This window comes from Trichosurus vulpecula, chromosome 2 (genome assembly GCF_011100635.1).
Source record: "Trichosurus vulpecula isolate mTriVul1 chromosome 2, mTriVul1.pri, whole genome shotgun sequence".
In the NCBI taxonomy this organism is placed as follows: Eukaryota; Metazoa; Chordata; class Mammalia; order Diprotodontia; family Phalangeridae; genus Trichosurus; species Trichosurus vulpecula.
Genome location: NC_050574.1, coordinates 41,055,722 through 41,199,900, shown reverse-complemented (window position 1 = coordinate 41,199,900; position 144,179 = coordinate 41,055,722). Strand labels below are relative to the sequence as shown.

At 44.1% G+C, this 144,179-nt stretch overlaps 1 protein-coding gene and 2 pseudogenes across 3 annotated transcripts; 2 read left to right on the top strand and 1 right to left on the bottom strand.

The window, feature by feature from the left end:
• Positions 1-87,697: 87,697 nt before the first annotated feature.
• Positions 87,698-110,878, bottom strand: LOC118836037 (carcinoembryonic antigen-related cell adhesion molecule 1-like). Of its 3 annotated transcripts, none has more exons than XM_036743380.1 (10): positions 110,582-110,878; positions 109,272-109,631; positions 102,722-103,000; positions 102,078-102,332; positions 97,017-97,292; positions 96,660-96,932; positions 92,496-92,631; positions 91,808-91,857; positions 91,015-91,046; positions 87,698-90,003 (listed from the first exon to the last, which is right to left on the bottom strand). In XM_036743380.1, the coding sequence occupies exons 1-10, from the start codon at positions 110,643-110,645 to the stop codon at positions 89,896-89,898; spliced, it is 1,833 nt and encodes a 610-aa protein (XP_036599275.1). In that variant the 5' UTR covers positions 110,646-110,878; the 3' UTR covers positions 87,698-89,895. The 3 variants fall into 3 exon arrangements, with proteins under 3 accessions (XP_036599275.1, XP_036599276.1, XP_036599277.1); XM_036743381.1 differs by having other exon boundaries at positions 92,496-92,628; XM_036743382.1 differs by lacking the exon at positions 91,808-91,857.
• A 2,323-nt stretch (positions 110,879-113,201) lies between these two features.
• Positions 113,202-122,154, top strand: LOC118836368 (annotated as a pseudogene).
• Positions 122,155-123,019: 865 nt separating this feature from the next.
• On the top strand, positions 123,020-139,175 carry LOC118836367 (annotated as a pseudogene).
• Positions 139,176-144,179: the final 5,004 nt, after the last annotated feature.

Genomic DNA, 144,179 nt, shown 5'->3' with positions numbered 1-144,179 from the left:
TGCCTGGTGGCTGACAGGCTACATGATCTAACAGATCTACCAGAAGTCTGGTGCCGGGAATGAGAGAAGTGACAGACCTACTCTGCCTTCGTTAGATGCTACCTGAAGGATTCTGGCCAATTATTGGCCCCATAATTTAGAAGGACCGGGCAGGAAACATTGGAGTGAACAGAACCCTGCAGCAGAAGCATGAGAACATGGGCTTGAGTCCCAGTTCAGCTACTTGATACCTGTACTGATGTTGGGAAGTCACTTATTCTCCTTGTCCTCACCTGTAAAATGATGGAGTTGGGTCCAGGTGATCTCTCTGGCCCCTTTCTGGTTTTTATCCTGTGTACAGTTAGCAGGATCATACATTAGGAAAGTGTGACCAGAATTGGGAGGGTGGTAGGAGAGTAGCAGCATTCGAGATTGGGGAATCCATGGACACTGATCAAGGATCTATGTTGTGTAGTTACAGTGCTCAGTGTTATTGGAAGAAATACACATTTTAGACAAGATATCGAGGAACTTGGGGACCAATGGGAAGGACTTGGTGTCTTTTTAAAAATATTTTTTAAGATTTTAAGTCTTGAAGGATGATTAAGTTGAGGGAAGGGAGGCAGCCTTTCCATCAATCAGAAGTGACTGAAGAGGAAGGGATGTGATAATAACTCTTGCCATTTCTCTAATGTTTTAAGGTTTACAGAGCCCCTTCCCCACTGCAATCCTGTGAACAAAGATAGCATTGCAAGAATGATTGTCTCCATCTTCCTGATGAGGCAACTGAGGCCTGGCACAGTCCCTTAGGCAGGTAATGAGGAGCAGAGCGGGGATTCCACTCCAGGTCTCCTGACTCAAGGCCAATTCCTCTTTCCCCCACCATGTCCCAGTAATAAGGTCTCCAAGCAAAGGTCAGATGATCATATGCTTTTGCGGTCAGCTTCTGGATCACCAGGGCTTTTGGAGAAAGGATTTGTTCAGTTCTGGGTTGGATTAGATGACCTCTGGGGTCCCTTCCGACTTGAGGAATCTCTGATTGTAAGAAATGTGTTTCTCAATTTGTGTGATATACACCATCAAGGAAGGAGCTGTTGAAATCTGTCCGTGATAGCTGTAAAGTGACCTCCTTGAGGAAGTTAGGCATCATATCACGATTGCCTCAGTACGTCAGGGTAAGGTTGGGTAAGCCTTCTGATTGTACAAATTTAGAGGTCTGGGAGGCTTCTCAGAAGAATGTTGATTTTTCAGGGAAATGGGAGGCATGGGCCATGATGTCCTGTGTTTCAGTTCATCAAGGACTTGTGAAGTACCTGTTTCATTCGAGGTTCTTTAGTAGGCATACATGAGACAAAGAGTTGAAAAATGACGATTTCTGTTGGGCTTTAGGAAGCTTATAGTCCATAGTCTCCCAGCTACCCCTTGATGTCCAGAAATAAGAAGCCTGGGATAAGGCAGAATGTGATGGGGCAGAGGATGGTCAAGCAAAGACCCATGGGCTCTTAGAAGGAGGAGGAAGAGGACACTTTTACCCGTGATGTGTGTGGCTTGTTTTTTTTAAGGGAAGGCTTCTGAGCTGGGCCTGGGAAAGGAGCCAATTCTAAGCCTGGGGGCGGGAGGCAGTGGGAAAAAAAAGACAGTCAATCAGTCATTAGATCAACAGGCAATTATCAGGTGGTCGTCTGCATGCCAGGCACTGTCCTAGCTCCTGGGGAACAAGGTCGAAAACAGGGAGCTTACCTTCTGTTGGGACGAAATGATGTGTCTACGCATCAGGATACAGAAAACCAATACAAAATCAGGGAAAGGCAGTTTTTTTTAGAGGGAATGAACTAGTAGTGATGCAGATGAGGGGAGGGCAGGGTGAGAAGGGGTAAATCCGGTTGGACTGGAATTTCATAAAGAAGGGGTGTGGGGCAAGTTAAGATTTGAGGGAGAAGTTGGAGCTGAGCCAGATTGTGGGGCCTTTGGCTGTAGTGTTGGGAACTGAAACTTGATTTGGTGGGCTACCCGAGTCTTGAGTGGAGGCGTGGCATAGTCACAGAGTGTGCATTAGGATGAATAAGGAAAATTCATTCTGCCAGTGGTGAGAAGGAGGGACTGGAGACTTAATTGATTTGGGGCAGTAAGATCAGCCAGGTGAAGAAAGGAGGGAAGGCCCAATGGTCATGGGGAGCAGCGGTCAGAAGCGAGACAGATCTCTATTTGTCATTTATGGGGAAGCATGGGCTCCTCTCCGTGGGTCCCTGGGTAGTTCTAGCACACGGCCCATAATTTCTTCCCCACTGGTGGAAATTAAGAGCCTTTGTTATGTGTATGGTGGCCAAAGTTTCTGGCCTATGTGCTTACACTCCAGCAAAGCCTAGAACAGCACCCTGTGTGTGCCTCTAAGTCTGGAGAGAGAACAGAGCAGGGATGGCACGGAAAGGGCCTTGGGCAGAGATCAGGAGATGTGTATTTCAGTCCTTGGTTTACCATTATGACTTCACCCCTCTGACCTTGGTTCTCCATCTAAAAATGAAGGTGTTAAAAGATGGTTTCCAAGATCTCTTCCATCTCCAATATTCCACAGAGGTCTTGTCCAACCCTGGATTTTCCATCAAGTGATTTTTCAACTTCCCTTCTCTCCATGGTGGATCCATGCCAAAGACACACATCCTAATGCTAATGTCTTCCCCCTGAGATTATCTCCCATTTATCCTGTACACATCTTTGTACATAGTTGTTTGAACACTGTCTGACCCATCTTTCCGCTCCTAGGCTGCCAGCTGAGTCCAGGCTCTCATCAGCTTTTGCCTGGATTATTGGAATAGCTTCCTCATTGGTGTCCCCCTCCCCAGGTTCCCCTCTGCTTAGTCCATCCTACCCACAGCTGTCCCAGTGATCTTCCTAGAGCCCAGCCTCCCCGTATCACTTTCATGTTCCCAAAGCTCCAGGGCTCCCCTAATACTTCTAGGATAAAATGTTGACTCCTTTATTGGATAATCTGGCTCCTGCCCAACTCTCCAGGCTCATTATGCATTGGTCCCTATCATGCATTCCAAACTGGCTCCTCTGTTCCCCAGACTTGGCGTCCAGGCCTCCAGCTCTGGCTGGGCTCGGGCTTCCTCCCATACCTGGCGTGCCCTCCCCTCTACATCTGAGACCTTCCCTGACCCCCTGGCTGCAAGAAACCTTTCCCAAGCCACCTGAACGTTAATGCCATCGCTCTGAGGCCGTCTCCTGTTGTTCCTGTACCCACCTTGTCTGTATGTAGTGGTTGGAATGTTGTCTGAGCATAACCACCCCCACCCCCAGACTGTGAGCTCCTCGAAAGCATGGAATGTTAATATTTTCACTTTCCTGTGTATCTCTATTGCCTAGCACAATGCCTGGCACTTAGTAGGTGCTTAATAAATATTTGCTGACTGTGTGCACATAGAAGTAGCTCACATTTATATAGTGCATACTGTGTGCCAGGCACTGTGCTAAGCACTTTACAGTTATCATCTCCTTTGACCTCACAAAATCTCCGCAATGTAGGTGCTGTTATGAACCCCCTTTACAGATGGAGAAACTGAGATAAATAGGGATTAAGTGACTTGCTAGGGCCATATAGCTAGTATATGTCTGAGGCTGGATTTGAACACAGGACCTCCTGACTCTGGGCCCAGGGTTCTGTGCACTGTGGTGCTCCAATTACCCTTGTGTGTTTTTTGTATATCTGTATATATGTTGTCTCCCACATTAGAATGTAAGCTCCTCCAGTGTAGGACTGCTCCTTCCTTCCTTCCTTCCTTCCTTCCTTCCTTCCTTCCTTCCTTCCTTCCTTCCATCCTTCCTTCCTTCTTTTTTCTATACCTTCTTCCTGGAAATATTACCCTTCCCCAACCCCTTTAACTCTGTCTGTCGAATTTCTACTCAGTATTCAAGTTCCAAATTCTATGTCCTTTAGCTCATTCCCCTTTGACGTCCTATAATGCTACCAAGTCATTACCCTTCTCCGGGACTTCCTTTCCTCATCCACAAAAAGAGGAGGTTGAAGCAAGATTTTTAGCTTAAAACAGCTTGACACACATCCACGTGAGAACTGTATTGTTAATATCTGTTGACTGAGAAAGGCTAGAACAAGGATAGGCACCCAACCTGTGGTTTTATTATATAAGGAACTCCCAGGTAAGGAAATTCCCTCTATCAAAGCAGCCAAGCATCTTCTCTGCATGTTAGTCTCTATGAATCACCTGGAATAGTGAGAAATCTGTTCAGGGTCACACAGTCATTATGTGTCACAGACAGGACTTTTATTTCAGTCTTCTTGGCTCCAAAGTTCACTGAGAAAATAACATCCTCAATTACTATGAATTCTGTTTTTAAATGAATGTTTATTTCTTAAGACACAAGCGTCCCTAGATAATGTTGAAAAATAGTAATCATGGATAATACTGCTGCCCCGACCCCCACTACCTCCAGGCCAGCCGGGGTACATTTCACCCCTTCCCCAGGGTTCTTGCCTGCCCTTAAAGGGGATTAGGAAGCTCTGGAAGACTCTAGATTCTCTGCCTTTGGCTCTAGCTCCCACCCATAGGGTGGGGATGAGCCCCCTGCACTCCAGTTCCATTTAACCGCTTACAGCTGAATTGGCTTTTACAAAGACATATTTACTTCAAAAAGTATAATCATAAATATACAAATATACTCCCTAACATGTGGGTTTTAAATTCTCCTTTCTCCTTGTACCACCTCAGTTTCTGGGGGTAGGGTAGGCAAGTAGCTTTCTAGATCCCAGTTCGAAGTCCCAAACCCACCTTGGCACCCTGGCTTTTCAGGCTTCCCTGCTGGGCTGACTGGCTTGGAACCATCCCATGTAGAGTCCTGGCTCCAAGGTTGCCATGGCTTGATTCTCAGTCTTGTGGAGATCACACCTGGCATCTCCAACTGAGGATAAACAACAAAGAATAGAAACAAACACTCCCCTGACCATGTCATGGAGCCCTGATAATAGAGAGAGCAGGGGAAGGAAGTCCTTCCCCTCTCACTGGTTCAGTTCGTGGTATCAATGTTGTGGGTAAACCTATGACCTTCATTCTCTGGACATAGCAAAAAAAATGTATAACCAGGAGAAAAAAAAAGACTGACCCAGCGTGGTTAGTTTGGAAGATACAGTGTATTCTGGGTTACCGAACTAATCAGCCGAAGCTGCCCCCACTGGCAGGGGATGCAGAGCGCCTCCATGTTAGGTGACCTGGACATGTTCAAAAGCCCCTTACACATACATATCTGATATGAACTGGTCTGAGGGAGGCATGTTTGCTTATTTGTGAGTCATTACCGTCTAGGGTCCTCGGCCCACAGGTTGGGGGCCCCCCTATACTACACGCTCTTTTCCAGCTTTAGCTTTCTCTTGCTTCTTTGGAGTATACCAGAGAAGTCCCTGATGGAGCCCAGAGTTCTACGTTCAAACCAGCTGCTCTCTGCACCTGTTGCCTGCTGCTCTGTGACCCTGGACATCTCATTTAAGATACACTTCAGTTTTTCTTTGTTTCTAAAGTAGAAGTGACCATGCTTAGGATCTAGAAGGGGAAGAAAGGTCATTTAGTCCATCTATCCTGTTGTACAGATGATGAGACCAAGTCCAGAGATATGTGATGGTTTACTTACCATCAGTAAGTAGCCAGAGCTGGGATTTGAATTCTAGCCTCAAACACAGTGCTGGCCACTACACCAAGAGACTGTGTAAAGCATTTTGTGAATCCTGAAGAGGGGATTCACCTCTCTGCTTCACCTCATCTGTAAAATGGAATGATAATAGCACCTGTCTCCAAGGGTTTTGGTGAGGACAAGCTGAGAGATCGTATGTGCAAAGCTTTCTATAAATGCTGGCTAACATCATTATTAGAATTTATTATAAGGAATAAGTTGTTGCTCAACAGATACTGGTTGAATGTGACCATAGTGGTATTCTTTTTTCCTCTTAGGCTGTCATTTCACTGGTGAGAGGGATGCCCCCTGGGGAGTGCTCCCTGTGTGGAAAATTCCTCCTCTGATATAGATGAACAATTCCTTTATAAATTATGCTCCTGAGGCCCTGGGACACTGGGACACTTGCCTGGGTTCACACAGTTAGTCTATGTGTCGGAAGTAAGACTTGAACTCAGATCTTCCTGGCTCCAAGGCTGACCCAGTATTCCATATTGCCTCTCAAGAGAATTATGGCAAGTATGATTACTTTTATTACAGGGAAGGACATTGAAGCTGTGCAAAGTTGAGTGACTTGTCTGTGACTGCACAGCTAATGATAAGTATGGAAGCTAGTTTTGAAGTTGGCCTCTGGCCCCTCAGTCCCACACTTTCTCACACCTCTCCATCCTAGGTAGGTGTCATCCTAAAGAAAGCTTGAATTGGTTGGTCATATCTTTAAGGAACTGAGTCACATTGACGTTTCCCAGAGGCTGAAGTCTAAACCAAAATGTGAGCTGTCTTTGGAGGAATGTGGCCAGGATAATGAGGAAAAAAGGGATGGGGGGAGGGAGACGAGAGCAGCCTGGCTTTCCGGAAAGGGAGAGCCTTTTGTATTGTCTTGTGTGACAAGGGGCTTTGTGTGAAGGAGGAACAGATGTGTCTCCTCTAGTCCCGGTAGCTGATCCAATCATTCCCTGCCCAGGTGAGACAGAGTGAGTCAGGCTCCCAGGAACATACCCCCTCCTGCCTCTACTGTTCTCTTCCGCCACACTCTGAGCTCTCTCCGGGGAGAATTCACCCACCTTGGGAGGGGGCAGCCTAGGCTGGGCTCAGATGGGAGAGGCAGGTTGAGAGGGACAGATGAGGTAAGGCCAAGTGACGTTGATAGGAATGGCCCACAGGTGGGGCTCGGGTTGTTTTAGGGCCACAAAGCCTAGGGTGTGTTTTATGGCCACTTCGGGACTTGGCCTGGCCCCAAGTGCCCTCCCTGATGTGAACTCAGCTCTGGCTACTCCCCCTCATCCTTTTCCCTCTCCTTCCTCTTCCTGGCTCTTTATGGATTGGCAATAGCTGTGCAAACAGTTGTAAATTTAGTAAGAGTGTCATTTTAGTCACGCTGGGTGAAGGTGATTATTCACAAGGCCTAGAAACCAGGCCTTTCTGCTTCTTTCTAAATATACCCATGTTTGTAAAATGGAGAGGAAAGACTGTATTAAAAAACAATCCAAACTGAGGATGGCAATTGGATAATGAGGAGGCAGGTGAACTCGAGGACTTAGAGACAGGTGCAGGTAGAATGAATCCCAGAAGTTGCATTTTCCCCAAAGGATCCTGGAACTCTTCAAAAGCTCTGAGAAATTGGCTGTGACTTGTTGGGGTGGTAGGGGAGGGGAAGAGAGATGGGAGGGAGGGAGGGCAGGAAGTAGAACATACTTAAACTGTGTGTAATCCCTGTAAGAGCAGGTCCCTTCAATTCAACTTGGAAAGTACCCACTTTGTAGAGAGATGAAAATGTCCTTGGAACATAGACTATACCATCTAAGAGGGCCCTTAGAACACAGAACATCGAATGTGGAGAATCCCTTTGGTGTACAATGTGGCTTCTTAATCTTTTCCTCCTTGGAAATCTGCTCAATTACCAATGGGCCCCTTTGTAGAACATTTTTAAATGCATAAAATAAAATAAATGGGATTACAAAGGAAACCACTTATATTGAAATGCAGTTCTCAAAAAATTTTCTTTAATTGTATTAAGAAACCTTGGAAAGAACATAGGATGTTTTAGTTGGGACAGCTCCTAGAACATAGAATGTTAGAGCTAGAACAGTCCATAGACCGTATACTAGAGAATGTAAGAGCTGGAAAGAACCTTAGAACTTCCAGTGTTCTAGCAGAAAGAAAACTTGGAACAGAAATGGAAGAGCTGGAAGGGACCTTGGAAGGTCAAACCCAGATGTTAGAGCAGGAAGGAACTTTAGAGAATGTTTAGTCTAACCCAACTGATTTTGCAGAGGAGGGTAAACTGAGGCTTGAGAAGGGAATTGACTTTCCTGTGGTTACGCAGCTAGTTGGACACCCAGGTCCTGAGCTGCTAACATTTCCATCTGTGGCTCATCAAACTTACCAATAAACAAAAGCATCTGGGGTGGGGAGAGGGTGTCCTGGACAACAGAGAAGTCAATGATCTCACCAGGCCAGGGCACTCCAATATGAAATGTGTCTTCCCCTCATCCTAGCCCCAGACTCGACTCTGTGATCTGGCATCTTCATTACGCACCTCAGTCTAGTCTGAGGCCAAGTTCAGACCATCTTCTATTAGGGGGACAGTGCAAGGATCCTCCTTTTACCCAGAGGAGTGAGGGGCAGTGCCCAAGGGCACTCAGCCAGGGAGTTAGACCTGGGACTCGGCTCTAGTCTCCTGAGGCTGAGAAAGTAACTTAACCAGTTTTACACAATTGTTTTCATTTTTTAGTTTCAACAAAATTCAGATTAAAAATTGCTTTGTCTAACACTATTTTTAGCTCACAACATTCACTCAAGTTTTACAATATAGGAGAATTTTACCACAATTTAGAAGTACAATAATAGTACAAACAGAAAAATTTCAGATGACATTAATTGCATTCCCAAATCATTACATATATTGGGCTAACCAAGCATAGAGGCTTTTCTTCTCTCCCCACAATTGCAGAGTTTGGCTGTGGACTGGGGGTGGTCGAGCCAGGGATTTGGCAAAGGGGAGGGGGACTAAGGACCGGGGAGTGCTGGGAAGCTGTAAAGTCCAGCACCTGAATTAAAGGTCTGAGGAGTCATTGAGGAGGGTCCCTGAGAAACCTTTGCTTCCTAATAGGGGTTGCTGGGCTTTGGGAAACTTGGAGCAAAAGTTCCAGGTTCCAGTGGTGTGGGAGCAAGGACTTGGGGCTTGAGAGGAGAGGTTCCTCTGCTTGCCTAGAAGTGTGGGCGTCAAGGCCTCCAGGGGTCCAGGGCTGTTGTCAGTGGGGTATGAGAGGGCAACAAAATAGTGAAGTAGAGAACAAGGAGTAGAGCTTTTGTTGCAGCATGTATTTTAATTTGCAGTTTCAAGGTTATTATAATTTAATTTACATAGAGACTTTAGGTGAAAAAACATCAAAATGAAGGGCTAATTTACATAGAGACTTTAGGTGAAAAAACATCAAAATGAAGGGCCTAAATAAGAAAAAGCAGCTAGTAAACAGGGCAACTATTTTGAAAAGGAGCCAACTCTCTATTGTATGTTTACAGCTGAATCACTTTTTAAGCTTTCCAAGTAGCAAACTTAGGAAGACCACAGCAAGCTAGAAATATATATATATATATATATATATATATATATATATATATATATGTATATATATATATATATATATAGAGGTAATTCCTATTCTAAGAAGTATTTTTGTTTCTCAGGAATACAGTAAGTAACAGTCTTTCCAGTCAAATATGTTCAGATTGGCTCTCATTTTCTGCTTTTATGTCTCTATTTGGGAAGCTCTAAGCCACTTGTTTCAAACTCAAATAGGAATGAGGGTCATTAAATTGCACATAAGTATCTCTATAGTTGTATTTTAAAAAAAGTACTTATTAACTCTATATATTTATTTATAACTTTTATGTTATTAAATATTTTCCAATTCTGTTTATAGGATCATTACTTAAAGTTCTTAATTCTAAAAGTTGAGAAAGCACATTCTAGATTTTTTTTTAAAGTCCTTTTTCCAGTTTTTTATTTATACTAGTCTCATGGTGATTCTTATTAACCACACAAGAAATAAAACATCTTTGTATATACTTCTGATGTTGAGCTGGAATTCTTAATCCCCCAAGGAGTCTACAGATAGATTCGAGGGGGATATAGAAAAAATATATATCTTTTGTCATTTAAACTGATTTTTCTTCACATTCATAAGTGTATCGTTATTTTGAAAAAGGTTTCATATGGTTCACCAGATTAACTATGGCTAATAGAATCTGCTAAAGCATTTTTAGCTGCTCTAATTTTTATTGCAGCCCTGAAAAGATCTTAATAGTTCTAATTTTTAACTCGAGTAAATTTTACTTCTGTGTTCACTCCTTAAAAACTTTTTTTGAAAGTGAGAACCTTGAATCCTCCAGCCAAGGTGAGTGGGACCCTGGAAAAGATCCAGTGGTGCCTTGCCCCTTCTCCTCCATACTGGGAAATTCAAAGTGTCTCTTTTTCAGATCTATGCATTTTCTGAATTTGCCTTAGGGCCAAATACCATAATAAATTCTGATTTATCTTAAGCATCAAGTGTAGGAGTAACACATTTCACTTAACTCTAAGGGGAAAAGATCCCCGTTTTCTTTCTTATCTCTCTTCACTTTCCAAATTTGGCCAGAATTGGAATGAAGGGAGAAAGAAAGAGCATTTTCTTATTTCAACAACTTCAACAACAAAGAGTCAGATAACATATTCTCTTCACACAGAGACACATAACACAAAACAGATACGGACAGAAAATGACAGGATGCACAAAAAGGATTCCTAGAAATCTGGCATTTTTCTTTTCTCTTTCTACTTTGGTAACTCCCAATTAGCTAGTCTATCCCCTAGTGGGTTATTGTCATCCATCCCTGGGCTGAGACTCACAAGATCTCTCCCCAACCCCAATATCATGCTTAACTGATCTTTGTGCCATAGGAACTTTTCCTTCTGGAGTAAGACATATTTTTAAAATGTTCCATTTGGAAAAGGCTGACGTTGGGAAGTGTTCTGGTCCATCTTCCCTTAATCTTATACTCATTTGCTTTCTGATAATCTCCCATCTTTCTAAATCAATTGTACCTTCTTGTATTTGCTCTTCTGTTATACAACAACCTCTTTCTGTTACAATTTTTTTTAATACTTGCAGATACAGATGCCTATCCTTAAACTGTATCTGTCTCATACTTAAATTTTCTAAATCTACTTTTCTAACTCTCTAAATCTCTAAAATTTCTACAATCCCCCAGTAAGCCTAGTGATAGTTAATCCTCTTATCCTTTGTGAATGGGCTCCCGGAGCCTTGTGTTGGTAAGCAAAAAGGGCTCTTAGCACTTAGTTCAACCAAGTGCCCTTGAAGAGTTTGGCCTTTGTTTCCTTGGTTAGATTTGGGTGTCCTTGGTGCCTCCTTGCCTCAGGGGAGGGCCTAGTTTATACATGAGTTTGAGTGACATGTCTGGGACAGCAGAGGCTTTTAGAGGACGTGGGTTTAAGTTGCCTCTTTGTGACGATTCTAGGTCACGTGAGTGAGTCGCGTGTGTGACTCATCCCTGACCCTGAAAAAGATATAAAACCAGGGGTTGACTTTCTCTTCTTTGGAGCTCTTACCCACAGCAGTGGTGGCGGGAGTGACTCTGGGCCAGCCCATGTTATAAGCTCCCAGGCTGAACCTAGATGTTGGTAATTATGAATCTGTATTTGGTCTGTCTGTTGATCTTTGTAATTTGTTTAGGGTTCTCATTCGTGGTGGTGCTGATGCGTAGACTCTGGGCGACTGTAGCTAAGAGCCCTCCAGCTTGTAACTCGGATGGTGAGACTTTTTTAAACTCTGGTAACTATGTATTGGGATTTGAATCAGACAAGGTCTGTCTGTTGATGTTTGTACTTTGTTTGTATTTTGCACCGAAGTTCAGGGTGCTGGTTTTTTCCCCTGAACTGAGTGATATTTGTATGCTGAATTAAACTAAGCTTGTCAACCCCTTAACGTTGCTTTCCTTACTAAAGCAGATCAGAAGAACCTGTGCTTTTGCAGCGTGCTGGTAGCGTTCTCGTTGTTGGGCTGCTAGCTGGATTGTTGAAACAAGCCTGTATCAGTAAGATGTTACTCCATCCGGACTTTAGGTCCTTGTTTCCAGTGCCAACTGTGCCAGCAGTGGCAGGAATATACGATGAAGTAATGGACACAAAAAGACAAAGATAGGGGGCTAGGCGAGTCATATAGTCAAGCTATAGACTGATTTTAATGGAGTTACTGACAGTATTTTATACAGGTTAATTGCTGAGTCACCCAGACTTCAAAGAAGAATACAATAAAACATTGGTTAAGTTTTTTATCTCCTTGTTCCTGGGAGTGAGACGCTATTTTTCCTCAAGGCTAACCAAATTGAAACATTTATGTTCTCTCGCATGTAGATAACCAGACTGAAACATTTCTGTCATCACCCATGTGGGTAATCAGCTACAAAGGCGGGTTTTCTTTGCCAAGTCTTCTTATTCTAAAACTGACTTTGCCATGCATAGACCCATTTTCAATTGACACTTCCTTGCAGAGGTCTAAGAGGCCTAAACAGGACATAGCTGGCTCCCCACACCATATCATATGAGAATATATTGATGGAACTGGGCAGAGAAAAAAAAAAGACTGGGGTGGAAGGGAGCTTGATAGCTTGTTCAAGCATTTGAAGGGCTGTCATTTGGACAAGTCGGGAAGACCTGAGTTCAAATCCAGCCTCAGACACTTCCTAGCTATGTGACCCTGGGCAAATCACTTAACCCTATTTGCCTCAGTTTCCTCATTTGTAAAATGAGCTGGAGAAGGAAATGGCAAACCGCCCCAGTATCCTTGCCAAGAAAACCCTGAATGGGGTGACAGAGAGACTGACATTATTGAAATGACTGAATAACAACAACATTTGAAGGAGGGATTATCTTGGTTCAGAACCAGGAGCAGTAGGTAGACCACAAAGAGATTAATTTAGTCTTGATGTCAGGACAAATCTGATAGTGAGAGCTGCCACCAAGTGGACTGGGCAGCCTCCAGGACTGGGGTTCTTTCTCTCTTTGGGGGCCAGTTCCATGACTATTCATTGAGAATGTTATTCCTTGCATTCATTTTGTGTCTCAGTTGGACTCCGGCTGCTGAGATCCCTTCCAATTAAATTCTCTAGAGTATTCTTAATATCATTTCATCTCCCAGACAAAATTTTAGAGGGTCCTTGACAAAAGGCATCTAGCCCCTAATTGTAGGAAAGAGATTCACTTGGACATGGAATTCCAGTGGCTCTTGGATGGAGGAAGAGCAGAGATAGAAACACACAGATGATGACAGCGAAGGGCAGGAGATGCTGTGGGGAATGGGGAGTCGGATCTTTCTGCATCTTTCCCATCCCAGGATCCAGTGCCTTCAGAGCACCTCTTTTATCTTTTCTCAGCTGTTTTCATGAAGATATCTGAGAAACTGATCATGGGATCAAAGATTTAGGGGACCTCAGGGCTCTTTCATCCACCTCTTTCATTTTACGTGTGAGGAAACTGAGTTTTAGTAACTTGTCTGAAGTCACAAAGGTAGAAAACTAAAGGAGCAGAATTTGAACTTAGAGCTTCTGACTCTGAGTCCACTGTTCTTTCTCCTGGACCACATTGAGATAGATCACAGAATGGTGGACTGTTAGTCTCAGTAGGGATCTTAGAACATGGAATGTCAGAGCTGGGTGGAGGCAGGGCAGGGCCCCCCTTAGGGGGAGGTTTTGAACAAAGAATATAGAATAAGATATAAGTTGTGAACACTCATTAAGTGCCTTTGTGTGTAATGATGCACCGTGTAAAGGACAGAAGGACAAAACATGAAAGAGACTTCTATTTTGCTGGCCAGTGCAACATGTACACAGATAAGTAAACATAAGATTTTGAGGAGGGAGAGAGTCCTTCATGGAGGAAGTCACCTCTGGATCTCTATTATAGGAAGACAGGGATTTAGAGAGGTGGACAACAGGGAGGGCCTTCCAAGCACCCAAGGGGAGGGCTGCAAGGAAGAACAGCCAGTGGGCCAGTATGACCCGAGCACAGAATATGAGAAGAAAACCAATGCCCAAGAGATGCATTAGAACCAGAAGGCCTTAGCTGCCAGGTGGAATTGAGTTAGGGGATTCCGAGCAGGGGAATGACTGGGTTGGCCCGTGCTTTAGGAAGATTATTTCAGCGACCGTGTAGAGGAGAATGCAGAGGGGAGGGCAGAGACCAGAAGCTCAGATACCACTTAGCAGGGGACCAGGGAAGAGATGGTGAGGGCCTGAACCAGTGTGGTAGCTGCAGGAAAAGAGAGGAGGCAGATGTAAAGGGCAGAATCAACTGGACTTAGCTGCTAATCATATAGGGGACTGAGGGAGGGAAAGGAATTAGGAATGACACTGAGGTAAGGGCCCTGAGAAAAGTGTCGGACCTGATGGGGCCTTAGAGATGGTTTAGTCCAACTAGTGCAACCTTTTTTTTTTTTTTTTTTTTTTTACAAAAACCTGAGACCCAGAGCGACCGAGGGACTTCAGGAAACGCCTGGCTTATTTTGGCAGAGTCTGGTCTAAGACCCAACTTTCCTCGCTTGCAGTTTAAGTGACATGGTGATAAGAGTATTGAGTCTGAAGACAGGACACTTGGCTTTGAATACTCGCTCTGTGTGAACCGGAAAGTTTTCTGAGCAAATAAATATTTGCAAAGAAGTTAAATTCAAGGTGGTTTGGGAGAGAGGGCACTAGCAATTGTGGGGAAGCAGGAAAGACTTTTTATAGAATATGGTGTTTGAAGGATTTGGGGGTAAGAAGGGAAGGCGTTCCAGGCGTGTGGGATGGCCACTGAAAAGCCGTGTAGATGGTAGTCGAAATGCCCCTTGTGAAGAATACGTAGAAGGCCAGTTGGGCTATACTGAAGAATTTGGGAGGGGGAGATATGTCCAATGAGTCAGGAAATATAGTTGTTGTTATTCAGTCGTGCCTAACTCTTTAGGATTCTGTTTGAGGTTTTCTTGGCAGAGAGATACAGGGGTGGTTTGCCATTTTCTTCTCCTGCTCATTTTCTACAGATGAGGAAACTGAGGCAAACAGTGTGAAGAGACTTGCTCAGGGTCACACAGCTAGTAAGTGTCTGAGGCTGAATTTGAACTCAGGTCCCCTTGACTCCAGTGCTGGCACTCTGTCCATTATGTCCCCTTGTTGCCCTTCAAATATAGGTTAGGACCAGATTGTATAGGACTCTAGAAGCTAAGCAGATGGGTTTTGTATTTTGTCCCAGGGACCATAGGAGGTCACTGGAGTTGGTTGAATAGTGGAAATCACATGGTCAATTCCACGTTTGAGGACAGTTGTTTTGGCAGCAGTGTGGAAGATAGACTGTAATGAAGAGAGAGAGAGAGAGAGAGAGAGAGAGAGAGAGAGAGAGAGAGAGAGAGAGAGAGAGAGAGAGAGAGAGAGAGGAAGGAGAGGAGAGGAGGAAGAGAGGGAGAGAGAAGAGAGAGAGAGGGAGAGAGGGGAGAGACAGAGAGAGGCTTGGGAGTGTGGGATGGTATCTTGCTTTCTTCTTTCTGTCTCTGATTCTCTTGTGTGCGTGCATGCACACACATACACACACACACACACACACACACACACACACACACACACAGAGGCTCCCACTTGGGAGGCTGTTGCAATGTTCCAGGCAACAGGTGCTGAGGGGCCAGAGCTAAGGTGGGAGCAGGAGGGGAGATCCTCAGACGGCAGGTTCTACCCACAGTGCTTTTTTATTTTTTAAATCTCTTGGGGAGGGAGGGGGGAGGGAGGGGAGAAAATCTGGAACTCAAAATTATGTAGAACCATCTGTTGTAAACTAAAAATAAAAATAAATTAAAAAAAATAAATCTCAGCTCAGGAACTCACAGTTGTACCAAGTGTGTGGATCTCACCAAAATGTGGCAAGTCCTCGAAGAGATGGGAGGACCAAACCATCTTACTAGTCTCCTGAGGAACCATTAGTATGCAGGTCAAGAAGCAACAGTTAGAACCAAACAGAAAAACCTATTGGTTTAAGATTGGGAAAGAAGTATGACAAGGCTATATATTGTTACCTTATTTATTTAACCTATGTACAGAGTACATCATAGGAAATGCCAGGCTGGATGAATCCAAAGCTGGAATTAACATTGTTGAGGGAAACATGAACAATCTCAGAGATGTAGGTGATACTACTCTGATGGCAGAACGGGAAGAGGAAGTAAGAAGTTTCCTAATGACAATTGAAGAGGAGAGTGTAAAAACTGGCTTGAAGCTTAACATCAAAAACCCTAAGATCTTGACAACTGGTCCCATTACTTTCTGGCAAATAGAGGGAGAAGAAATGGAAGCAGTGTCAGATTTTATATCCTTGGGTTCAAAGATCACTGCAGACAGTGACTGCAACCATGAAATTAAAAGATGCTTGCTCCTTGGAAGGAAAGCTGTGGCAAATCTGGACAACACACGAAAAAGCAGAGACATCACCTTGTTGACAAAGGTCTGTATAGTCCAAGCTATGTTTGTCCAGTAGCAATGCATGGCTGTGAGATTGGGACTAAAGCTGAGCACCACAGAATTGATGCTTTCAAATGGTGATGCTGGAGAAGACTTTTGACAGTCCCTTGGACAGCAAGGAGATCCAATAAGTTAATACCTAAAGAAATTAATTCAGGAAACTCATTGGAAGGACAAATACTGAAGCTGAAGCTTAAATGCTTTGGCCACATAATGTGAAGAAGGGATTCATTGGAAAAGACCCTGATGTTGGGAAGGCAAAAGGAAAAGAGGATGTCAGAGGATGAGATGGATGCATGGTGTCATGGAAACAGTGAACATGAACTTGGACAGACTTTGAGAGACAGTGAAGGGTAGGAGAGCCTGGTGTGCTATGGTCCATGGCATCACAAAGAATCAAAGTGGATTTCTGGCATCCCTGAACTCAGGGGCAAAGGTAGTGTTCTGAGCAAGGGAATCATCTTTCCTCACTCCCACAATATTTATCCTGGCAGTCACAGGATTTTAGGGTGGGAAAGGACTTCAGATGTGATCCAATCTAACCCTTTCGTTTTGCAGAAAAGGATACTGATTCACAGGGGAAGTTACTTATCCAAGTTCATACGGGGGATAAATGGCAGAGCTGGGATTTAATCCCAGGCCCTCTGATCCCAAATCCAGACCTTCTTCCTCTGCACCTCCAGACCTGTGTGACTAGTTCTGGTCAGGTGACAAGCAGGAATGGATTAGAGGGTTTATTTTATTTTATCACTTGGCCTCAGTCTCCTTGACTGTTCTAATTCTTGAGTTTCCTGTTCCCTTGCATTAGTGGGAAGACTTCTTTGCCATTGGTGGGGGAGGAGTGACCTGTCTGAGATTTGTTTTCTCTCTTTGCTCTAAGAAATGAGAGAGAAAGGGAGGGAGGGAGGGAGAGAGAGAGAGAGAGAAAGAGAAAGAGAGAGAGACAGAGAGACACAGAGAGAGAGACAGAGAGACAGAGACAGAGACAGAGAGACAGACAGAAAGAGACAGAGAGACAGAGAGAAGGGGAGAGAGAGACAGAGACAGAGAGACAGAGAGAGAGAAAGAGAGAGAATGAGAGAGAGACAGAGAGAAAGACAGAGAGAGGGAGAGAGAGAAAGGGAAAAGGAGGGAGGGAGGGAGGAAGGGAGAGAGAGAGGCTCCTTCTTCTACTAAGAACTTTGTAATGGGAACCAGCCAAGCCCCTTGTTTCTCCTACCCCCTGGGGAGTCACATGTTTTCCTGAACTTTGTGGACTCTAGGGACTGCAGGAGGCTGGGTGGTAAACGATAATAATAATAGTGATAATGATAATGATAATAAAAAACCATGGGTGGATGGGGGAACCCTTTCCTCAAAGCCTTCGGAACTGTGTTCTTTGCTTTCCCACTCTCCTATTGCTCATTCATTTTGTAGGACTATATCACTATATCTTGTTTTCTTCTGTCTCTGACTGTTTCTCTTTCTTGTACACATGCTCTCTCTCTCTCTCTCTCTCTCTCTCTCTCTCTCTCTCTCTCTCTCTCTCTTGTTTGGTTCCACCCATGAAGACAATGGATCCATTTTTATTTCCAGTCAAAGGCCCTTGTGTTTGGGTCTTCTTTCTACCCCTGGGCTGATGCCAGGGGTTTTTGCCTTCTGGCTTCGGTCATCTGAGGCTCTCCCTGAATGCCCAAGGTTGGTAATCAGGGCATCCCCTTGACTCTGGGGAGAGTTGACAATGTCAGAGGCTGTCAGCCTCCTGGTCTGGGAAGAGCCCAGCCTAGGCTGTTAGAAGAACCAAAGATCAGCAAATCTGAGTTGTTGCCTGAGAAATCAGAGGTCATCCTGTCCCATCAGTAACCAAGGAGGAATCCTTTCTACTCTGCTCTCATAGGTTAAATGGTGAGGCAGGGAAAGCTCGTTCCCCGTTCTAGGCTCCTGACTGTAACCTAAGGTACAACCTTGTCTCACACCAACCCCTTTAATTTTTTCTGCATTCCTACCAAATTTGACTCTATTTCCTTCTTTCTCCTTGCTATCTTTACTCACATTGTTCCCTATGCCTGGCATAGACAACCTCCGTCCCATCCCTGTCTTCCTTCTGCAGAAGTCCCTCCACTCAGGGATTATTTTATTTTGTGGCCTTTGTAGCCGCAGGCCCAGCCCACTCACGATGGACGATGTAAATGTGCTGAACTGAACTGAATTGGATTGAACTGTCCTTGGCGGTAGCCCCTCCTCCAACTCTCAACCCTTCCATTGCTCTCCAGAGCTAGGGCCTGGACAGTCTATCCATCCATTCACTCTGCAGGGGCTTGTTCTGCTTCTACTCCTTGCACGGTCTGAGGGCGATGAATAAGCTTTGGGCCTCCCTTTTCAGAAGGTCATGTTCTAGTTGATAGATTTGATAGATAGAATAGAGGCAGAATTCTAGCCCTGACGATTGAGGTGGCCTCTATAGACCTTGGACAGGCCACTTCCTTTCTTTTTTTAAAAAAATCAATTAATTAATTTTTTATTTTTTGTTTACAACACTCAGTTCTACAAGTTTTTGAGTTCCAAATTTTCTCCCCCTCCCTCTCCTCTCCCCTCCCCTCCCAAGATGGCATGTAATCCAATATAGGTTCTACATATACCTTCACATTAAACTCATTTTCACAAAAGTCAAGTTGTAAAGAAGAATTACAACCAATGAAATGAACCATGACAAAGATGAAACAAAACCAAAAATAAAATAAAGTAAAATAAAAAACAGAGAGAGCAAACAGTTTGCTTCAATCTGCATTCAGACTCCGTAATTCTTTCTCTGGATGTGGATAGCTTTTTACATCATGAGGTTTTTGGAGCTGTCTTTGAACCTTGTATTGTTGAGAAGAGCTGAGTCTATCAAGGTCAGTCATCACAGAAGCAATGTGTCTGTGGTTGTGTACAATGTTCTCCTGCTTCTGCTCCCCTCACTCAGCATCAGATCATATAAATCTTTGCAGATTATTATGAAGTCTGTCTGCTCCTCCTTTCTTATAGCACAATAGTATTCCATTACATTTATATACCACAACTTGTTCAGCCATTCCCCAACTGATGGGCATCCCCTTGATTTCCAATTCTTTGTCACTACAGAAAGAGCTGCTATACATATTTTTTGTACGTATGGGTCCTATTCCCCCTTCTATGATCTCTTTGGGATACAGCCCTAGAAGAGCCACTTCCCTTCTTTAGCTCTCAGTGTCCTCATCTGTAAACTGTGAGAGTAGACAACTACTACCACTACTGCCACTACTACTATTACTATTACTAACACTACCACTAGTATTACTACTGCTACCACCACCACCACCACCACCACTACTATTACTACCATTACTACTATTACTACTACTACTACCATCAACTCTACTATTACTGCTATCACCACCACCACCACTACTAGCTAGCAATTACATAGTGTTTTAAAAAGTTTGCCAGGTTCTTTACAAATATTATTTCTTCTAAGCTCTTTTTTCAGCTTTGAATTCTATAATCCTAAATTATTAGACTTGTTGCCTCCTTACTTTATAGGTGAAGAAACTAAGGCTGATAAGGGGGTAAATGAGTGGTAACTTGTTGGTTCCTCCACTTTTTGGAAGGGTGAAATTAATATTCTTCATGGTAACAAGGGGAAACCTTATTCTGGACCTGATTCTCATCAGTAGGGAGGAAAACTGGTTGACGGGCGTTAGAAATGATCCTCACGACCACCCTCTGGTGACAGGTGGGTGATATTATTATCTATTTTACAGATGAGGAAATTGAGTGTGAGGCTTAATGACTTGCCCGTGGTCACCTGGCCCGTGAATGTGTCTGAGCCAGGATTCTGCTGTCCGGACTGTCCCTCTACCCACTGTGCTGCCTATGGATGTGGGTAGAGGCATAAGTGGCATGTGTCACACCCTTTTGAATAACACAAAAGCCAGAAGGCATAGCTCACATGGTGGGTCCCAGACTAAGGGTCTAAAAACAAAAGGTAGAAAACTGAGTTGTCTCTAATAAGATGAAATTTAATATGTATGGAAAGTCTTGCAGCTAGATTGTGTTTGGTTGTAAGCTCCTTAAGGGCAGGGACTCTCTTTTGCCTCTTTTTGTGTCCCCAGCACTTAGTCCCTGGCATATAGTAGGCACTTAATAAATGTTTGTTGATTATTGATATTGATTTAGGCTGAAAATGAACTGTGCAAGTATAAGAAGGGGGAGTCCTGGTTCAACAGCGGTTTGTGAGAAAGCGGTCTGGGGCTTATAGAAGACTAACAATACAACCTCTGTATGAGTCAGCAGAGGCAACAGTGGCTGCCAAACAGCTCAGCGAGATCTTGGGTCATAAGCAGAGCTCCAGGAATAAGGAGGGGATGGTCTCCTGCTCTCGAGTTCTGCCCTGTTCAGATCCCATTTGGAGTCTTTTTTTTAGAGGCAGTCAGGGTTAAATGCCCAGCATCACACAGCTAGTATCTGAGGTGGAATTTGAACTCAGGTGCTCCTGACTCCGGGGCCAGTGCTCTATGCACTATGGGGCCACCTAGCTGCTTTCATCTGGAGTCTTGAGTTCACTTCAGGAAAGCTCTTCTCTTGGAAGTTCTTGATAACCATTGAGAGGAGGGCAGCCAGGCTGACCAGGGGCCTTGAGTTCATGCCACATGAAGACTGGTCAGAGGAGACTCAGAGAAACCATGATAGCTATCTTTACTTGTTTGAAGTGTTGCCATGGGGAGGGGTGATTCTAAAGGCAGTACTTGGAGCTTGAGGGAACAGCTGCAAGTCCCAAGATGTTAGGACATCTTATGTGAAAACAAATGTCCTAACCACCAGAATTGTTAAAAAGGAGAATGAGCTGCATTGGCAAGTGGTGGGTTCCTCGTCGAAGGGCTTCAAGCAAAGGCTGAATGACCACTTGGGCATGCCATAGGGAGAATTCTTGTGCAGGCACCCATTGGACTAGGTGGTCTCCATGGACCCCTCCTCCTCTGTGATTCTGTGAGCTTGAGGCTGTGAATGTGAGTGACTGAAACCATGATATTTCTATATGCAGAAATGGGGAAGCCTGTGGGAGGAGTGGGTTAGGGAGAAAGATAAGTGATTCTGCTTTAGATATGTTGGGATGACAGGGGCCAACTCATCCAACCCTCTCATTTTACAGATAAGAAATTGAAGCCTAGAGTGAGATTTGAACCCAGATCCATTGGCTCCCCAGCCACTGTTCTTTGTAACATGCTCAAAATGGGAGAAACAGATTTATAGACTATGGCTGTAGTTGGCTCTAGATGTGAAGGCACTCTGAGAAGGTAAAGTCACTTTGTGAATGTTTATGGGAGAGGGCATGTTGAATCTGTGGATACTGAAACCCTTATCATGGCGGACTCTTGTGTTGCCATTACTAAGATGTCCCTCTCCTCTTCTCCACTGAGACCTCCATCCTCTGCACCTTCCACCACAGTTTTCTTAAATCATCAAGTATTAGAAAATAATTTTAGGATATTCTAAAGCAAGTCCAAATTGATCCTTTCCTACATCTCTCAACCCCTAAAAAGGGGCCATATCCAATCATCCTATATCTTGCCAATGGACCCAGATGGCTCCAGAAGAGAAAGTGAGGCCAGTGACTGCACAGCTCTCCCTCACTTCAGTCCAATTCACTTGCAAGTCATGGTATCACTTTCCTGATATCATGGTCCTCTTTGAGAGCGAAGGACAAACAACAACCCCTAAAGAGGATGAAAGATAGCCAGTTAAAGATGTCTAGTCGGCAATTTGGATGGAACTAGGATTCAGAAGACAGACTAAATTCGGATACATGGATTTGGAAGTCATCTGCTTTGAGGCAATAATTGAGCCCATGAAGGTTTCTGTGATTACTATGAGAGAGGGTATATAGAGAGAAGAGAACAAGACTGAGGCCAGAGCTTACGGAACACCATTGCTTAGAGGGCAGAGGATAGATGTTGACTCAGTAACAGAAATTTGAAGAAGGATCCAGATAGGTAGAAGAGAAACAGAAGCCAAGGGAGGAGAGAATGTTGAGTGGAGAGGTGATGGTCAGTGTTGCCAGATAAAGAGAAGACAAGAAGGATGAGGACTAAGACAAAATTGTAAGATTATCAGTAATCTTGGAGGAAGCAGTTTCTGTGCAGTAGTAGTTGAGAAGACATGTTGCAAGAGGCTGAGAAATGAGTGAATACAACAAGAGGGGGTAGCTTTTTTTCTAGGACGATTGATCACAGAAGCCTAGATTTGGCTGAAAGGGTAAAAGGGGGAAGAGGTATAGATGGATAACATGAGGAAACAGAAGGGTCAAAGGAAAGACTTTTTACTTATCTTTTTTTTAACATTGGGGAGCCTTGAGCCTGTTTGAAAGTAGCAAGGGAAAAGAGTTCAGAGATAAGGAAAAATTAAAAAGGAGAAAGGGTAAAATAGAGAGGAAGAAGAGAAAGAATATGACTTATGGGGCAAGGACCTGGAGGAGAGACCAGCTCAGGGCACACAGCAGGCGATTAATATATGCTTATTGCATTGGATAAATAGTGTATGTATAAGAGTTGGCCTTGGTAAGGATAAAGGCCACTTCTGCCTCAGAGGCTGGACCAATTGAGGAGATGATGGGAGTGTGTGCGACATACAGGATAGGAAATAAGAGGGAAGTCACTCCAGATAGCCTAATTATTTAAGTAAAGTAGGAGGTGAGGGAGGGCCTCTTTTGGTCAGTCAATAAACATTTATTACATGTCTGGTATATTCCAGGCACTCTGCTAAGTGCTGGGAATAATACAAAGAAAGGCAGAAGACAGTTTCTGCTCTTAAGGAGTTAACAATCTAATAGGGGAGACAACACGATGTTGAAACAAGCTGTATACAGGATGAATGAGAGATAATCAATAGAGGGAAGAAACTAGGATTAAAGGGATGAGGAAAGGCCTCTTGTCGAAGGTGGGATCTTAGCTGGCACTTGAAGGAAACCAGGGAAGACAGGAAGTGAAGGTGAGAAGGGACAGGGGCACTCCTGGCAGGGGGTGGGGGTGGGGGGGCGGGGAGAGTGAAATTTCTGCTGGTGACAGATGGGGCCTCTTTTTTGAGGAATAGCAAAGAGGCCGGTGTCACTCAGTTCAATAGTGTGAAGTCTAGAAAGGTGGGTGGGCAGGGAAGGGAAGTTATATGGAGCTTTACATGGCAAACAGAGGATTTATATTTGCTCTTAGAGGTGAAAAGGAGCCATTGGAGTTTACTGAGTGGAAAGAAGACATGATTAGACCTGTGCTTTAGGAAGATCACTTTGACAGCTAAGTAAAGGATGGACTGGAGTGGGGAGAGACTTGAGGCTGGCAGACCCACCAGCAGCTAGTGCAACAGTCCAGGCATGAGGTGATGAGGGTCTGCTCTAGGACGGGGACAGTGTTAGAAGAGAGAAGGAGGCATAGCTAAGAGATGTTTTGAAAGTAAAATCATGAAGCTTTGGCAACAGAATGGATATATAGTGGGGGGTTGGGAGATGGGAGAGAGTGAGATGTTAAGATTGACACCTAGGCTAAGAGTCTAGCAGACTAAAAAGATGGTTGTGCCTTTGATAGCAATAAGGAAGTTTGGAAGGGGGTTGGCTCAAGGAAAAGACCATGAGTTTAGTTTTGTACATCTTGAGATTAAGACATCCACTTCAATATATCCAATAGGTAGTTGGAGATAAGACTGTGTGTTGGTAAGCAAAATGGGCTCTTAGCACTCAGTTCAACCAAGTGCCCTTGAAGAGTTTGGCTTTTGTTTCCTTTGATTAATTCAGTGTATTTCATTGAGTCTTACTAAGTGCTAAGCCCCAGGCCCAAACCCCTATTAGGTGCTAAACCTATGTGGGTGTGAAGCTCCCAGGGTACTAAGGGGAGGTGCTAACTCAAGAGCCAATCATAGGAGCCTAAGCTCTGGTCATTCAGATGACGTTTGATGATGTCTGAAAAGATATAAGAAAAGAAGACAGAGCTATTAGCGCGGGGCTCTCACTCTTGGTGGTGCACACTGATGCGGAGACTCTGGGCAGCTGTAGCTAAGAGCCTTCCAGCTCGTAAACGCGGATGTTGGGACTTTGTTAAACTCTGGTAACTATGTATTGGGATGTGAATCACACAAGGTCTGTCTGTTGATGTTTGTACTTTGTTTGTATTTTGCTCTGAAGTTCAGGGTGCTGGCCTTTTCCCCTGAACTAAGTGAATGATATTTGTATGCTGAATTAAAGTAAGCTCGTCAATGCCTTAACATTGTTTTCCTTTCTAAAGCAGATCAAAAGAACCTGGGCTTTTGCAGTGTGCTGGTAGCATTCTTGTTGTTGGGCTTGTGTTGGTCTTTCACCCCCACAACAGCTGCTAGCCAATTGTTGAAACAGACTGGAGATCTTCAGAGAGCTCCAGGTTGGGCAAGGATATTTGAGAATCATCAGCATAGAGATGATTGAATCTATCGAAGCTGATGAGATCACCAAGTGAGATAGTATAGAAAGGGAAGCCTGGGGAACACCCACAGGCATGACCTGGATGAAGATCATCACAAGAGACTGAGGAGTGGTCATATGGGTAGAAGGAGAACCTGGAGAGAAGAGAGTAGCTAGAAGAGGGTGATCATATCAGAGGCTGCAGAGAGATGAAGAGGGATGAGGGCTGAAAAGGGGATATTAGATTTGTCAATTAAGGGATCATTGGTGACTTGGGATAGAGCAGTTTTGTTTGAATGATGGAGAAGATTAGAATCCAGACCACAGAGAATGAGAGAAAAGAAAGTGGAGGCACTCACTGTAAATGGCATTCTCTAATCTAGCCACAAAAGGAAAGAGAGATGGGATAAAGCTAGTGGAGATGGATAGATGGAGTGAAGGTTTTTTGAGCCTGGAGGAGAGATAAGCATGTTTGTAGGCAGGATGGAAGCAGCCAGTAGACCAGGAGCAATTCAAGATAAGTGTGAGTAGGGGTGTGTGTGATAGAGGGAGCTGTTGTTTGTCCTTTGACATCACTGGGTGATGTTCATGAATTGGATTTAAGTGAGGCAGAATGGCTCAGTCACTTCTCTTTCTCTTGTCCAGTCATTTCCTCAGGGATTACATTCTGGAGTTTCACCAGATATGGAAAAGCTTTTCAGCAGCAGAGCAATAAGTTGAGGCTGGTCAGAATGCCCGGGGCCACTCTTAACTTCTGTTTAACAGTTGACTCTTGGTTGGTTGGTTGGTTGTTGTCCTTCTTTCTCAAAGAGAACCAAAATGACATCACTATGCTAGAGTCAAGTTTCAGTGTGTCCGACTGTGGCTGATCAGACCAACATGAGCTCAGAATACTCTACCACAGTTTGGGCACAAATAGTCCGTATGAATATTTCAGGTGAAAATTTGTGCATCTTGTGGTTTTTTTTTTTGAGCTATTTCAATTCTGCTTTGCTCATAAAGCACAATCCCTTCTCTGATGTGGGCACACCATGCTAAGCAGTCCTGTGCCAGTGTCTCCTGTGTCATACAATCAATTCCAAAGTTCTCAAGGGACCTTGAGAGTGTCTTTGTATTGCTTCTTCTGACCACCATGTGAATGCTTGCCCTGTGTGAGTTCTCCATACAATAGTATTTTTGGCAAGCATTCGAACAACATGGCCATTCTATCAGAGTTATGATCTCTAAAGAAGAGTTTGAGTGCTTGGCAGTTTAGTTCAAGAAAGGACCTCGGTATCTGGTATTGATGGGTTGCTCGGGTGCGTGTGCTTGGACCCTAATTCTAACATTTCTCCTTAGCCTCTGCTTGGGTACCTGTGCCTGGACCCCAGTTTCAAAATCACATCCAGTTCTAAAATCACATCTTTCCTTAGATTCAAAACATTGGCCCTAGCAGTTCCTCTCCAGTTGAAGGGCAGCATGCCTTAGCAAAACACTTACCTCTCCTCCCGATACTGTGGCCAGCTGCACCTAGAGAATTTATTGGACTCCCTGTGTACGTGCCAATTGGCTATGCACTGGGCCATAACGACATTTACTACTTACTGACCTTACTGATATGTATCCTAGACATAGTCATATGCATACTCCCTTACATTCGTCTTGTCTAACAAGACATTTGATGGAAACCACCTGGATATTTCTAGTCAGCCCTGACCATTAGTTGACTTAATGATGTTTCATAGTCAAAACCACACGTCCAGGTGGGGGGCCCCCCCCTTGGGCTATTTCCCAGTGAACTCTGGGTAAGATACCTGCGCAGTAGATACAAAAACTGCATGTTCCTTTAAGAACTGACCACCCCTTAACCACCCCCTTATCCCACCCCAAAACACCTAATTGACAGGTTTTACCCCCAAATCTCATATATAAACTTTCCGTGCACCCCTGTAAGGTTGCAGGTTCCCTAAGAACTCTTGCCCTCTGTAAAGTGTAATAAGTCTTTGCCACCTTGACTTAAAGAATGCTTGAGATCATGAATTCATTCCAGACAGCCTCAACCCTCTCCAGTACTCCGGTCCTTGAGGGGCACTCCCTCTCAATGACCTCATCTGGGAACTCCAGTCCTGGGGTTCCTGGACCTCATCTCCCTCAACCCTCAACAGTACTTTATCCTGCCAGGTGATCTTCAGAATCTTCCTAAGACAATTCAGATGGAAGTGATTCAGTTTCCTGGCATGGCTGGTAGACTGTCCAGGTTTCACAGGCATACAACAGTGAGGTCAGCACCACAGCTCTGTAGACCTTCAGTTTGGTAGTCAGTCTAATACCTGTTCTCTCTTATACTTTTTCTTCGGAGCCTCCCAAACACTGAGCTAGCTCTGGCAATGCATTTGTCAACCTCATTATCAATGTGTACATCCCTGGGAAGTACACTACCAAGGTAAGTGAATTTACCCACAGCATTCAAAACTTCTCCATTTGCTGTAACCAATGGTTCCATGTATGGATGGTGTGGTGGTGGCTGATGGAGCACCTGTGTTTTCTTGGTGTTAAATGTTAGGCCAAAATCAGCACACACATCAAAGATTTGATCCATACTTCAGAGGCTGCACTGAGTGCATAATCATCTGCAAACAGAAAATCATGCGCTGACACTCCCTTTACTTTAGTCTTGGCTTGTAGCCTTTTCAAGTTGAAGAATTTACCATCAGCAAGATTAGCTCTTAATGGTCTGCATGATTCCCAGCAACTGATCAGAGGAGTTTGGGCTCCTGGGGATGGCACTGGGGAGTGGAGTTTGTACACTCCCCTCCTCGCCCTGCCCCCAGCCCAGAGATTTGCCTCTTCTCTTCTTCTGGCAGACCTGCCAGCTTCCATTGACCTAGTGACTTGGAATCAAATCCCACCTAGGGCAGTTTTTGCCTGTATCACCTTAGGCCAGTCACTTCCCCTCCATAGCCACGAGTTTCTTCCTCTGCAAAATGCAGGACTGGAGTGAGACTAAATGGCCTCTGAGGTCCCTGCCTTTTTACAGATAATATTGATCTTATCAAGCACTTAGTACAATGCCTACCACATAGTAGGGGCTTAATGAATGTTTATGGAATTAGCAGGCACTTAATAAATGCTGGTCCCCTCCCCCACCTTTCTTTCTGTTTCCCTTGTGCATCTGTGATCCAAGAATCTGTTAGCTCCTTCCCAGAAATCAAGACTGTCAATGAATGAAAGTAATATCAGGGCGGGGCAGAAAAGGAAGGAGGGATGGTGGGATTAGGGGTTACCAGGTGGATAAAGAAGAGATTGAGGAAAAGTGACATAGACAGGGAGATAGAAGATCTGTGGTTATGGTAAGAGGATGTCAGAATTTTGGATTTTCAACAGAGTCCAATTGTGTGCAGCGGTGAGATCCAGGGTATGACTTTCTGTATGTTGCTGAGGTAGAGTAAAGATGGAAGTGATGAAAGCTGAAGCTGACAAACTGAGAGGCCAGGATGTTGGAAGAGACATCAGCTCCTATGCACCTACTATGTGGTAGGTGGCTGAATGGATAGAATGTTGGGCTTGGAGTCAGGAAGAGCTGAGTTCAAATCTGGCCTCAGGCACTTACTAGCTCAAGTCACTTAACTCCTGTCTGCCTCAGTTTCCTCCTCTGTAAGATGGGGGTAATAATAGCACCTACCTCCCAGAGTTGTTGTGAGGACCAAAAAAGACAATATTTGTAAATAGTACAGTGCCTGACATGTAGTAGGTACTATATAAATACTAGCTACTACTGCTATTGTTATTATGGTGCTGAAGTTCTCAAGCATGAGGACAGGGACTGAAATAAAGAAGACTCTGAGCCCAGGGACCAAACCCCCCAAGAAAGAAGGGAACAATTATCACTCTCCAGATAAAGTCCTATAGGCTAATGGAGTAAGCCTCAGCTGGGAAGGCTGCTGAGGGATGGTGGAAGGGGCAGAGTCTGGGATGTCATCGAGTAGAAAGGAGGGTGCCTATTGGCAAAGGGGATGAGAAAAGGCCCAACCAGCCCTGGAAAGGGTGACCAGGAGTGGATGCAGATGGATGGTTCTCTAGAGGGAATCAAGCTTTCCTGGGAACAAGAAGGAAAGAGTATGAGAGGATGAGGTCTAGGGCAGAGGGAAGTTTGTTAATGGTAGCCTGGGCTATCTGAGGAACCATGGAGAGCAAGGGCAGAGTGGGATAGGGTTTGGGTGAGGGGAGGCCAGGGGCTGAGGGAGTGGGGAATAGATGGGAATTATAGTCAGAGGAAGAGGTGGGAGCTTACTAAACTATAGAACAAGGGATGTACAAGCTGACTGGGCTTCTGCCCACTGGAATATTATGATAATGAAGGTGTCTGTCCAAGCATTATCCCTTAAATACTTAGGAAGAAAGGAGATTGGGTTGGGTCTCTGTGTTGGTAAGTACCTGCTAATGAGTCCCTAGGTGCCTGACTGTGCTCACACTGGGCACTGTATCTTTGGCTTAGCCCATGCTAGTGACCTGCAGCTAGAAGACACTCTTTAAAAAAGCACTGGTCTGGCCTGGAATTGGTGTCTGAGGCTGTAGTCTGGAGGAGGTTTGGGAGGTGAAAGGCTATGTGACAGTGGATAGAACATTGGACCTGGAATGAGGGAGGACCTGAGTTCAAACCCAGCCTCTGACACTTACTAGCTGTGTGACCCTGGGCAAGCCACTGGACCTCTGTTTGTCCCCCTTGGTTTCCTCATCTGTAAGATGGGGATAATAATAAAGCATCTACCTCCTAGGCTTGCAGAAAGGGAAGAATGAGATCACATGTGAAGAGTGCTTTGCAAACCTTCGGTTACAAAGGGCTAAGACATTGCTTTTCTAAGAAGGTTTGATGAAGAAGCGGGGAGTAGTTTGTGCCTAAGCATGGATCAGTAGTTCCAGTACCCATGATGGTAATGAAAGGCTACAGCTTCATTGTGGTGACATGTGACCGAGAAGGGGCAGGCAGCCTTGGCACGATTCTGGAGCGATCATTTTCCAAATCCTGTCCCTGAGAAGGATGAGAGTCTGAGTCTAGCTCCTGGACCAGGGATAGAAAATGGAGTGGATGTGGAATCCTAGGGTCATGGACTTGGGGCCAGAACTAGGGCATGAATCTGTGGTCTCCCAGACGAGCTGCTGAGACATAGAGATGAGAAGTGACTTTCTCAGCGTCAGACAGGGAGCGAGGACCAGAGCCAGAGTTTACTCAGGTTTTTGGGCACCAAAGTCAATACTCCTTCCCCTGGGCCATGTGCAGATGTTACACCAACACCCTGAGATTCTCTGCGGCTTTTGAAGCCTGCATTGGGGCTATAAAATGTTTCTTCCATCATTCTCTCCTTTCGCCCAGATCAGCCCAATTAAGAAAGGTAAACCGATGAAGTATGGTGAGGGTGGGAAGCTGAGAAGAGAGATGAGCACCTTTCCAAAGCACCACTTCTCAATAAGTCAACCAGCATTTATTAAGTGCCTTCTGTGTGCCAGGCACTGTGCTGAATGCCAAAGAAAGGCAAAACCAGCCCCTGCCCTCAAGGATCTTACAGTCTAATGGGAGAAACAACACGGAAGCCAATGAGGTACAAACAAAAATATGCTAGGCTACTACTCTGAAGGGTTAGACTTGCTTTAAAAAGTGGTTTTCACCCATCCCTGAGCTAGGACCCCACTGAGGCTTCATCGTAGTGGTGTTTCTCCAAGATGGTGCTTGTGAAACATAAGCAGGAAACACTTTGAGTATGGGTCCAGCGATTGGTACATATCCAAGGATCAGCTTCCCTCAGTGGAGAGGGGATGCTTATCAGGTTGGTGAGAAGGAAGAAGGCCCCACTCCTTCCTCTCTGATTCTCAATCTAATTCCCTGGAGAATGGAAGCATTGGAACTGAAGACCTGGCACTTCTAGCTCTATGCAGGAGGAGGTGGTTTAGGCTTGACCCAGAGCTTGGCTTTTATCTCCAATGGCCATTTGTTCATTCATTCATTCATTCATTCATTTATTCATTCATTCAATTCATCCATTCAATAAACAACAACATGTGTGCCCCATAATACTTGGGCCCCTAGGAATGACTGCCGGGGGATCTCTAGCCCAATATTCTAATTTTACAGATCACAAAACCCGGAGGTCCAAAGAAGAGACTTGGCCCCATTTGAGTCATGCAACTAGTAAGTAGAAAGGTGGAATCTGAACTCAGGCCCCTCGGTCTCCAGATCTGGCTCTCTTTGGGCAACCTTGCACCAGCTCATGCAGACCTTCTGACGCTCTTATTTGTCTCAGAATTAGCTCTGACCAGATGGAAGTGGGTGTCAAAGGGGAGGGTAGCAGGGCCAGGAGGCCTCCTGGGCTTCTATAGGTCAGAAAAAGGAGGAAAGCCAACTAGTGTGCTGTAAGCTGGCTGGGCTCTCAGAGGAGGAGGAACCCTCTGGGCAGCCACAGTGTGGGCCTTGTTCCTCAAAGACTGGGAAACCAGAAACCAGGCTCTGAAGCCCTGTTTAGAGGGTGGGGCTGGTGTGGGAGGGGACAGAGAATTAATGAAATCACGCTGTTAGAATGCAGAACTGTTTCTATGGCCGCATCTTATTCATATTTTCCTTTCACCCTTCACTGGCTCCTTCCCCTCCTCTCCACCCTTCTACCCACCACCTGTCACTTCCACTTTTCAGCAGACCTCTGGACTTGCCTCACCACCTGCAGGGGGTGGAGAACATCTATGGGTTTGGGTTCTTGGGAGCTGTAGGGAAGAGGAGAGATGGGGACTGGGCAGGCTGAGGTCCCAGTCTGAGTCCAGCCCTGGAAGTTCTGGATCGAGAGGAGTGCATTCCAAGTCAAAATAGATGGTCTCTGAATCTCAGTTCCATTGCTCGGCTCCCAGCATCGAAGAGCAGTCCCATGTGAACGTTTAGCACTATACATATGTGAACTGTTCTTGTGATTGTCTATCCCTGGGCTATTCCCAGGGAAATTCCAGAAAACCCAGGAGGGGATAGGAAACATTCATTTTGGGAATAACAGGTCTTACTCTGCTCCCTGGGGTCCGATTGAGCTGGGAGCTTCTCCTAATGAACGGAAGGGTTAACTTGCCTGAGGGCCGTATGCCAGGTAACACAGATAAACAGGAGGAAATGTCAAGCCCAAAGATAACAACCTGAAATAATAGGAACTCAGTCTTATTATTTGTTCTCTTTCTATACTTCCCTGGTCATCTATTAGTAGTAACTTGTTTGGAGGTGTAACTCCTGGGCTCCTGCTCATGGGAAGCTTGTGGGGTGCTTCTCACTGAAGCCCATTGGAGGAGGTGGACCCAGAATGCGCAGTCAATCCCTTTTTCGGGTGCTGTTGGGTTTCTTTTGGCTACAGTCACACCACATGGAAGCACCTTTTCTCAATTATTTCCCTTTGGCTTCTGAAAGGCCTAATGGGTGGTTTGGGGATAATGTCATAAAATCATAAAATGTTGCAGCCAGAAGGACCCCTAGGACTGGAATGGAAGAGCAGGAAAGGACCGTGGGGACCATCTAGTCCACCCTCCTCATCTCACCAAGGATGAAATGGGGGCCCAAAGGAGGAGGAGGACTCTAAAGGTCACACAGATGGGAGAGAAGCCAGCCCTGGCACCTCACATCTCTTGCACTATATTTTCTGTTGGAGTGGCAAGAGCTGGGAGGGTGGCTCAGTGGATAGAGGGCAGGGCCTGCGCCAAGAAAACCTGAGTTCAAATCCAGCTTCAGATGCTTCCTAGCTGTGTGACCTCAGTTTCCTTATCTGTAAAATGAACTGGAGAAGGAAATGGCAAACCATTAGCTGTGTGACCCTGGGCAAGTCACTTTACCCTGTTTGCCTCAGTTTCCTCATCTGTAAAATGAGCTCGAGAAGGAAATGGGAAACCACTCTAGTATCTCTGCCAAGAAAACCTCAGATGGGGCTGTGGAGTCAGACACTGAAACAACTGACTAACAGCAACAGCAACAATTGCTGCTGACCCCCGTGGGCTTTACTTTCCTCCTCTGAGAGATGGATAAATGGGCTGGTCATCTGTGCTAGACTGGCCATCCCCCTCTGCCCAAAAGGCTTCTTTCCACCTTCCTCTTAAGACCCACTCCATCACCCCTGTCAATGTGTAATAATGACCATCCTTCGCATTTATGTAGTACTTTAAAAATTTGCCTGTGGGCATTCCCTCATTTGATACAACAACCCCGGGAGGTCAGTGCTGTATGATGCCCATTTTATGGAGGTAGATGCTTGGATTGAGAGAGGTGAAATACCTCACCCAGGCTCTAGAGGCAGGATTCAAACTCAGGTCTTCCTTCACCTAGCTGCCTGTATAATGGGTACGTGAGGCATGGAGGGGATGAGGAGTGCCATGATGGGGTTGGCACATGACTAGGGGATGTCCTTGTTGGCTCCCAGGCTGTGAACTATTTGATCTCTTGGTGCTGGAGCATCCTTATCCCTAGGGAGAGAGGACCCAGATGCTGGTATCATCCCACTTCCAATTTTTTTTACAAGTTTGAGTCTTACCAGTTTCTCCCTTGTTTCTTTGCTGTGACCTCCCCAACCCCCAAGCTCCCCTTAATACCGCATGATGTTTCCATCATCGACTACCATTGTTTAGATAACGGTTCTTGGCTCTTTCCCTTTTTTTTGTGGGACCCTAAGACAAATGGCAGGAAATCCTTTCTGTAGCCAGAAGGCTCTCAATCTGCTCCAGGTTCCTCCTTTTCCCCGGGGGGCACACATGGGCAGACATGCACAAGTCACTGCAGGTCCGCATGTGCTGGCAGGTGGATACATGCATGGGCAGGCCTGCAAAGACACACGCAGGGAGGTAGGTAGATACCTGTGCGCATGGGGGCAGGGGCACCCAGGCAGTCTGGCACAGCACTTATGGGCACATGAAAGTCACAGATGTGCAGAAGCATCTCGGGAGGGCTGTAAGTTGGCAGGGAGGGTGAAAATGCAGTCCCAGGCATGCCTTCTCAGGGCTCAATCCATTTCCCCCAGAATCTTTCACATGCTTTGTTGTGAATGTGGGACCTTATGTATCTTACATGTACCCTGGCTCTCCCAATGTGAGTGGTCCTACCTGTGCCCCATGTAGGGGGAGGACACTGTAGTGATTTTCAGGGCTAATGGCAGTTAAGTGTTAGAGGAAGTGACTCAGTAACCGGGCTCTTGTCTCTTGCTGTTTTGGCTTAATGCACCAGTAACTTGTATAGTCTTAGAGCTGAGTAAATAAGGCATTGAAAAGTTTCCTTAATCCCTCCTGAAACCTGCCTTGTTTTATTCTTGGAAGGGTGTGTGTGTGTGTGTGTGTGTGTGTGTGTGTGTGTGTGTGTCCTTAGCCCTCCTGGATCCCTGTGGATCCTCCAATTCTCAGAAACTAGGTGTGGCTACTGGCCTCCTGCCACCTTGGGATTAGAGTCTAGGCCAGAGGGAGGAATGAGGAGTTTCTGTCCCAGAAGGATCACCTCCTACCGGGTGCCTACTGAGGATGGAGTCACGCGTGGCCGCTGCCTTCTCTCCCAGTACAGCAAGGACAGCTCCCTTTTCTATGTTGTTTTAAGGTTATCAAAGCACTTTCCTCACAACCATCCTTGGGGTAGAGTACACAAAGATCCTTATACGCATTTCACAGATGAGGAAAGTAAAGCTCAGGGAGGGGAAAATGACTTGCTTAGTGTTACATTGTTAGTGTCACCCTTGGAACTTGAACCCAGGGCTTCATCTGGAATATCCAGATTTTCAAACTTTGCTTCCCTTCCCTGATAGAATAATAGTGACAGCTTTTATTTATATTCTGTTTTATGGGTTCACAGAGCACTTTCTTCCTAATAATCCAATGAGGGAGAGAATGCAGGTATAATTACTGTCCCCACTTTATAGACAAAGAAACTGAGACCTGGAGGAGGGAAATCGCATCCCTAAGTAGTGCTAGAACTGGGACTTAAAACCAGGTCTTCCAGCCTAGTGGAAGACCTTCCTTTATAACTGTGCTACGAAAAGGTATTCTGTACCCTCTGCCCACTCTCTCCTTGAAGCAAACCACTGCTGTGTTCCCACCACTGACTGAGTCAGAGGCCACATATTGTAGCTGAGACTTCCAGGTTATGAGTCAGAAGACTGGCTCAAGGCAAAGCTCTGGCTTTTACTAGGTGTGTGACTTTGAGCCTGTCACTTTCCCAATCTGTAACTCAGTTTCCCCATTCATGAAACAGATAATAATGTTTGTACTGCCTACCTTCCAGGGCACTTGATGGTGAGACTGTCAGGGAGGGTAGTAGGAAGAGTCAGGGACTAGAAGACATAGTTTTTGTCTGACTCTGGATGACACCAGCACTGACTTGCTCTGTGGCCTTGGAAAAGTCAGTTTCCCTTTTTGGGGCCTCTTTTCCCTCTTTCAGGTGTTGGACCAAATGAGACCTGAAGCTCCTTCTTAATCTAAACTGGGACTTAATAATGACAGAATGAAGATAGAGGGCTCAGTAATCTTAAAACCTTATATAAATGGAAGCCACTATTACTAGTACAGCTGTTCTCCTTAGCCAAGTCCTTGTATTGGTGATCTCAATAAACAGACATTTATTAAACACCCACTGTATGTTAGGATGGGTTGGGCAGCTAGGTGGCACAATAGATAGAGTGCTGGACTTGGAATCAGGAAGATTCATCTTCCTGAGCTCAAATCCAGCCTCAGAATCTTCCCAGCTGTGTGACCCTGGGCAAGCCACTTAACCTTGTTTGTTTCAGTTTCTTCATCTGTAAAATGAGCTGGAGAAGGAAATGGCAAACTACTCCAGTATCTTTGCCAAAAACCCCAAAATGGGGTAGTGGAGAGTTGAACACAACTGAAATGACTGAATAGCAACAACACTATATATTAAGCACCAATGATACAAAAAATGGCAAGACTATAGTCCCTTCCCTCAAGGAGCTTATAATCTAACGAGCTTCCAAAATACAGTTCATTGCTATGCTCAAAGGGCAACCAAACTGTGCATACCCTTTGATCCTGCAATATCACTGCTAGGTCTATATCTCAAAAAGATAAAAAACAAAAAGGAAAAGAACCTACACATACAAAAATATTCCTAGCAGCTCTTTTTATGGAGGTCAAAAACTGGAAATTGAGGGGATGCCCATCAACTGGGGAATGGCTGAACAAGCTGTAGTATATGAATGTAATGGAATACTATTGTGCTATAAGAAATGATGAGAAGGCAGACTTCAGAAAAATCTGAAAAGACTTACACGAACTGACGCTGAGTGAAGTGAGCAGAACCAGGAGAACATTGTATACAACAATGTTCTATGATGATCAACTGTGAATGACTTAGCTATTCTCAACGATACAATGATCCAAGACAGTTCCAAAAGACTCATAACTGTAAATGCCATCCATGTCCAGAGAAAGCACTATGGAGTCTGAATGCACATTGACATACTATTTTCACTTTCTTTATCATTTTCATGGTTTTTCCCTTTTGTTCTGTTTCTTCTTTCACAACATGACTAATATAGAAGTATGTTTTACATGATTGCACATGTATAACCTATTTAAAATTCTTACCTTTTTTAGGGAGGGAGGAGGAGAGGAAGGGAAGGAGAAAATTTGGAACTCAAAAATTTAAAAAAATGAATGTTAAAAATCACCTTTACATGTAATTGGAAAAAATAAAATACTATTTAAAAAACAAACAAAACAAAATACATTTCATTGCTCAACCACGTCTTCTCACCCTGTGTGACTCTTGTCCATGTACTTCTAGTATCCTAGAGGCCTTCCTTAGCAGGCCATGAACTCCAGTGCAGCTGGTCTTGCTGCATGACTGGCCCACCTCCTTTTCCAGGAGAGCAGATGCAGATGTCAGAGACAGTAATGGGTCTCTTCATTGTTGTTCGGGCCACAAAATCCTAGCATCACCAGAGGACTATTGTGGGTACAAGGGTGAGTTTTTGTGACATGATGCAGCTTGGAGTGATTGAAAACAATACATATATCTTAGGTGGTTCTAGCCCTCTTCCCCTCCCACTTTTCCTCCTTCCCCCCTCCATCAATTCTGTCCTCCCAGCTCTACTCCTCTGCAATTCCTATCCAAGACCCATGTGCCTATGATGAGCAAATGTCTCCCTGTTTTATATGGTCAGCTTGAAATTACTGGGGACTCATTTAACAAAGTTAACTGGGTGGTGGGATCCATATGGCCTTATCATATTCATTGTATGGCCTTGTCGTATTCATAAGAGACACTAGGTCAATTTGAGAGGTGCTCTCACAGTTTACATTTTGCTCTTTACCAAGTCAAATGCTTTATCACAATTATAAAAAATAAACTGTCTATGCTCTTTCGTCATTTGTGCGACTGTTTGTTGCACACAATTGGTTGTGAAAGCCTCTCTGTTCACTTCTAATATTTCCACCAAAGATACCCTAAATACATGTGTAAAAATTCCTCATAAAGATTTTATAGAGAAGAGAAAGTGGGCATATGAGTTGATATTTATCGATGTTTGCTTGATCTCCAGTCTTTTTGGTTAAAAAATATTATTTGTGACTTTGCCGGTCATCTTTCAGATATCTTGAAAGTGGATCTCTTGAGGTTTTCAAAATTGTGTCACACCAGCCCAGAGTGTACTTGGTGTGGTTTAGTCATTCTCACTGACCTGTCTTCTGAAGTCTCGAATCTGCTTTTCATAAATGACCTGAGCTAAAGAAAATCGGTCTAGAGAGAAATATTAGTAGCTGTGTTCCACTTTTCATTTGTTGTTTTCCTGGTTTCATCTCTAAGTGTTTGGGGCATGGTCTGGCTTAGTTGGGTTTCATGCCAAGACTAACAGTCTTATTTTTTCTTTCACCTCTTTTCACCATTTTACGAGTTGATATCATAAAATTTTGTTGGTGAGTTTTTATTTTAAGTCAATGTTGACCCTCTCCCTCTACTTGACAGAGATAAATGTTTACTGGTTGAGAAGGTTTCCAGGTTCTTTGTGTCCTTCTTGTAATGAAAGTTACTTTATACTAGTTAAACTTCAGGAGGGAATATTATCATCAGTGACAGTGTTTACCCTTCTATTCTTTCCCCATTTTTCAGTGTCAGTAGCTTGTTTGACTAGGCCATATTGGCCTTATCACTGGCCACCACGTTTTCTTCTCATCTTTAGCCTCTCCTCTAGTTTGGGGTTGCTTTTGGCTTTTATGTCAACCAGTAGAAAGTCAGGCTTCACAACAAAAGACGATTTGGAAGTGACTTTTATATTGGCCATCAGTTATTGTGATATAGCCACTCTTTTCTTCCTTCCTTCCTTTCTTTTACTTTCTCTCTCTCTCTCTCTCTCTTTCTCTCTCTCTCTCTCTTTCTCTCTCTCTCCCTTCCTTCCTTCCTTTCTTCCTTCCTTCCTTTCTTTTCTTTGTTTTTCTTCCTTCCTTCCTTTCTTTCCTTCCTTCCTTTCTTTCCTTCTTTCCTTCCTTCCTTCCTTCCTTCCTTCCTTCTTTTTTCTTTCTTTCTTTCTTTCTTTCTTTCTTTCTTTCTTTCTTTCTTTCTTTCTTTCTTTCTTTCATTCTTTCTTTCTCATTCATGTCCAGCACCTCCCAGCTCTCTTCTGGAAGAGAATATTCATGATAAATGGATAGGAGACTTCTGAGTGGGCTACAAGTCCCTTTCACTGCTTTTATTTCTTAATCTCAAACTGTATTTTCTAACTATATATGTATACACACATACATACATATGTGTATGTATTTATTAGCATACTCTCTTGTGCCCAATTTGGCATTGTCACCAATGATAAGTATATATGTTGACTTGGGCAGCTAGGTGGAGCAATGGATAGAGCACTGGCCTTGGAATCAGGAAGACATCTTCTTGAGTTCAAATCTGGCCTCAGACACTTAATAGCTGTGGTGACCCTGGGCAAATCACTTAACCCTTCCTGCTTCAGTTTCCTCATCTATAAAATGAGCTGGAGAAGAAAAGGGCAAACCACTCCTGTATCTCTGCCAAGAAAACCCCAAATGGGGTCATGGAGAGTCAGACACAACTGAAACAACTAAAGAACAGCAACAAAATACACTGGCTCTTGTATTCTTCATTGATCTCCCTATGTCTTCATCACTTGGGACAGATGTTGGTGCAAAAGCTGCAGCTGACTTCATGATGGTTTTTTGGGTTTCTTTTGTTTGGCTTATGTCCACCATCCATTCTTCAAAGTGATAGGACACATCCCATGAAATACATGTTGTTTGTGAGGTGGGTTCACACCGAACCATCTTCACCAAGTCTTTTATGGACAATTTCCAGGGGAATCTGTGAGTCACCCTTCCACTCAGCTCCAATTTCTTTATATTCACAGTGACAATGTCAGCGGTCCTATGGCTTCATTCTTCCAGTGGTATGGCTCATTGTTGAATGATGTCTCATTCAGTTAAATAGGTCTATAGAAGGTCTAAAAAGTGTGATTCTAAGCTGCCTTTTCCCCTTTATCTGCCTCTATGCCACTGTCTCTGTGGAAAAGGATGGGTCTTCTTGTAAACACACAAGACTGAAAGCCTCCTCATATGTTTCTTTGTTTCATGGTTTGCCATGGCCAAAGAATTTACCACCTAGTGATCAGCCTGGTGGTGAGGAATCTCTCCATGATTCATGGTTGCCTAGTCAGAGGACTGAAGCTATGGTATACAGTACAGTCTGTCCCTTAAAGGCCTTGAAGCATGGCAGAACCTCCCAGGGCTTGCGCTATGCTGGCAGAGCCTTTGAGAACCAAAGTTAACTTCCATGGCACCATGAGATTTTGGAGTGGGACTCTCATGGAGGATTACTATTATTATTACGTTGAGACTGTAACAGCTCACATTTCTATAGAGCTTTACAGTTTGCAAAACACTTTCTACACAGCAAACATGTGGGTTGAGGGCTACAAGTATCATTGGCCTCATTTTCCAAATGTGGACGGTAAGGTTCAGTGGTTAAGTGACTGGCTCTCTGTCACCCAGCTAGTAAGAATGGGGGAAGGGAGAGAGTGGAGCGAGAAAGAGGGGGGCAGCCCTTTGCTACCTCTGAACTCCCCTCAGCAGCACAGAATTATGACAGTGAAGCCTAATGGAAAGAGCCTCAGACCTGGAGTGACTCTGTCCTTTTCTGTTTGGTTTGGCATAAATCTGAGTCACTGTCTCTTCTCTTATAAAATGAGATGGATGTGGGGGATGGGAATAACGTAGGCACTGCTTACCCAAAGGGGAGTGCCTGGAATTAAAGTGCCCTATTGACAGAAGGCCTTGAGAAATCAGCCAATGGAGCCCCCCCCCCCTTTATTTAATGGATGAGGGAACTGAGGATCTGAGAGGAGAAAGGCTCTGTCTGTCCAGGGTTACAAAGCTGATTATTGGCCGGGTTGTCCTCACTATTGCTGTTGTTGTTTGTTGTCCTTGGAAGGTGGTGAGGACTGGACCCACGATACCCCTAGAGTCAGAGAGTGCTGGAAGTGGTGGGGATTCGAATGGGTTTCTTGGCCTGGCAATGTTCTCTTTCCTCCCCTTGCCCTCTCCTAGTTTGTTTTCCTTCTGGGCTTGGCTCCAGCTCTGGCTTCTACTTAGATCTTTCCTGATCCACCTCTTCCCCTCCCCCCACATGTATTTGTTTTATGTACATGACCAAAGAGATGTCAACTAGATTTCCTCCAGCTGGACTATAAGTATCCTGAGGGCAGGATATGGGGGGGGGGCAGTCCATATAGGTACTTAATTAATACTTATTGATCCATTGGTTTCTTCTCCTGAAAGCTGAGAGGTGACCCTGTCTTTCAGAGTCACCCCTAGGGTGGAGCAATACTCTTCTTCTCCGATGATCTGTTAGGGGTGGAGAAGGAAATGATGATCTTTAAAAATTCCTCCCTGGGCTGTGTGGTTAGTTGTCTGTTGTAAACCTAAAATTGCTCCCAGGGCTGTGGTTAGTTGTCTGTTGTAAACTTTAAAGGACTATTATACCTCCACCCACACATTCAGAGGATCGTCTCTGAACCCACCCCCATACCTTCCCACCCCATTGTCAGGGACCGGCTTGGCCTTACTTCTGGGCCCTCATCTTCTACACATCCTTGCCCTCGGAATCTTTGCTCTCCCCATACTTGCTTATCGACATGCTTGACAATCTCCAAGGCCCAGCTCAAATCTCATCTCCCCCATGAAATCTATCCTGATTTTTGCAGAGTGGGGCCAGAGAAAAATAATTATCCTTCCTCAGATTGTAAATCTAAGTGTCGTTATTCAGTTGTGTCTGACATTTTGTGAGCCCATTTGGGGTTTCCTTGCTAAAGATATTGGAGGGTTTTTGCTATTTCCTTCTCCAGTTCATTTTACAGATGAGGAAATTGAGGCAAACAAGGTCACACAACTAGCAAGAGTCTGAGGTTGAATTTGAACTCATGAAGATGAGTCTTCCTGATTCCAAGCTCAGTGCTCAATACACTTCACCACCTAGCTACCCTTGTATGCATGTGCATACTTTTTGAGAAGGCAGTCTGGGGAATTAGAGAGGCCAAACCCACTTGAACCTGTTCAAGCTTATCTAGGGTCTGGTCTTGGTCAAGAATCCAGGCCTACTGATTTGCATCATTTGCATATGTTAAAGAGGGAAAGTGGGGGAAGTAAAAGAATATAGTTTAATCCTAAACTAAGACAAGGAAAATCTAATTAACTTCACTTTTGCTTCTGTATCCTTATTATCCTATTTATAACTGTATAACCTAGGAAAACTATGTAAAAAAACAAAGATTGTAAACTAACCATGACTCTAGCAGGAGTGGAGGGAATGGTTACCCCTGCTCCTGCAGCTGTATCAGTGTGAGTGTTCCCGCGAGCACTGCACCCGCTCTCCCGGGGAGCGTAATAAAATGCCTTCCTCTGCCCACTCTGGTCCTGAATTCTTTGGGTGTGAATGGGCAAATCACATGGATTTTCCTAAGGTCAAGCGAAGGGAAGCAACAGGCAGTGGAAGCTCACCAGGCTTACTCCTGGATCTTGTCTTGGGGTGTCCTGTGATCCCCACTGCGGTGTTAAGAGGGCTACCACTCTGGATTCCCTTGGGGAACCCTGTGGTCTGCACGGCTTTCTTAAGGGGACATCACATGGGACTTCCGGCCCTGTCTCGGGAGCCTTGTGATCTTACTGCCATCCTAAGAGGCCATCACTTGGGTCTTCCTTAGGGTCTGACCCCTAGGAGGCCCTGTGATCCCCACAGATTAAGGGATGGCTACCACTTGGTCTTCCTCTGGAAGTCCTGTGGTCTGTACAGCCTTCCCTAGGGATTATCACAGGGTTCTTCTTCAGGACTTTGGCCCCGCCTAGGAAGTCCAGTGATCCCAAAACCACGTTTCTCACAGTTTCTCTGTATATTCCGGCAGGGAAGTGTAGCCCTCAGTATCTGGCCCTGCCTAAGCCTGATCAATTGTCCTACATTTCTCTAACACTGAATGTTTTCTCTAACACTCTAACACTTTACAAAGGGCTAAGAAGCTTGAGTATTCTTATCTTCATTTAAAAAAATAATTTTTATTTTTAGTTTACAACACTCAGTTCCACAAGTTTTTGAGTTCCAAATTTTCTCCCCCTCCCCACCCAAGATGGCATGGAATCCAATATAGGTTCTACATATACCTTCACATTAAACTTATTTACACAATAGGCAAGTTGTAAAGAAGAATTATGACCAATGGAATGAATGAAGAGAAAGAAGAAACAAAACCAAAAAAGAAGAAAAAAAAGAGAGAGCAAATAGTTTGCCTCAATCTGCATTCAGACTCTGTAATTCTTTTTTTTTCTAGAACAGAATATTTTATTTTTACAGTGAGTAGCAATGGAATTCTTTTTTTCCCACATTTTACATTAGCTTTATGTTTTTTTAAATTTATTTAATGAATTTAGTTTTTTCAGCATTGATTTTCACAAAAGTTTGAATTACAATTTTTTTCCCTGTTTCTACCCTCCCCCCACCCCAAGATGGCGTATATTCTGGTTGCCCCATTTCCCCAATCAGCCCTCCCATCTGTCACCCCACTCCCCTCCCATCCCCCTTTCCCTTCTTCTCTTGTAGGGCAAGATAAATTTCTATGCCCCATTGCTCGTGTATCTTATTTCCTAGTTGCATGAAAAAACTTTTTTTGTTGTTGTTGTTTTTGAATGTCTGTTTTTAAAACTTTGAGTTCCAAATTCTCTCCCCTCTTCCCTCCCCACCCACCCTCCCTAAGAAGGCAAGCAATTCAACATAGGCCACATGCGTATCATTATGTAAAACCCTTCCACAATACTCATGTTATGAAAGATTAACTATGTTTTGCTCCTTCCTAACCTATCCCCCTTTATTCAATTTTCTCCCTTGACCCTGTCCCTTTTCGAAAATGTTTGTTTTTTATTACCTCCTCCGCCATCTGCCCTCCCTTCTATCATCCCCCCTTTTTTATCTTCTTCCTCCTTCTTTCCTGTGGGGTAAGATACCCAATTGACTGTGTATGGTATTCCCTCCTCAGGTCAAATCTGATGAGAGCAAGATTTACTCATTCCCCCTCACCTGCCCCCTCTTCCCTTCCTACAGAACCACTTTTTCTTCCCACTTTTATGTGAGATTATTTACCCCATTCTACCTCTCCCTTTCTCCCTCTCTCAATATATTCCTCTCTCATCCCTTAATTTGATTTTATTTCTTTTGGATATCTTCCCTTCATATTCAACTCACCCTGTGCCCTTTGTGTGTGTGTGTATGTATATATATATATATATATATATATATATATATATATATATATGTATATACCTACATATATATATATGTATATATATACCTACATATATATATATAGACACACACATATGTATATATATGTATACACACACATATGTATATATGCATATTCCTTTCAGCTACTATGATATTGAGGTCTCATGAATCATAAACATCATCTTTCCATGTAGGAATGTAAACAAAACAGTTCAACTTTAGTAAGTCCCTTATGATTTCTCTTTCATGTTTACCTTTTCATGCTTCTCTTGATTCTTGTGTTTGAAAGTCAGATTTTCTATTCAGCTCTGGTCTTTTCACTGAGAAAGTTTGAAAGTCCTCTATTTTATTGAAAATCCATATTTTGCCTTTTAATCCTAGCTCCATTGACCTCCAGAATATCATATTCCAAGCCCTTCGGTCCCTTAATGTGGAAGCTGCCAGATCCTGTGTTATCCTGATTGTTTTTCCACAATATTCAAATTGTTTCTTTCTGGCTGCTTGCAATATTTTCTCCTTGACCTGGGAGCTCTGGAATTTGGTGACAATGTTCTTAGGAGTTTTCTTTTTGGGATCTTTTTGAGGAGGCAATCTGTGGATTCTTTCAATTTCTATTTTACCCTCTGGCTCTAGAATATCAGGGCAATTCTCCTTGATAATTTCTTGAAAGATGATATCTAGGCTCTTTTTTTGATCATGGCTTTCAGGTAGTCCAATAATTTTAAAATGATCTCTCCTGGATCTATTTTCCAGGTCAGTGGTTTTTCCAATGAGATATTTCACATTGTCTTCCATTTTTTTCATTCCTTTGGTTCTGTTTTATAATATCTTGATTTCTCACCAAGTCACTAGCTTCCACTTGCTCCAATCTAATTTTTAAGGTAGTATTTTCTTCAGTGGTCTTTTGGACCTCCTTTTCCATTTGGGTAATTCTGCATTTCAAGGCATTCTTCTCATCAGCTTTTTGGAGCTCTTTTGACATTTGAGTTAGTCTATTTTTTAAAGTGTCGTTTTCTTCAATATTTTTTTCAGTATTTCTTTGGGTCTCCTTTAGCAAGTCATTGACTTGTTTTTCATGGTTTTCTTGCATACTTCTCATTTCTTGTACCAATTTTTCCTCTACTTCTCTAACTTGCTTTTCCAACTCCTTTTTGAGCTCTTCCATGGCCTGAGACCAGTTCATGTTTTTCTTGGAGGCTTTTGGTGTAGGCTCTTGGACTTTGTTGACTTCTTCAGGGCATATGTTTTGGTCTTCTTTGTCACCAAAGAAGGATTCCAAAGTCTGAGATTGAATCTGGGTGTGTTTTTGCTGCCTGGCCATGTTCCCAGCCAACTTACTTGACCCTTGAGTTTTTCGTCGGGGTATGATTGCTTGTAGAGCAAAGAGTACTTTGTTCCAAGCTTTAGGGATGCACCATTGATTTCAGACCTATTTCTAGACAGGCAGCTCTGCCACACCAGCACTCCTCCTTCCTCAAGAACCACCAACCCAGACCTGACGCAAATCTTCAGCAGGCTCTGCACTCCTGCTCTGATCCACCACTTAATTCCTCCCACCAGGTGGACCTGGGGCTGAAAGTAACTGCAGTTGTAGTTCTGTAGCTGCATCTCACCCGCTGCCCCTGGGGCAGTGGCCAAACTGCAAACGCTGTTGCCTGCAGCTTTTCCCACTAATCTTCTCTGTTGTCTTTGGTGTTTGTGGGTTGAGAAGTCTGGTAACTGCCACAGCTCACTGATTCAGGGTGCTAGGGCCTGACCTGCCCGGCTCCTGGTCTGATTGGTCCTGCTGCCTCCCATGCTGAGCTCTGCTCCCCTCCACTCTGTGCGCGATAGACCTCATCCAGTGACCATCCAGGCTGTCCTGGGCTGGACCCCTGCTTCCCTCTGCTATTTTGTGGGTTCTGCAGTTCTAGAATTTGTTCAGAGCCATTTTTTATAGGTTTTTGGAGGGACGTGGTGGGGAGCTCATGCAAGTCCCTGCTTTCCAGCCGCCATCTTGGCTCCACCCCCAGACTCTGTAATTCTTTCTCTGGATGTGGATAGTTTTTGTCATCATGAGTCTTTTGGAGCTGTCTCTGAACCTTGTATTGCTGTGAAGAGCCAAGTCTATCAAAGTTGGTCATCAGAGATACCGTGTATAAGGTGTGGAGAGCCAGCTATATCCTGTTTAGGCCTCTTAGACCTCTGCAAGGCAGGGTCAATTGAAAATGGGCCCCTGCATGGCAAGGCCAGTTTTAGGATAAGAAGACTTGGCAAAGAAAACCTGCCTTTGTAGCTGATTACCCATATGGGAGATGACAGAAATCTTTCAGTCTGGTTATCTATATATGAGAGGACAAAAATGTTTCAAATTGGTTAGCCTTGAGTAAAAATAGTGTCTCACTCCTAGGAACAAGGAGATAAAAAACTTAACCAATGCTTTATTGTACTCTTCTTTAAAGTCTGGATGATTCAGCAATAAATCTATATAAAATACTGTCAGTAACTCCATTAAAATCAGTCTATAACTTGACTATATGACTTGCCTAGCTCCATGTCTTTGTCTTTTTGTGTCTATTACTTCATCATATATTCATACCACTGCTGGCACAGTTGGCTTTGGGAACAGGGACCTGAAGTCTGGATGGAGTAACATCTTACCGATACAGGCTCCGGAGCCGATTCACAAGGGGTAAGAGGATTAATTATCACTAGGTTTACTGGGGGACTGTAGAAATTTTAGAGAGTTAGAAAAGTAGATTTAGAAAATTTAATTATGGGACAGATACAGTTTAAGGATAGGGATCTGTATCTGCAAGTATTAAGAAAAATTATAACAGAAAGAGGTTTTTGTATAACAGAAGAGCAAATACAAGAAGGTACAATTGATTTAGAAAGATGGGAGATTATCAGAAAGCAAATGAGTAAAAGATTAAGGGAAGATGGACCGGAACACTTCCCAATGTCAGCCTTTTCCAAGTAGAACATTTTAAAAATATGTCTTACTCCAGAAGGAAAATGTCCTATGGTACAAAGATCAGTTAAGCATGATATTAGGGTTGGGGTGAGATCTTGTGAGCCTCAGCCCAGGGATGGATGACAATAACCCACTAGGGGATAGACTAGCTAATTGGGAGTTACCAAAGTAGAAAGAGAAAAGAAAAATGCCAGATTTCTAGGAATCCTTTTTGTGCATCCTGTCATTTTCTGTCTGTATCTGTTTTGTGTTATGTGTCTCTGTGTGAACAGAGTATGTTATCTGACTCTGTTGTTAAAGCTGTTGAAATAAAGAAAATGCTCTTTCTTTGTCCCTTCATTCCAATTCTGGCCAAATTTGGAAAGTGAAGAGAGATAAGAAAGAAAATGGGGATCTTTTCCCCTTAGAGTTAAGTGAAATGTGGTACTCCTAAATCTGATGTTTAAGATAAAAAGCCAGAATTTATTATGGTATTTGGCACCAAGGCAATTTTGAAAAATGCATAGATCTGAAAAGGAGACACTCTGAGTTTCCCAGCATGGGGGAGAAGGGACAAGGCACCACTGGATCTTTTCCAGAGTCCCACCCACCTTGGCCAGAGGATTCAAGGTTCTCTTTCAAAAAAGTTTTTAAGAAGTGAACACAGAAGTAAAATTTACTTGAGTTAAAATTAGAACCATTAAGATCTGTTAACCTCTTTCAGACTGAGCCAGGGCTGCAATAAATGTTAGAGAAGCTAAAAATTCTTTAGCAGATTCTGTTAACCATAGATATCTGGTGAAGCATATGAAACCTTTTTCAAAATGATAATACATTTATGAATGTGAAGAAAATTCAGTTTAAATGACAAAAGATATATATTTTTTCTATATCCCCCTCCAATCTATCTGTAGACTCCTTGGGGGGTTAAGAATTCCAGCTCAATGTCAGAAGTATATACAAAGATATTTTATTTCTTGTGTGGTTAATAAGAATCACCATGAGACTAGTATAAATAAAAAACTGGAGAAAGGACTTTAAAAAATCTAGAACGTGCTTTCCCAATTTGTAGAATTAAGAACTTTAGTAATGATCCTATAAACAGAATTGGAAAATATTTAATAACATAAAGATATTAAATAAATCAATAGAGTTAATAAGTAGTTTTTTAATATACAACTACAGAGATCCTTATGTGCAATTTAGTGACCCTCATTCCTATTTGAGTTGAAAAAAGTAGCTTAAAGCCTCCAAAATAGAGAAATAAAAGCAGAGAATGAGAGCCAATCTGAACATATCTTACCCAAAAGACTGTTACGTACGGTATTCCTGAGAAACAAAAATACTTCTTAGAAGAGGAATTACCTCTCTCTCTCTCTCTCTCCCTCTCTCTCCATATATATATATATATATATATATATATATATATATATATATATATATATGTATATATATGTATATATATGTATATATTTCTAGCTTGCTGTGGTCTTCCTAAATTTGCTACTTGGAAAGTTTAAAAAGTGATTCAGCTGGGAACATACAATAGAGAGTTGGCTCCTTTTCAAAATAATTGCCCTGTTTACTAGCTGCTTTTTCTTATTTAGGCCCTTCATTTTGATGTTTTTTCACCTAAAGTCTCTATGTAAATTAAATTATAATAACATTGAAACTGCAAAAATTAAAATACATGTTGCAACAAAAGCTCTACTCCTTGTTCTCTACTTCACTATTTTGTTGCCCTCTCATACCCCACTGACAACAGCCCTGGACCCCTGGAAGCCTTGACACCCACACTTCTAGGCAAGCAGAGGAACCTCTCCTCTCAAGCCCCCAAGTCCTTGCTCCCACACCACTGGAACCTGGAATTTTTGCTCCAAGTTTCCCAAAGCCCAGCAACCCCTATTAGGAAGCAAAGGTTCCTCAGGGATCCTCCTCAATGACTCCTCAGACCTTTAATTCAGGTGCTGGACTTTACAGCTTCCCAGTACTCCCTGGTCCTTAGTCCTCCTCCCCTTTCCCAAATCCCTGGCTTGAGCACCCCCAGTCCATAGCCAAGCTCTACAACTGTGGGGAGAGAAGAAAAGCCTCTATGCTTGGTAAGCCCAATATATGTAATGATTTGGGAATGCAATTAATGCCATCTGAAATTTTTTCTGTTTGTACTATTATTGTACTTCTAAATTGTAGTAAAATTCTCCTATATTGTAAAACTTGAGTGAATGTTGTGAGCTAAAAATAGTGTTAGACAAAGCAATTTTTAATCTGAATTTTGTTGAAACTAAAAAATGGAAACAATTGTGTAAAACTGGGTTAAGTTACTTTCTCAGCCTTGCGAACCCTGTCTTCTCACGTTTTATAATTGCCATTTAAAAAAACCAGGTATTCCTACCTTTACCTGTACTTAATAGAAGGTCCCAGCTAAAACAATTCGGCCAGCACCTATGAAACTTGTGACATTGTTAACCAGGTTTTTTGGGATTACTGTTTTAATGTTCTAGAGAGATAAAAGGAATTATGTCCTCCCACCTTTCAGGCTAGATTCGTGGGTAGGTTCTATTAAATCTAATATGGATAACAGCTATGGTAAAGATATTGGTTATTGTGAATTATTATTATTACTGTTAAATTAATTGTCAAACTCCTCTGCCTGGAGGGGAAACTGACTATACCTTGTTAGCAATGATTCAAAATCCTTAGGCTTCCTTTTCACCTGGGCCAAAAGAAGTCGTTAGAATACTGGCCCAGCACATTTTAAACCAACGTGATTATAATAGATGATTACAAACTGTTTGTAAAACTTTCCCAAGAAAAATGTGAATGGAACTTAGAAATGTATATTTGAATAATTTAAAAAGGGGTGCATATTGTTATTTGGCATTGAGAAATTTATTAACTATATAGCCCCAAGAAAATTCTATTGTGGTAATATTGGATAACTATTGAGACTTACTGACTATGACATAACTATTGAGACTTACTGATTGTGACAGAACTATTGAGATTTACTAATTGAGACCATCACTATTATCATTAATGTAAATACTAGTAATATATGTGTAAAATTTGAGACTCTGTGTTGTTAGAAAAGCAATTTCTTTTATGATCTAAATGTTGTTAGGCTAAGAATTGTACTGAGTTAGAAAACTTTTAAATCATTCTAACTGACCATGTCTTTAATATTTTGTAGTGTCGTAATTTAAGACATCATAAATTACCAAATTTTGTCTTTAATTGTTTTGCTATCATTTAGAAATTTGTGAGATTGTTAATTAAGCTTGAGTCTAGTATTTACAAAACTATGTTTAGTTTTTTTCTCTTCAATTATGTGGAAAAGGTTTGGTGATCAAATTTAAGAATTGTTTAATTTTATACACACACACACACACACACACACACACACACACACACACACACATATATATATTGGGATAAATTGTAAGCTGTTTCTGAGAAAGGGAAATAAGTTTATGAAGAAAAGTTTTGTAAAATCCTTTGTATGATTTTTAGAAAGCCTCGACCTTGAATAAGTGTGCTCAGAGAAAAGGCAAAAGATAGCAGACTGGCCCAAGGTTTTTCTATTAACCCCTTCCTGAGATCCTCATTTTGTAAAATTGCCAAGACCCCTGTGGGCTAATTCATCAGCCCTGGAAAAGAACTTGTTCGATTTATGTAAATTCTAAACAATGAACTTGGCTTGCTGAGAAACTGCAAGTTTGTGTACAATAGATGAAAAGGATTCTAAGAGTAGTAGTATTTTTCCTGTGATCAGTCTCTTACTGCTACCAATGTGAGATTCTATTACAACATCTTTATGAGTAAGAAACTTTGTGATATCTAGGAATTCTGCAATAACTAGAAACTTTTGTTTGTTACACTACTCTGGAATTAGTGTTACTTAAGGACTTTTGTACTAACTTAGTAAAGTTTTATGAACAAGGGTAGAAATGCATGCGAGCCACCTAGAGCTCGCTTTGTAAATGTTCCTTAAGCAATGTGAGAATGTTATTTTGTTATTTGATTAATATCATGCTTGTCTAAAGTTTTGTTACAACTAATGATGCTAAAAAAAAAGAGAAGGGGTTTGTGGTTTATTTTGTAAATGCCATCAAAGAAACATGGCATGACTAAAAGGTTAAGATTCTATAAGCATTGTGTTAAAAATTGACAATTTAATGTATTTATGTATGTACTGAAGTGTGTTATTAACTCCTTAAGTGACATCTCATCCTCCTAGTGAGGAAATTAATAATGGATGTATGTAAAGTGTAAGACACTGGCTTCTGATGTGAATTTCTTAAATGTGACAATTGGCCATGGTTCAAATTTTGAGTTTGTAAAAATGATCAGGGTTATAAAGATTAGAAATGATAATTTAAAATTGTGCTAAAATGACTCTTGTAGGAGAATGGACAGAAAGCTGATTCCTATAAGAAGACAAGAAGAAGAAGAGGCTGTGCTGGAGGTGGCTGGAACAAATACCAAGGACCAGAAGATTGCATTGACGATGTTCCCTGCCAGACAGCTGCATAAGAAAAGAGTTTTTGAATCTTAAAGAGACAATTAACTTCAGCTGAGGCATAATAGACTCTGCTCCAGTCCTTCATTTCAACTCTGTGTATGTCTTTTTTGTCCCAAGTGTATCTGTTATATATGACACATTGTTGGACTCTGGTTTCCAATCCATTCTGCTGACTTCTTCCATTTTATGGGTTAGCTTATTCCATTCACATTCATAGTCATGATCACTAACTGCATTTCCCTCCATCCCATTACCTCTATCCTTCTCTCTCTTTATCTTGTCCCTCCTCAAAATCTGTCTTGCTTCTAACCGCTTCCTCCTCTAATCTGTCCTTCCCCTTATTACCCTGCCTCCCCCACATGTCTCTTATCTCCTTTCCCTTCTATCTCTCTATTGGGTAAGAAATATCCAACTGACCCTGGGTGTGTATGCATATGCATCGTGTGTATGTATGTGTATATGTGTGTGCGTGTATATGTGTATCATGTGTATGTGTGTGTATATGTGTATTGTGTGTGTGTGTGTGTGTGTGAGATCTTCCCTCTTTGAACCAATTTTGATGAGTGGGGTTCAAGCATTGCCCACCCCCCCATTTCCTCCTTTACTATAAAAGCTCTTCCTTGTGTGCCTCCTCTATGTGAAAAAATTTCCCCTATTCTACCCCTCCCTTTCCCCTTCTCTTTCTCACCCCAACATTCTGCCCTTAGAGAGAGCCCTGGCCCCTGAGTCTTTCCGCTTCCCTCATGCTCCAGGCACTTAAGATCATTTTGAGTTGGAAGGACCTAAGAGATTATTTAGTCCAGGGGTGGGGAACTTGTGGCCCTGAGGCCACATGTGGCCCTCTAGGTCCTCAGGTTTAGCCCTTTGACTGAAGTTTGCATTCAGTCAAAGGACCACATCCCAAGACCTAGAGGGCCACGTGTGGCCTTGGGGCCACAGGTTCCCATCCTTGATCTAGACCAACCTCTTTATTTCACCAGGGAAAACACTGAGCTCCAGAAAGGCAAAATGATTTCCAAGCCAGTCAATAACAGAATTAGGATTTGGACCCAGTTCTTCTGACTATAAAGCTTGTACTCTTAAAATTCAATTTAATCCAATAAGATTTGCTGTGTGCCAACCACTGTTCTAATGGTTTGGGATATAAAGACCAAAAATGCTTCAGTTCACTTCTTTGTTGTTGGGTTTGTCCTTTGTTCTTGAAGACGACCATGACATCAGAGAAATGATGACCTGACTTACAGCTGACTTTGATTTGAGTGAGGGAGGGCTGTGCAAGGTCACCAGCTTCACTTTCTCCTCCAGAGTCATCTGGGTCCAGTGGCCTGATATTCACCACGATGACTGGAGATGGCTCAGGATGCATTGGGAGACCCTGGCCCTTTCAGGCTAAGGTCTTTTCAGGTTCTCACTTTGAGTGAAGTAATGCCCATTCAATGAATTGCCTTCTTTAAGATCACTTTTTAAAAGGGTTTTACATTCTACCACAAGGAAGTACCATATTCACAGATAAATAAAAATACCAAGTTGTTTTCATCAACATGGTCAACTGTGAGCCCTAACCCCTGCCCAGATATAGCAGAGGAGGGAAGTGATGCATTATTATAGATATTGTAGATTATTATAGATGACTCCCACCCCTCACCTTTCTGTCCCCCCAACACTGGGTGCTCCTCAACCCTGGGTCTCCTTCAGAGTTGTGGTATCACTGAGAAGTTTGGCTAGGGAGAAGGGGGAAGAGAAAGAGCAAGGGAGGTGCCCTCCAGCTGACCCAGGTCTGTAGGGGTGGCAAGTAGGCTTCTTGCCCTGGCTCTTTCAGGCAGGCTTTTGTTGGACAAACTTCCACCCCAACCTTAAAGCTGTCTAACAGGCCCCAAAGGAAATCATGGGAGCTGAAGAGGAGTGTGGCTCCAGGGAGGGGCTCGTGTGACCTTGGTGGAAAGAATAGCTTTGTTTTCTCCAATGTGAAGGAGCTGTATTTCTTAGTTTCCTGGTGCCTCACCTCTGTGCTCCTCTGGAGTGAAATGGGCTAGGGACCTCCATCAGCAACTTGAGGGGACTTGGGATTTCATGCTGAGTTTCCCTTGGTTCTGAGGGAAAGGAAGCAGAAAGCCTGTTGACTTCTTCTTGCCATGTGTCTCCAGTACTTACTCACCTGGTCATGGAATCAAGGCACATCAGAGAGCTGGAAGGGACCAGGAAACCTAGAATGTCAGAGAAAGAAGAACCTATGGAGAACAGAGACCATCTAAGCTGGGTGAGATCTTAGGACACAGAGTGCAGAATGCTAGAACTGGGAGGGATCTTAGCATTTAGTCTGGAAGAGTCCATTTAATCCAACATTTAAGTATGTAATGTAATAATAATATAATGATGATGGTATGAATTACCCTCATATCTATGGCACTTTGTGGTCCACAAAGTACTTCCCACAATATTCTGGTGAAAACTGAAGTGGAATATAAGTATTATTTTTTTCTTGTTTCATAAATGAGAGAAATGAGGAAAGTGAATGGATTGGTTGGTTGGAGCCAAGATTAAAACCAAGATGAATTTTTTGAAACTCAAAGACCAAAGCACTTGTCCTACCTCATCTCACAGTGCCCTGTGCTTGATCAGTCAGTCAATCAATCAATCAATTAACATTTATTAAGTGCCTACTATATGCCAGGGGCAGCTAGGTGGTATGGTGGATGGAGTACCAGGCCTGGAGTCAGGAAGACTCACCTTCGTGAGTTCAAATCTGGCCTCAGACTTAGTAGCTGGGTGGCCCTGGACAAGTCACTTAACCCTGTTTGCCTCAGTTTCCTCATCTGTCAAATGAATTGCAGAAGGACATGGCAAACTACTCTAGTATCTTTGCCAAGAAAACCCCAAATGGGGTCATGAAGAGTCGAACAGACTGAAAAATAACTCAACAATCCCAACTATATGCCAGGCACTGTGCTTGATGTTGGAGAGATGGAAAATGACTTTGACCCTGGCCTCCAGGACCTTATTATCTAGTTGAGATGGGGGAGAGAAGATGCGGCACGTATGGACACAGCCAAAATACAAGTGCGCCTCTGATTGGTGTTCGTATGGGGCCAAACAGAGGGCTGTGGAGGTTCAGGGAGGGAGGGGGCACTTCTAACCTGGATGGAGTAAGGGGAAGATTTCATGGAGGGGATAGCCCCAGAGCTGGGCCTTGAAGGACTAGCCGGATTTCACTAGGCAGGAATCCTCTTGGGGCTAGAGTGGGAAAGTCCATCCCAAGCATGACAGATGCAGAAGTTTGGAAGCAGAGAATAGTGACTGATCTATTGGACTATAGAGGGGGGCTGGACTGCTTAGGATGATAGCAGGGGGCAATTATATTACGAAGATGGGGGGCATAATATCAGATAGGCTCCTTGAGGGCAGGGATTGCCATTTTCCATCTTTGTCTCTCCAGTACCAAGCACTGGGAATCCTTAATAAATGTTTCAACAAGCATTTGTTAAACTCCTACTGTGCCCTGGGTACCATGCCATGTGTTGAGCATTGAACTGAACCTTCCAGCTGAACTGAAATCAAGTCTTGTGGGCTGGCCTAGAAGCCCAGTCTATTCAACCATGCAAGCCTTGATCAAGTGCCTGCTTCTGTGTACCAAGCATGGTGCCAGTTGCTGAGGCTTTTTAAAAAAGACAATGTACTAACGGTCGCAGCAGATAAGGGTGTAAATAGCTAGTGTTCTAAGAGAAAGCTTGATAAGGGCTCAAGGGAGATTCTGGCCAAATGCTTTGGAAAAATTGGGGGAGGAGGGAGATACTACAGGAAAGTAATCTGTAGGAGGTGGCATCCGGTGAGGTATCTGAAGAAAGAGAGATTTTAGCAGAAAGAGTTGGGGAGATGGAGAGAGGGAGAGTCGTTTCTGGGTACTGAGGAGTGAGCAAAGGCTTAGCAAAGATTGGGTCGGGGCTTCTTAACTGTTTCTGCGCCATGGATCCCTTTGGCAGCTTAAGATTAGTGTGCTTTATCTCCTCCATTCCTAATTGAATGAATTGCTAAATTTCAGGTAGAGGTTTAGTGAAAATTCAAGTGTAATTTGTTTTCTCATCCCAGTTCACAGACACCTCCTGAAATATATCCATGATTCCCTTGGGGGGTGGGGGGAGGAGGAGGTCTGAGGTGCCCAGGTTAAGAATCTCAAGATTTCTTGTATCTGTAACTTATTGTGATAAAGCATTTCTCATGTTTGTTACACACAATTTGTAGCTATGAATCTGCAACTGAAATTGATTTTGCCAATTTCGACATATTCTGTTTTACAACTTTCTAATGCACGTGTCATGTAATATTGTGTATTGTTACAGTTATCTGTATGCCTTTGAGTTCCACAAGGTGAAGAACTATCTTATCCAAACTTTGTATCTTTCCAGTGTCTAGGACAGTATTATGCACACAGTGGGTACTTAATAAATGTCTGACTAACGCTTAAAAAAAAGAGCCTTTGGACTAAACGGAGAATGAGAATGGGTAACAGAGAGACACTTAGTTTGGCCAAAATGTAAAATAATTGTGGGACGTGGCATGAAGATAAGGCTGGGCAGAGTTGGTTTGGATCCAGATGGCTAAAAATTGCCAATAACAGAGGATTACACTTTATTTGGTGGGTAGTAGGGAGCAACTGATGGTTTTTGATGACAGGAGAAGTGCGCTCTGAGTGTTGTATTAGGAAAATTCTTACACTGGTGCTCAGAAAGGGGAAGAGACTTGGAGAAAGAGAGACAGTTTGCCTTTTTCCTTCTCTGGGCTCTGTGAAATGAAGTGGGGTGGACTTCCAGGTCTTGATTCTGTGATCTTAGACAGATGGTATGTAGAACCCCTCTGTGTAACACTGTATCTCTAGACTTCCAAACTGTTGATGTTCCTTTGAACTTTGGGAACACAGTCCATGCAGAAATCGGCATAATCTTTAAAGCAGACAGCACTTATCTGGATATAAAAGCTATAAAGGTTTTTATTATAAAATGACCCTCACGGCTTTCTAGATACACCCACTTGCGTTTCCTGGAGTCTGTCACATTTTTTGTGTCCTTAGATCTTTTGTCATGAAATTTTTTTTTTAAAAATTAAAAACCTATACTTAAACACTAAAAAGAGCATTTCTATATACACAGCAGAATATTAAAAAGAAGATTTTATTTTGAAACTATGAGTTTCCATTTTCATCTTGCTTGCTTTTTAAAAAAGAAAATAATAATTTCTACACATTACTTTTGAAACTGTCCTGCTTCTCAGTACTTTCTTTTGAACTTTTGTTCTCTTCTGGGCATAAAAAAAATTCTTTTCCCCATTGACCCTCTTTTTTTTGTGTCACCATTAATAATGCTTCTTCTTTTCCCAACTCCCTCCACCCTTAAAAAACATGGAAAGAAAAAACAAACCCAGACATTTTAACAAATATGCACAATCAATCAAAATGAATTCACACAGTGGCTGCTTCTAAAAATGTATCTCTTTCTGTACCTTGAGGCCACTCCCTCTCAATGGGTATGGTGCTTCATTCTAGGTCCTCTGGAGATGTGGTTGGTCATTGTTTTGACCAGAGTGTTAAAACTTTCAGAGCTGTTTTTCTTTACAATGCTGCTGTGCTTGCATCAACTGTTCTCCTGGTTCTGTCCACTTCCCTGCATCAGTTCACGCTACCCAGGATTCTTTGAAATTGCCTCTTTGGTCCTTTCTTGCAGTGCAGTAACGTGCCATTCCCTTTGTATAACACTCTTTGTCCAGCTATTCCCCAGGTGAAGGGCATCCCTTTAGTTTCCACTTCTTTTCATTTCATATCTCCGTTTCTATCCCTGCTTCAAGATCTGAATGTTTCTTTTTGTTTGTACTCCTTTCATATCATTATCCTTCTTATTAATGCTTTCTTTTCCTCCCCACCCCATCTCTGTTTGAGTATGATGTATTTATATACCAAATTGTTTGCATGTTCATTAATTCCTTTGTTTCAGGTAAGTCCAGAGCAAGACCCATCTTAGGTCTGCTTCTCTCATCCCTTCCTCCATTCTTCTCATGGACTCCGATTATTAAAGTTTTCAGGTAGCCTGTTATTTCTGTAAGGTTTGTTGTTGTCATTATTGGGGCATTTTTCAGTCATGTCCAACTCTCTGCAATCCCATTTGGGGTTTTCTTGGCAGAGATACTGAAGTGGTTTGCCATTTCCTTCTCCAGCTCATTTTACAGATGAGGAAACAGAGGCAGACAGGGTTAAGTTGACTTGCCCAGGGTCACACAGCTGGGAAGATTCTGAGGCTGGATTTGAGCTCAGGAAGATGAGTCTTCCTGATTGCAGGCCCAGTGCTCTATCCACTGTACTACCTATAAGGTGTACCATTTTCTTTTCTAAGTTCTCAATTCTCCTTCCAGTTCTTTCTTCCAGAATTTTAATTTAATTTTTAATATCTTGCTTCATTTTTTTCCAGATATATGTGTAGTCCTTGTGGTAAGTAAATTTTTTCTTTGAGTCTCTGTAGTTGTTATGGGGTTTTTCTCTCTGCCTTTTTTTTGGGGGGGGGAGAATCTCTAGATCTATAGTAATTCTAAAAATATTGACCATTGTCTCCTTTGATTTCATCACCTTTTCAGGTTTAATTCCTAAATTGGGGCTTTATTTAAGGACCAGGATCTACCCCCATGCTGTTTTTTGGTCAGGTGGTTGATCCTGATTGAGCTTCCTCTGGCTCACCTGGATTCCTGTGTTGAGCACCACCTCCACCTCCAGGGGTATGCACCCCCACCCCCGCCAGGATCTTTGGGTTTCAAAGCCCTGGCTTTAGACTTTTTATCATTATAGCTCCCCTCTTGCCCCATCAAAGAAAGAAAACCTGAATTTATTCTCATTCTCTTCTGATCTTTCTTTATCATAAAAATGTAGAATTCTGAGTTGTAAGGGACCTTGGTAGGAGTCATTCTTTCAGAGCTGGATGGAAGAACCTCAGAAGGTCTCTCTTGTAAACTATACCTTTTTATAACACCCCCTCTCCCCTAAGTAATTGGGGCAGTGTGGTGGAGAGAGATGAACACTGAATCTGAAGGCAGAAAACCTGACTTTGAATCTCAACTCTGCTGCTGCTAGCCATGTGACCTTGTGCAAGTCACTTTACTCCTCTTGGCCTCAGTTTCCTTATCTGCAAACTGAGAAGTCTGATCTAGATCAGAGGTTCTTAATCTTTTTTGTGTGTGTCATGGTTACCCCTCTGGTGGTCAGTGAAGCCTGTGAGCCCCTTCCCAGAATCATGTTGGATTTTAAAGAATTCATATTTGAAGAAAAATGCTGAATTTCAATTGAAGGTTAGTGAAAATAAAGATGTAATTTTTTCTCTCCTATGTACTCACAGACTCCTGAAATCTATCCATAGACCGCTGAGTTAGATGATTTCCTTACAACTCTTTGAATTGTAAATGACATGATACCTATTTTACTAGCTCCCAAGGCAGCCCAGGCAATGTTTGGTCAGCTCTAACAGAGTGGAAGCTTTTCCTTATTTGGAGTTGAAATCTTCCTCTCTACATTTCCCCTCACTGTTCTGGATTCTACCCTCAAGGGCCAAGTAAAAGCCAAAAGCATGGATTTCATTTAACAGCTATTAAAGCAACTAGTGTATGTCAGGCAGTGAGTTAGGTACAAACCACTCTCTCTTCTCAAGGCACTAAATATGTTCCACTAAATATGATTTGAAGGAGAGAGTATGAACAACTGGGTATGTGTGCATGCATGTGTGTATGCGTGTGTGTGTGTGATCAGGAAAGCCTTCCTGGAGGAGACAATCATAAAGCTGAGCCTGGGAAGAAGATAAGGATTTTGGGGAGATAGAAATGAGGAGGGAGTGCCTTCTAGGAATAATAAACAGCTTATATCCATTAAGGAAGATGAAGTAGAGTTGGTGAAATGGCTATTTATACCTTGATTGAAAGGTAGAATGAGAGGGATAGTGTGAAATATGGCTAAAAGGTAGGTTGTAGCCAAATTGTGGAGAGCCTAAAATTTTAAGCTTAAAGTCTGCATTTTAACCTTGAGGCAATAGAGAGCCCTTGAAGACTTTGGAGGAAGGGAGGAAATACAAAGTAAATTTGGGGTGTTAGCAATTAAGCAAGTCAGGAAAGTGACATTTGTGCTGTGCTTTGAAGGGAATTAGCAAATCTAAGAGGTGGAGGTGAGGAGGGAGGGCATTCCAGGTATGGGAAGGGGGGAAGGGTAATGACCATGTAGGAGACACAAGAAAAAGGTCAACTTGATTGGCCATAGATTGGGTGAGAGGGGGTGATGTACAATAAGGCTGGAAAGGCTGGTTTGAGCCAAGCTGTGAAAGCTTTAAATGCTACCCAGTGATAAACTCATGGTGAGGACCTCTGAGATCCAGAAGAGAAGTGTGGTAGCAAAAGTCTGTGTGAATTTCAATAGAGTAGGGAAAGGAAGTGTTTTTGTAACTGAAATCACCATAGACTCCATGACCTGAAAGAGGAAGCAGATGAGGAGTTTGAGTAACATCACAAGCCTGGCGTGAAGAGCCATGTCTGAGCTAAGGCGGACCTTATATTAGCCTGATATTTATGCGAGCCTCCCCTTCTCTTCCCTCTCTGTCTGTATCTGTCTCTGTTTCAGTGTCTCCCCTCTGGCTCTTTCTCTTCTTTCCTCTCTCTTTCTTTCTCCATTTTCTCTGCCTCTTTTTCTCTCTTCTTTCTCTCTCCTGTTTTCCTTTCTCTTTCTCCTCTCTACCTTCTTTCTCTGTCTTTGTGTCTCTCATTCTCTGTCTCCCTCCCTCCCTCTCCCTCTTGCTTTCTTCACTCTTTCTGCCTCTTTCTTTGTCTCTCTGTATCTCTTTCCTCTCTTCTTCCTTCCCTCCCTCTCCCTCCCTCTCTCCTTCTCTCTCTCTCTCTCTCTCTCTCTCTCTCTCTCTCTCTCTCTCTCTGTCTTTCTGTCTCTTTTTGTCCATCTGTCTCTCAGAAATAGAATAACTAATAATTTCTTGATGTGTCTCAACGATACTTTTCATTCTTCAAAAGATGGAGGAACCAACAAAGGGAACTACTATTTTGGTCTTGATATTCACCAACAAAGAAGTACTGGTTTGGAACATGATGGAAACTTTGAAGACTTGCTTAGTGGGAAAGGGAGAAAGGAAGTGACCACTATGTCTTAGAATTTCTAATAAAGTAGATTTCTAATTTCTAATTAAAGTTGGCTATAGTTTGACATATACCTACATTTTTTTCAGAGTAGATTTCACAGCATTCTAAGGAAAGATAGATAAGGCCCATGGCCTAAACTTCTACAGGGGAAGTCATCCCAAGAAAGATGAGAAACCTTTAAGACTTCTATTCTAAAGGCATCAGTAGAAACAATTCCCATGAAGAAGAAAAGGAGAAGTTGTTAAAGGGTTAATGTGTATGCTTAGTGAACTCATGACCTCCTTAGATTTTTAAAAGACTTGGTCAGAAGGTAGATATCAAAGATAATCAAGGGTAGATACTGGAGGGCAAATACAAAATGGTGGCATAGTCTTATAAAAATCTTATCAAGAGTGCTGAATTTCAGGATTGGTGAAGATGATAGGAGATGAAAATGACACGTACTGAGGTGCTTTGGGAACACAAGCAAACTAATGCATAGTTGGTGGAACAGTGAATTAGCCCAACTATTTTGACAATTTTGAAATAGACCCTAAAAGTCACTAAACTGTACATATGTATATATCCTTTGACTCAATGATAACACTGTGAGGCATGTACCCCAGTGAGGTCAAAGATAGTAGGAAAATAATCAAATCAACACTTTATCACTGCTTTTAGAAAAAGTAAATGATACTGAACTCCCTCATGGTTTACTTCCAGTGACTTCCCAGACCCAAACATCTCTCCCTAGGCAACCCAGCAAATCATTTGTGCTCCTCCCATTAAAATGGAAAATAATACATGCTGGAGAGGATGCAGGAAAATTGGAACACTGTGACGCTGCTGGTGGAGTTGTGAACTGATCCAGCCATTCTGGAGAGCAATTTTGAACTATGCCCAAAGGGCTATAAAAATGTTCATACTGTATGGGACAGAATTTTTAAATAATAGGAGATACATCTTTAAGAGCAACAAAGTAAATTTATTCTACAAACCTTGCAAGATTCGGGCACACCTCCATAATGGAGGAGGCGAGGTAAAAGGGAACCTGCCTTAATTTATAGTCTTAATGAAAAGATTCCCACTCACCTCTATCCCTTCTCACCATTGGCTAGGAGGTGGGCTTACAGTCTAGGCGCAAGACTACACAGAGGACCAAGATTGATCCGGTTCATTCAGATTTTTTCCCTATCAGAACTCAACTGCCAGAGTGGTGTCTGAAAGTCTAGGAGAAGAAATGGGGTGGGGGAAGGAGAGACCCTTCCTGGAGCAGAGAACAAATAGTTCACAGGAAGTTCATTATCTTCTAACATCTGAGAGAGAGGGGGAAGGGCACGCCCACAGTTCCAGGCCCTCACCTTCCAAAATCACAAAGCCAAATCAAATCCCAAACCTCTCCATTAGACCTACCCTGTGAAGTCTTCACAATTATCCATCCCATTCAATACCCTTTGACCCAGCAATACCACTTCTAGGGCTGTATCCCAAAGAGATCACACAAGTGGAAAAAGGACCCGTATGGACAAAAATATTTATAGCAACTCTTTTTGTAGTTGCAAAGAGTTGGAAATCGAGGGGATGTCCATCAATTGGGGAATGGCTGAACAAGTTGTGGTATATGAATGTAATAGAATACTAATGTGCTATAAGAAATGGGGAAGACACGGACTTCATAATAACTGGGAAAAACCTACATGATATAATGCTGAGTGAGTGGAGCAGAACTAGGAGAACATCATACACAACCACAGATATATGGATTCTGTGAGGACTAACCCTGACAGACTTTGCTCTTCTCAGCAACACAAGGTTCAAAAACAACTCCAAAGGACTCATGATGGTGAGAGCTATCTACATCCAGAGAAAGAACTATGGAGTCTGAGTGCAGATTGAGGCACACTGTTTGCTCTCCTTTTTTTCTCTTTTCCCTTTTGTTTTTGTTTGTTTCTCATGATTCATTCTATTGGTCATAATTCTTCATTACAACTTGAGGATTGTGTAAATAAATTTAATGTGAAGTTATATGTAGAAGATATATAGGATTCCATGCTGTCTGGGGCGGGGGCAGGGGGAAGAAAATCTGGAACTCAAAATCATGTGGAACTGAGTTTTGTAAACTAAAAAATAAAAAATCTTAATTAAAAAAAATGTAAGTCCCTTGAGGGCAGTTATAGACACTTTTTTGTATTTCTATCACCAGCACTCAGGAGTATCTAACACATAGTAAAAGCTTAATAAATGCTTTTTTCATCCATTCATTTGCATAAAACTAAATGGAGTACCCATCAGTTGGGGAATGGCTGAACAAATTGTGGTATATGACTATAATGGAATACTATTGTACTCTAAGAATGATGAGTGAAGAATTCGGAGACACTTGTATACTTGTATGATCTGATGGAGTCTGAAATAAGGAAAACCACCTGAACAATTTATAAGATGATTGCAATGATTGAAAAGAAAACAACATTGAAAAACTGAAATTCTTAATAACTGAATGAACAATCAAAATTCAGAAGACCCATGGTGAAGTGTGCTTCCTGTCTCTCAGCAGAGGTATAGAATGACCATGGCTGGTGGATTGATGTGTTTTGTTTGATTACTGTTGTTGTTTGGTCTTCATTTTCAAAGAGGACCAATGACCTCACAGGGTGATATCTTCACTCGAGTGTGAATTGGATTTAAGTGAGGCAGAGTTGCACAAAATCATCACCCTCACTATCTCTTCCAGGCATCACGGTTCAGTGGCAAGACAAAAGTCAAGATGACTAGCAATGGTCTGGGATACAGTGGATGACCTTGGCATCTTCAATGTCTACCAAGCTCTGAGTGTTCCACAACATCTGCTCCAACTGTCATTGGAACAAATTGTTCTCATCCACCTGTTCTGCTGGGGGAAGTCTTCACACACTTGGGGTAGAAACCTCCTTACTCTCAACCTGGTTTAGCCCATCTTGCTAAGATGGCTTACCTGGGTGTGGCCATTGAGCACGCTACTTGGAGCCACAAGTGAGAGCTGGGTGCTATCTAGACATCAGAGGTGGCTGAGCAGCCCTGAAAAAAGCTCAGCAAACCCTCCTTGAACATCTCATACACTCCATTTGACTGCTACTACTACTATTACCACTACTACTGGCACTACTACTGCTGGTACGACTACTACCATTACTACTACTACTGCTACTATTACTACTACTGCTACCATTACTACTAGCTTACATTTATATAGCACCTACTATGTCCCAGGCCCTGTGCTAGGAGCTTTATAAATACTATCTCACTTGTTCCTCACTTTTATTATAATCAATGGTCTCTGGATAAATGAATGGCTTGGATTCAGTGGCCTTGGGAGTCCCTTCTAGTTCTAGAGTGCTATGAAACTATAAGTCATCCCCTGGTCTTACTGTAAAAATAGAATTATAGCTTGCCTAATATGAAAGGGCTGAGTCTTTGAAGGCTTGATGTTGGCTTGGAAGGGTGATGTCTTGACTTGTGAGTGAATAGGATTTAAGTGAGGCAGAACTTGGCAAGAGGTCTCAAACAGAGTGCTCCCAGAATCTGTGCTTAGCCCTGTGTTGCTGAACGTTTTTATCACTGATTTGCATCAAAGCATCCATGGCATGCTTCTCAAATCTTGCAGGTGACACCAAACATTTGGTAACAAACATTTTGGATGACAGAGTCAGGATCTGAAAAGATCTTCATAGTCTAGAGAATTTGGGAGTGTTTGATGAGATGGAATTTAATAGGAGAGAGTATCAAGTCTTATACTTGTTTTTAAAAAAAATTCCAATGCACAATTACAAGATGAGAGAAATGTGGCTAAAATGACCTGGGGTTTTACTGAACCACAAGCTCCATGTGAGTCAGCTATGGGATATGGCAGTGGGTTAAATGAATACTTTCCCAGGCTGCCTTCAGAAGGTTATAGTGCCTAGGACCAGGGAGATGACTTTGCCATTGCCCTCTGCCTGGACCGGATCAGACTGGGATGATAATGTTCAGTTTTGAGGGCCACATTTTAGAAAGCTGTCAATGAGCTGGAGAGGGACCAGAGGAGGATGACTAGGCAGGTGAAGGGGACTGAGTCTATGCCATTGAGGATGGTTTGAAGGACCTGGGCAGCTTTCGCCTGCACAAGAGGGACTTGAGAACTGTTTTTGAAGGGCTATCATTGTAAAATAGAGATGAGATGTATTCTGGGGGCCCAGAGAGCAGAATTAGCAGCAGTTGCTGCAAGTTCCAGAGGGGCAGATTTAGGCTGGACATTTGGAAAATGTTCCGAAGTAGAAGGGAGAGTTCTACCTCACTGGCACATGTTCAGTTAGTCAATAAGCATTTGTTATACATGTATCATGTTCCCAGCACTGTGCTAAGTGCTGGAGATACAAAGAAAGGCTAAAAAAAACCACCCCTACCCTCGAGGAGCTTACAGTCTAATGGGAGAGAAACCGTGCAACAGCTTTGGGCAGTGTCTCCCAGACCTACAATGCTGTCCCTCCTCTACTCCAAATGCTGATTTCTCTGGCTTCCTCTAAGGCACAATCTCACCTTCTACAGGAAGCCTTCCTTAACCTCTCTTAATTCTGAAATTGCTTTCCCTCTTAATTATTTCCTGTTTCTCCTGTCTATAGCTTTCTTTGTATATAGTTATTTGCACCTTGTCTCCTCTATTAGATTGTAAGCTCCTTGGGGGCAAGAGCTGGTTTTTTTTTTTGCCTCTTTTTGTATCCCCAGCACTTAGCACAGTGCCTGGCACAAAGCAGGCCCTTAAGAAATGTTTATTGAATGAATGAATGAATGAATGGGAAGCACTAGCAATGGGCATTTAGGGTTAGGGTAAGGCCTTTCGCAGGAGGTAGGATTTGAGCTAAGCAGGGGAATCCAGAAGCCAAAGGTCAGGAGCTGAACATTCAAGGCAAGGGCCCAGACAGTTGTCTTGTTTGAGGAACATTCAGGAAGCTAGTGTCGCTGGATCACAGTGTATATGGAGGGGAGAAGAGAGTGAGAAGACTGGAAAGGTAGAAGGGGCCAGGTTGTGAAGGGCTTTCAATGCCACCTCCAGGGTTTCACATTTGATCCTGGAGTTCAGAGAGCCACTGGAACTTATGGAGGGGACAGGATCCAGTCTGAACTTCAGGAAAATCACTTTGGACATTGAGTGGAAGAGGGATGGAGTGGGGAGAGACTTGAGGTCTAGAGACCAACCAGAAGGTTGGTAGTTCAGGCAACGAGGGCCTGTCCTAGGGTGGTGGGAGTAGTCAGGGCGTGATTACTATGGAGTATTGTGGAGATCGAAATGACAAGATTTAGCAACAGATTAGATGTGGGGGAGTGAGACATAGTGAAGATGGCCGCTAGATTGTGAGCCTAAGTGACTGGGGTAGTGGTGCTGACCTTGATAGTAATAGGAAAGGTGGGAGGAGGAACGAGCAGTTCTGTTTTTGGGCATGTTGAATCTGTACTGTCTAATAGTTCAAGATGCCTAATGAGCAGTTAGTGATATGAGATTGGAGGTCAGGAGAGAGGTTAGGGATTGAAAAAAAAAGATGTGAAAATCATTGGCACAGAGGTGATAATTTGAACCTAAAGTAGCTGATGAGATGGCCAATGGAGATAGCATAAAGGAGGAGAAGTTCCAGGACAGAGCCCATGACCTGGATGACAATCCAGCAAAGGAGAATGAGGAGAAGTGGTTCCAACAGGTAGGAAGAGAACCAGGAGAGAGTAATTTCCTGAACGTTTAGAGAGGAGGAAGCATCCAGAAGAAGAGGGTGAACAACAACATTAAAGGCTGCAGGGAGGTGGGAAAGAATGAAGATCAAGAGAAAGCCATTAGATTTTGCAATTAAGAGATCATCGGTGACTTTGTAGAGAGTGGTTTCAGTTAAGACAGGAAGCCAGACTCCAGAGGGTTTCAAAGAGGGTAAGAAGAAGGAAAGTGGAGACACTAATGGAAGACAGTTTTCATAGGTTTAGCCCACAGGGGGAAGAGAGAGATGGGATAATAGTTAACAAGGATAGTTCGATTGAGTATTTTTTAAGGATGAAAGAGACATAGGTGCATTTCCAGGTAGTGGGGAAGCAGCCAGTAGACAGGGAGATTGGAGATTAGTGAGAGAGGGTGGCTGATAGAGGGAACAAACTATTGGAGGAGAGTGAATGTGACAGGATCTAGGGTACATGTAGAAAGAATAGTCTTGAGAAGGACAAGGGCTCATTTTGGGGGTGTGTGTGGAATATGAGGCAAAGTCCCCAGCTGAGAGGATTGGGGTACCATGACAGTCTTGAGGAGGGAAGAAAAGTTTGAAATATCTGCAGTTGTGAGTTACATAGTAAATTGATTAGGGAGGTGTGAAAAAGATTGCCTTGCTGCCTTGAGGGCCCAGTTGAGATTATGGGATGATTGACAAACTTGTCCACTTTGTTGTGGAGGGGGACTCTTCTTCAGATAGGAATGTCCCTCCAGGGTCTGCCTTGAGCCTTCTCCTCTTCTCTCTTTACACTTTCTTGGCAATCACATCAGCTCCCATGGGTTCAGTTATCATTTTTATGCAGATGACTCCCAGATTTATATATCTAGCTTTCTCAGAAGATCATAGATTTATGGTCAGAAGGGATCTTAGAGGTCTAAGCCCTTCATTTTATAGATAAGGAGACTGAAGCCTAGTGACTTCACAGTCACTTAGGGGGGATTCAAATCCAGGTCCTCTACTATAACATCCTGTCCAATTTTCTCCACTAGATTGGCTCCCCTGCCATCCCCATTCTCTTATCTTCAACCCTAAAGGCTGTCTTATCCAACCACTTCATTTTTCAGATGGGAAAACTGAGTCACAGAGAAAGGAAGTGACTTGCCCAAGATACCAGACTGGGCATCATTTGTCCCATAGGAGATGAAAGTGCTTGATAGTTGCTGCACAGCATATCCTTGTGAGCTTTCATGACTATTGGAGGACAAGGGTCAAGATTAAACCCTCCTGTCATCAAGTTTAGGCTGTGCCTCACTAGGGTCGACTTTGACCTTCAATTTGAATACGAGGAAGTTATTTCCAAAGCCAGCCACTCTGTTCCAGCCCACTGACAAGCCTTGGGGCAAACTACCTTCCCCTGGTTGGAGGGAAGACAATTGTCCTGCCTGCCTTTGTTGAGCGAGCCTGGGGGAAGTAGGAACAGAGAATGATCTTAGGAGGGGAGCTTAATGAGCCCAACTCCATTCTACATGGCCAGGGAGTTAATGATCCACCAAAGCTTCCCGTCTCCATGAGAAAGACAGATCATGGGTCAATAGCACCAACCAGAGCACTGGGGGCAGAGGGCGTCTGGGAAGGAATGAGTCTTGTTTGACCTTCCAACCACCCCTATGTTTGGAATCTGCAGCAACCTATGTTCCCATCAACTTTCTATTTCCAAGCTCCCCACTTAGTCATTTCTCTTCCCTTTCATCTCTGAGGTTGTGCTTGGGAATGTGTGGGGCTGGGGCTGGGGCTGGGGCTGGGGTTCTGCTAGCTGTTAGAAAGAAGCTTTGCATATTAAACACCAGAAGGGAAATTATTCATCCTCCTCCTGGTTCGCCCCCCCCCTTCCTCCTCCCCCACCCCACCCAACTATTTTCTCTCAGCCCTTGGCAGCTCTGGTACCTGATAAACTGCAAAGTGATGGTGGCTGATTGTTCAAACACCTCCACAGTGTATTCCCAAGGAAGATGCGGATTCCTGTGTTGGTGTTGTCTCCAGGGAAAGTCTTAGTGTCTTTATGACTTTCCTCCCTTCCGATTCCAGGGAAGCCAGTCCTCTTCCTTTCCTCCTTTGCTATCCAGTGGGAGGCCTGGGACTAGTGGCAACCTGAAACATCCTGGGTTCTTTAGAAACCTTCCTGGTGGGGCTGTCTGTGTAGTACAGTAGTGAATGCTCTGGCTTTGGCATTGGAGGACCTGAGTTCAAATCCCACCTCTAAAATTTATTGGCTATTTGGCCTTGGAGAAGTCCATTTCTCTCTTTGTCTTTTAGTTTCTTCATCTGTAGAATGAGGAGATTGGCCCCAACAATCTAGAAAAGGGACCTCTGAGGTCCCTTAGCTCCAGGTCTGTGCCTTTTGCATATTTAAAAAAAATAGAATCAGACTGCTTGAGCTAACAAGCTTTTATTAAGGGTTTTTATTATTAAGGCCATGAGGTACCAGGCTTTGTGCTTAAGTACTGGGGGGAGGGGGAGAGGATGATAATCCCTGGAATTCTCCTTTTAGTGGAGGGGACATGAAACAATTATCTATGAACAAGCTACATATGGAATAAATTGGAGCTAATCAGCAAGGGGGAAAGGCATTGGTATTAAGGGGATCAGGAAAAGGCTTCTTGTAGAAGGTGGGATTTTAGCTGAGATTTGAAGGAAACCAGGGAGGCCTCCTAGGAGACAGAGATGAAGAAGGAGAACATTCCAGGAACAGAGGAGCCAGGGTAAATAGAGTCAGAAGATAGTGTTGTGTTTAAGGAATAGTGTGGTGACCTGTGTCATTGGATCAAAGAATACATGGGCAGTAATGAGGGTGGTGATGTATGGTGTAAGAAGACTACAAAGGCAGAAAGGAGCCAAGTCACAGAGGGCTCTTAAAGCCAAGCAAAGGATTTGGTCCTTGATCTGGGAAATGATAGAAGCAAATGGAGTTTATTGAATAAGGGTATGACATGGTCAGACCTGCCCTTTAGGAAGATGACTTTGACAGCTGTTTGGAGGATGGACTGGAGTGGGGAGAGTCTTGTGGCAGGCAGACCCACCAGCAGCTACTGCAGTGACCCAAGGGGGAGGTGATGAGGGCCTGCACCACAGAGTCACAAGAGAGAAAGGAGAATATTCTAGAGATGTTACAAGGGTAAAAATGAGAGAGGATGGCATTGATTGGATTTGGGAAGGTGAGAGAGAGAGTGATGGGTTGAGAATGCTACCTGGGGTTGTGAGCCTGGGGGACTGGGAGGTTGGTGGTAATAGGGAAGGTAGGAAGAGGGGATGGTTTTGGGGGAAGATAATGAATTTGGTTTTAAGATGTCTACAGGACATGTCTACAGGTGGTATTCAATAGAACATTGGAGATGTGAGACAGAAAGTCAGCAGAGAAGCTAGGGCTGCATAAATAGGTTTGAGAATCATCAGCATAGAGACGAGAATTGAATCCAAGGGGGTTGATGAGATCAGCAGGGGAAAGAGTATAGAGGAAAAGATAAAAGGGCCTAGGACAGAGCCTTGTGGGCACCCATGATTATCCAGTATGACCTGGATGACGATCCAGCAAAGGAGACTGAGAAGGAGGGAAAAACCAAGAGAGAACAACATCATGAAAACCTAGAGAGAAGAGAGTAGTAAGGAGAAGATGGTCTACAATGTCAAAGCTACAGGGAGGTAAAAAACAATGAGGATTGAAAAAAAAGGCCATTGGATATGGAGATTAAGAGATGTTAGTGACTTTGGCAAGATCCATTTCAGTTGATGATTAGATCAGAAGCCAGACTATGGAAAGTTTAGGAAAGAAAGTGTAGGCACCTGTTGTAGGGGGCATTCTCAAAAGAGAGGAGAGCTATAGCCTAGCTTGAGGGGATGGCTGGGTCAAGTGAGGGTTTTTCTGAGGATGAGGAAGACACAGGCATGTTTGGAGGCTGTAGGGAAGGAGCCAGTGGAGAGGGAGAGACTGAAGATAAGTGAGAGGGTGGGATGATGGCAGTGGGGGGGGGGGATGCAATCTGCTGGAGAAGATTTTATGGAATGGGCTTACTTGTGCACATAGAGGGGATTGCCTTGGTAAGGGTAATAACCACTTCTTCCTGTGAGATGGCGTGAAGGAGGAAATACTGGCAGAAGGCACCTGGGTGATGTAATATGAGGAAGAAGGGAGAAGAGGGAGCTCTTAGTGAATGGCCTCATTTTTCCCTCATTGAGGTAGGAGTCCACAGTCTCATTTTGGGAGGGTAGAGAAGGGGTAGGTAGCCTCAGAACAGGATGCTGTAGTCATCCAATTGAGAGGATGGGTGAAAGGAATGGAAAGTGATGCTGATGGAGGCAGTGTGTGGCCCCTCCCTGTCCATCTGGTTTTCTCCCATTTGGCTTTGTTACCTGGAAAGGAAGTAGCAGCAGCCAGGGAGTTTTCCTCCTTCCTCGGTTCTCTGCCTTCTAGGCATGGATCAAGCCTGGAAGGTATTCCTTCCTCACTAGAGACGACTGACCTTCTTTTGGGGATCCCCTAACTTGCCTATTCTCCTTCTGTCCTTTCATTTCTCCTAACCTTTCCCCAGTGCAGGCTTGACTTCTGAATCTGAGGTGGGGGTGGTGCTGACTGGGCTCAATTTCCAAGCTTGCACTCCCATCCCAGCAAAGGATCCCCAGAGGACTGACTGTTCCTCAGGGTCCTAGGGGGAACCCAGAGGGACTGAAATTTGAATACTGTACTTCCCACTAGCAGTCAGCCAGTAGATTTAATTACAGGAGAAGCATTAGAGAAACAGCATGGTGACTGTAGTAGAAAGAGCCCTAAATTTGGAGTCATATTTAAGGCTGAATCTGGACTTTGTAATTTACTTTTGTTATTATTCAGTCATGTGACTCTTCATGACTCTATCTAGGGCTTTCTTGGCAGAGATACTGGAGTGTTTTGCCATTTCCTTCTCTAGCTCATTTTACAAATGAGGAAACTGAGGCAAACAGGGTTAAGTGACTTGCCCAAGGTCACACAGCTAGTAAGTGTCTGAAGCTGGATTTGAACTCAGGTCTTCCTGACACCAGGCCCCAGTGCTCTATCCACTGCACCACTTAGCTGCCCCTGTAACCTATATGATATCAGGCAAATTATTTTAGTCTCTGGGCCTCAATTGCCCCACCAGTAAAATGAGTGGATTAGATCTCTGAGGTGCCTTCTAACTTTAAAGTCCTATGATGCCTGTGATTTCTCTGATAATTAAGATAGGAGTCAGCTGAAAAAGTCCACTTTGTTCAGTAAGCTATCACTGCTATCTGAGTCCTTGATGCCAGAAATTCACCATTAGGGATGGCTATCTCCTCATTTCAAACCCAGATCCCCCTAGGAGAGGCAACCCAGCTTGGTGAAATGTAGAGAACAGTGGCCCTTGGAGTTAGGAGCAATGGCTTCTGGTCCAGATCCTGCCCATGTCCTTGAGCTGGTGGTCAGAGACCGTTCTTGGGAACTTAGTTTCCCATGTGTTGACCAGATGACCTCTGAAGTAATTTCTAGCTTTGAATTCTGAGGGAAGGCTTTTCTTTCCTTTCTAGGGATAGCCTAGTATCATGGAAAGAACATTGATCTTGTAGTTCCAACACTGTTGCCTGTCACCTGCGGGGTGATCTGAGAGTCTATTTGTCCTCTAAGGCCTCTATTGTCCTTAGGTAGTGACTTCAATGCTTTGAGGATTTGTAGTTTTGTTGGTTTGCATATGCCCTTCACCAGTGTAGATGACAACCTTTCCAGGACTTGTGAATCACCTTCACAAGTGCAGAGTGGAGGAGGTGTGACTAGCTACTGATAGATCTGTGTGAAAGAGATGAGTCAATTGTGTAAAACAGAAGTCAAAAAAAATTAATGCCCTTTTAGGATTCATGGGGTATCAAATTGGTGCCATAGTGGATAGAGTGATGGACCTGGAGTCAGGAAGACCTGAGTTCAAATACGGACTTAGACACTTACTAGCTTTGTGATCCTGGGCAAAGAACTTAAAGCAGTTTGCCTCAGTTTCCTCATCTGTAAGATGAGTTGGAGAAGGAAATGGCAAATCGCTCTAGTATCTCTGCCAAGAAAACCCCAAATGGGGTCACAAAGAGTCAGATATGACTGAACAACAACAACAAAGGTTCATTGAGTATAGAGGAAGGAAGGTGTTAATCTCACTATATCCTGCTCTGGTCAGACCCTCTCTGTTGTATGGTATTCAGTTCTGGGTAGCCTCTTTTAGGAAAGACATTGATAAGCTGTGGAGCATACAAAGATGACCAGGATGGAACGACCTTTTGGAATTATACTGTCAAAGTAATGGTGGAAGGAACCAGTTATATTTAGCTTGGAGGAAAGAGTCAAGGTGGCTAAGAGTTGGCCCAGGCATTTGTCCTGCAGAGGAGGAAGTGGCCTTCTTGGCTTGGTCCTAAAGGGCAAGCCTGGGAGTGATGGGTGGAAGATACAGAAGGGCAGAAGAAAGCCTGGGATAGATTCTCCCACCAGAGTCCAGGGGAGAGCCACCTCAGACTCAGAGGGCACATGTGACAAAGAGGTAACTCACAATTCCTGGTTTTCTTCTCTTTGTAGATCCTTTGCTAGGTCCCTCATGGAGCCATGAATCTTCTTCCTCACATCATACCCAGTCTGTGCAGGCAGACACTGCTGCCCTGAAGAACAATGCTAGCATGCTGGTGGGAAGATGGGAAGTCCAAAACCTTCTGGCTTCTTCAGAGGAAGAAGCAAGCTGGCAAGGCCTTCCTCTGGCCAACATGGGAGGGGAGAGGGACATGAAAAAGAGAGCTAGATTGAGACCAAAACTGGGACCCTCCCCTCTCTGCAAGTGGTTCCTCCTTGAGGGTTTTGCTGGAATATTCTCTCCTTACTCAGTTGAGCCCTAGCCCCATGTTTACCGAGGCTATGCTCCTTCAGGGCAAGGATTGCTTTTGCCTTTCTTGACATTCCCTGCATCTTTGGTGTGAGGCCTTGGCAAGTCCTTTTCGGGACTGCTTATCCATCTTTGGCGTACACTTGATTCACACAACTCTCACTTGTGGGTCCAAGAAGCTGTAGCTTACGCAGCAGCCACACTTTGGTAAACCATTTTGGTTAAAAGTAACCAATGGGCCTTGAACCTGTCAGTGAGTTAGAGGGCTACCCCAAGTATGTGAAGACTTTCCCCAGCAGAATGGGCAGATGAGAATCGTTTGTTCCAATGGCATGAAGGTGGATGAAGCAGGTACTGTGGAGGACTTAGAGCTTGGTCAGACATCAAAGATGCCAGGTCACCCACTGTACCCTGGGCCATCACTGGTTATCTTGACTTTCATCTTGTCACTGGCCTCCAATGACTCCAAAGAAAAAGTAAGGCTGATGATTTTTCACAGCTCTGTCTCACTTAAATGTAATTCACACACAAGTCATTACCAGTGATATCATGGGTCCTCTTCAAAAATGAAGGACAAACAACACCCCCAGTGCCTAACACAACACCTGGCATTAATGCAGGAATAATAAATGCCCATTAATTGATTGATTACATGGAGGATTCTTTTTAAAAAGGGGAGAATAGCCCACTCAATCCAGTGTACCTCAGGCGTGTTGGGTATGATCTCCCCCTTTTCTCTCTTTGTTCAAGCTCTTCCCTACCCTGTAATGCCTCTTCCTTCCCTTCCTTGTTGAATTCCTGCCCAATAATGATTCCTTTTCTTCTTCCCACTCCCCTGCATTACCATGCAAAGCCAATAATAACCCTGCTGCCTTTTAATCTCCCCTAGAATCTTGTTTGTAGCTTTTGTATATTTATTGTGCATCATTTTGTACCTATAGTTATTTGTGTCATATCTCCCTTGCTAGACTACAAGCTTCATGACATCAGGGACCTGTGTCTTATCAAGACTTTGTGCCTTCTTTGATGCTTATCAAGGTGCTCTGCACTTTGTGGATGGATTTTTTTTTAATTTTGGAAAGTAAGGACCCAACAGCTGGGCCTTGAGGGGTGGGGGTGGACAGAGATCCTTGGAGCCTAAGGAGAATTACAATGGTTGGTGACCCAAGGGATAACAGAAAGACAGACACATAATGGATGTGAGTCTGTGACAGCATCTTACCCACCTGTGATGGACCTTGTGCTGGGAAAATGACGTGAAGGACATCATTGTGGAGGAAAGACATGTCTGGAAAAGGAGACAGACTGGTCAGGTGTTGGGAAAGAAGGGGAGGCAGCTCAGGGTCTATGCATGTGCCCATGGTAAGACTCAAAGAAGCCCAGAAAGCACTCCTCTCATCCCCCACCCTGACCTGTGCCTTGGAGAGATGTGGGATTTGTGGAGAAACACAAGACAAGAGTGACCCAGGATGACAGGGTGAGAATGAGCTATGATGGGCATTGAAGAGAAAGGGCATTCCCGTCCCCTACAGAAGTATCACATGAAGTATGTTATGATAATAAGGACAGCTCCCATTTCTGTAGTATTCCATAGTTTTAAGGGGTTTTTCCTCATAGCAAGCCTGAGGGATCAGCAGGGTGAGTGTACTTCTCTCCAACTTCTGGTGAGAAAGCAAGGTAGCTCCCAATGATGTACCACTTTAAGTGTTATAAAGCACCTTCCTCACAGAAGCTTCATGGTGGGGTGGTGGTGGTAGGTAGGTAGAGAATATTTTATTATTCCCATTTTACAGATGAGGAAACCGAGGTATGAATTAAATTGGTCATGGCCGCCCACCTAGTAAGATTCAAACCCAGAATTCTTGGTTCAAAGTCCATTCCCTTTTCCACTGGCTGCTTCTGAAATAAGGAGAGGTATTTAGGTGGAACCAAGAAAACTAGATTGAGATGAAAGGGATGGTATGGGTTAATGAATCAATAAATCAATAAAATTGATTAAGCATCTCCTGTGTGCTAGGCATTGTTGATATAAAACCAAAACAATTCCTGCTTTCAGGGGTTTATCTACTGACAGAGGGGAGACAACATTTACCTAATATGGTCAAATGAGTGATGACTTTTTGAGTCAGTGGCTTTGACTTCCAATCCCTCATCTGCGCTTTATTCTCTGTGTGACTTTGTCACCTATAACATGAGTGACTTGAACCGATGTCCATCTCTAAATGTATGATCCAGCAATCCCAAATAAATACAAAGGTAATGTAAAGGAATTTGGGCATTGGTGGGGGAAAGGCAGTGGCGGCAGCTGCGGGGATCAGGAAAGGACCCTGGCAGAAAGTGGCACTTGAGCTGAGCCCTGAAATAAGTCAGGCATTTTAGGAGCTGGAGTCAGGCAAATATTTACCAGCTGGGTAGCTGAAAAAAAAATGTAAGTTTCATCTTCATTATCTGCATTTCTCTCCATCACTTTTTTATATCCAGACAATCAATAAAACAATAACTCAAGCTCTGATTTGGAGCATTTGCCAGTTTCCAGGGTGTAAGTACTCATGTTGAAAATTGAATAATCGGTAGCCAGTATGAGCCAACCCTAAGTGCTTCCTACATGCTCAGGGATTCTTTGCACTCCTAGCTTGGCCCAATTGCCTCAGTCAAGCTGAGACTTGTTAAAGACCTTAACTTAAAAAGGCCAAGGTCTGCCACTGCATCTGGGGCCATCTCCAGTTGTCCTGATCTATATCTGGCCACTGGACCCAGATGGCTCCAGAGGAGAAAGTGAGGCTGGTGACTTTGCACAGCCCTCCTTCACCTAAATGTGATTCACTTGCATGTCATGGCATCACCTCCCTGATGATGTCCTTTTCAAGAACAAAGGGCAAACAACAACAACAGCTTGACCCAACAAGGATCTAGGCTAGAGCCTGTATCAACAATACAGCTAGCAGCTGTTGTGGGGGTGTAAAATCAACAACAACTGCTCACAGAAAGCTGCAAATGCCCAGGTTCTTTTGATCTGCTTTACTAAGGAGAGCAGTTAAGGAGTTAACAAGCTTACTTTAATCTGGCATACAAATACCATTCACTTAGTTCAGGAGAAAAAGCCAGTACCCTGAACTTCAGAGCAAATACAAACAAATTACAAACATCGACAGACAGACCAAATACAATGCATAGTTATCAACATCTAAGTTCAGCCTGGGAGCTCATAACAAGGGCTGGCCCAGAGTCACACCTGCCACCACGGCTGTGGGTCAGACCTCCAAAAATGAGAAAGCCAACCCCTGGTTTTATATCTTTTTCAGGGTCAATGGTGAGTCAGACATGCAACTCACCCATGTGGCCTAAAATCGTCACAAAGAGGCAACTTAAACCCATGTGGTCTAAAAGCCTCTGCTGTCCCAAACATGCCACTCAAACCTATGTAAACTAGGCCCTCCCCTGAGGCAAGGAGGTCGCCAAGGACTCCCAAACTAATCAAGGAAACAAAGGCCAAACTCTTCAAGGGCACTTGGTTGAACTGAGTGCTAAGAGCCCATTTTGATTGCCAACACAGAGCCAGATTGTGAAAGACCTTCAAAACCCAACAGAAGTCTGCATTTTATCCTTGAGGCAAGAGAGAGACAGTGCAGTGACATGCTCAGACTCAGTCTTGAGAGACGTCATTCTGGTGGTTGTTTGAAGAGAGGAGAATCTTGAATCAGCATGACCAATGAGGCAATTGGTAGAGTCCCAGTGAGAGGTGCCGAAGACCTGAACTAAAGTGGTTATTGTTTGCGTGGAGAGAATGGACTGGTTGTAAGAGAGCTGTGTAGGGAGCATTGACAAGACACTCACATTACCAACTGAACATGTAGAGAAGGGGGAGTAGAGTGAAGAGCTGAGGACAACTCTGAGGTTATGAAGGCAGAGGATTAGAATGGGGCTATGAGTGATTTAAATATTGGGCCAATGGCATTGGAAATTGAAGGAGAAGAATCGTTTCAAACTGGCCAACCAGGTCTGGCCCAGTTCTGGGAGACTTTGGGATGAGACAACTGGGATCATGGTTAGGCAAATGGTAGGATAGTAGAATGGATTTCCCATTCACACACATGAGTGGAACAAAAATACCAGAATGGGAAGATTTTGCTTCTAGAATAATGGGATTAGAATTGGAAAGGTCATTAATGGTCATGAAAGAAGAAGTGACAACTCTGTCACTTAATAAAAGATGCAATAAGTGAGGGGCGGAGAAGCCCAATGAGGAAGAGCTACCTCAAAGTGAAATGGGCTGCCATGAGAGGTGAGCTACGCATGGGTATGACCTCATTACTTTTCCCCAACTAGTTGAAACAGTTATATTTAGGTATAATGTGAGCACCTGAGACTGAGATTGAGCACCTGAATTCAAATCATAATTCTGCTTCTTAATGTTGTTGTAACCACTTCTTCGGTCCTCTCAATGGGGTCTACTGAGTCATAGATCCAGAGCTGAAAGAGACCTCAGAGATTCTCTAGACCACCTCCTTCCCCTTTCCTTCTGTGCCATAACTAATTAGGTCATCTCAAAGATTCCTTCCAACTCTAAATCTGTGACACTGAGCAGGACATTTATCAATTCCCTAAATACTTATTGAGCACTTTCTATGTGTAAAGGCACTGTCCTGGGTCCTGTGGGTGATACAAAGAAGTGTAAGATATGGTAGTCTTATACATCCCCCTTAATTCTAGTGACTTACCTCTGTTGATTATCTCCAATTTATTCTGTACATATCTCTTTTCTAAAAAAATTTCATTTTTTATTTTCCCTCAGTTACATGTAAAAACAATTTTTAACATTCATTTTTAAAACTTTGAGTTCCAAATTATCTCCCTTCCTCCCTCCTCAACCTCCCCTTATTGAGAAGGCAAGCAATTTGATATAGGTTATATGGATGTAGTCATCTAAAACATATCCATAATAGTGTGAAAGAAAACATAGACCAAAAAACCCTCAAGAAAAATAAAGTAAAAAATAGTATACTTTGATCTGTATTCAGATACCATTGGTTCTTTCTTTGGCTGTCATGGATCGTTGTATTGCTGAGAACAGCCAAGTCAAATCCTGTACATATCTCAACTGCTCATAGTTGTTTGTATGTTGTCTCCCCCTTTAGACTGTAAGTTTCTTGAGGGCAGGCACTGCCTTTTGCCTTTCTTTGTATCCTTACTGCTTAAGCACAGTGCTTGGCACATAATAGCCACTCAATAAATGCTTGTCGACCAACCAATTGACTGGTCCCTGGCCTCCATTCTAGCTGGGAAGATATTTTAATACACTGTCAGGTCTGTGGTCCACTGGGAAAGGATGCAACTTATCCATACTCACTCCTCCTGTTAGAATCTTACCTGCGCCTTTCTGTGACTCCTTCCTAATAGATGATCCATCCCAAGTTGGAGAGCCCTTTGTTTGTGTCTGATAAGATACAGTAACAATGAGGACTGACAATTTGAGGCTGCTTTAAAATAGACTAAGTGGTTTGAACTCAATGGATCCTTGTGACGACCCCACAAAGCAGCTAGTACAAGCCTCCTAATCTACTTTTTTGAAGAAGTGAAAACTGAGACACAGAGAGGGAAGTAACATAGTATCATAGTCTTGAAAAATAAAAATAGCACTTATTTCTCTAGACCTTTAAGACTTAGGAAGCATTTTTTTTTCTTCTCACTGGAACACTAATGAGTAGGTATTACAAAATTTATTATCCCTGTTTTAGAGAAGAGGAAAATGAATCTCAGGGAGGTGAAGTGCTTTTAGCTATGATAATAACATTAGTTGTTATTTATGTACATTAAGTACATAAATATATTATGTACAATATTTATGTACAATTCCTATAAGGAGTTTGTGGGAGGGAGACATGTCTTCTGGTGGGAGTGGTCAGGGAAGGCTTCTTGGATGAAGTGGGATTTGGGCCCTAAGGATGATGGTGGGGGGCGGAGAGAGAGTGAGATGAGGAATCATGTAAGGGAGTCATGGTGATTATTTATTATTTTTTATTATAATAATTTGTATATGAAGGCCACGTCTGGCATGAATGTAACCCCAGTCTCATACCAACAGGCTGTGGGACTGGAGTAACACATGGAAGCTCAGGCTCTTCTAAGCTGGAAAAGCTTGAAGTATGCTTCAGGTGATAGACTTTGCCTTTTGTCCAAGGACCAGCCTTGCCAAGCGTGGTGAGGCTCATCACTAATAGAATAACCACTGGGTCATGAACTTTTGTCCAGGCCAACCCTGGACAAAAAAAGAAGAGTTTCAAATAGCCTCTCAGTCCTGTGAGGTCTCCTTTGGCAGTGATAGTGAGAAGGCAAAAAAAAAGGGCCAGAGGGTGATAAGAATCACCCTGGTTTTAGTTTGGCTATAAGCACTGATTTAGCTGTATACTTGATTTATCTCATTCTAAATGTATGATCTTTGTCCATTGATAAAAGAAAATGGTTTATTACAGAAGAAACTGGACCACGCTGATGTTGACTGATGTTCTTATTTTAAGGGAAACATGAGGAAGTTTCATCTCAATAGAAGGTGGCAGCTCTTGACCTCTCCTTTGGAGAAACTGATCTGTGAGGTGGTTTCATTGTGTGTCTGAAGATAACAAGGAGCATGGTGTGTGGTGCTCATGAGAAGAATAAGAAAATTACAAGTGCTATTACCTTATGTTGTTTGTCCTTTGTTTTTGAAGAGGACCAATGACGTCTTCACATTCTTGGGGTAGATCCCCCTTCCCATCTCACTGATGGATTTGAGGCTTGTGGGTTACCCCCAACCTGGTTTAGCCAGTCTACTGAGATGGTTTTACTTGGGTGTGACTGCTACATATACTACATCTTTTTGGAGCCACAAGAGAATTGGGTGAATCAGGTGGACACCAAAAGTGAAGGAGCAGCCCTTGAAAAGTCTTGGCAAACCCTCACACTGGAGTTGCTAGTCCTCCCTTAATACTTCATATACCCCATTATCTCATAAAATCTTGGAGAACAGTGGACAAAGAAATGAGTACAGCAAGTTTGCTATGAGACTCAACTTGTTGCAATCTAGGGGTGCTAGGAACCAGGAAAAGCAAGGGAACAGGGTGGAGTCTGCCTTGAAAGAATTCCACCACTCAAGCCTACTTTCAGGCCAAGTGGCAAGTTCATTAAGACACGGGTTGGGTGGATGAGACTCCCAGTGTGTCTGTGGTATTTGTGATGCCAATACAAGCAGGTCAGACTCTTAAGGAATCTGCATATTTGATGAGGATGGAACTGATATTTTTATATAGAAAGACTGTGGGAAGATCCAGTTGGGATCTAGGAGTAGCAAGTAGCCTGGGGTGGGCCAGAGGTAGGCAGCGGAAAAGGGCCTGGATGGAATTAAGGAGTAAGTTACTTAGATAATCAAGGTGGGCTGGGGTGGGCCAGATGCTTCAGGTGAATTCCAGGGGTCTGGGCTGCTGAAATTTGTGGGAAAGTTCAGGGCTTTTTAGGGGTCCATCATTAGTGCCCCATCAAACTAAGCAGATCATGAATGAATAAATTTAAAAAACCCACACATTTATTAAGCACTTCCTAGGTGCCAAAAACTGCTTTGCATACGTATATGGTACCAAGAAAAGGTATAGATGAGACTGAGAGAGCAGCAAATATAGGAAAAATGGGACAGGTCTGCCAGCATTTTTAGAGTGATTTATTTTTTACCATCTCTCAATTAGAAATGAACACATTTGGGTTCAGCTAGATGGCACAGTGAGTAGAGCACCAGCCCTGGAGTCAGGATGACCTGAGTTCAAATCTGGCCTCAGATACTCGACACACTTACTAGCTGTGTGACCTCGGGCAGGTTACTTAACTCCAATTGCCCTGCCTTCCCCCCTCCAAAAAAAAAAAAGGAAATGAGCACATTTGAATAATAACATCTCAGACCCTGATGTGCTATATAAAAAGTGGAAATGACTAAAAAAAATGAGGTCAGTGAGAGCAGACGAACTGGACCAAGTCACTTGTGCTGGAGGTGTTATGGTTTTGAAACCATCAAAGGATCAATTCTTGAGATAGCAGAATCAATCAATGTTCAATCAATAAACATTTCAAAAGCACCTACTATGTGCTAGGTACTGTGCTAAGCACTGGGGACCAGAAAGAGGCATAAGACAGTTCCTGCACTCAAGGGGGTTACAATCTAATGGAAGATACACTATACAAAAGATAAGATGAACAAAGCAAGTTATTTACAGGATAAATAGGAAATAATTAACAGAGAGCTGGCAATAGAATTAAGAGGGCAGGGTGGAAGAAAGTTGAAAGAGGAAGGAGATACTGAATGACTGGAAAAGAGCCCCCACAACAGTATAGTACTGAAAGAAGGTGACTGAGAGGACGTCTGTAACTCCTAACCCACATGCTTAATTTCTTATCCCTATGTTTAATTATTATCATTAGTCATGTTTCTAGTCCTTTTTGATAAGGAAGTTTAGTCTTTGGTCAAGTCCTATGCTCACCCTTGCACTTATGCCCTCCACCCTACTTAGTGAGGGTAGTGGGTAAATGCCAGGCTCTCTATGGTCCTCAGAGTGGGCAGCGTTTTCTCCACCAGCTCCATCTCTCCCTCACTATCTTTGCTGTACTGTCAGTCTAAGGGTGGAAGTTAGTATGGGTTCGGCCAACCAGTATTAGCTCTGAGCCCCCATCTACCAGAACCCCTGCTTTATTCCTAAACTGAGTCCTAGTCATATGACCTGGGCATCGTGGAGCTGGTCTCCCATTGGAACAGAAAGGCACACTTGGATACTATATAAAGCATTTTACTTCTTTTACATATGTAGCAGGTATTTTCTTTTTTAAAAAAATTTCCTCAGCTCATATTTTATTCAATCGATATCATAATTTAATCATAATCTTATAACAAAACATAAACAAGTCTTAAACATATGATAAAACTACACAAAATACAGATATTTACTTATAAAATAATCCATAATCTTCATGCAAAAATTATAAGATAATCTCTACAATAATAACTATAGGATCATAGATTTAGAGCTGAAAGGGACCACAGAAGACATCTAAGTCAACTCCTTCATTTTATAAATGAGGAAATTGAGAGCCAGGATGGTGCAATGTCTTTTCCAAGGTCACAGGAAACACGAGAGATCCAGTTCTGAAGACAGGTCTTTTGACTCCTAGACACAGATCTTTCAACTATAACATCCTACTGGATTTTCTGGCAAGTATTTTCTAGTCTCATTTTTCTAGACCAAGGCCAGCTACACCTCCCCTCAAGGTCATGGGGGTACTTTTGAGGATTTGGGGTATCTCATCTCTAACACTACTGGTTGGAGCTATTAGTGACTAGAGCCCCAGTTCTATTGAACAAATTAGCATCAATTAGCTTATAATAAAGGATACATACTTCTCAAATATGGCAAGAAAAATACAAACATTCCCTCCAGCACTTTGGGGGAACATTCTCTCCCATCCCACCTGAGTCTCTGGGTAGCGTGTGCTCAGGTTTAGCATTTTCTACAGTGCTTTGGTTCCACCAAGTTCCAAATGGGTACAGCTACAGTATGACTCCTCACCTCAGCTAAGGCTGGACTGGGTCCCAGAAGTGGCTCCTAGCCCCTCAGGGCATAGATGCTGGGCTGGCTACAAAAATGACTTGCTCTTCTGACATTTTGAAACTCGTGATGTCCTGGCATACAACCTAATCTCCTTCACCTAAAATGAAAGAGCAAATGCTGAGATCTAACCACCAGTCCACTTGGCCTTGGAGGGAGAGGTTTCCCATACCTTTCCATGTATGATATTGTCTCTCATGGGATACCCATTGCTGCGACCTCTGGCTACCTACAGCCCTGGCAAACTTGCTGCTAATGGAGCAAGGACATGGACTCAAAAGCAGTTTACTGAAAGGAGGGCCTTCCACTGCCCTGCTGTACTCCCTGACCTTTAGATTCTGTTTCCAGGGGCCTCAGAATAACATCATAGACTCTCTGTGCCTTTGGCTCCCAGTTTTGGTTGTGTGGGCATGAGCCCAGCCTGAATCACAGAGTGGAGGTCTTAAAATGGGGATGTAAGTATTTAAGCCCCTGTTACATACCAAATCTTTATGAGAATGACTTACATACATATCAAAGGTATTCTTGATAGAAATATGACAAGGGAAACAGGAGTACTTTGTCTAGTGATTTCCTCCAGCAGACGGCATTCTATAGTCATATGAAAGACTGAATAGTTTGGAGAAAAGATGTCTGTCTACCAAGCTTGTTGACCGTTGATTATTTTTTAAAAAAAATTTGAGGGCCTTTTTTTCTTTTGTCATGGAGACCTGGAAATGAGTCAGGTGGTATAATACTGTTTCGCTTAAGTACTTGTCAATGTGCAATTATGAATCTTTTGTGCGTTAAGCATTTCCTTTGTGGTTGGGACATACAAAGCTCTCCTATACCTGAGCTACAATGTGTATTGAATGCCTTTCTAGAAATGACTCTGGTTAATCCCTTTTGGGTAGAGCATAGACAGGAGCAGCTAAACTTAGTTTTGTGAGATTCCCCTCAAAGTTTTCCTTTGTAGGGAGGGTAGTAATGAGCCCGAGAGTATGAGAAAAGCCTTTGGGGGTCAGGTTTCCCCAGGACTGAACATTTCCCTCCTGAGCCTAGAATTAGAGCCATTTAGGGGGAAGGGTAGGAAGAGGAGTCACCCTTTGGGCTGTGGGTGACAAAGAAAAGGATCTGTTTAATGGCGGTTGGAGTAGATTTTGGGGAGGGAGATGGGTTTGTCACATCCTGCCCAGTAGCCAGGGAAAAGTAGGGAAAGAGAATGTGAAGTGGGTGTTGTGTAGCTTGGGGACCTCATCCATGCCCTTCTACCTTCATTATACCAGTTCTAGCTACTCTGGGCATGCTGCCAAGATTGTCAGAGGAGCAGGCAGCTCAGCATATAACTCAGTCTGATCTGAAGAAATCCCACTATAGCATCTCTGTTGTGAACCAACATCTCTAGTCATAATCTCTCTGCTGAATCCACTCGAATGTCTCAACCCTCGTAATTTCTTTTTTCAACAATTTTTGTTATTTTTAGCCATGCCTTTTATTTTCATGCCACATTCATTTCAAATTATCTTCCTTCCTACTTCCCGAGCCAGTCGACTATTCCTTATGAAAAAGATTAAAAAGAAAGAGAAAAAGAAATTCAGTAAAACTAGCCAACATATTGAGTTAATCAGACAATACACTCAGTAGTCCACACCCATTGTCTCCTGCCTCTGAAAAGAAGTGCATATTCATTATTTGTGGGTCTGCCTGCCTCAAGTCTCTCCCCACTCCATTCCCCATTCAGTTGAGGTGTGATTTTCCTAAAGTGCAGGTCCAAACCTTCTACTCATTTTATGAGTTCATTGAGGTCCTCTTTTTTCTGGCTGTAAAATCATTTTTTAAATTTTTATTTATTTTATTTTAAAATTATGGAATAAAACACACATTTCCGTAACATGTTATAATAAAAGAATGATTGCACATGAAACTGCAAATCTATTATGTATAAGTTGCTATTCCTTTTAAATATATAATAAAGTTATCATGTAAATTAATTTTTTCCTCTTTTTTCCCCTCTCCCCTGCCTTGGAGATGGCTACCATTAGACACAAACATGTGTATATATGTAAAACATTCTAAACATACTTCTATTTATCAGTTCTTTCTCTGGATGCAGATAGCACCTTCCTTCATACGTCCTTGGTAGTTAATTTGGGTACTTAGAGTAGTCAAAATGACTTATTCACTTAAACAATATTGCTGCTGTTACTGTATGCAACATTCTCTTGGTTCTGATCATTTTGCTCTTTGTTATTTCATGCAAGTCTATCATGTTTTTCTAAAATCATTGGGCTCATCATTTCTTATAGCACAGTAGTATTCACCACGATCATATACTGCGACTTATTCATCCGTTCCCCAACAGATGGGCATCCTTTCTCCAGCTGAACTGCCAAGTATTCAAGCTCTACTGCAGAGAGCACAACTCTGATGGGCCAGTGACTGTTTGAATGCCAAATGTGCCTCTCCCAAAAGGCTACTTTACAGAGAACTGACACGAGGCAAGAGCTTATGTGGAGATCAGAGGGAACAATATGAAGACACTCTCAAGGTCTCTCTGAAGAACTTTGGAATCAGTTGTGATATATGGGAGACACTGGCACAGGACCACCCAGCATGGTGTGCCCACATCAAAGATGGCGCTGTGCTCTATGAGCAAAGCAGAATTGCAGTAGCTCAAGAAGAAACATGAGATGCACAAATTTAGAGCCACCTCCACTCCAAATGCTCACATGGACTATTTGCGCCTGACTTGTCGTAGGTCATTCTGAGCTCATATTGGTTTGATCCAGGGGGGTGGGGAACCTGAGGCCCCCATGTGTCAGACACTGTGCTAGGTGCTGGGCACACAAATGCAATCAATGAGACACGACTGACAAGGATTTCAGATCTGTTGGGGAAAGTCCGATTAATGGGTAGAAATTTTTGGGAGGCAGATTATAGGGGTGACAATCTCAAAGGCTGGCTGGCTGATTGTGGGAGGTGTTAGAGAGGGTATCTAGGAATGCTTCAGACAAGAGTCCTTCCAAGGTTCCTTCAAGTACTTGCCAGTCTGTGGTTCTAAGGTCTAGCATGGGGATGCTGTTGGAAGAAAATATGATGGGGTCAAATACTGTGGGCACCAAAAAAAAGTTGTTCTTTCAATGGTCTGTGATGGCCCTTCGAGTGCAGCCCTTTGAGTGACTCCAAACTTTGGGCTGCACTTGAGGATCTGGAGGGCCACAGGATCCCCATCTCCAGATCAGCCACAACTGGACACAATGGACCTTGACCCTGATGTAGTGATGTCATTTTGGTTCTCTTCAAGCTCAAAGGACAACAACCAACCCAATTCCGTTGGCTTTCTATTGCCTAAACCCCCCTCCCCTACCTTTCCAGTCTTTTACACCTTTTGCCCCACCCTGTACTCTTCCATCCAGTGACACTGGCCCCCTGGTTGTTCTACAAGAAAAGCCCATTTCTCAGGTTCCAGCATTCTCTCCATCTGTCCCCCATATCTGGAACTCTTCCTCCTCCTCCACTCTGAATATTGACTTCTCTGGCTTCCTTTCAGTCCCAACTAAAACTTCATCTTTCACTGGAAGCCTGCTCTAACCACCCTTAATTTTAGTGCCTTCCTTCTGTTCATTAATTTTTTTCCTATATATCCCTTGTTTCTGCATGCTTGTTTCCTTATTGTCTTCCCCATTAGACTGAAAGCTTCTTGAGGGCAGAGATTGTCTTTTGCCTCTTGTTTATCCCCAGCCCTCAGCATAGTACTGAACACATAGTAGGCACTTAACATCTTTGGACTGACCTACTACTCTTCTCTGGATCCCAGTTTGGTAATTATAATTACACGATGTTCATTTTCACCCTTTTGTTTCCTGTTTCCATTATTGTGGGGGCCCCCTTCATCAATGAATAAGCCTTCCCAGTGTCTCTGAATTTTTCATTTTCACTATTCCTTATGGCACAATATTCCATTACATTCATGTACCACAATCTGATGGTCCATAATAGCTATTCAATAGTGATAGCTAATATTGACATAGTGCTTTAAGATCTGCAAAGCCCTTTATATCTATCATCTTATTATCCCTCTCCTCACTACATCCCTGTGAGGCAGGGGCTGTTATTGTCCCTGTTTTATGCATGAGGAAACTGAGGATGAATAAGGTTAGTTACTTGCCCAGGGTCACACAGTCAGTAAGGATCTGAGGCAGGATGCAATCTCGGGTCTTCCTGACTCCAGGTCCAGCACTCTCCCCTCCATGCCAGTGGTGTCAAACTCCAATAGAAATGGATCCCTGGGGCTGGGATGGGGCGGGGGGGGGCACCTCTTGACTCAGAAAACCACAAGTCAGCATTCTCTATGTTGTACTGTATTCTTGTTTATTTTGTTGAAAATTACCCAATTGCAGTTTAATCTGCTTCCTGCTACACTCAGGACCCTGGCTTTGAGTATGATGCCTCTGGTCTAAGCTGTCTAGGTTCCTAGCCATTCCCCAGCTGATGGAGACCACCTCCATTGTTCCCAGTTCTTTGCCACCACAAAAAGTTCTGCTGGGAATATGTTGGTGTTTATCGGGTCTTTCTTCCTATCTTTGGTCTCCTTGGGGTATCTGCCTGGCAGTTGGATTCCTGGGCCAAAGAGTATTGGACACAAAATGACTTCTTTATTAATAGAAGCATCAGCACAGCTCTCTGAATGGAGTGAATCTGCCATGGAGGACAGCTTTGAAGAGAGAAATCTATCAGTGAGTCAATCAATAAATATTTATTAACTGGCCCCCATGTGTCAGACACTGTGCTAGGTGCTGGGCACACAAATGCAGTCAGTGAGACACAACTGACTAACAAGGATTTCAGATCTGTTGGGGAAAGTCCGATTAATGGGTAGAAATCTTTGGAAGGCAGATTATAGGGGTGAGAATCTCAAAGGCTGGCTGGCTGATTGTGGGGGGTGTTAGAGAGGGTGTCTAGGGATGCTTCAGACAAGAGTCCTTCCAAGGTTCCTTCAAGCACTTTCCATTCTGTGGTTCTAAGGTCTAGCATGGGGATGCTGTTGGAAGAAAGTATGATGGGGGCACCAGAAAAAAACCATTCTTTCAGTGGTCTGTGATCAGTCAAAAGAATCACCCTGGTTCTGCTTTGTGGAGACCCCATGAGAGATTTCTGTATTGCTAAATCTGCTCACCTGGGCCTTTCTGTGTGGGAAGTGCTATTGACCCATGGTGGGACTGTGGGGGATGGGGGGTGGGGAGGGGATTGATGAGATGCTTCACCTAGGGGCCCCTTCCCTTCCAGAAGGACTTGGGAAATTCTGGTGAGGCTGAAGAAAGGGTCGATTTGAAGACACTGTCTGTCGCTTTAGCAGACACCTTCTCAGGGTAGAAATGCAAATGTAACCTGGCAGCCCTTTAGTTCCTAGGTCAAATGTCTATAAAATGAGAAGTGACCATTTGGCTGTTCCGAGAAATCTTGTGGCATTTTCTCCTATCTCCCTTTCTCTAAGGGCAGTCATCAAAGATCAAAGAGGGATCCCCAGAGACTTGAGGAAGCACATTCATGTTTAAATGATATAGTTTTTATTATAAATAGATAGCAAATCATCTTTATGAACAGTCATCAGGAGAAAGAGAGAGAGAGAGAGAGAGAGAGAGAGAGAGAGAGAGAGAGAGAGAGAGAGAGAGAGAGAGAGAGAAGCATCCTTGGGCCATGTAAAATTAAATGCCGCAGAGTCTGGATCTGGTGAGAGAGGGTACAGTCTTTGGATTTTGGTGAGTGAGTCATGGAAGAGGTGTTTCATCACTGAGATCTCCCTACATGGATTTTCTCTATGAAAAGAAACCCCTCAGATTCAGGGTGAGATCAAGTATTGAGTAGAAAACCTTGTAGAACTCTGTAGAAGGCTGGATAGAGAGTTCAGCTCACCCTTCTCCCCTCCCCTTGGTCTGATTCTCTGGTTAGAGCCAGATTAGTTGAGTTCTGGGATCTCCCACCATTCCGATATTCTATGATTCTACTTGGGCAGGGGGTGCTTATAGAGCTATTTGTGACAGGTGAGGCCTCCAGAGAAAGATCCCCAGTGGCTGCAAGGCAAGACAGGTTGGTGGGTTGCACCAGTGATCTCTAAGGTCTTGTCCAGGTACCCCTGGGAACCTCAGCACCAGTGTGAGGTCTGTGCTGCCCATGTGAGTGGTCATGTAAACAGGGCCCCTGGGGGAGCTCCCAATGCTCCAGGGGACCAAGCCCACCCACATGACATCCCTTAGGTGGAGGCCATTGTTTCCTGAGAGGGGATGCAGGGGTGACAGAGGCAGTGGATGGTGTGCATGGGTATTGGGAGAGGATGAGATGTGGCCACCATGGAGCGAGCTGATTGATGTCTCCAGGGACTGCCGGGATTCCCCCCATCTCTGCCCCCTCCCCACCTTCTTTGAGAAGATACTCTTCCCTTCCTTCCCATGTACTTCTGGAGACCTTGACTAAATCCCTGGGAAGTCAGAGGGATCAGGGAAATGTGAGGTGGAGGGGATTGGAAGCTTCTGCATTAGGCAAACAGGTTAGCTAAGGCAATTAAGTAAAAGACAGAAGAGCAGAACCCTACCAGCCCCTATTCCCATCCCTGGGGCTGAAGGGACCCAGAAAAGGGAAAGATAACAGCCAGATGTGTGTATGGTCCTAATATTTGCTGCCAGAGGCCAGGTTTTCTCTGGGCTGGTTTGGACTCCACTGCCCAGCCCCCCACAGAATTTTTCTGGAAGAGGACGCTGACTCATTCCAGACTCTGGTCTCCTCTTATCTCTCTTGGCAGCTTCCCTGAGCAGATGGTAATGACTTTGAAAGTCCTCTGGGTTGGACTTTTGCCTTTTCCATTAGGGAATTCCCTTAGGGCCCTGGCTAACAGCTTTCTGGTAGTGCTCAGGAAACTAAGAGGGAACATTCCCCTCCCTGGTTTGACTGGGTAGTAAAGTGCCTGTCCAAGATGGTCCCTGAGCTCTGGTCCTCCCTGCCTCTTCCCTCCCCTCTGGGGAAGAAGGACAGGCATAGGGAGGGAAGAGCAGGGACAGCAAAGTCCAGATAGAAAATAGAAAACCTGCTGCTGGGCTGATGGTGGCTCCCACTCTTCCACCTTCCAGAAACTCTGCGTCAGATGTGGCACAGAGTCACAGGGTCTAGAACTATGAGTCCTTAGAGATCATCAGTCCAACCTCTTAATTTTATAAAAGGGGAAACTGAGGCAGAAGGGAGGAAAGTCTCCCAAGGTCAGGAGAATGGTGGAAGCCGCAGAGCCGAGCTTTATATCCAGTCCTGAGTCCAAATCTAGCAGCTGCTCCTTCGGTTGCTGACTTTTGGTAGGGGGCAAGCAGCCCCAGTTCACATTGTCCTAACTGGCCGAAGCTAGGGGCAGGCCTGATGATTGTGCTTTGAGCAGGTGTGTGATTGGAGAATGCCAGGTTGAGATGTCTTGGTGGATGCCCTCTCCCAGGAACGAGTGCCAACTTTTGAGGAGAGAGGGAAGGTGAGCTTCTGAGAAGCACCCTATGTATCCTAGTCATCTGTTGACAATGGAGGGGAGGGGCTCGCCTGGACAGCTTCCAGGATGTGATGGGAGGGCCTCTCTCCTCCTCCTTCCCTGAGGTTGGTGGGAATGTGGTAGACCTGAGCTGCTCAAGGTTGGCATCTCCGAACTTGAGGAAGCTGGGAGAAGGTCACAATAAATACGTCTGTCCACAGTGCAGAGAACAAGAACGACTGCGTCATTTTTTGATTTCAGAATAAACAGTGTTCATGGGTGGTGGGGATTGAGCCATGGCACGTGGTTTCTGGGCATTGAAGTTCACAGAGGCATAGGATACTTCTTCAGTCTGCAAGGCACAGAGTGGGATCAGTGGAAGGCACATTGAATAGAGGAGGAAGGTATTGCCCCTCAAGGCCCTTCCAACTCTTGGAATCTAAGACCCACACACTCTCTGCCCTGGAAAGGACCACATCTAGTCTAAGTTGTACCTGGAGCACAGGCCTGCCACCCCGCCCCCCCAAGCCACTCCCTAGCAGGTGGCCTTGAAGACTTTCAGTAACAGAGAGCTTACTACCTCCTGAGGTAGCCCACTCAACTTTTGAATCCTTCTTGGTTGTTAAGGGCGGTACTTTTCCTTTCACGAAGGAAAAATTCTTTTTGTGATTCTGAACCATACTGTTTATCTTAGTCCTATTTCCTCTCTGAATCCCTTTGTTTCGGATGTGTTACTGGAGAGGGCAAAGTCTATGCCCTATTTTTATGTCCCTCATATAGATCTTGAAGGACCAAGAGGCAACTAGGTGGCATATCAGGCCCTGAGTGAGAAGACCTGAGTTCAAATCTGACCTCAGACACTTACTAGCTGTGTGACCTCGACACTTCATTTAAGCTGTTTGCCTTAACCCGCTAGAGAAGGAAACAGCAAACCACACCAGTGTGTGTTCCAAGAAAGCCCCATGCACAGTACTAGCGTGTTATGGTCCTTGGGGTCATGAAGAGGCAGATACAACCGAACAACAGGCTCTTATATTGAGCTAGTGATCGAGACAGTGGTTTTGGGATGGAGGTGAATGCAGCTGTGTGGTCCAGGGCAGCTAGAGAAGCAGCCTCTTAAGGAATGAATGCAGGGGTGGACTGATGAGAAGAGGGTCAGTAAGGGGGGAGGGGCAGAACACAGGGGACCCAGCATGAGCCCTACCCCTGCTTCTGCTCAGCCTCAGTTTCCTCACCAGTCAAATGAGGATAAGGCTCATGCTATGGGGCCAGAGGAGACTGTCTTTAAGATCTTATCATTATTATCATCTAATTTTTCTCTACCCAGTTTGTATTGATAGTTTCATTCCATGGTGGTGCTTACCCTGTTAGGTGAGCTGTCAGAGTAGGTCTGACCTGGGGAAGCAGAGAGACAGAAGTTAGAAATCAGCAGCAGGGCTGTCCTGGGCAGTGAGCAGAGGGAGTTCACCTCACCCTTTTCCTCATTCTTGTCCTGGCCCAGGATTCTCACCTTCTTCCCAGAGGAAGAAAAAGAGGGAGAAGGAGAAGGCTGTGGGAGGGACCCAGGGAATGCAGAGTGACCACCAACCTCAGAAGGAAATGCTTCCTCAGTGTTTAGAGTCCTGGACCAGCAGCCTTAGCACCAGAGGATTGGTGTGGAGAGGTGCCTGGTTAGCCCATTTCAGATTTTCCCCACTCCATAAAAGTCTCAACGTGATTCTGGTGTCCCTCTAGATAGATTCCTCAGTAGCAATTTCCAGGCAAGAGGAGGGGCAGAGGATCTCAGAACACCCACAGGAAAGCCCACCAAAGGAAGACACCCACATCCCATGTGCAGTGCCATGAACAAGGGGAAGGAATAAGGCCAAGAACATGGCTCCTGGAAACAGCTCCTGTGCTGCAGGCCTGACTTGGCCAGCTTGGGATGAATGCTCTGCTAGCCTGTGGCTCAGGGAAGTGTCAGGGTCTCTCTCTTCAGTGCTGGGAGGGAACACTCCCAGGTGCCTTTTGCATGTTAGATGAGGAGGGACCTGGCCCTGGGAAGACAAAGGCCCTACAAGGGGGGAAGACTCAGGACTGGAGGCATTTTTCAGGGCAAGGGGGCCCCCAGTTGAACCCACCGGCCATGAAATGGGCTGGTCAGTTCCTTTACTTACTGTGGTTGGGTGCTGAGGATTTGTGCTCTGTAAGATGATGTTCGCTGGCCCTGAATAAATATCAGACATGATGTGACTGAGATCTCAATCAGAGCAACTGAGCCCACTGAGCCAGAAGGGACACTTGGAGAACAAAGACTTGTCTTTGGATCCCCTTAGATTTCATGACTCCTCCCCAGGCTTCTAGGCTCTTTTCCCCTCTGTCAGGGCTTACTCCAGAAGCACAACCACATCACTGTTAGCTCCTTCACCCCTAGGTCCTATGATTCTCCTACTCAGCACATCTGTGCAGTCTGGATCTGCCTCAGTGGCCTTTTCCCTCACTTGGTCTCTCACTAGGTTGTGAGTAGTAACCTATCACCTTTCTCCCTGTAGCCCCTTCCTCTCTTTACCTCTGCCCTCTGGGACCTCAGTCCCTTTGGTTGAGGATCTCAGAAAAACAGTTATATCTAGTCCCAGCTCAGTGGGGAAGTGGACACCTGTTTCCAAGAGGCAATTAAGTGTGAGGAATGGGGGAGGATGAAAGCCCAGAGGAGGCCACCCAAGGGAATTAGTGCTGAAAAGTAGGAGTTTGTGAAAGGGAGGTAGACCAGGTCCAGAAGTGGGTACAGAAGAGCATCCTGGTCTCTCTGCCCCATTCGGGGAGACAAACTAGGAGGGAGGAAAACCAGAGGAAGCATCATTCTACCCTCCAGCGTTTCTGAAGAACAGGAAATAGATGAGGGCCCCAATGAGAGCCACTCCAGCCAGGACTCCAATCACAATGCCTGCGATGGCCCCTGCAGAGAGTGAGGAGCCATTACCTCCTTCTGAAGACTTTTCTGCTGTGGACAGAGAAGAGAAAAAGAACTTTGAGTATTTTGAGAAGTCTCCAATATGAAGTGCCTAACACTTGTGCACAGTGCCTGGCCCTCTGGAAATAATAAATACGTGTTGGTCAGTGAAGCAGATTTGGCCTTTGTTCCTCAAAATCTGGGAATCTCCTTGGCAAGATCACATTGCAGGGTGTCTGGCAAACATTTGGAAACACTTGAACTTTGGGCAAGCACATCAAACTCTACATCTCCCACTTCTGAACTCATGATTTCCTCCCCACATTGTGCCTACTGCCCTTCTCTATTTCTGTTGATGGCACCACCCATCTCCCAGTCATCCTGGTTCAATTGGGAAACATCTTTGACCTTCTCTCTTTCAAACATCATGTCTAGTCAATTGCTGTGACATTCTCTTGAATGTTGTGGTTGTTTGTGTTGATTCTACTTGGACAGTATCTCTCACATCTCCCCACCTTCTCTCAGCTTCTATTCCAGATCCCCTCATCTCTGCTTTTCCAGATTATGGCAATAATTTTCTGACCAGTGTTCCTGTCTCTGGTCTCTGACCTCTCTAATTCATCCTTACCATTATCCAAATGTAATCTTTTAAAAATACCATCCTGATGATGTCACTTTTCTCCTCAAAAACCTTTAAATGGGTGTCTCTCACATTTGTCCTTGAAAGGCTGTACATTGGAATAGAAAGAGCCAGGGGTTTGGAATGTGGAGACCCAGATTAGAATCCTGGCCCTATCACTTGCTTACTGTGGGATCTTGGCCAAGTTCCTTCTCTTCTCTAGACATCAATTTCCCAACCAATAAAATAATGCAGTGTGCACTAGGTGATCTATATGTAATACTCATCCCAGCTTAAATCTCGCGACCTTACCTTTCTCTCCCTCCCTACTTCCCTGGCCAAAGTCAATTCCTCATCATTTTCCATCTGAATTTTTTTCAATAACCTCCTTACTGGTCTTCCTGCCTGTAGTCTTTCTTCCAATTTATGTCCTTTAGCTTTGTAGTTCAAGTGCTCCCTGTATTGTCACTGATGATAATGACTACCAGCTAATAAAGGATGGGCTAAGGTTTGTTCATGGAAATGGGATCATTTACTCTGGATGAGAGGGGAAATGACAAAACAGTCCTTGATCAGCCAGCTCTTCCTAATTAAGCTTAGAATTTAGTTGATCATTTTCAATCTTTTCCTCCAAGGTTCTTCATTAAATACAATTTTATTGTATTGTGATCAGTATAAGACATATTTAACATTTCTCTTTTTTGTATTTGTGAGGTATTTAGTGCTTTAAGGCATAGTCAGTTTTTGCAAAAGTGTCACACACAGCTGAGAAATATGTATATTATTTTGTATTCCTATTCAATAATCACTAGAGAGTGATCATATCAGCTTTTCCCTTAAGTATGTAGATGTAATGTGACTTGGGGAAAATTCATTGTTATAGTCATACAATAATTCATTCTCTGTGGTACCTTTTAGCATAATTCAGTTTCCCTGTTTATTTTTTAAATCAAGTCCATTTTTAGTGTTAGCTTGCCTCAGATTATGCTACTGTGCTTTTTTGAGGTCAGCTGAAGCATAATAGATTTTGCTCTAGACCCTTAATTTTAACTCTTGAATCTTTATATTTAAGATGTGTTCCTTATAGACTACATATTGTTTGTTTTTTGCTTTCTTATCCACTCTGCTAACCTTTTCTGTTTTATGGGTGAGTTAATATAGTTTACATTCTCCATCGTAATCATTGTGTGTTTTCCTTCATCTTGTTCTCTTATTCTTTTCTCTCTCATTCCTCACACTTTCCCCTATAAAGAAGAGGGAAATGAGAGAGGGGAATGTTTGGAAGGCTTCTGATTCATTAAAGGTCCATTTCCCCCACTGCAGGATTATACTTAATTTTGTTGGGTATATTATTCTTGATTGTAAGCCTGTAATTTTGCCTTTTATAATGTCTTATTCCAACATCCCCACTCCTTTATAGTGATAGCTGCTAAATTTTGTATGATTCTTATTGTGACTCCTGTGTACTTGATTGCTGAGTGCTTTCTTTTTAAATAGTCATAGTATTTTTTTCTTTGACCTCAAAGCTCGGGATTTTGTCTATGATGTTCCTAGGAGTTTTCATTTAGGATTTTTTTCAATAGGAGATGTTTTTCCCCTATTTTCACTTTGCCTTCTGGTTCTCTTTCATGATTTCTTAAGATTTGATGTCCAAACCCCAGTTTTTTGGGTTGGTTCTAGATTTCTCCTAATCTATTTTCCAGGTAAATTTTTTTTTTTTGCTTTGAGATACCTTATATCATCTTCATCACCATCATCATCTTTTTTAGTATTTGGACTTTGTTTTAATATTTCTTGTTGTCTCATGGGTTCGTTAATTTCTCAAGGACACTTTTACTTGAACCTCTTTTAGTAAGCTGTCAATTTTCCTTTTAACTCTTTTCTCCATAGTTAGGAAGGTAGAGTGAATCAAATACTGGACCTGGAGTCAAGAAGCCCTAAATTCAAATCCAGCCCTGACATTTACCAGCTGTCTGATCCTGGACAAGTTATTTAATCCCTGTTTGCCTCAGTTTTCTCATTTGTCAAATGGGGATAATAATAGCATTGACCTCCCAGGGTGCCTATGAGGATTAAATGAGGTAATACTTGTAAAGTGCATTGTAAATCTTAAAATTCTATAGGCTGTGAATGGTAACTATTTGTAAAACAATTTTAAACTCTTAAAAATATTATCATTATTTCCGGGAATTCTGGTTGACCTTGTATCCAAACTATATATTTTTAAATTTGAGACTCTGCTTATAGATATTTTCAAGTAACTTTCTCCCTTGAGTTTGTATTTTGGGCATACCTGTCTCAATGACAGCTTTTTTTCATTGTAGAATTTTTGGTTTATTCAATATTCTAGCCCAGGGGTATGGAACTTGCAGCCTCAAGGCCGCCTGTGGCCCTCTATGTCCTTGATTGTGGCCTTTTGACCCAATCCCAACTTCACAGAATAAATATCCTTAATAAAAGGATTTGTTCTGTAAAACTTGGACTTAATCAAAAGGCCACACCCAAGGACCTAGAAGGCCACATGTGGCCTCAAGGCCGCAGGTTCCCCACTCTTGTTCTAGCCTTACCTCTTAAATTGATACTTTGTTATTAGGGCCAAGTTCTGCACCCATCTGGAAAGAATATCTCGGTCTTATTTTGTCTTGGTTTATATTCTCTGGTATCTTGCTACTGCTTTCTCTGGGTTTTCTATGTTATGTTCTTTAAGGATATGAGGAGTGGCTTAGGATGGTGATCTGCTAACTTTTAGGGTGCCCAAAGCAATCATATCTAGAGAGAATTCTGATCACTCCCCCCTTTGTCTGAGTTTGACAAACTTTTGCCTGACATTTGTATTTTAGCAACACCACTGCAGACTTGCCCCTAGTGGGGTCCAGTAGATTTCTGCTGGCCACATCTCATTTCAGCTAGCTAAAAGGCTCTGTTGGTATAGAATTACAGGCTTCCTCTTGTTCAGAGCTCTCTGCCCTGCTTACTCAGCTGCAAGCCTCAGACCCAGAGAGAGTATGTCCAGCTCCTTGTCCACTATATAGCCTCAGGCCCACAGCTGCTCCGACCCCCTCAGCACAGGTTCCCTCTTTACCACTGATTCTGTGACCTAGCTCTGGTCTTAAACTGCAGAGCTGATCATTGGCTCCTCTGGCTGCTCTCTGCCTAGTGCCAGATTCATCTCTGCTGACTCCCTGACCCCTTCTTCCTCAAGTACACAGCCTAAGGTCCTTGTTTAGTCTCTAGTCTTTTTGTCACCTTCCTGGTTAGTCCATGTGCCTGGTTTCCACCAGTCTGACTGCCCCAGTGCTTTTTGACAGAAAAGAAAGGGAAGCTCCACCCCTCCCCCCCAGTTCCCATCATTCACCATGAAAAAATGCCCTCCTCAATGGGCCTGAGCACCTGCTCCTGACATCCCACCTTTGATCAACCCAAAAAGCTCATTGTTTGAGGGAAGGGAGAGACAACTTACCAACCACTGTGATTGTGACGGTCTTAGAGACTGATAAGTTGGTCACATTGTTCCATGCCAAACATGTATACTTTCCTGAATCTTCCCAAGATACATTACTGACAGTGTATGTGTTATCAGTTAGATTAGAGATCACAGTGTCATTGACTTGCCATTCATACTGTGCAGGTGGGTAAGAGTCAACCTGACACACTAAGTTGAGTTGCTCTGCGAATGTGACCTGAATCTCATCTCCTACAGGGCTTAGAGAAAATACGATGTAGTCTGGTCCATCTGTGTAAAGAAGAAAGAAAGAGATGAGATGTGACTCATTGTTGGGGAAAGGATTGTAGAGGGAGGAGACTCAGAGTCACTCACAGTTCACAGTCAGTTCAAGGGAGTCACTTCTTTTGGCACTGATTGGATTCCAGACTTCGCATTGATAGGACCCAGCATCCTCCCTCGTCACATTCTCGATGATGAGGGTCTGGTTATTCTCACGCAGGTACTTCCTCTCGTTGAGTGACAGGGACTCATTATTGAAGAACCACAGAATGTTGATCCCCTCATGTTCTGTGTTACATGTGAAGAATAACGTGGCATTCTCTATGACGTTGGTACTGTTGGCAGTGATGTTAGGTTTGGATACTATTTCTGTCGAGAGATAAAGGAGAGTGGTGTGAGGGACTCAGAGCTGGCAGAGCTCAGAGGACCCTGGATTTCCAGCTGGAGGGGACTTTGCCATCATCTAATACACCCTTTATTTTCCCAGTGAGTGAAACAGAGGCTCCCTGGGGCCAAGTGACTCATACAAGGTCTATTGCCTAATAAATAACAGACCTGGGGCTGGAATCAAGGGTCCCATCAGTCAGGTTCCCATCAGCCCACCCCAAATTCTCTCTCCAAAGAAGTTGTTTTCCTATAGACATGGGAGCAATTGGCAGAGGGATAGCCCTGACTTCAGACCTGCTTTCCTTTGAGTACCCCCTTTCTCATGTACCTTAGGGGAGTACCCTGGGGGCCCCCACAGAATTTCATTGGCAAATCCAGCCTCCTTTCCAAATCAGAGCCCCTGCAAAGGTTGGGGTCCCTTTAAGGGAGGGGTGGCAGTGCTCCCTTCCACAAAGCTACCCTGAAGAAGAACATGGACAGGGCATTTAATGGGGAGACCTAGGACATCACCAGTGCCCTGCTTGGGGTCTGAGAAGCTTGGGCTCCCACAGGGTCTCTGCAGATTTGAGCCTTATGCATTTTCCCTGATCAAATGAGATGACATTTGCAAAGAACTTAGCATGGTGCCTGCACATAGGAGGCACTCAGTAAATGCTTGTTCCCTTCCTCTCCCCCCTAGTCCAGCTTTTGTTCCTCCTTTGACCAGCTGGGGACACAAAGAGGTCAGCAGGTGCTCTCTTCCCCAGGAGAGATTTTGCAGCATCAGGGCTCAGTAGCCTTGGCTGGAATGAGACCCAGGGTAGGCCAACAGTCTGCCACTGTCTGAGAAGCAGAGAACCAGAGATGGCAGGGGGGCACCTGGCCCAAGATCCCTCAGCATGCCTGACCAATGGTCATCCAGCCTCTGCTTATCCATGACCTTATCAATCATCAGGCCTCTCTTTCCCTCGTGGACAACTCTGCTTGTGAGCTCTCCTTTATGTGTGCCAATGTGTGACATTGGCTCCTCCCAGGGACATGCCCAGTTGGGTCCTAGCTCTCCCCTCAAGAACCATATAGAGCAATGATGACCTGCTACCACACAGGGGCCTTTCACAGTCCTGAGGACTGCTTACTTGTGCCCTCCCCACTATGATCAATCTCTCCAGCCATGTCTGAGTCACCGCATTCTTGTGGGTGGATACTCAATGCTTCTATTAGCTATGATTTGTAGAAGGTCTTCCCTCTACCCCATCATTCTCTGCCCCTCTACCCTTAGCAAATGAACTTCTGAGCCTGAAGAATTCATCTTCCTGTGGCCAAGCTTGGAGTGCCGGGCCTCTGCTCACTTGGCAAAGAGCAGTCGTTTGATGATCAACCTTCCTGGCTCAATGAGACATTGAAGGTAAGCTTCATAACTGGGGTCTTGTCCATGTCCATATTAACATCAGGTGCCCAGAACTGAACACAACATTGTTCCCAGGGTGGCCTGTCCCTCCCAGACTTCAGAAAGACCCCCCGCTTCCCTGGCTCCAGACAGTATGCTTCTATTACTACAACCAAAGATCAAATTAGCTTTTAGTCCAACCAAACCTGGAATCTTTTCCACACCAGCTGTTGTCAGGCCTCTTTCCCTACCATTTGTATTCAGTGAATCCCACAGCATCCCAAGATTTGGAAGAGAGGGTCATTTAGCCCAGTCCAATCTCATCTTCGTTTGGAGACCACCTACTGAAGAGAAGCCTTCTATCTGCTAAGACAACCCACTCCCGTTTTGGACCACTCTAGTCATTAGAAAGTTTGCTCTGACAATTAGCCCGATACTTCCTCTCTGCACCATTGATTTACTGGTCTTAGTTCTTTCCTCTGGAGTCAAGTACAAGACAAATCCTTTTCTGCTTGATGATAGCTACAAAAAGACTTGGAGACAGAACCATGTGATTTTGGAGTGGACGGGACTTTGGTGATCATCAAATCCAACTCATGCCTGAAGCAGAATCTTTAGTACATTCTCCCTGACAGATGCTCATCCAGCCTCCAAAGTGAAGGAAAGGGAGGATGGGGAAAGGAAGGAGCATTTATTAAGTGACTACTGTGTGTCCTAGGCACTGTGCTAAGTGCTTTACAGTTATGATCTCCTTTGAACCCACCAGCTCTCGAGGAAACCATTCTACTTTGAGACAGCTTTGGCTATTAGGAAGTTTTCCACTGAGGCCCAGAATGTCTAGTTGTACAGGACCTTTGGGACCATTGTGCCCTGTCTCCATTTGCCTCTGTGTGCTCCCGGCTCTGCCCTCTGATGCCAGATGGAACACATCTAATTCCCCTTCCCTGGAAGAGTTCAGCAAATTGCTATCATGTGTCCTCCCAAACCTTCTCGTTTTCAGACTAACCTAAGTTCTTTCAGCTGACCCAGCAATCATATAAACACCAGACCTTCAACAACATGGTTGCCTCCCTCTGGACACTCTCCAGTGTCTCAATGTCCTTTGTAAACTGTGTCATTTACAACCAAATACAATACTCTGAGTGCCATTGGACAGTCTGGAAGGACTGGTTATCTCTTTACTTTTGGAAGTGTACATGCTTCTATTTCATTAGGTATTTTGGCTGCCTTATCACCCCATTGTCTCAAGTATTAAGCTTGTGGTCCACTCAGAACCACCACCCCCCAGTCTTTTTCAGATGAACTGCTGTCTCACCATTTGATTCTGGGTTTCTGTGATGATCCCATCTTTCATCAGAGCTTGGCTTCTTTTTAGGCAATTTAACATTGTATCCAAAAGTCAGGTATCCAGTCTGCCCCAATCTCCCCTTCTCTAAGCCACTCACTTTAACTGTGTTTCCTATGGCTTCATGACTAGTAATTTCCCCATCCAGACCCATGCTTTGAACTTTTTGAACATAAGGGCAGGATCAGACATTGATATCCAATAACTTTCATCTGATCACATTTCATTCACCAGGCCAGCTTGCTGAAATACTTCTGGATTCTAACTGATCCATACATATAGTCACCTTCCTCTCAGCTTTTTCCTCTTTCTTAAGTTTCAAAACTATGCTTTCAGTCTATATACTTATTAGAGTAAGAGTCACTATTTACATAGCTCCTTACATATATTGTCTCATTTGACCTAAGTCAGTGATAAGAACATTTACCAGCACAAGGTCAAGTGCAGAAGCCTCAGAAGATTTGTATGAACTGATGCAGAATTAAGTGAGTAGAACCAAGACACTATACAGTAACTACAACATTAACAGGCAAAGTACTTTGAAAGACTTAAGACTCTAATCAATGCAGTGGCCAAACAGGATTCTCAAGGATACACAATGAAATAAGCTCCTCACTTCCTACCACAGAGATGATGGACTCAGGGTGTATATTGGTAGAGAAATTTTTGGGGTATAGCCAATATGGGAATTAGTTTTGATTGATTGTCTATATCTGTCACAAGGATTTTCTTTTTGTTCAGTGGGGTGGGCAAGAAGTAGAAGTACGAGAAAATAGATTTGGGCTAATTGAAAAAAATTAAATTAAGAAAAAGGCAAATTTAAGCCACAGGCATCAAACGTACACCTGTAATACTCTCAAATGCAGTGTGAACCAGATTAAAATCTAATTGGGAAATATTTAACAAGACAAAAATATAATAGCACAATGTAAAAAGTGAGTCAATATGTGGGCCTTAGGGATCCTTCTGCATAGATTTAGGTCCCTCCTCCAAGGCATATCCTGCTGCAGTCTTACTTTTCTTGGGTCAAATTCCCAGACCACAATTCTACTTCTTTCTCCTGCTCTCCATTCCACTCACCCCACAGTCAGGGGCAAGAAGTTATGGGTTTATAACAATTAAACTCCCTGAATTTTGCCAGAGCTCTTAAAAGAGCTGAGAAAGAAAAGGAATCTGAGTCCACAGATGATCTCTCTAGGGTCCTGCTGCACAACAGGGTGAATGGGAATGCAGAGGGTCTGTCATCTGTACACGTGAGTGAGACACAATATCTACCCAGAAGCCACTGTCCACAGAGCATGTGTGGAGTGCCAGGTGCGCTACCAGATGAGAGAACTGAGGCAGTGGTGAGATGCCAGACCCAAGTACCTGATGCTAAGGCTATTTAACCCTTCGCCTGAACAAGAGCCCCATATCAGGCAGGTCTCTGTGTGATATTTCATGTCACAAAGAAGGAACACATGGATGCAGAGGTGAGTCTTTGCATACAAAAGGAAACAGAGTTGAAATTCTCCTTCCCATCTTCTGAATTTCCCTACAGAAGGGGATCAGAGCCAGCCCCATTACACAATCAGAGCTTACATTCCAACCAAGACTCCAATGAAGGCCCATAGCACCAAGTGAGATGGACTGAAGGAAAGACCACAGGGTCTGCAGCAGTCATTGAAGTTGTGGCCCTAAAACTTGGGGGAGAAAGAGAGTGTGTGTGGGTGGGACAGAACAGAATGAAAACAAGAATGAGAAAAACAACTCACACACTTTTTGCACCTAAAATGTAAAAAGAACTTTCTCCACATAGAATGCTGTGCTATGAGCAGCAAAGAATTATCCAGTCTTCCAGACAAAGACACCAAGGCTCAAAAAGAAGGAGGGACACCTGGGGGTGCACAAAGTCAGATCTCTAGCCCGTTTCATGATTCTGAGCTCAGAGCTCCTTCCACCACAACACATAGTGGCACGGGACCCAGGAGACCAGAATGCCACTAATCTTTGTTTCTTTCATGCCAAGGAAGGGGAAAACCCAACACAAAGCTGAAGGCCAGGTCCAGCTACTCACCAGAGATTGTGATATTGATGTCTTTGCTGCTAGACAGGCCAGTGACTGAGTTAGATGCATTACAGGTATAGGTTCCAGTGTCATTCAGATTCACATTAGGAATAGAGAGCTGGGATGTGGACACCGTTTCCATTCCACTGAAAAGCCAAGTGTACTGGGCAGGTGGGTTAGAGTCAGCAGAGCAGGACAACTCAAGAGTTGCCCCTACAGGGTAATGAGGATCTGTGGGGACAATCATGGGGGTATCCGGGCCATCTGGAGCAAAGAGAATGAGTCCATATTGAGGTAAAGGTAGAGAAGTGGAATTTCCTATTCTGTAACCCATCACCAGTAACCATTGTGTCTCCCTTACCCTCCTCTGAGCTGGGAAATTCACAGCTCATCCTCTACTGTACAGGTTTGAACCTGAGATCTCTGAACATGGAAGGTCTTCAGGCCTTCTCTAGCTCAGCACCATGGCTGGCCCTGCTCCATCACAGATGGGAAAGCATGGCATGGCCAATGTAGGTCACCTAAACTCAAGAGAGATGGGAACCTCAGAGATCTGATCTTCAGCACTCAGGCAAGTGACTGAATTAGCCTGACCTCTGGGAACACACCACCAGGCTATGAACATGCACCATATAGAAAGAGAATTTACTCACAAGTAATATTCAGTGTGAATGGTTCACTCTTATTGCCACTAACTGGGTTCCAGATTTCACACTGATAGGGTCCTTGGTCTTCCCTTGTGACATTGATTATAGTGAGTGTCGTGTTGTCCAGGGACAGCACTATCCTGTCATCAGCTGGGGAGCTTTGGTTTATGAACCAAACCAGGTATGTGACATCTTGACTGTCAAACTGACATGTCAAGGAGACAGTGTCCTTGTTCTCCACTGGGGCCGTGTTGTTGCTGTTGATTGTAGGTTTGGATAGTAATCCTGTGCAGAAAATAGACAGAAAATGAAGTGTTGGTTCCTTTTCTTACCCTTCCAACCAAGTATCTGGTTTGGAAGTAGACTCTGGAAGACCTTGGCAAGGTCAGAGGTCTTGGAAGATGAGGCCAAGAACCTGTGATTTCATTGGTATTGACACTGCTTTCTCTGAGGCAGGTCACAGTTTCTCCAGTCCTCAGGAGAAAGTTCATCCCTGAGTTGCTGTGGCTGACAACCACACTCATCTTGATCCTAAGCTCCTGGTGATGAATCTTTTCAGGATGAGGCAGGATGGTCCAGGGATGACAGATTCCTATGTCCATTACCCAGGCTGTACTTGAGACCATTCTAGGTTGGCAGGACCTGGGAGAGTTTATGTTCCCTTGGCCTGGACTTCAAGAAGCCAGAGTCACCTCCACACCTTGATGAGGATATTGGTGAAGGTCCGAGAGGACTGGCTAGGGACAGGGCCATGAGGACCTGGTGCTCAGAGAGGAAAATATTACCCTAACTCCAAAAGGAAAAAAAAGGAAAGGCAGAGAGTGGGAATAGATCAGTTAGCAGTGGCAGGCAGAAGGAAGAGTCCTGGGCTGGGAGTCAAGAGACCTGGCTCTAATCTGGGGGTTATTAAGCCATAATAGCATCCCCTGTGCATAGGACTGTGTCTTGCCAGAGGGGCAGTTCATCCATATTTGCAGAATACTCTTGAATTCCCTGCTTTGGGCTCTCCCGTTTCCTCACAAGTTTCCTGTCCTACAACATGGGAATGTTGAAGGTGATCTTCAAGGTCCCCTCAGGCTCAGATATGCTGTTGTTACACTAGGAAGCTGAGCCTTCATGGCCCAAGGAGAGCCCAAATACTGGCCTTTCCTTGTCTCTGGTCTGTCTGTAGTTGGCAGGTCTGCCTGGCCACTGACAAAGGTGTGTGTTCCAGAGTAAGCTCTGGGGCAAATTCAGCAGGCTCACCAGACTCCCTCTTCGCATTACTCTTCTCCAGCTATCTAAGGATTGATTTCCAAAGAGCAGTAGGCTAGAAATATTTGAATCTTCCTGACCTTCTTTCTCCCCATTTTTTGTAGAGTTTCCACTCCCTCCCTCGGACACTGTTAAGAGGTTTAACATGAGGAAGAGCATGTCTCACCTCTTGCAAAGATACTGGGAGAGCCTTGTATCTATTAAGGCCAAGTGCAATTGGCCAAGAATTTGACAAGACTGAGGTCAGCTAGCCCTTTCTGAGCTACGGTGAGCATATGCAGGGCAGTGAGAATACTCCTGGGAAAGAAGACCACAGTAGGACTTTTTGGAGGGTGTCTTGGCAGTCCTGATGGATCTTATGCTTGCCATGGCAAAGTGCCTAGTGTTGGACTTAAGAAAGAGCTAAGTTCAAATCTTGACTCAGGTATATGACTTACTAGCAAGTCATTCAACCCATCTGTACCTTAGGTTCCTCACCTGTAAAATGGGGATAATAGTGCTCACCTTTCAATTGTTGGGAGGATCAAATGAGACCCTCTATATAAAGCTCTTTGTAAGACATAAAGTGTTGCATAGATGCGAGCTGTTCCATTTTTATGAGGAGGCAGGTCCATTCTCAGTAGAGAGATGTAGTAGAGTAAGGTTTTGAGATCATGGTCTCTCCTGGTGCCCTGAGCAGGTATGACAGAAGCTAAGGAGGATGGATCATGGAGAGAGAGGAGAGTAAGACACAGGCCACTTGGAGCCAAGATGGTGCCCATAACACACTCTAGAGAAAAGGGGAAAGAGTGCTGGCTTTGGGGTCAGAGGGTCCTGGTTTCAAATCATTCCTACCTATGTGACCTTGGCCAAACCTCTTCCTGTCTCCAGGCTTCAGTCTGCTCGTCTGTAATACTAGAAGGTTGCATTAAAGGATATCTGATATCCTTTTCCAGGGCTAAATTGAAGATTCCATCATTCCTGCATGGCCGAGTTTCTCTGTCTTTCTTTGTGTCCCTCCAATGAACCAATCACACCACTGTGAAAACAATCAGAAGTGTGTGTGGATCTGATCATGTCACTCCTCTCCTCAAGGACCTTCATGGGTTCACTATTACCTACCATCTCAGGGTCAAAGTCCTTTACCTGATGTTTAGTCCCCTGTACTCCCTTGAGCCTCTTCAGCCTTATCTCATCCCACTCCATTCCACCCATGTTAAATCCTCTGAACAAACTCAATGACTGTTTGCCTATGAGATGTGCCCTGTGCTCTGCTACCTCCAGGCCTTGGACCATGATTGATAGGGTTATAGGGTAACAGCTTTAGAGCTGGCTGGGACCTCAGGGATCTTCAGGACTGCTGGCTTTCTACCTTCTTTGTCTCATGAGTCCCTTGGGCAGTCAGTATGAGGAAACCTCTGGACCATTCTCAGAATCATGGTTTCAAATTCACAAAATGAAATACAGAGGAATATAAAGAAAACCAAAAGTTAGTGAAAAGAGATGTGATTTTTTCCCATACACGTTTATGGACCCCCTGAAATCTAAGAACCCTGATCTAGGTCGATGCCATCATTGTTAGAAGAGAAAACCAAGCCCCCACATTGTGCCTTGTCTTTCACCAAACAGCACAAAGCAGCAGAGCTGGATTTGAACCCAGGCCCACTGACTCCAAGGTCAACTGTCACTTCCCTCTAAGAAAGTTGCTCAAAGCTCAGACCTTCAGCGACCTGCCCATTGCTATAGAAGTCAGCAGGGTCACAGGTAATACCTGATCTCAGGTTTTCCTATGTCTGAAGACCTTGTTCTTCATACCACACTGCCTTTTGCCTTGCATATGATGAAATGAAAAAAAATGTGAATTTTTTTTAAAGGAGCGCCAGAGATATTCAAGGAAGAAAGTGCAGTCAGAGTCCCCTGTAACTCAGGGCTGAACTAGATGTTCTCTGAGGCTCCTTCCAGCTCCAGGGTCTCTCCTTGGCCAAAGGACGAGCTCTGACCAACCCAAAGGAAGCTCCGTGTTAGAGAAGAGAAGGAAGAGCAGCTGGTGATCTGAGATTCCCCGGGAAGGTCACTCATCATGGACATTCCCTGCCCTGTTGACCCAGAGCAGCGAGTGTGGCCAACAAGGGGCCCAGGCTATAGGAAGGGATCAGAAGGGATGTCCAACAAGAAGGGAGGAGGCCTGGGCAAGGAGCAAACTCCTCCTGGGTCAGGAGCTGTTCAGAGCCATCAGCAGCAGGAAAAGGGAAGGAATCCCAGCACCCCAGAGACCCCACACTTCCTGAGAAAGACAACACAGCAGCCCAGAAACAAAACCCCGAAGCCAGTGCCCCTACATGAACCCTCCTGGTCTCAGAGCACCACTACAGAAAGTGGGTGAGGAGGAGGCAAGTCCCTCCCAGGTGTTCTCTCTCACTCCACCCTGGATGGCTCAAGCCAGCACAGCCTCCCCCGGCTGCATTTTACACCACTCCTTTTTAGACTCTCAGTGTTCCAGCACACTTGATTTCTATCACAAAATCATTCAGATCAAGCCATACCTGACAGAGAATTTACTAGAGTCTAGGTATTCTTCCATCCTTATTGACCTACCATCATTCCTCTCCATACATTTACACTGGAGGATCCCTGCAGAAACCTGCTCCCTACCAGGCTCAGCTCACTTTCCACATTCCCCAAGAACCTTTCCTCATGTCCCCTACCCAAGCTGACAGTCCCCTCCTCAAATTATCTTAGAGCTCTTTGTCCCAGGCCCAGCACTGGACCACCTAGCTCCCCAATTCATTTATTTCAGGGACTGAGTAGGAGGAGCAGCTAATGGAGCCTCCAAGGAGTAGTAGTGATTCCCATCTCTATCACACTTGAAGGGGCTTTCCTCAGGACAGCCAGAGAAGCAGGGAATGCTGTGATTAGTATCCCCATTTTACAGATGAGGCAGTGGAGAGTCATAGAGCTGAGATGACTCTCCTGAGGTCAGAGGGTAAATGCTGGAGCTGGGATATGAATACAGATCTCCCAGGTCTAGAGCTCTCTCTTCTTTCCTTGGCCCTGCTGCTCTAGCAGAAGCTGGAAGCCCTGGGAGAGCCCAGCTCAGCTTGTGTCTGGTGAAGGACCCAATCCTCTGCTTCCTCCAAGCCTGAGAAGACTCTGCAGGGGAACTCAGGCACCCTGGGCCCCACACAAGTTCCTTGTCTTAGCTCCTATCCCTGGGGTTCCTTTGGTGCCTTCTTTCTTCCCATGCTTTTCAGAGAGTCCAATGGGCTGAGATTCCTTCCCAAGTCCTACCTGCTATAGTCTTTTCTGCTAAGGAGGGGAGCTGTGCCTCGCAGCCTGGGATGCCCTCTTCCTGCCTGCCCCCTCTCTCCCTCTAGTATGCTCCTTTTGCAGGATATTCTCCAGGAAACCTTTCCTGTTGTCATCATCTGTTAGTGCCCTCCCTACCTAATGACCTTGTATTTGACTAGAGGGCCTGCCTGCGAACCAAGGGGACCTGGGTGCAAGTTCTGCCTCAGGCACATATCACCTGCTTAATACTGGGCAAGTTGCTTCCCTCCTTAGTGCCCAAGAGAACTTAATAAGACCAAGACTCCAGCCTGCACTGGTCGGGGGGTTGGCTCCTCCAGGAATATCCTGTACCCAGGACATCATCAGTCTTGGACTGATTCCTATTTCCCTCATATTTATTCCACACACATGCTTCCATGTTTCCTCAATAGTATCTATGCTCCTTTTTTTAAATAATAGTATCTATATTCACTTTTTTTAACCGTTTATACCCTGTACCCAGTTTAGTGCCGTTGCATGTAGTAGGTGCCTAATAAATGCTTTTCAATTAATGGATTGATTATTCCTAGATTCTTCCTCACACAATAGCCTCCACCCAGTTGCTGAGGGACAGGAAGACCATTGCAGATGACCAGCAGGGCCCTCCCCTAACACTGGCTCCTGCCTCTCACCCTGTAGCCTTTGAAAGCATCCTGCCATAGACAGATGTCTAGGACAATTTCCAGAAGTCACACCATGGAAGAAAGCACCCAGTTGTACTGGGCTATTCCCTGCCTCACACCCCCCACCCTGACCATACAACCTCAGAAGAAGAAATCCCTCAGAGGCCTCTGGGATTCTTTTCTGGGGACCTCAGAGGTCATCTTGTCCAACCTAGGCCTGATGAGGATTTGCCAGTCAAACATCCCTGGCAAATGGTCATTTAGTCTCTGATTGAAGATTCCCAGTGCTGGGGAGGTCACTCTCTCCTGAGGTAACCCTCCATGGTAGGAGGCATCTAAAGCATTCAGTGGGTGGAATATTAGACATGGGGGTCAGGAAGGCCTGAAATTGAATCCTGCCCCAGCTACAGACTAGCTGTATGACTCTGGCCAAGTCACTCAATCTTTCTCAGGATCATTCTCCTCATTTATACAGACAGCACCAAAATTGCAAGGTCTTTGAGAGAATCCAATGAAATATGACACATCGAGCACTTTGCACACCTCCAGTCACTATAGAAATGGTAGCTCTTGTTAACAATTCCCCAACTGGAAATCTCTCTTTGTTGGGAAAGTTGCCCCAGTTGGGAGCCTCAGATGGCCTCTTTGCTCCCCACATTGAATTTATCTCCTCCCCCTCCAGGTGAGACCTCAGCAGGAGCTGTGACCCTTTGTCCCAGCCTGCCCCTTCAGAGAAGACTGGGCCCCTCTGTCTTGGCTTTTCTTCTAGAGCATGGAGGAAATACAGGTGTCTTCTCTGTGGGGTTCCCCTCCCAGCACTGGGAGCCCCAGGAGGAACAGCCATCCAGGTGATCCTGGGCACCGAGGCAGCCTGGCTTCTGGCTCTTGGGCAGTGGGCAGTCTGGACTTGAACTCTGCTGGGCCCAGCTGGAAAGGGAGTGTCAGTGACTGTCCCCATCCCCAGCAAAGATCCCCCTGCCTCATGGACTTTTAACAATCTTGGATCAGGTGAACTTCAGCACTAGGTTGCCTGCCTCAGGCACAAATGGAGGGGTCAAGTGCCATTCTGAGCTCAGAGTGGCCCCTCCTAGTTTCACAGCACAGCTTGGGAAAGCCAGGAGGAAGAAGGAAGTTATCTTCCAACTACTAAGTGCCAAGGGCCTCAGAAGCTAGGGACTTCTGAAATGTCCTGTGCTCTCTGTGACCCATAACCATTCTGGTCTGGGTTTGAGGGGTCCTCACTTCTTGGTCTACTTGGGGTGGGGGTGAATCATGTTCTACATTCTCCCTGTTGATTGGGTAAGGAACTCAGGGGAGGAACTGAGGGAGGGCATTGGAGGGATGGCATGGCCGAGGGGAAAGGCACCACTTACCATACACAGTTAAATGTCCTTGTGCTCTTAATATTTCTAAGGTTGTGGGATCAACACCTTCTACAATGTAGTCATCACTGTCACTGAGGATGAGGTCACGGATGATCAGGGAGCCATTGGAGAACACGTCCAGCCGGCTTTCTATTGTTGTCGCCTCTCCAGTACTAGTAACATATGAAGCGATCTGGTGGGAGCTGTCTACTGCACTTTTGTACCAGGTATATCTGGGAGGCTGCTCAGAGAACCCTAGGACTTCCAAGCTGACACTGCCGCCCACTGTCCCATAGGGTGGGTTTGGCACAACAGTGGTGGAAGCAGTTTGAGCAGTTGTCTGTTGGATCCAGCAGCTGAGGAAGGAGGCTGAGAGGGGAGGAAGGAGGCAGAGGTTAGGAGGGTCCCCCTGCCCTCCTGAGAGGCCCAGGTCTCTGAGCTGTCCCCAACTAAAGGGAGAGGGCTGCTGAGCCTGCTCCAAGGTTTGCTGGGGGCTCAATGGGGTATGTTTGAAAAGGCTTCAAGTGCCTCTGCATCAATCTGTCTGTCCCTCTGAAAGTTTGGTCTGTAACAAATTTTGGCTCCCTCCATAGACTTGATTCAGAAAGAATGTGCCAGTGTGGTGGACAAAACACTGAAGGGAGAAAGGCATCAATAAAGCATTGTGGTTGAGGTTAGAAATCAGACCTTAGACCTGGACAAGACCTTAAAGATCACTAATTCAACACCCTCAATTCACAATTAAGGAAATTGAGGCCCAGATAAGGTAACCCATATGATCCATATTGCACAGGAAATGACAAAGGCAGCATTGGAACCCAGATCTTCTGGCCCAAACCCAGGGAGGGCCTTTCTCACTAAACCCTGGGTGGATTTTAAGGCTGACTGAGTTTAACTCCCAAATAGCTTTTCAAGGAAGGTGGTGTTCAGGTAAACACAAACTAAGAGGAGTAAGTGAGCTGTCCATGGTCACACTACTGGTAAACATCAGAGCTAATATCCACACCCAGGTCTCCTCTGACCATAGACTCCCTTAGCCTCTTCAGAGATTGTTCAGTTCCAGGACTGGACATTGCCCTGAGTCTCAGGGATATGGACTGATGGCCCTGAGCTTCCGCCTCTGCATCTGGTTCAGGGAAGACTGGCCTGGCCAGGTCTGCAGAGACTGTCTGTGGGACAGACCCCTCATCTCCTCCCTGTCCCCCACCCCCCAGGTCTCCTTCCTGCTGGTCTTTGTGCTGATTCACTTGTCTATACCTGCGTCAGAATCCCCCAAGCTCCCTCTCTTCCCCTGGGCTCCAGCAGAGCTGGTGTCTCACCTGTGAGCAGGAGCCCCTTCCAGGGGATGCCCCCACTGTGGGGAGCTTGTGAGGAGCTTTCCATCAGTCTCTGCTGTCCGCTGTGTGTGACCACCTCACTCTCCTGGCCAGGAATCTCTGCTTTCCCTTCCTGAGTTGTGTCTTCCCTGTACAGAGCCTAAGTACAGACCCTGGAGGTGTCCCTGCTGGTGTCCAGACTAAGGCTGTCCCTGCATGTAGCCCAGAGCTATGTCTGCTCTGCCTTCTTCCCCAGAGGACTGAGGTCTCTCTCTTCAGGGCTGGAGCTCTTCTATCTGCCAGGATCACATGAGCCCCACAGGGCAGGGACTTGGCCTCTGACTTTCTCCTCCCTCCCCTTTCCTCCTCGTTCTTCCCCTCCCAGCTGCTGTGGTTTCCTGCCTCTCCCAGGGAGCCCCTCCCCTGCACAGATCCCTCCCACTGTCCGTGGAGAAGTGCTCCTGTCCCCTAGGGGAACAAGGGTCACTCAGTATTACCTACTGTCCAGTTTTGCTGACACCTGACCCTCTCCCTTATTTCCCTCCTGGAGTAGAGAATGTGCGCAGAGAGTGGTGGGCAGAGGCAATGAATGTACTTGGATCCCTATTTGGGGTCTTTATGATCCAGACTGCCGAGTCTCCCCTCCCCACTCAGGCCAGGCCAGCGTACCCTGGCCTTTCCTCAGACATTTCACTGTGGCTTCTGGGAGAATCCAAACCGGCTGGAGAGTAGGAATAGGGGATGATGCAGACTAGAGCTGCCTCCCCCATAGTGGGGGCAGAGAGAGGGATCTTCCTCTCTCCACACTCCTCCCCCACTCCTAGCAATGTTCCCTCCCCAACTCCTTTTGCTGAGTGGTTCAGTTGAGAGAAGGCTGGGTCTGGAGCCAAGAAGAGGGGAGTTCAAATCTAGCCTCAGACACTTATTAGCTTTATGACCTTGGGCAAATCACTTAAACTCTATCTACCTCAGTTTCCCCAGCTGTGCAATGTGAGTGATAATACTAGCACCTATCTCCCAGGCTTGCTGTGAGGATCAAGTGAGACCATACTTGTAAAGCCTTTGGCACCGTAAAGGAGGACAGCCAGTCACCTTTGGGAGGAGGGAGTGGGGAGGGCACAGGACCTGGAGCCGAGGTAGCCAGTGATGGAGCTGAGATGGAAGTGTGGAGAGTGGGGGAGAGCTGGGGACTCAAGGGGCCTTTGCTTAAGTTCATCAGTAAAGAAACACTTTGTGGGCATCTTCTAAGTGCCTGGCAGTGTGCTAACCTCAGAGGATGCAAAGAAAGGTAAAAGTCTCTGCTCTCCCAGTGCAATGGAGGAGACAACATGGACACAACCCTGTGCAAATAAGATCAATTGAGAACAAATTGGAGAACATCTCAGAGGGAAGGTGCTAGCCTTAAATGGGGCACCAGGGGGGTGTAAGGAAAGACTTATCCCAGAAGATGGGATTTTGGCTGGGACTTGAAGGAAGCCAGGGGTGGAGAGGAGGAGCGAGACACCAGCTCAGAGGATTCCCTCAAATATTAAGCCCAAACACTGAGCTCCTACTGGGGGAACAGGAGCAGAATTCCTATCCTCACACCCCCTTCAGGATCCTGTGGCCCAATAGGGGGAGAAATACTCAGAAAAATGCCCATTTCTCTCAAGCAGTTAAAGACAAGCTCTGGTCAAATAGCCATGTGAGTCTGCAAGGTCAGCCAATATTTCCCAATGTCAAAGAAGAGGAAGCTGATTCTCAGAGTGGTCAAGTGACTAGCCTCTGGTCACACAGCAAACAAGTGGAAACCAGGCATCCCAGATTCAGTACATTAAGCCAAGGGCTAGAGATCCATGAGGTTTGGATGATAGGAAGAGGATTTCTGGGTCAAGGGGCCAGATGCAATGACATCTCCTCCCCCACCAAGAGAAGATGAAATCACAAGATCATTGATTTGACACTGAGAGCAAGAGACTCAAAGAGGGTAGTGACCTGCCCAGGGTCACAGAGAGAGTAAACAGAAAAGGTGGGAAGCACATGCAAGTCTTCTGACCCAGAATCCAGTGTTCCACCTTCCTCTGCCTCAGGCACAGCCCAGGGGACTTCAAATGTGTAACTCGGGGGAGAGCACAGCTCTTTCTCTATCTACATAGAGGGCTTTTAGCCCTCCCTCACTCAAATCAAAGTCAAATGCAAGTCATGTCATCATTTCCCTGACATTATGGTCCTCTTCAAGAACAAAGGACAAACATACAACAAGAAGGCTTCTAAGGGGTGTCCTGGTTGGACAGGGCCCTTGGGTCTTGGGACTATGGATGAATTGCGGGATCACTGAGAGTAACTTTGTGGTGAGCCCCTCTCTTTCTTCTTCCATCTGCTTTGTGAGTCTAAGCCTCAAACCTTGTATATTCCTTATGTCTCCAGAAAGCTTAGGTCCATTTCCTGAAGGCTTTGTTCTTAGCTCTAGGGAGGTTCAGGTGCCCTTAGATCCATTGTGGGTTTGCTGCCTTTAGAGGCTTCTCAGAGAGGTCTGGTGTTGGACAGAGGGAACTCCTTCCCTCTCCCTGGGGGGACCTGGTTAATGGGATAATAGACAGAGCAATTTATGCCCTGCTAGTGCCACCTGGAGGACCCACGGAGAATGACAGCAGGAGACACGTTGTTGGGACCAGGGACTCCTCCCAGGAAGTATGATTGGTGCCTGATCACAGTTAGGCGGATATTGGCTTTTACCCTCACCCACCAAAGCTTTGAGTTCATTTAGGGCCTGCCTGATGTTCTTGGTTCTGCTTTACACCCAGTCCAGAAACCCTGTTCAGTCCAGACCATCAGGCTATTCTAGAGCAGAACTGAGCCCTAGGGGCATTTAACTCAATAAAGATGGATTATTCTTAGCCTGTGAAACCAACAGGAACCACAGGGGTCAATTTCTTATCCTCTAGAATAATTACTCTTGACTATTGGATGGGACTATGTCTTTTCCATAGTGTTGGCTGTAAGTGATGACAAACATCGTGAGGAAGATTCTGAGACCCCTCCGTCCCTTTGACGTCCAAATATCACCCAATTCAGAGATTGAAAAGAAGGACAATTAGATTTATTTCATCCAATTAAGCTGGCATGAGCTGCACCAGGAGGGAGTGGATTCCCAACCACCACTAGGAGTCCGCAGGCAGGGATGGACAGCCCACTTGATGACCCTTGCTTGAGGTTTCCTCTAACTCTGGGATTCCCTGGAGCTGACCCTTGTGTTCTTCATTGTCTGGAGGAGCTGAGGCCTATTCTCACAATTGACCCTTCTCAGCCACTTGTACCAGCTAAAAGGCAAGCTCTTTGGCTGGGGGAGCTGGTAATGAGGGTGAAGGGTCTTGGAAGCAAAGTTGCATGTTCTTGGAGCTGCTCTTTGGGGTAGCATCTCCTCCAAAGCCTGAGAACCTGGATCCTCAAGGAGCTGCCTTCCTGGGAAAGGCTTCCCAGCTCCTATCAGGTTGGATGGCTCAGAGGTTGTTAGGCAACAATTCAGGCATAAATTGGGGTCCTGAGCACAATGCTTGGGAAAGATTAATTGCTTAGAAATGCTTGTTGTTGATTGAACTATGAGCTAAGCATGAGTCAACATTTTTAATGAGGCAGCAAAAATAAAAAAAATTAATCTAATCTTGCTTCAATCCTTCATGGATTCATAATTTTCTTAGTGCAGAAAATCCCTCCATGGATGCAGATTTCCAACCCTTTATCTGTTCCTTATCAGACTTTCTAAGCATTGTTGTGACTAGTTGATCCATCAGTCTTTGATTATCTTGTGCTAAGCATCTCTGATTTAGCTGGGCTGGTCCTCACACAAGAGATACACAGTCTGTCCTTCGGGCCACAATCTCAGTCTTTCCCATCTGTTAGGTCCTCTTGGCTTCTATTTTGTTGGTGTAACTATGTAGGACCCTGGGCCACCTCCCTGTCACTTCATGGAGGACCTTAGGCTGCCAGTGGGGATGTTCCCAATCCAGTGAGAGGGAGGTCCTGGATTTCCTTCACTCTGTTCATACCCCAGTGGAGTCCTGTGTCCAGCCACAGGCTTCACATTTAAAGAAAGAGTGAGGCATCATCCAGAGGAGGTGACCAGAATGGGAGGGGACATGAAATTGTGAGTCCTGAGTATGAACCATTGAAGTAACTGGAGAAACTAGGACCTAGGGGGAATGGTCACATCTACAAATATCTGAAGTATAGTCCTGGGAAAAGGCACCAAGACTGGTTCTGTTTGGCTCCAGGAGGGAAAACTAAGGGCAAAGCTCTAGGAAATTCCAGTGATTTCAGCTCAGCATGAACTTCCCAGCAATCAGCTGTCCAGTACGGATTGAGTCATTTCATGAAGTGGTGAGTTCCCCATCACTGGAAGTATTCAAGCAGAGCCTGGATAAATATTGCAGTGGGGAAGCACATTCAGTTAGGACTTGGTTCCTTTCACTCGAATTCTAGACATCTCTGGTCCCTTTTGTCTCTGTGCTGCTCCCTTGTGGCTGTGAGAGTGAACACATGCTAGATGCTGGTTAAGTTTTCCTGAGTGTGAATTCTTTCTGGGAGTGGGATGTGGCATCAGTGTGCAAAGGCCTGGATCCCTTTGCACAATCAATTTCTACAAAAATCAAGTTTGGAAACGAAGCCTTCTTCATACATACTGGAAAAGCTGACTCCACACAGGATCTTTCCAAAAGAAGAAGGGCTTAGCTCTGAGCACCAATTGTGGACATTGGAGACCTGGGTCAGAGTCCAGGCTCTGTTATTTACCCACTCTATGTCTTCAGACACATTGTTTCGTCTCTCTGGGCCTCAGTTTCTTCATCAGTAAAATAACCACATGTTGCTAAAATGACCTCTCAGATCATCTACTAAAAGTCCCAGTGACACCCCTTGTCCTTGGAGGAATCATAATGGCCGTATTTACAGAAGCCTCGAAGGTGTGCAAAGGACTCCACGTGTAACATCTCATTGGATCCTCACAGCGATCCTTTGAAGTGAATATTATTACCCACATTTTATAGATGTGGAAATTGGGGCCAAGAGAAGTTAACTGACTCATCCAGGGTCACCCAGATACTCAGTGTTCTAGGAGAATTTTGAACCCAACTTTTCTTGACTCAGTGTCCAGTGATTTAGCTATTTGGCCATGCTGTCTCATTAAAAAAATCCACACATTCAAGGCCAAGCATTCAAGGCTCTTCACAATCTGGCATTAGCTTATCTTTCCTGCCTCATCTTCCCCTATTCTCCTCTATACCCTCTAAGCCCTAGTCAAGGTGGGTTACTACCTATCTGACCATCTATATCCTACTCTATATCCTCCATATTGTACTAGAAACACCACTGGATCCTCCAGCCTCCAGGCTTTTATTTGTGCTTTTCCCTATGCCTGGAATAAGGGCAGCTAGGCGGCAAAGTGGAGAGAACACTGAGCCTCCAGTCTGTCCTCAGACACTTCCTAGCTGTGTGACACTGGCCAGGTCACTTAACCCTGTTTACCTTAGTTTCCTAATCTTGAAATGGCAAACCACTCCAGAATCTTTGCTAAGAAAACCCCAAAATGGGGACAAGAGGAATCTGACAGGCCTGAAAAACAGTAATGCCTGGAATGCCTTCTTAGTGCCCTGTTTGCCTGTTGAATTCTCACTCATCTTTAAAGACCAAATTAAATGTCCTTCCCTTCAGGAAACTTCTTCTAGGTATTCTTAATTTGGGCGTCCATAAATTTATTGTGATAACTATTTCAATATAGTGGTTTCCTTTGTAATTCTACATGTTTTATTTAATGCTTTTAGACACATTCTCTTGAGAAGGTGTCCAGAGGCTCCTTCAGACTGACTACCTAATCTGTCTAGGACATCAAGGAAGTTAAGACTCCTTGTCTCCCTATCAATGATGACATCATCCTTTCCCCCTCCAAACTTCCCCATTTCTGGTGAAAGCACCAGCCCCTTCATGACCTTGGAGCTGTCCTTGACCCTTCCCTCTCCCTGGATACCATATTCCCTCAGTTTCTAATTTTGTCACCTTAATCTCTGTAACATCTTTCTTTTCCAGATTCTTCTGTGTTCTCTTCCCACTTCTCTCTCATTCCAGATCTCATCACCTCTTTCTTGGACTATCTTCTAATCATCCTCCCTGCCTCCACTCTCTCCTCTTTCTCTCTCCCCTCCACACAGCAGCCAAATGGATATTCCTAAAGTACAGGTCTGACCATGTTTTCCTCTGCTACTGAAATACCTTCAGGGACCCTTGTTGTCTCCAGGATCAGCTACACATCCCTCAGCCATTTCTGGAAGTTCTCCACTATCTGGCTACTTTCTACCTTTCTAGTGTTGTTTTCTCTTACTTTTCCTCAAGTACTTTCCATGCAAGCCAAACTGCTCCCCTGCCCCGAGCCAGTCCCCCTTTCTCAACATTTCCTGTGCCTCCTGATTGCCTGTGCATGAATCCACTCCAGTGTTGGGCATGAGCTTCTTCCTCAGCTCTGTGCCTTCTAGAACCCCAGGCTTCCTTCAGGACCTAGCTAAGGTGCCATGTCCTCTATGGACCTTTCCTGATGCCCGGAGGCATTAGCACTCTCTCCCTAGGGAAAGGAGCCCCTGTCCTCGTACCCTTCCATTAGAGTTTAGAGTGACCCAGCTCATGAAGGAGAAAACGAGCTAGAGTGGTCTGGATGGAAATTGATTCCTTTGTCCACATTGCTGGAGATGACTGAGTCTTACGATCAAGCCACGTTCTCAGCAGCAGGAGCTGAAGTTCAGGGCTGATTTTCAGTTGTCAAGGGAATTCCCTTTCAAGGATTATTTAAAGTTTTCAGGCTCTCCACATCTTTGGTTATTGAGAGAAACCACTGACCATCAACTTATTTATTATTAGCTAGCCTAATTAATAAATTGATTATTAATTACCCAGAAACCTTGTCATTTGGGTTTACTCGTTAGTCCCTTGGACGTCACATAGTCCTTTGTTGGTAACTCTGGGAGGACATTATCCTGTTCTGTGCAGTCCACTTGTGACGGAGTCTGATTCCCATTTGAATTTCAGCTACTTGAGGACAGGAACTGAAATTTTTATCCAAAGTTTTTGTCTCTTCCAGAGTCAAGCACATTCTGCATGGGTAGGCACTTTATAAATGCTGGTTGTATCATCTCTTTTACCTTTACATTTACATGGTTTCTATTGTTATATAAATAATTCCTTCACTGAAGAAAATATTAATACTATATTCTGAATTTTAGGCCCCAGTCTTCCAGACACAATTTTATTTAATCTTATTGTAAATCCAAGTGTTCTGAGATATGTGCAAACTAGCATGGTCTCCCATGCCCTCAGATAAGTTCCTCCCACAAAATTGAAAGAGGATAATCATGATATGTTCAAACACAATTTTGAATTGATATTCCAGAATATTTCCTATTTGATTCCTTCCTTGACCACTCTCTTTAAGAATGGAAAAGGATCTCTTCTTTGTGACCACGTTGATATCATTATAGTATCCTTTCTTTTTATTTAATTTTTTTTCAACTAGCAAGCATTTATTTTCTCTCCCTTACTTCTTCTTCTCTTGACAAAATGAAAAAAAAAAACCAACCCTTTAAACAAATATGCAGAATCAAGGAACACAGATTTCTATACTCTCCATGTAAAAATTTCTGCCTCTTTCTGCATCTTGATTCCCTCTTTTTGGAAATAGGTAGCTTGTTTCATCATGGGTTATCCAGAATCTTGGATGGTTGTGCATTAATCAGAGTTGTGCTTTCCAAGGTGTTTGTCTATACAGTATTGTTGCTTCATTCACCATGTTCTGCATACTTCGCTCTGCATCGGTTCACAATTCTCCCCAGGATTCTTCTAAGACCATCAGTTTTATCATTTCTTATGGTGCAATGCTGTTCCATTATGCCCATATACCATAATTTGTACAGTCATTTCTCAATTGATGGAAAGTCCCTTAGTTTCTAATACTTTTGCTACCACAAAAAGAGCTGCTACAAATATTTTGTACGTATGAATCCTTTTTCTCTTTCTTTGATCTCTTTGGGATAGAGGCCAGTAGTAGTATTATAGTGTCAAAGGATGTAAACAATTTAGTAACTTTGAGAATATAGTTCTAAGCTGCTTTCCAGATGGCTGGACCAACTCACAGCTCTACCAACAATGCATTGATGTGTCTGTTTCTCTCATAGCTGAGGTCCAACAGTTGTCATTTTCTTTTTTGGGGGGATCAACTTTGGCAAACTGAAGAGTGTGAGGTGGAATTGTCAAGCTGTTTTTTCCTTTCTTAAATTTATTTTTATTTTTAGTTTACAACACTCAATTCCATAAGTTTTTGAGTTCCAAATTTTCTCTCCTTCCCTCTCCTCTCCCCTCCCCCCCCAAGACAGCATGTAATATTTTTTTTCAAGTTTACTAAAAATTTATTTTCATCAAATTAGAATGAATAAAATGGTTTAAATGATATCATTTTAATAATTTTTTTAATTTTTTAAATTTATTTTTATTTTTAGTTTACAACAGACGGTTCTACATAATTTTGAGTTCCAAATTTTCTCCACTCCCTCCCCCCTCCCTCCCCAAGACGGCATGGAATCTCATATAACTACCATGAATGACTTCGCATTGAATTAATTTATACACTAGTCAAGTTGCGGAGAAGAATTACGACCAATGGAATGAATAATGAGAAAGAAGAAACAGAACCAAAAAAAAAAAAAACCAACCCAAAAACAAAAACAAAAGAGAAGAGAAAAAGGCGAGCATGAAGTGTGCCTCAATCTGCATTCAAACTTCATAGATCTTTCTCTGGATGTAGATAGCATTCTCCATCATGGGTCCTTTGGAGTTGTGCCTGCACCTTGTGTTACTGAGAAGAGTGAAGTCTGTCAGAGTTGGTCCTCACGGAATCCATATATCTGTAGTTGTGTACAAGGTTCTCCTGGCTCTGCTCCGCTCACTCAGCATTATGTCGTGTAGGTTTTTCCAGGTTGTTATAAAGTCCATATCATCCCCATTTCTTATGGCACAATAGTATTCCATTACCTTCATATACCACAGCTTGTTCAGCCATTCCCCAATTGTTGGGCATCCCTTTGATTTCCAATTCTTGGCTACCACAAAAAGAGCTGCTATAAATATCCTTGTACATATGGGTCCTTTTCCCGCTTGTGTGATTTCTTTGGGATACAACCCTAGAAGTGGTATTGCTGGGTCAAAGGGTATGAACATTTTTATAGCCCTTTGGGCATAGTTCCAAATTGCTCTCCAAAATGGCTGGATCAGCTCACAACTCCACCAGCAATGTAACAATGTTCCAATTTCTAATATAGGTTCTACATATACCTTCACATTGAACTTATTTACACAATAGGCAAGTTGTAAAGAAGAATTATAACCCATGGAATGAATCATGAGAAAGAAGAGATGAAACCAAAAAAGAAGGAAAAAAAGAGAGCAAATAGTTTGCCTCAATCTGCATTCAGATTCCATAATTCTTTCTCTGGATGTGCATAGCTTTTTTTCCATCATGAGTCTTTTGGAGCTGTCTTTGAACCTTGCATTGCTGAGAAGAGCCAAGTCTATCAAAGTTAGTCCTTACAGATACTGTGACTGTAATCATGTGTAATGTTCTCCTGGTTCTGCTCCCCTCACTCAGCATCAGGTCATATAAGTCTTTCCAGGTTATAATGAAATCCATCTACTCCTCATTTCTTATAGCACAGTAGTATTCCATTACATTCATATACCACAACTTGTTTAGCCATTCCCCAATTGATGGGCATCTCCTTGATTTCCGATTCTTTGCCACCACAAAAAGAGCTGTTACAAATATTTTTGTACATAGTAGTCCATTTCCCACTTGCATAGAGCTGTTTTAATGTGTATTTCTGCACATCTGCACAATGGAGAATTTTTTTCATACAGTTATTGATGGTTTGAATTTATTCCTTCAAAAATTCTCAGAGAACCAAAGATTATGGCACTGTTAAGAACCACTTTTGTAGGAAAAAAAGAAAAAGAAAGGAAAGGAAGTTTAAGCAAGTAGGGTGAGAAGAGAATGGGTAGGTAGCAAGCTAAAGACAGTTGGAGTCTGTGATGATGGTGTGATCAGAAGATTTGAAAGTAAAGGGCAGAGGCTAGATGGTGGAATCAAGGCATGAAGTCAATTGAACTCTCCCAACCTTCCCCTCCAAACCGCTTAAAGTAATACCTCAAGCCAAAACTTGGATTGGCAGAGTGAACAAAAAGTCAGGACTAGACATTTTTCTATCCTAAGACAACTTAAGAGGTTGGCAGGGGAGTCTGTGACAATGGGTTGTTGTCTTCAGGTTGGTTGTTTAAAAGCAGTAAGCAGATCCTTTTACAACAGTCCAGAAAAGGCAAGCCACTTCTTTCTAAGGTTGGAGGAGTGGCTTTGAAGAAGAGCCAAAGGTTCTAAAACTGGAACCCAGCTAAAATAAATTTCTTTCTGAGATCTTCTAATTCAGAACGTCTACAGAATTGAGTGAAGATTCAATATTGGTTTCTCCCATTCTAATTAAAAAATATTTTGAGAGTGAAGATAGAGGAGTATAGCACTTATGGACAGGATCTAGTGTCCAGTAGAATAGCTGCCATTGTCCAGAGATCTTGTGCCAGAAGTTCAGGCTGCTTGGGTAGCAAGATTCACTAGGGCCCCGTGAAGCCCTGAGTCAATTCTATCAGCTTTGCCATCTCAGGCTTAGACCAGAGATGCACACAAAAGAGTGGATCCTAGAGCTACTGGCTCTGGAGCAGTTCCTCACCATCTTGACCAAGGAACTCTAGACCTGAGTTTGAGGGTACTATCTAGAAAGTGGAGATGAGGTAGTAACCTTTCTAGAAGATTTGGAAGAGAGCTTGATGACCCAGGACATCAGGTCTCATTCAGTGGTCAAGCATAAGTCCTTATAGAAGGGATAGAACCTCAGGAAACATCTGAGGAGTCACCAAATATACAGCCCCTGCCCATGGAGAATGAGCTTAATTGGGAAGCCTGGGAGTTCCACCCCATAAGACACAGTGATTGGTGATGCTGAGACTGAGACTAGGGGGTCTCATCCAAATTAGATTTCTTCAGACAGAGAAGCACAGGATGATATTTCTGGCACCCTTGATAAAGATATTGTTCAGATTTTCAAATATGTTGAGCTTAAGGGTAGATTTGAAAGAAAGCAGGAAAATCCTTTTCATAAAAATAGTACAAATGTGATGAATGTGGTAAACTCATCAGCCAGTACTTAGCCCCTATTCTATACCAGAGAAAGTGTAGTGAGGAGAAACCCTATGAATATGATGTGTGTAGGAAAGACTTCAGCTGGAGATCAATCCTTATTCAACATCAGAGGATCCAAATTGGAGAAAAAAACATATGTCATGAATATGAGAAGGCTTTTAGCTGGAACCCTGGGCTTATTAATCATCAGAGAATCCATAATAGGGAAAAACCCTATGAATGTAGGGAGTGTGGGAAAGTGTATAGTCAAAGCTCAAGTCTTTTTAGGCACCAGTGAAGACACAATGAAGAAAAAGATCCTATCAATGTCATGAATGTATAAAAATATTCTTTGAGAGCTTGAGCCTTTTTCATCAGAAAAAAAAGGTGTGTGTGGGGGGAGGGGATCAATTTAGTTTTAGGGGACTAAATGGTTCCTTTTTAACATCAGAAAAGCCCCTGTGGAAACTGAAGGAGGGTCTTTCGTCATTATTTCTACTTCATCTCTTTATGTTGTCACACCTTTCCATTGACTTTCAGAATTTTAACCTTATTTTTGATATTTATTCCTAAATTTCCTGTTTGGAAAATGTCTCTTCTGCCTGTCCCATTTCAAAGCTTCCATATTAGACAAGTAAATTGTTTCTGTATTGAGAATGTGAGTCCCTTCAAAGACAGATTTTGTGAGCTATTAAAAATGCAACACCAAAATTCTAAAGGCCAACACAAAGGTAAGGGCCGGGTCCAGCTACTCACCAGAGACTGTGATATTGATGTCTTTGCTACTAGACAAACAGTGACTGAGTTAGATGTACTACAGGTATAGGTTCCAGTGTCATTCAGAGACACATTACCAATAGAGAGCTGGGGTGTGGATATCATCTGCATTCCATTGAAAAGCCAAGTGTACTGGGCAGGTGGGTTAGAGTCAGCAGAGCAGGACAACTCGAGTTGCCCCTACAGGGTAATGAGGATCTGTGGGGACAATCATGAGGGTATCCGGGCCATCTGGAGCAAAGAAAATGAGTCCATATTGAGATAAAGGTAGAGAAGTGGAATTTCCTATTCTGTAACCCATCAGCAGTGACCATTGTGTCTCCCTTACCCTCCTTTGAGCTGGGAAATTCACAGCTCATCCTCTACTGTACAGGCTTGGACCTGAGATCTCTGAACATGGAAGGTCTTAAGGCCTTCTCTAGCTCAGCACCATGGCTGGCCCTGCTCCATCACAGATGGGAAAGTATGGCATGGCCAATGTAGGTCACCTAAACTCAAGAGAGATGGGAACCTCAGAGATCTGATCTTCAGCACTCAGGCAAGTGACTGAATTAGCCTGACCTCTGGGAACACACCACCAGGCTATGAACATGCACCATATAGAAAGACAATTTACTCATAAGTAATATTCAGTGTGAATGGTTCACTCTTATTGCCACTAACTAGGTTCCTGATTTCACACTGATAGGGTCCTTGGTCTTCCCTTGTGACATTAATTATAGTGAGTGTCCTGTTATCCAGGAACAGCAGTATCCTGTCATCAGCTGGGGAGCCTTGGTTTATGAACCAAACCAGGTATGTGACAGCTTGACTCTCAGACTTCTCAGACTCTCAGAATTGGGGCCATGTTGCTGCTGATGGTAGGTTTGGAGAGTGGCCCTGTACAGAAAGTAGACAGAAAATGACTTTTTGGTCCTTTTTCTTACCCTTCCAACCAATTATCTGGTTTGAAAGTAGGCTCTATAAGACCATGGCAAGGTCAGGGGCCCTGGAAGATGTGGCCAAGAACCTGTGATTTTATTGGCATGTGATGCAGCTTGCAGCTTCTCCAGTCCTTAGGAGAAAGTTCATCCCTGAGTTGCTGTGGCTGACAAAGACATTCATTTGGAGCCCAAGCCCCTGGTGCTAAATCTTTCCAGGTTGAGGTGGGCTGGTCCAGAGATGACAGACTCCCATGTCCATTGCCCAGGACATACTTGAGGCCTTTCTAGCTTGGTAGGACCTGGGAGAGTTTATGCTCCCTTGGCCTGGACTTCAAGAAGCCAGGGTCACCTCCATGCCTTGATGAGGATACTGGTAAAGGTCAGAGAGGACTGGCTAGGGAATGACCATGAGGGCCTGGTGCTCAGAGAGGAAAATGTTACCTTAAATGCAAAGGAAAGAAAAGAGAGGAAGAGATTGGGAATAGATCAGTTAGCAGCAGCATGCAGAGGAAGAATCCTGGACTGGGAATCAAGGGACCTGGTTGAAGTCCAGGGGTTTCTTAACCCACAATAGCATAATAAACCTAAATTGAAACTCAGCCTCAGATACTTACTTAGCTGTGTGACCCTGAGCAAGTCACTTCACCCTGTTTGCCTCAGTTTTCTCATCTACAAAATGAGCTGGAGAAGGAAATGGCAAAACACTCAAGTATCTCTGCCAAGAGAACCTCAAATGGGGTCATGGAGAGTCAGACATGAGTGGAACGACTGACCAGCAACAATAAGCATTTAGAGAGCTTTAAGGTTTGTCAAGGGTTTTTCATATGCTTGCTCATTTGATCCTATGATGAATGAAAAGTCCAAGAAACATCATTTCTGAGTAGTTAATAATCAATTTATTAATTATGGCTAGCAAATAATTAATAAAATGGGGTCAGTGGCACTCTCTGAAACCAAAGACGAATCCCAAGGGCTGCTGAACATTTATATACCTGTGGAAGACTGGGTTTTCCTAATGAGTGGAAATCAACTCTGATTGGTTAACAATTCGTGAGAGAAAGAATATTATAATGAAAGGTGGGCCTATTCTAATGAGGGGCTGGGTACATGACTCTGATTATGTCAGTCTTGGACAAAAAGACTCATCTCTAATCAGACCACCTGTATTAGGCAATCCAGACAAAATCTAGACACCCAGACTTACCAGAGTAGAACAATGGTGGGATTCATAAGAATTCTGCCTAGATAAGGTGGTCTTTACCCTTTAATCAGAACTAAGCTTTCCTAGTTGGTGGGATCCTGCCCAAGATTGAACCCAGTCTCATCATTAGCCCTGTCCTTCAGAGGCTTGACCTAGTAACTAAATGAGGAAATAGAAAGGAAAAGCCAAACAAACCTATGATCTGAAGTTGGGGCTGGGGTGAGGGGTGAAAGCAACAACAATCACTTACCCCACTGCTTCAGTTTGTTTGCCCTGACTCCTCATTTTAAGAGGGAGGAGACCAATGCACCACAACCAAAACCACCTCTCAGTGCCAACTGTTTAGATCCACAGATGGGCTTCTATCACCTTGCCTTCTGGTCCTTCTGTGTGGTCTTTTTCCTGTAAAGATTACAACTCCAGATGGCTCTGGAGGAGAGAGTGAGGCTGGTGACTTTGCACAGCCATCCCTCACTTAAATGCAATTCACCTTCCTGATGTCATGATCCTCTTCCAGAAGGACAAAAAACAACAACCGTGCTACTATCCCCAATTCTTCATTTTCATTCACTCCATATTTGTAAGCAGTTGCAAAATCTTGCCCTTTCTATTCCCACCACACTCATTCCATGCATTCCCTTTGTTCTCCCCAGCCACCATCCTAATTTAGACCCTTCGCACCTCTCACCTGGGCTGTTTCATTAGCCTCTTCATTGGTCTCTCTGGCTTCAGCCTTTCCCCTCTCCAATCCTTCTCCCACATAACCCCCAGAGTGGCTTTTCTACAGTCACGTTCTAAAGTACATCTGAATGGACTCCCATTCAGAAAGATCCAGAGCCTCCCCATTACCTCTGGGATCAAGTATAAAATCCTCTGTAAGACATCTAAAGTTCTTCACAGCCTCACCCTTTCCTACCTCTCTAGGCTACTTTCCCATGATATTCTTGGTTGAACAGGCAGTTTTCCCTTTTGTCTTTTGCTCATTTTCCAGCCTACTTCTTAACTTTAAACTATATTTATATTATGTATAACCTATATCAAATCACTTGTCTTCTCATTGAGGGGAAGGGGGGAGAGGGAGGAAGAGAATTTGGAGTGATTTTAGGTGCAATTGAGAAAAAATATTTTAAAACACCCTTATGTTAAAGTTGGCATTTGCTCCCAGGATAGAGAGGGCACTATCCTAAGCTCAGGCAATAACATCCACTTCAAAGGATCACTGTGATGATCCAATGAGATGTTACACATGGGATCCTTTGCACACCTTAGAGCCCTCTGTAAATATTGGCTATTATGATTCCTCCAAGGACAAGGGGAATCACTGGGGTTTTTTAAAAGATGATCTGAGAGGTAATGTCAGCATGATGTGGCCATTTTACTAATGAGTAAACTGAGGCTTAGAGAGATGATGCATTATGTCTGCAGACATAAAGTGGGTAAATAGCAGAGTCTGGACTCTAGCCCAGGTCTCCAATTTCCAAGATTGGTCCTTGAGACTAAGTTAGCCCTTCCTCTCAGGGAAAGAACCTGTGTGGAGCCAACCTTCCCAGTGAATGTGAAGGAGGATTCATTTCCAAACTTGATTTTTGTAGAAACTGATTGTGCAAAGGGAGCCAGGTCTTTGCATACTGATGCCAAATCCCTCTCCCAGAAAAAATTCACACTAAGGAAAAATAAACCAGCATCTGGCATGTGTTCACTTACACAGCCACGAGGGGGCAGCATAGAGACACAAGGGACCAGAGATATCTAGAATTACAGAGTGGAAAGAGCCAAGTCCTAACTGAATGTGCTTCTCCACTGCAATATTTATCCAGGCTCTGCTTGAATACTTTCAGTAATGGGGAACTCACCACTTCATGAAATGACTCAATCCATACTGGGTGGTTGGGAAGTTCATGCTGAGCTGAAGTCATTAGAATTTTCTAGAGCATTGCCCTTAGTTTTCCCTCCTGGGGCAAAACAGAACCAGTCTGATTGCCTTTTCCCCAGGATTGTCCTTCAGATATTTGCAGATGTGATCATGTCCTCTAGGTCCTAGTTTCTCCAATTATTTCAATGGTTCATTCTCAGGACTCACAATTTCATGCCCCGTCCCATTCTGGTCACCTCCTTTGGATGATACCTCACTCTTTCTTTAAATGTGAAGCCTGTGGCTGGACACAGGACTCCACTGGGGTATGAACAGAGTGAAGGAAATCCAGGACCTCCCTCTCACCAGATTGGGAACATCCCCACTGGCAGCCTGAAGTCCTCCATGAAGTCATGGGGAGGTGGCCCAGGGTCCTATATGGTTATACCAGCAAAACAGAAGTGAAGAAGATCTAACAGATAAGAAAGACTGAGATTATGGTCCTGGGGACAGACTGTGTATCTCTTGTGTGAGAATCAGTCCAGCTAAATAAGAGATGCTTAGCACATGCATGCTCACAGAATGAGGAAAAGCCTAGACACAGCAATGCTCAGATAGTCTGATAAGGAATAGATAGAGAGTTTGAAATCTGCTTTGGTGGAGGGATTTTCCACACTAAGGGAGTTATGAATCCATGAAGTATTGAAGCAAGATCAGATTAATTGGTATTTTTTGGCTGCCCCCTTACAAAATATATGACAGCCAAGACTAGGAGAGGACATAGTCCTGTCCAATAGTCAAGAGCAAGTCATGACCTAGGGGATAAGAAATTGGCCCCTGTGGTTCCTGTTGTGTTCACAGACCAAGAATAACACATTGTTTTGGAGTTAGGTATCTCTAGGGCTCAGTTCTGCTCTAGGATAGTTTTATGGTTTGGACTGAACAGGGTTCCTGGACTTGGTCTAGAGCAGAACCAAGAATATCAGGCAGGCCCCAAGCGAACTCAAAGCCTTGGTGGGTGAGGATAGGAACCAATATCTGCTAAACTGTGATCAAACACAAATCATACTTCCCCGCGGGTCCCTGACCCAAAGAATCTATCTCTTCCTGTAGTTCTCCTTGCGTCCTCCAGGTGGCACTGGCATGACATAAATGGCTCTGTCTTATTATCCAACTGGTTATCCTTGGTTATTATCCCTGGTTAGGGTCCCTCCAGGGAGAGGGAGAAAGGAGTTTCCTCTGTGCAACACCAGGCATCTCTGAGAAGCCTCTAAAAGCAGGAGACCCACAATGGAGCTAAGGGCATTGGAGCTTCCCTAGAGCAATGGACAAAGCCCTTGGGAAATGGACCTAAGCTTCCTGGAGAGATCAGGGAATACACAGGGATGAGGCTTAGACTCACAGAGCACAGTGTTTGGGAGACTCCAAAGGATAGTGTGGAAGATAAGAGATATTAGACTGAACCAAAGTGAAGGTCTACAGAACCGTGGTGCTGACCTCATTGGATGCCTGTGAAACCTAAACAGCATACCAGAGCCATGTCAGGAAACTGAATCACTTCCATTTGAATTGTCTCAGGAAGATGTTGAAGATCACCTGGCAGGATAAGGTACCAGACACTGAGGTCCTTACTTGAACTAAACTGCCAAGCATTCAAACTCTGTTTCAGAGAGTGCACCTCCAATGGGCTGGCCACGTTGTTTGAATGTAAAATGTACACTTGCCAAAAAGACTATTTTATGGAGAACACAGGGCAAGCATTCACATGGTGTTCAGAAGAAGCAATACAAAGACATTCTGAAGGTCTCTCTCAAGAACTTTGGAATTCATTGTGTGACATGGGAGACATTGGCACAGGACTGCTCAGAATTGCATGACCACATCTGAGAAGGTGCTGTGCTCCATGAGTAAAGCAGAATTAAAGTAGCTCAAAAGAAATGTGAGATGAGCAGATTTAGAGACTCCACCACAAATGTTCACATGGACTATTCGTGCCCAACCTGCGGTAGAACATTTCAAGCTTGTATTGGTCTGATTAGTGATTGTTGGACACATTGTAACTTGACTCTAGCATAGTGATATTTCCAGAACTGACCCTCAATGACGCTGCAATTTACAGCTCCGTAGTCCGAAGATCCAAAGGCCCTGTTGAACCAGGACACTCATTAGAAGCCCTCTATATAGGTGGAGTAGGAAGCTGTGCTCTCCTCCTGAGTTACACATTTCAAGAGTCCCCTGGGCTGTGCCTGAGGCAGAGGAAGGTGGAACATTGGATTCTGCATCAGAAGGTTTGCATTTGCTTCCCACCTTTTCTGTTTACTCTCTCTGTGACCCTGGGCAGGTCACTACACTCTTTGGGTCTCTTGCTCTGTGTCAGATTGATGATCTTCTGATTTCATCTTCTCTTGGTGGGGGAGGAGATGTCATTGCATCTGGCCCCCTTGACCCAGAATTCCTCTTCCTGTCATCCAAATCTCACTGATCTCTAGCCCTTGGCTTAATGTACTGAATCTGGGATGCCTGGTTCCCTCTTGTTTGCTGTGTGACCAGAGGCTAGTCACTTGACCACTCTGAGAATCAGCTTCCTCTTCTTTGACATTGGGAAATATTGGCTGACCTTGCAGGCCCACATGGCTATTTGACCAGAGTTTGTCTTTAACTGCTTTAGAGAAATGGGCATTTTTCTGAGTGTTTCTTCCCTTATTGGGCCACAAGCTTCTGAAGGGGGTGTGAGGATAGGAATTCTGTTCCTGTTCCCCCAGTAGGAGCTCAGTGTTCGGGCTTAATATTTGAGGGAATCCTCTGAGGTGGTATCTCCCTCCTCTTCTCCACCCCGGCTTCCTTCAAGTCCCAGCCAAAATCCCACCTTTCAGGATGAGTCTTTCCTTACGCCCCCACCCTGGCCCCCCATTTAAGTCTAGCACATTCCCTCTGAGATGTTCTCCAATTTGTTCTCAATCGATCTTATTCGTACAGAGTTGGGTCCATGTTGTCTCCTCCACTAGACTCAGAGAGCAGGGACTTTTACCTTTCTTTGCATCCTCAGAGGTTATCACACTGCCAGGTACTTAGGAAATACCTACAAAGTATTTATTTACTGACGAACCTAAGCAAAGGCCGCAGCCCTCCCCCACTCTCCACACTTCTATTTCAGCTCCATTCCTGGCTATCTTGCCTCCAGGGTTTAGTGGGAAGGGTCCTCCCTGGGTTTGGGCCAGAAGAGCTGGGTCCAAATGCTGCCTTTGCTATTTCCTATGTAATATTACTCACATGGGTTACCTTATATGGGCCTTAATTTCCTTAATTGTGAATTGAGGGTGTTTGACTCAGTGATCTCTAAGGTCTTGTCCAGGTTTAAGGTCTGATTTCTATCCTCAACCACAATACTTTATTGATGCCTTTCTCCCTTCAGTATCTTGTCTACCACACTGGCACATTCTTTCTGAATCAAGTCTATGAAAGGAGCCAAAATTTGTTACAGACCAAACTTTCAGATCTTCTACAGAGATTGGGACAGACAAATTGATGCTTAAGCACATGACTGTCCTTCAAACATACCACCTTTTGAGCCCTCAGAAGACCCTAGGGCATGCTTAGCAGTCCCCATCCTTACATTTGGGATAGCTCAGTGACCTAGGACCCTCAGGAGGGCAGGGGGACCCTGCTCACCTCTGCTTCCTCCCTCTCTTCTCAGCTCCCAGCCTCAACTGCTGGATCCAGCAGACATCTGCCCAAAGTGCTTCTGTCACTGCTGTGCCAAACCCACCCTATGGGACAGTGGGCAACAGCATCATCTTGGACAACTAGGGGATCTCGCAGCAACCTCCCAGCTATACTTGGTACAGAAAGGTGATAAAAAGCCCCAACAAGATTGTTTTCTACTGTGTTGCTACTGGACAGCTGACACCAGCAGATATCAGGCAGAAGGTGTTCTCTAATGGCACCCTGCTCATCGCTGACCTCACTCTCAATGACACCCATGACTACATTGTATGGTTTATCAATTCCACAAGTGCCATGATAGTAACAGTATAAGAAGATTTAGCAGTGTATGGTAAGTGTTGCCCTTCCCGTGGCTATCTCATCCCTCCAACACTCTCCCTCAGTGTGGGCTGAATGCATTAGATGATGGAGAAGGCCCTGTCATCTGGAGATCCAGGGTCTTCTGATCTCTGCCAGCTCTGAGCTTTCAGGTGCCTGGTCTGGGAAAAGTCCACAAGGACCATCAGCTAAAGAGGGAGAGACACAGGGCTGGAATAGGAGAAGTCACTCTGTGTCTGAACAATCTCATCATCTCTTTGAGATTCTTTTTTCTCCTCTGCAAAGTGGGGTGTGAAGATCCTGGGGGTATCACACACTTGGAGATGAAAGGGACCTAGAAGCCAGCTAGTCCTGCTCCGTCATTTTACAGATGGGGGACTGAGGCCCAGAGGAGGTAAGTGTCAGCAAATAGAGAGGAAACAAGGCCAGAATCATAATATTTGCATTAACTGCTTCCTGGAAGCACGGTTAGGTAGGAGCAGAGTAAATTAAGGGGGTAACTGGGGCATTATGGGAGCCAGGAGGGCTTCCCTTTCTTTTGTGTCAAAGGGCCCTGGGGCAACCAGGCTGATGGAGCCCAGGACCCCCTTCTCAGAAGGATGCTTTTAGATGTAGAAAATAAAATCCATAGGAATTCAAAGGAAACAACTCAACTGAAATACAGCTATCAACACTTTTTAGAAGAAGTTCACAGACCCCAGGTTAAGGACCCCTGGATTAGAATGAGATGGTTTATGAGAGGCTGGGAGGAGCCTCAGTGGATAAGGAAGGCACTGGGCCCGGATTCAGAAAGATACAGACACTTATCAGCTGTGTGATCCTGGACAAGTCACTTAACCACCATTTGTCTCAGTTTCCTGAATTGTAAAATGGAAAGAATAATAACCCCTACCCCCCAAGGTTGTTGAGAGGATAAAATTAGATAATACAGTATTTAACACAGTGCTTGACAATAAGAACAGCCATAATAATAGACTTTAGATGGCACCTAGCATGTGCCAGGCATGTAGCGGGCACTTCATAAATGCTTGACTCCCATCCCCACCTTAGCCACTAGATTATGCATGTCCCAGGACCTGAGTGGAAGAAGGGATCATCCAGGACACAGCACTCCAGCCTCTGGGGTTCCTGCTCACCTTCCTTATTAGCACAACCATTGAACCAGGGGGCATCTCCCTCCTCATGGTGCCAGGGACCATTGCTGTATGTCTGTAATGCAAGTGTTTGGTCTTGGGCTTTGGAAGACATAACCTGGTGAAGACACAGGCTAGTCCCTCACACAAATCTCTCTTTCTCTCTATGGAAGCAGCATCCAAACCTAACATCACTGCCAGCAGTACCAATGTCATGGAGAATAGAACTTTGGTCTTTACATGTAACACAGAACATGAGGGGATGAACATTCTGTGGTTCTTCAATGAGTCCCTGTCACACAATGAAAGGAAGTACCAGTCTGAGAATAACTGGGCCCTCATTATTGAGAAAGTGATGAGGGAGGACGCTGGGTCCTACCAATGTGAAGTCTGGAATCTAATCAGTGCCAACAGAAGTGACTCCCTTGAGCTAACTGTGAACTGTGAGAGACTCTGAGTCTCCTCCCTCTCCAATCCTTTCCACAACAATGGCTCACATCTTGTCTCTCTCTTTCTTCTTTTCACAGATGGACCAGACAACATCTTGATTCATCCAAGCCCTGAAAGAGAGGAGATTGATATCAGATTCTAAGATGCACTGATCTTAATGTGTCAGCTTGAGTCTTACCCCCCTGCATAGTATGAACAAGCAAGTCAATAGGACCATGAACTCTGACTTCTTCAATAGCATGTACATCATCAAAATGTATCTTGGGAAGATTCAGGAAAGTATACAGGTTTGACATGGAATAATATGACCAACTTATCAGTTTCTGAGGATGTCACAATCAAGGTGGTTAGTAAGTGGCCTCTTCCTTCCCTCAGAGAATGAGCTTTTTGGGTTGGCCGGAGGGATACCAGGAGCAGGTGCTCAGGCCCATTAAGGAGTATGGTTTTTCATGGAGAATTGGGAGAGGACATCTAAAGAAACAACCTGATTTTGGGAAATGTGGTCATACTTGTATTGAATGTCAGTCCATTTACTGCTATTTTGTCCTTGGTCAAAATGGAGACCAGCCTCCTTGTCTCCTGAAATCATCTTAGATACTGTCATGTACAATACAAGTTCATTCATCATTTGACACATGTTTAGTTGCAGACCTTCTGTAGAGCACTGTATTAAGCACAGAGGGAAATTAAAGGTTTAGCTAAGACTCCATTCCTATTTTCAGGGACCTTACAATCTAGGAGAAGGATCAGACCCCAAATACAGGTAAATGATACACAATATTACATGAAATGCATACTTAGACTATGGCTACAAAATAAAGCATTGCAGGAGACATGGTGGGAAAAAACCATTCCAGCTGGGGGGTGGGCTGAAGTCAGGACAGGTTTTGTAGAAGAGCTATAACTTGCATTTTGTTTTAAAAGATGGGAGTAGTTTAACAGGTCAAAAAAGAGATCATTCCATTTCTATGGAGAAATAGCCTGAGCCAAGGTTCAGAGGGGTATGTCTGAGTGTAGGATGCAGAACAATGCAACCTGAGCAGATAATGCATGGCAAGGACAAGTATTAGAGAGGGCTGATTCACCAAATGCTGCCATTTTGTGAAGAGTCTTGAATGCCAGGCTAAGAACACCAAAGTTTACTCAGTAGATAAAAGGGAGTCCCTGAAGCCTAATTAGCAGAGAAGAAGAGATAATCACACACATATATGGTTGGTATATGTCATTCATAAATACTTGGAAGACCAGTAAGATTGAACCTGATACTCAAGGGTCAGAGTTTTGTTTAATGTGACCATTGTCACAACTCTACTTCATTTGTGGCTTGGTCCTAATATCTTGGATGTGTAAAAATCTGAAGAATCTGAAGTTCCTTTTCATCCCCTCAATTCCAGGTAAAACTTGCCTTAGCTCCAAACTAAGGTGATGAGAATATAAGAAATAACACTGCGAGTGGGCAGGAGTTGTTATACAAGTGCATTTGTAGAATGTTTTTTCATTGAGAGACCATGCAAGGTAGCAGAAGGAAGTGATGCAGTTTTGATGGGTTTAAGGACCCCTCAGACACCAAAGTATAGGAAAGGGTCATTGGGAAAGGATTCAGGGACTTAAGTATTCTTTAAGTTAAGTTGGTAAAAGTTTATTGTAATGCTAATATGATGGGCAGCACTCCTTAAGAAACTTGCAACCTAACAGGCATGATGCTAAAGCTTGTATAAAAAAGGTAGTGGATTATGTGGCAAGTATGCTGATTAGGTGATAACGTACAACCTCGGTCACAGGTGTCATTCACTACTGGAAATGTGCTAGAGTGGGGAGTTCCTAAGGGGTGTAGTTTTGGTCTGTTATGTCTGTAACAAGATAGCTTTGGGAGTTGGCCTCTATAGCTTGACCTCTGGATTGTATACAGTAACTGTGGGAATCAGTAGATGATAGTTCTGCTGGTCCAAGGCAGTCCTGTTCATTCAAAGGAAATTCTACAGAGGTCAGCTTGTTGTCATAACAGGGAGAAATACTTTGCCTCACTGGGGCCCACTCATGAGTTATTGCTAGGCATAGTGTCCTTGGGTTGGGAAGAAAACTGTCATGGATAGTGTTTTGAGGCTAGGGAGAAATATGATCTTGGAAATGGGGTCCAAGCCCTAGTACTGAAGGACCCCACTAGAAGGGGAGGAAGAACCTTTTCAGCCCAGCTCTCTTTGACAACCACTCCAACAAAAGGTTTTGAAAGGGTGAAAGACTAAGGGAAAAACCCAGTGAATTATTTTTCCTGCCCAGTTCAGCATAGTTACAAAGACCCTGGGCACTGGAGGAGGGTAACAAGAAGACTAGAGAATAAATAAAGGCCCTAGACTGTGTATTTGGGGAAGAAGTGGTCAGGGATTCAGCGGAGAATAGCTTATCACTGGGCAGGGAACAGCAAGAGGATCCAATGACAGCTCTGTTATCTGAGCCCAGAGCTAGGTCACAGATTCAGTGCTGAAGAGGGGACCTGTGCTGACAGGTGGGAGCAGCTGTGGGCCTGAGGCTGTATAGTGGACAAGGAGCTTGAGTTTCATCCTGTATCTGGGTTTGAGGCTTATAGCTGAGTAACTAGGGCAGAGAGCTCAAAACAAAGGGAAGCCTGTAATTGTACACCAAAGGAGCCTTTTAGCTGTGACCAGCAGCAGTCTACTGGATCCCAACTAGGGGCAAGTCTGCAGCGGTGCTGCTAAAGCACAAACCTAAAGCAATAGCTTGTCAAACTCAGATAAGGAAGGGAGTGATCAGAATTCTCTTTAGATAAGATTGCTTTGGACGCACTGAAAGTTAGCAGGTCATCATCCTGAGCCACTCCTCATATCTTGAAAGAACACAACACTGAATACCCAGAGAAAACAGTAGCAAGATACCAGAGAATACACACCAAGACCAAATAAGACCCAGGTATTCCTTCCAGATGAGTATGGAGACTGGCCCTAATAACAAAGTACCAATTCAAGAAGTAAGGCTAGAATATTGAATAAACAAAAAATACCACCACGACAAAAAGCTATCGTTGAGATAGGAATGCGCAAATTCAAACCCGGGGTAAAAGTTATTCAAAAATATCTACAAGCAATATCTCAAATAAAAATATATTGTTTGGAAACAAGGTCAACTAGGATTCTTAGAAGAAATAATAATAATTGTTTTTTAAAGTGCTTTTTTTTTTTTTTTTACAAATTTTACAAATAGTTAGAATTTGTAACACATAGAACTTTAAGGTTTACAAAGGACTTTACAAGTATTCCCTCATTTAAGCCTCACAAGAACCCTGAGAGGGCATTGCTATTATTATCCCCATTTTACAAATGAGAAAACTGAGGTAAACAGAGGTTAAATAGCTTGTCTAGGATCACACAGCTGGTAAGTGTCTGAAGCTGGATTTGAATTTAGGGCTTCTTGACTCCGGGTCTAGTATTTGATTCACTCTACCTTCCTAACTATGGAGAACACAGTTAAAAGGAGAATTGAAAGCTTAGTACAAGAGGTTCAAAAGTTGCTCAAGTAACAGAATCCTTGAAAATTAGAATGAACTGAAAAGAAACTAATCAACCCATGAGACAACAAGACATATTAAATCAAAGTCAAAATACTAAAAAAGATGATGATGATGATGATGATATAAGGTATCTTAAAGCAAAGAAAAAAACTTACCTGGAAAATAGATTAAGGAGAAATCTGAAAGAACCAACCAAAAAAAGGGTTTGGACATCAAATTTTAAGAAATCATGAAAGAAAACTGTTCAGAATTACTAGAACCAGAAGGCAAAGTGAAAATAGAAAAAAAAACTCCTACTGAAAAAAATCATAAATGAAAACTCCCAGGAACATCATAGCCAAAATCCTGAGCTTTGAGGTCAAAGAAAAAAATTACTGTGTCTATTTAAAGAGAAAGCATTCATCATTCAAGTACCAATGAGTCACAGTAAAGATCACACAAAATTTAGCAGCTATCACTAAAGGAGTGGGAAGGTTGGAAAATGACATTACAAAAGGCAAAATTATAGGCTTACAATCAAGAATAATATACCCAACAAAATTAAGTATAATCCTGCAGTGGGGGAAATGAACCTTTAATGAATCAGAAGCCTTCCAAACATTCCCTTCTCTCATTTCCCTCTTCTTTATAGGGGAAAGTGTGAAGAATGAGAGAGAAAAGAATAAGAGAACAAGATTAAGGAAAGTACACAACGATTATAACTGTGAATGTAAACTATATTAACTCACCCATAAAACAGAAGAAGTTAGCAGAGTGGATAAAAAAGCAAAACACAAACAATATGTAGTCTATAAGGAACACATCTTAAATATAAAGATTCAAGAGTTAAAATTAAGGGTCTAGAGCAAAATATATTATGCTTCAGCTGACCTGAAAAAAAACAGAGTAGTAATCATGATCTGAGACAAGCTAACACCAAAAATAGACTTGATTAAAAAATAAACAGGAAAACTTAATTATGATGAAAGATACCATAGATAACAAATTACTGCATGAATATAACAATGAATTTCCGCCAAGTCACATAATATCTAAATACTTAAAGAAAAAGCTGATATGATTACTCTCTAGTGATTATTGAATAGGAATACAAAAGGATATACATATTTCTCAGCTGCGTGTGACACTTTTACAAAAACTGACCATGCCTTAAGGCACTAAATACCTCACAAATACTAAAAAGAGAAATACTAAATACATCTTATACTGATCACAATTACAATAAAAATTATATTTAATAAAGAACCTTGGAGTAAACGATTGGAAATGATCAACTAAATTCTAAGCTTAATTAGGAAGAGCTGGCTGATCAAGGACTGTTTTGTCACTTCCCCTCTTGTCCAGAGTAAGTGATCCCATTTCCATGAATAAACCTTAGCCCATCCTTTAGTGGATGGTAATCATTATCATCAGTGACAATACAGGGAGCACTTGAACTACAAAGATAAAGGACATAAATTGGAAGAAAGACTAGAGATAGGAAGACCAGTAAGGAGGTTATTGAAAAAATTTAGATGGAAAATGATGAGGGATTGAATTTGGCCATGGTAGTGGGGAGGGAGAGAAAGGTAAGGTCACAGGATTTAAAGCTGGGATGAGTATTACAGATAAATCATCTAGTGCACATTGAATTATTTTATTGGTTGGGAAATTGACGTCCAGAGAAGAGAAAGAACTTGGCCAAGATCAGTACGGGGCCAGGATTCTAATCTGGGTCTCCAGATTCCAAACTCCTGGCTTTTTTATTCCAACGTACAGCCTTTCAAGGATAAATGTGAGAGACATTCAAAGGTTTTTGAGAAGAAAAGTGACATCGTCAGAATTGCATTTTTATTTTTGTTTTTTGGTTTTCTTTGAGGGGGAAGGCAGGGCAATTGGGGTTAAGTGACTTGCCCAAGGTCACACAGCTAGTAAGCATGTCAACTGTCTCAGGTCAGATTTGAACTCAGGTCTTTCTGACTCTAGGTCCAGCACTTTACTCACTGCACCACTTAGCTGCCCCTCAGAATTGTATTTTTCAAAGATTACATTTGGACAGTGGTAAAAAGGACGGATTAGAGAGGTCAGAGACCAGAGACAAGAACACTGGTCAGAAAATTACTTCCATAATCTGGAAGAGCAGAGATGAGGGAGTCTGGAGTAGGAGCTGAGAGGAGGGGTGGGGGAAGATGTGAGAGATACTGTCCAAGTAGAATCAACACAAACAACCGCAACATTAGAGAGAATGTCACAGCAACTGACTAGATGTGAGGTTTGAAATAGAGAGAAGGTCGAGGATGTTTCCCAATTGGAACCTGGATGACTGGGTGGTGGGTGGTGCCACCAACAGAAATAGAGAAGGGCAGTGGGCACAATGTGGGGAGGAAATCATGAGTTTGGAAGTGGGATATGTAGAATTTGATATGCTTGCCCAAAGTTCAGGTGTTTCAAATGTTTGCCAGACACCCTGCAATGTGATCTTGCCAAGGAGATTCCCAGATTTTGAGGAACAAAGGTCAAGTCTGCTTCTTTGATCAATAAGCATTTATTATTTCCAGAGGGTCAGGCACTGTGCACAAGTGTTAGTCACTTCATATTGGAGACCTTTCAAAACACTCAAAGTTCTTTTTCTCTTCTCTGTCCATAGCAGAAAAGTCTTCAGAAGGAGGTAATGGCTCCTCACTCTCTGCAGGGGCCATCACTGGCATTGTGATTGGAGTCCTGGCTGGAGTGGCTCTCATTGGGGCCCTCATCTATTTCCTGTTCTTCAGAAACGCTGGAGGGTAGAATGATGCTTCCTCTGGTTTTCCTCCCTCCTAGTCTGTCTCCTTGAATGGAGCAGAGAGACCAGGATGCTCTTCTGTACCCACTTCTGGACCTGGTCTACCTCCCTTTCACAAACTCCTACTTTTCAGCACTAATTCCTTTGGGTGACCTCCTTCTCTGGGCTTTCATCCTCCCCCACCTCTCACACTTAATTGTCTCTTGGAAACAGGTGTTCACTTCCCCATTGGACTGGGGACTAGACATAACTTTTGCTCAGATCCTCAACCAAAGGGACTGAGGTCCCAGAGGGCAGAGGTAAAGAGAGGAAGGGGCTGCAGGGAGAAAGGGGATAGGATAGGATACTCACAACTTAGTGAGAGACCAAGTGAGGGAAAAGGCCACTGAGGCAGATCCAGATGAGCTGAGTAGGAGAATCACAGCACCTAGGGGTGAAAGAACTAAGAGTGAAGTGGTTGTCCTTCAAGAGTAAGCCCTGACAGAGGGGAAAAGAGCCTAGAGGCCTGGGGAGGAGTCATGAAATCTAAGAGGATCTGAAGACTCCATTTATGCTCCAAGTGTCCCTTGTGGCTCAGGGGGCTCAGTTACTCTGATTGAGGTCTCAGTCACAACATGTTTGATATTTATTCAGGGCCAGCGAACATCATCTTACAAAGCACAAATCCTCAGCACCTAACCACAGTAAGAAAGGCCCTGACTAGCCCATTTCATGGTTGGTGGCTTCTCCTGGGGGCCCCCTTGCCCTGAAAGAGTCCTCCCGCCTCCAATCCTGTGCATTCCCCCCTTGTGGGACCTTTGTCTTCCCAGGCTCAAGTCACTCCTGATCTAACTTGCAAAAGGCACCTGGAAGTGTTCCCTCCCAGCACTGAAGAGAGAGACCCTGACACTCCTTTGAGCCACAGGCTAGCAGAGCATTCATCCCAAGCTGGCCAAGCCAGGCCTGCAGCACAGGAGCTGTTTCCAGGAGCCATGTTCCTGGCCTTATTCCTTCCCCTTGTTCAGAGCACTGCACATGGGACATGGGTGTCTTCCTTTGGTGGGCTTTCCTGTGGGTGTTCTGGGATCCTCTGCCCTTCCTCTTGCCTGGAAATTGCTACTGAGGAATCTATCTAGAGGGACATCAGAATCCCCTTGAGATTTTTATGGAGTGGGGAAAATCTGAAATGGGCTAACCAGGCACCTCTCCACATCAATCCTCTGGTGCTAAGGCTGCAGGTCCAGTACTCTAAACACTGAGGAAGCATTTCCTTCTGAGGTTGGTGGTCACTCTGCAATCCCTGGGTCCCTCCCACAGCCTTCTCCTTCTCCCTCTTTTCTTCCTCTGGGAAGAAGGTGAGAATCCTGGGCCAGGACAAGAATGAGGAAAAGGGTGAGGTGAACTCCCTCTGCTCACTGCCCAGGACAGCCCTGCTGCTGATTTCTAACTTCTGTCTCTCTGCTTCCCCAGGACAGACCTACTCTGACAGTTTAACTAGCAGGGTAAGCTTCACCAGGGGATGAAACTATCAATACAAACTGGGTAGAGAAAAATTAGATGATAATGATGATAAGGTCTTAAAGTCTATCTCCTCTGGCCGCATAGCATGAGCCTTATTCTCGTTTGGCTGGTGATAGAAACTGAGGCTGAGCAGAAGCAGGGGTAGGACTCATGCTGACTACCCCGTGTTCTGCCCCTCCCCCCTCACTGACCCTCTTCTCATCAGTCCACCCCTGCATTCATTCCTTAAGAGGCTGCTTCTCTAGCTGCCCTGGGCCACACAGCTGCATTCACCTCCATCCCAAAGCCACTGTCTCAATCACTAGCTCAACATAAGAGCCTGTTGTTCAGTTGTATCTGCCTCTTCATGACCCCATGGACCATAACACACTAGTACTGTGCACAGGGCTTTCTTGGCACACACACTGGCATGGTTTGCTGTTTTCTTCTTATTGGGTTAAGGCAAACAGGTTCAATAAAGTTCCAAGTCACACAGCCAGTAAGTGTCTGAGGCTGCATTTCAACCCTGGTCTTCTGACTCCAAGCCTGATATGCCACCTAGTTGTTTCTTGGTCCTTCAAGCTCTGCACATGGGGAGGAGGAAGGGAAGAGTATCTTCTCAAAGCTCAGGAGAAGGTCCCAGCGGTCCCTGGAGACATCAATCAGCTAGCTCCATGGTTGCCACACCTCATCCTTCCCCAATACCCATGAACACCATCTGCTTCCTCTGTCACCCCTGCATCCCCTCTCAGGAAACACTGGCCTCCACCTAAGGGATGTTGTGTAGGGGTGGCTTTGGTCCCCTGGAGATTGGGAGCTCCCCCAGGTGCCCTGTTTACATGACCACTCACGGGCAGCATAGACCTCACAATGGTGCTGAGGTCCCCAGGGGGAATGAAGTGTGCAACACACCAACCTGTCTTGCCTTGCCCAGCCATTGGGGATCTTTCTCTGTCAGCCTCACCTATCACTAATGGCTTTATAAGCAACTAGAATCACAGAATAATATCAGAATGGTGGGAGATCTCAGAAGTCATCTGGTCCAGCTCTAATAGAGAGTCAGACCAAGGGTAGGGGAGGAGATGGGTCATCTGAACTCTCTATCCAGGCAGGAAGGTTTTCTATCCAATACTTGATCTCACCCTGAATCTGAAGGATCTCTCTTCAGAGAAAATCCACATAGGGAGGTCTCAGTGCTGAAACACCTCTTCCATGACTCATTCACCATGATACAAAGACTGTACCCTCTCTCACCAGCTCCAGACTGGGGTATTTAATTTTTCACGGCCCAAGGATGCTTCTCTTTGTCTCTCTCTCTATCTCTCTGTCTCTCACTGTCTCTCTGTCTCTGTCTTTCTCTGTCTCTCTGTGCTGATGAGTGTTTGTAAAATCAATTTGCTATCTATTTGTAATAAAAACTATATCTTTCAAACATGTATGTGCTTCCTCAAGTCTCTTTGATCTTTGATGGCTGCCCTTAGAGAAAGGGAGATAGGAGAAAATGCCGCAAGATTTCTCAGAACAGCCAAATGGCCACTTCTCATTTTATAGACATTTGGCCTAGTAACCAAAGGACTGCCAGATTGTATTTGCATTTCTACCCTAAGAAGGTGTCTGCTAAATCTACAGACAAACCTCACTAGAATTTCCCAAGTTCCTCTGGAAGGGAGGGGGGCCCTAAGTAAAACATCTCATCAATCCCCTCCCCACTGCCCACCCTCCACAGCCCCACCATGGGTCAATGGCACTTCCCACACAGAAAGGCCCAGGTGAGCAGATTTAGCAATACAGAAATCTGTCATAGGGTTTCCACAAAGCAGAACCAGGATGATTCTTTTGACTCATCATAGACCATTTAAAGAACAGCTTTTTTTTCTGGCACCTACAGTATTTGACCTCATCATACTTTCCTCCCAAGTCATCCCCATGCTAAACCTTAGAACCACAGACTGGCAAGTGCCTGAAGAGACCTTGGAAGGACTGTTGTCTGAAGCATCCCTAAATAGCGTCTCTAACACCCCACAATCAACCAGCCAGCCTTTGTGATTCTGACCCCTATAATCTGCCTCCCAAGGATTTCTACCCATCAATCGGACTTTCCCCAACTGATCTGAAATCCTTGTTAGTCAGTTGTGTCTCACTGACTGCATTTGTGTGCCCAGCACCTAGCACAGTGTCTGACACATGGGGGCCAGTTAATAAATATTTATTGATTGACTCACTGATAGATTTCTCTCTTCAAAGCTGTCCTCCATGGCAGATTCACTCCATTCAGAGAGCTGTGCTGGTGCTTCTATTAATAAAGAAGTCATTTTATGTCCAATATACTCTTTGGTCCAGGAATCCAACTGCCAGGCAGATACCCCAAGGAGACCAAAGATAGGAAGAAAGGCCCGATAAACACCAACATATTCCCAGCAGAACTTTTTGTGGTGGCAAAGAACGGGGACAATGGAGGTGGTCTCCATCAGCTGGGGAATGGCTAGGAACCTAGACAGCTTAGACCAGAGGCATCAGACTCAAAGCCAAGGTCCTGAGTGTGGCAGGAAGCAGATTAAACTGCAATTGGGTAATTTTCAACAAAATAAACAAGGATACAGTACAACATAGAGAATACTGATTTGTGGTTTTCTGAGTCAATAGGTGCCTGCCCTCCCATTCCAGCCCCAGGGATCCATTTCTATTGGAGTTTGACACCACTGGCATGGAGGGGAGAGTGCTGGACCTGGAGTCAGGAAGACCCGAGATTGCATCCTGCCTCAGATCCTTACTGACTGTGTGACCCTGGGCAAGTAACTAACCTTATTCATCCTCAGTTTCCTCATGCATAAAACAGGGACAATAACAGCCCCTGCCTCACGGGGATGTAGTGAGGAGATAATGAGATGATAGATATAAAGGGCTTTGCAGACCTTAAAGCACTATGTCAATATTAGCTATCACTATTGAATAGCTATTATGGACCATCAGATTGTGGTACATGAATGTAATGGAATATTGTGCCATAAGGAATAGTGAAAATGAAAAATTCAAAGACACTGGGAAGGCTTATTCATTGATGAAGGGGGCCCCCACAATAATGGAAACAGGAAACAAAAGGGTGAAAATGAACATCGTGTAATTATAATTACCAAACTGGGATCCAGAGAAGAGTAGTAGGTCAGTCCAAAGATGTTAAGTGCCTACTATGTGTTCAGTACTATGCTGAGGGCTGGGGATAAACAAGAGGCAAAAGACAATCTCTGCCCTCAAGAAGCTTTCAGTCTAATGGGGAAGACAATTAGGAAACAAGAATGCACAAATGAGCTATATACAGGAAAAAAAATAATGAACAGAAGGAAGGCACTAAAATTAAGGGGGGTTAGAGCAGGCTTCCAGTGAAAGATGATGTTTTAGTTGGGACTGAAAGGAAGCCAGAGAAGTCAATATTCAGAGAGGAGGAGGAGAAAGAGTTCCAGGTATGGGGGACAGACAGAGAGAATGCTGGAACCTGAGAAATGGGCTTCTTTCTTGTAGAACAACCAGGGGGCCAGTGTCACTGGATGGAAGAGTACAGGCTGGGGCAGAAGGTGTAAAAAGACTGGAAAGTGGAGGGGGGAGGGGTATAGGTAATAGGGAGCCAATGAAATTTGGTTGGTTGTAGTCCTTTGAGCTTGAAGAGGACCAAAATATCACTACATCAGGGTCAAGGTACCTTGTTTCCAGCTGTGGCTGGATACTAGCTCAGAATGCTCTATCACAGGTCAGGCACAAATAGTCTATATGAACATTTGGAGTAGAGATGGCTATAAATTTGTGCATCTCATGTTTCTTTTGAGCTACTGCAATTCTGCCTTGTTCATAGAGCCCAGCACCTTCTTTGATGTGGGCACATCATACTGGGCAATCCTGAGCCAGTACCCCCATGTATCACAATTGATTCCAAAATTCTTCCAAGACACCTTGAGAGTGTCTTTATACAGCTTCTTCTGACCTCCATGTGAGCGCTTGCCTTGTGTGAGTTCTCTGTAAAGTAATCTTTCAGGCTGAGGGACATTTGGCATTCAACCAAAGTGGCTGTTCCAATAGAGTTGAGATCTCTGCAGTAGAATTTGATTGCTTGGCAGTTCAGCTGGAGAAAGGAGGCCCATCTGTTGGGGAATGTCTGAACAAGTTGAGGTACATTATTGTGATAGAATATTACTGTGCTATAAGAAATGATGAGCTCCTTGGGGGCAAAGATGGCAGC

Bases quoted from the DNA above. Each gene is read 5' to 3' on its own strand.
- LOC118836037 (XM_036743380.1), bottom strand. From the start codon at position 110,645: ATGGAAAGCTCCTCACAAGCTCCCCACAGTGGGGGCATCCCCTGGAAG. The intron at 102,333-102,721 runs GTGAGTAAATTC...TCTTTGCTCCAG, and splicing joins ATTCACACTGAATATTACTT to ATGGCCCGGATACCCCCATG. The intron at 90,004-91,014 runs GTAAGCACCACC...TGTGCCTTGCAG, and splicing joins CTGACAGCTCACCTAACAGG to ACTGAAGAAGTATCCTATGC.